Genomic DNA, 119,353 nt, shown 5'->3' on the forward strand with positions numbered 1-119,353 from the left:
AAAAATTTGCAAAACTGCTCCCAGCAGCCACAACATTAATGCACACGGTTAGATGTGGCCCTAAGAAGGACCGTTGGGGTTCTTGAAGACGCCAACACTCTAACTATAGCAGCAGCACCCTTCCTAATCTCTGCCAGCGTGTGTCTGAGGCGAGCAGCGGTTGGGGCTGCCTTATATACTCGGCGGTCACTTGATCTCACCAGCCACTCACTGCAGGCGGGTGGGATAGGGCTGGAACGTCACAGAAGGAAGTTGTAATGCCTTGCCTGCATGTCTATTGGCCAGAAAATGGCGCAAAACTTTCAGGGAAGGAAATGTATTCACTTGAGTACCGCGTGGTGCTCGTCTCGAGTAACGAGTATCTCGAACACCCTAATACTCGAACGAGCATCAAGCTCGGACAAGTATGCTCGCTCATCTCTAGTCATTTGCATTCATTAAAGTAATTGTTTCAACAAAGTTTGAAAAGATATACCATGAAGGAAGTTTTACCAAAGGGCTCATTTCTAAACCTTCATGCCATTCTTAATGCCCAAAAAAGGCACTCACTCCAACATAAATATATGGAAGGATGGGAAGCAATCCAAGGTATCTCTATTGCAGAGATTATATGGTCAAGGGTTGCTAAGATGTCTAAATATGGCACTTAAAAAGAAATCCACTATGAAATATTAATATTCAGGCATCCCTGTCCTTCTTCATCAATCCAATAATAGTTTTAAATTTACTGCTAGACATGCCACACTTGAGAAGGAACATTGTTTTATATATTCTGGGACTTCTCTTTGATAAAGCCATACTGTAAGGAAATTAACCCCTTGTTGGCATGCAAGCTGTCTTACATGTACTACACTCATGCTATGCAGCCTCAAAAGGTGTTGACTGTAACTGACAGCTGGGATCAGAGCTAGCACCTAATCTTCAACATTTAGATAGATGCCAAGGTCAATACAGAATTGGAAACAAACTCTGTAAGCCTACATGTACTTAGTCCGTCCGTGTCACATGGCCATGTGGAGGGTTACGAAGACATGTCCAGAACATGTTAAAAGTGTGCTCTAAGCTAAGGTAGCCTGATAGAATCCATTAGATTGTATACACCTCAAGGACAGCCCCTACCTAGTATGTTTCCTCACACTCAGATTTAAACCAATCCTATCAGAGAAGATCTGATATTCTTTCATTACCATTTATTTATTTTAACTTTGTATTTGTTTGCTTTTTATTTTATAGCCTTTTGTAACTTTTCATAGGCATTGCAATTTTTTTAGTAAAGCTTTAAACTTTACTAAGTTTACTCTTTGTTGGTCTATAAAAAAAAAAAACTATAGTCCCTGATAAGAGTGTTACTTTTGACTGTTGGAACACGGTAAGGGCGCATACCCCGATATTTTATTAGGGCTTTAGCGTCTAATCTTATATACATGATTATTGTTATTGTTATTTTTTCCTATGCCTGGCTTTCTTCCCTGCCTTTTGTTTTATACTAACCCCCTAAATTCACCTCCAGCTCTCACGACTTAACAGGTGTTGGTATTATACTCTGAACACACCCACTCAGCGACTCATTCTCTCCACTGGGCTAACTAACACAGGTACTCTGTTTCTTTTAATCAGGGGCATAGATTTGCATCTTACTATAAAAGTTATGTGTGAACTACATTTTCAGCTGTTGACAAAGGCCACTGTTTGGCCGAAACGCGTTCAGAGTTTACCTGTAAGAAGTATGCGTTTTAATCAATAAAGTTATTCTTTTTAATGCCCTCCATATCTACAGTTCTTCTCATGAAGTTTAGCTGATTGCCAACGGCCATCTGAGGATGGAGCTCTCGCTAGGAAACAGATATTGTTTTTTTCCCTTATACCGGAAGCACTGCTGAGGGGGGGAACCCTTAATTTTTTTTTCTTTTTTACTTAAAGGAGATGTCTCGAGGAAGCAGTTAATTTTTTTTTTTGCCCAGTCCCCCCCATTAAACACACATTACTAAGCCCCCCTGTAAATGACATTTCTAGCTGGTTCGTACTTACCGTTCCAGCGTTTCAGCAAGTTATAAAAGTTTCCTCAAGATGGCCGCCGGCTCTTTCCCCGTCGCTCGCTGCAGCCCGACGTGCGCGCTCCCGAGACGCCGCCAGCTGTGTCTCCATGGCAACCGGACGCATCGCAGCCGCCGACCAGACGCCCCGCAGCCGCCGACCAGACAGCAGGTAACCGGCGCTAGCCCCCGGCTCCCCAGCGCTAGCTCCCACGGCGCAGCGACAGCCCCCCCCATCGCAGCGACAGCCCCCCCGGCCTAGCGCTAGCTCCCCCGGCCTAGCGACAGCCCCCCCGGCCTAGCGACAGCCCCCCCCATCGCAGCGACAGCCCCCCCGGCCTAGCGCTAGCTCCCCCGGCCTAGCGACAGCCCCCCCGGCCTAGCGACAGCCCCCCCCATCGCAGCGACAGCCCCCCCGGCCTAGCGCTAGCTCCCCCGGCCTAGCGACAGCCCCCCCGGCCTAGCGACAGCCCCCCCCATCGCAGCGACAGCCCCCCCGGCCTAGCGCTAGCTCCCCCGGCCTAGCGACAGCCCCCCCGGCCTAGCGACAGCCCCCCCCATCGCAGCGACAGCCCCCCCGGCCTAGCGCTAGCTCCCCCGGCCTAGCGACAGCCCCCCCCATCGCAGCGACAGCCCCCCCGGCCTAGCGCTAGCTCCCCCGGCCTAGCGACAGCCCCCCCGGCCTAGCGACAGCCCCCCCCATCGCAGCGACAGCCCCCCCGGCCTAGCGCTAGCTCCCCCGGCCTAGCGACAGCCCCCCCCCATCGCAGCGACAGCCCCCCCGGCCTAGCGCTAGCTCCCCCGGCGCAGCGGCAGCCCCCCCTCCCGGCGCAGCCCGGCGCAGCGGCAGCCCCCCCCCCGACCCATCACTTACCTGGGAGGCTTCTCGGGGCTGCTGGGCTGGGCTGGTCTTCTCCGCTGGGCAGCTCCAGTTTCTGCACCTTCCTCTAACAGAGGATGGTGCAGAATGGCCGCTTCAGCGCGCTCCCGAGCAGTGACAGCTCGTCTGCGCATGCGCAGAAGAGCTGTAGCGGGGAGCACACTGAAGCGGCTCGTGCTGAATGGAGAAGACCGGACTGCGCAAGCGCGTCTAAAAAAGCAAGCTGCCAGCGAATTTAGACGGAACCATGGAGACGAGGACGCTAGCAACGGAGCAGGTAAGTGGAATAACTTCTGTATGGCTCATATTTAATGCACAATGTACATTACAAAGTGCATTAATATGGCCATACGGAAGTGTATAACCCCACTTGGTTTCGCGAGACCACCCCTTTAATGGGGTTGTCCCGCGAAAGCAAGTGGGGGTATACACTTCTGTATGGCCATATTAATGCACTTTGTAATATACATCGTGCATTAATTATGAGCCATACAGAAGTTATTCACTTACCTGCTCCGTTGCTGGCGTCCCCGTCTCCATGGTGCCGTCTAATTTCAGCGTCTAATCTCCCGATTAGACGCGCTTGCGCAGTCCGGTCTTTTCCCTTCTGAATGGGGCCGCTCGTGCTGGAGAGCTGCTCCTCGTAGCTCCGCCCCATCACGTGTGCCGATTCCAGCCAATCAGGAGGCTGGAATCGGCAATGGAATGCACAGAGCCCACGGTGCACCATGGGAGAAGACCTGCGGTCCACCGTGGGTGAAGATCCCGGCGGCCATCTTCGCAAGGTAAGTAAGAAGTCACCGGAGCGCGGGAATTCGGGTAAGTACTATCCGTTTCTTTTTTTAAACCCCTGCATCGGGTTTGTCTCGCGCCGAACGGAGGGGCTATTGAAAAAAAAAAAAAACGTTTTGGCGCGGGACAACCCCTTTAACTGCACACAAATGGGTCGGATTCTGGATGCGCAGCAGAATCCGACCCTGTTCCTAGCCGGCTTCTGCATGTACCTGCTTGTCTTCTTTGCTTGTACTGTGGATGGCCTGTACGGCTCGCTGTTCGACATGCGCAGTAGTTTTCTTTTTAAACCCCTGCTCTTCCTATGCCGTCGCTAGGCAATGAAACAGGTACCCGCAAGCTTTCTGCAATGTCATTGTGGACGGGCCGCAGGTCGGATGACTTCCATTGAGTTCAATGAAGCCGTCCATGCGGAGTCTGCAAAAAATGGAACATACTGCGATTTTTCCTTCACTCACGGAAACCGCAATTGGTTTCCACGAGCATGCAGGAAGCAGTGATTTTCCATAGGATGAAACGAACGGTATTTGCTGCAGATCTGCAGTGTGGATGCTGACCACAGATTCCGAAATGCAAATTGATTCGAGTGCAGTTGGTCTAAAGTCAGTTTATTCATACATGAATAGACATATACCAGCCAAAATGACATGAAAAGATTGAAATAGAAAGATAAAAAGTTTGAATGTTGGTTGTGTTGGTGACACAGTAGATGTCTACCGTGTTTCCCCGAAAACAGGTCCTACCACGATAGTAAGACCTATTGTATTTTCAAGGGAGGCTTGAAATATGAGGCCGCCCCTGAAAATAGGACCTAGCTAAAGTGCCCCCCCCCCCCCCCCCCAAAAAAAAATCAATACTCACCTGGTCTGTGGCATCCCGATGGTCTACGGCGGTGGTGTTGCGGTAAACTACGTCTTCCTCGTCGGGGAGAAGTGAGCGGCAGAACAGCAGCGCTCTTGGAGAAGAGATGCCGGGAGTGCCTAGTCTGGAGAAGGGGAGACCAACCCTCGGTCCGCTCCTGCAGATGGCCACGGCCGGCGGCAGCAGAGAAGCTAAGATGGCGCCGACCGGAAGTGAAGAGCGGCAGAGCGGCGGCTTATACAGAGAGGAGATCCCCGATGAGACGAGCAGCAGCATGGGCTCTGTGGAGCAGCCATCCTAGGACCCTGCAACAGTAGAGGGAGAGAAGCACCTACCCAGGGTTTCCACAGCCAGAAAGGCAAGGGAGTGCTTGAGCCACAAAAGGTACTGCACCAACATACACACCTCACCACTGAACACAGCAGTCTCAGTGGATGAGGAGCAGGCTCATACCCCAGAGAGGCAGAGGAGAAAGCCTGAAGAGTCCCTCAGCCCCCCAGGCACCCCCCTTGCACAGTCTCCAGCAGCAGCTGCCTGACATCGTAGAAGAGTGGGACTGGAGAGCCCATTTACGTTTCCTGCCCACCAAGAGAGACTTAGACAGCTCTCTACACAAGCTAGAAATGTCGCACAAAAAAGATATGACAGCCTTGCAAAAAGATATCATTCATTTGGGCCAGCGTTTAGCGGAGGTGGAGGATGTGCAGGAAAAGCTATTAGACACGGTGGAATCCCACAGAAAAGTTATCGAAACCCAGTCATCACAAATATCAGAGCTGTTTCTCCACCTAAACGATCTGGAGAATCGTCATAGGAGGAACAATCTACACATAAGAGGCCTGGAGGAGAGCATAGAACATAACCAGCTGGAAGCATGGGCCCAGAAATTCTTTAATAGCCTACTACAGAAAGCTTTAGATGAACCAATCGAAATTGACAGAATCCACCATACGCTGGGCCCAAGGCCCGCGGACCCTGCAAGGCCGCGTGATGTAGTTTGCAGAGTTCATTTTTTTTCAAGAAAAAGAACTAATTATGCGCAAAGCTAGAGAGGTGGGAAAGCTGGCTTTCAAGGAATCCCCTATCCTCATCCTCTAAGACTTATCTCGACGCACGCTACAACTCAGACGAGCATTGAAACCATTACTGGCGGTGTTGAAAGAAAAAGAAATCCAATACCAATAGGGATATCCTTTTCAACTTTAGGCGCAAAAAGGAAATAGAAGAGCTTCTTTCAGGACCCTAGGGGACTTGCTGGGATTCCTAGGCGCCTTTGAGCTTCCAATGATTGCCCTCCCAGATTGGCCACAACAAGAGGGGGTGCTAGCCCCAACCATAGGCTCCTCATGGCAGAGAGCCGAGAGAAGAGCCAAACGTTGACCCCAAGCTTGGCACCTTGCATTTCTATATTGATCTCACATTTATGTAATGCATATATGCCTGCCACATACTTCACTTGTTTCTTTCCAATTGAACTATGTGCTCACTACAGTTAGAGAACAAAGTCGGTAAAGCTAAGCTCAGTTAACAATTTTAATAGTTCCACCGGAGCCACCAGGGGATGTAGCCTCACTTCCAGTTCTGCTCACCCCCCAGTAGGGTGCGCAGCCAGTACGCTGCTTCAAAAATCTTTTCACAGTAGAATCCTTAATGTTAGGAGGACTTAAGCCTCTCGTCTCTCTAGTTTCTTTTTCTCTTTTTTTTTCCTCCTCACACCTCCCTACCCATCTACACAAGAAGGGGATCATGGTGGCCATGCTGCAAGAGACTCACTTCAAGGCAGATAATATCCCACGCTTCTCATCCAGATTCTATACTACATGGCTTCACAGCCCACATCCCACAAAAAAAGCAGAAGGGGTCTCGGTAGCATTGCACAGGTCTCTCCAGCATGTAATCATCGACCGGTTGGTAGACCCACTAGGCCGATATATTTTCTTAAAATTGGAAGTTATGGGTTCGGTGCTGTCATTTGCTAACATCTATTTCCCCAACCAAAACCAGGTTACCTTCGGGGTGAATATCCTACAAAAGCTAGCGGACTTCGCTGATGGTATGGGCGTGATCCTGGGGGGCGATCTCAACATGGTGATGGATCCGGAGGTAGACTCGTGGTACAGAGGGTAAGTCCCCCATCTCGCACACAGCACGTCGCCCATTGAAGAGGGAGCTAGAGAGACTGCAACTAGTGGACATGTGGAGAATCCTACATCCAGGTGTCAAGGACTATCATTTTCATTCAGCAGTACACAACAGTTACAGCCGAATAGACCACCTATTTATCTCGCATAGAATACTAGATTCCAACCCAGCCTGCTCTATAGACCCATTTTTGTGGTACGACCACGCCACAATATATGGAAAACTCACTGACACGGGCAAGCTCCCCAAAATAAATCAATGGAGGTTAAACGAGAGCCTCCTTAATGACGCCCTTTGCATCAGCGACATTAAAAAGGCTATTCTGACATTCGAAGAAACCCATAGGGAAGATTCAACCCGTTCCCCCGTCAAATGGGAGGCTCTCAAGTGCGTCCTGAGAGGGATTTGTATATCCCATGGGGCCCGCCTCAAGAAAGACAGGTCAGCAAAATTAAATAGACTCCTGATTGAGATACACTCTAAAGAGCAAATAAACAAGGGCAACCTGACAGAAATGACAAAAGCAGAAATCTTTACAATATGCCACCAAATACTGTCAATTCTAGACCAGAAGTCCCTGGGGTTCAGAGACAGAATGCGGAAATGTGCTTTCAAGTACGGAGATAAATGTGGGAGGTGGCTGTCCACGGCCCTACACCCCAGAACTCCTTTGACCCATATCCCTAAAATTCAGAAATAAAGTGGGGGAATAGTTCACTTGACCTCTGAGATCTTGGAGGTGTTCCACAATTACTACAAAAAGCTCTATGACATAGAGCCTAATCCCGTTCCAGTGGGGGAGGGGAGGGGGGTGGAGGAGTATCTCAACAGCTACGCGCCGGGCCCGGTAGACCCAGAGGAGTCAGCCAATATGGAGGATTTCTCGAGCCTTGAACTATCAAATTTGACGGGTTTACCTCAAAATTCTATAAACTCTTCAGAGAGGAATCGTCTCCCCTACTATTTAAGGCCTTTAATGCAACAAATAGAGACTGCCCCTTCCCACCCCAGGCACTTCAAGCACACTTGGTAGTATTGCCTAAGCCGGGGAGGGATCCTACGATATCTGGAAATTACAGACCCATTTCACTCCTAAACGTGGACATTAAATTATTCACGAAACTGATTGCGACCCGGCTACAGTCCCATATCCCAAAATTAACACATAGGGACCAGGTGGGATTTGTCCCGGGGAGAGAGGGAAGAGACAATATAATAAAATCCATGTCGCTAATGTCCTCTGCACGGAATGCGTGGTCCCCACTCTGTCTTATGGCAGTAGACGCGGAAAAGGCTTTTGATAGAGTCGGATAGAAGTTCCTGGAAGCCACTCTAGCGGAGGGTGGGGCTGGGACCCAGCATGAGGAATTGGATCATGGCTTTTTACAACAACCCCTCGGCCAGGGTCAGGGTAAATGGGGCCTTATTGGATAATGTTCCCATTAAAAACGGAACAAGACAGGGCTGCCCATTGTCGCCTTTTTTGTACGTCCTGACAATGGAATCCCTGGCTAATGCCATTAGGAGGAGCGACTCGATTAGGGGCGTTAGGGTGGGTCAAACGGATTACAAACTCTCCCTGTTTGCAGATGATCTCCTTATTTATCTATCCTGCCCGAGCGTTGGAATCCCAGTACTGCTACGGGAGTTTGGCAGATTCAGCGCAGTGAGCAATTTTAAAATTAACTTACAGAAAACAGAAATTTTGAATGTATCCCTCCCACGAGATGCAGACTCTGCAGGGACAGTTCCCATTCAAATGGCAAGTCAAATCTATTAAATACTTAGGGGTACAGTTACCGGCGGACCCTTGGGACGCATCTGAACTGAATTTCAAACCTTTCGTAGCCAACCTGGAGAAGGACTTAAACAACTGGAACCCACTTTTCCTGTCCTGGGTGGAAAGAATTAATTCAGTTAAGATGGAGTCCCTCCCAAGGTTTTTTATACGTATGCCAGGCTTTTCCTGTTAAGTTACCTAGGCCCTATCTGAGGCACATCCGCTCCTTAATTACAAAATTCGTCTGGCGAGGTCGCAGACCTAGACTTAAATACAACATGCTTGCCAGAAGCAAGGAGAAGGGAGGCTTGGGTCTACCGGACTTCGCCTTGTACTATAAAGCTAACATTGCCAACTGTGTGCTGAATCTTCTCAAACACTGGGGGTCCAATTTATGGGTTGAGATCGAACACGATCTTGATCCTGGACTGACTCAGGGTGTGTTCTGGATACCGGGTGGCCTGATCAGAGACTCTCCTAGACTGTCCCCCTTGCTGAGGCAGTTGGTTGAGGCTTGGCCGGGTCTCTTGAGAGGACATCCGTTGGTCTCAGTCCCTGGCCCTCTCACCACATTAATAGCAAACCCCCAATTTAAAGCTTTCGAGCAGCGAAAATCCCTACTGATTGTCCCCTCGAATATAATGCCACGCCCGAGGTACGTGTGGGGGGCAATCAGGGCTGAAGCCCCTGACGGAACTCTTTATAGAGAGTCATGTACCACCAGGGGCTTGGATGGAATATCTCCCGCTGAGAGGCTCACTAGATTCCCTGACACCTGGATCAAACCTAGCAAAGGATCTCACTTCCTTTGAAAAAAAGCACATCCTCTGGCTCTCCTGGACACTTAATCTCACTACTCTACAAGATGTTGCTGGAGTGGGAGATGGGGGACACCCCACCGGGGTACATCGCGGCTTGGGAGAAGGAATTGGACAGAAGCTTTCCCCCAGAGGCGTGGGAGTAGTCATTCGCTCTGACTCACAAAGCGTCAGTCTCGTCCAGATTGCAGGAACTAAACTTCAAGATTGTGTCGCGCTGGTACAGAACCCCAGAACGACTGCACAGAATGTTCCCTCGGGCCTCATTCACATGTTGGAGATGCCCAGATGCTAGGGGAAGCAAGTCACACATCTGGTGGGAATGCCTGCCGATAGCGGCGTTGTGGGGGGACGTATCAGGGTTACACAATAACCTATGCAGAAGAGAGGAGCGACTCACACTAGAGATAGCAGTGCTATCCATGTATCCGAGTTCTGTTTCAAACACCAAAAAGGGATTGCTTCGCTTTTTTGTTCAGGCAGTCATCCCAAGGTTTTGGCGGTCTTCTGCCCACCGTTCCAGGAGTCAATGGGTCGAGGCGGTCAATGAGCTGGCGAGGTTCAAGGAAATGAGGGCTGATGAAGACATGACCACTGAGAAGTTCTATGAGACTTGGAGGCCGTGGCTAGACTTTAGATCGTCCCCCAGGGCTGCGGAATGGATAGCCCATGGTCTGGTCACGCCTTAGTTACGCAACCAACCCCCTAAGATCTGGAAAAAAGAGAGACACTCGAGGCCATCATGCCAGAAACGACCCAATATTGACACCTGGACCGGTCGGCTCAATTCTGGTAAACGCCAACTCGCGGAAATGTAAGTATGAATGCTGAGGCATATCGATAACCCAACTCCCACTGCTATCCAGCCCCCCCTCTCCCTCGCCTCTCCCCTCTACCACTCTTCTCCAGATATTTCTCCCTTTCCTCTTCTGCTGTTATACTCTAAGTATTCTCTTGATCTCTTTCCTCTCTCTTTCTTTATCTTACGTCTTAGTGTTAATTTTTTCTTTTTCTTTTTTGATTAAACAGTTAGGTTTAGTTTAGAAATACTCAAGGGCAACAAAACTCTAGATGCAGGACTCCAGAGAATGTAAAGGTTAGAAGAGAGTAGATGATCTATCATGTTATGTTATGTATAAACTGGTGTATGCTGCAATACAGTTTGATACATTATATGTTTGCAATAAGTCTTGTCCTAATAAAAACTTTTTGAATGTTAAAAAAACACCCATGTGAGAGAGCCTTTACTAGTTTGAACTTAACTCCTAGAACAGTTAGCAAGGATCAAAGCACGATAGGAAATATTCTTTCACCTTCCGCTTTATTTAGCTGAACTCTAAATCCTTCCTCCTTTTGTCTTTGTCTTGTTTTTCTTACGTCCCAAGTCTTTTCTTCTTTGTATTCCACTCGACGAGCCCTTGACAGTAGAATTGTCTTTTACACTCTTTTATTATAAGATAAATTAAAACCTACCTCAGTATTCTCTATTCCTTTTCTCTCGCTTTCTATGTACATAATTTGCCTAGGATGATAGATGTAAGGCTAATTGTTGTATATATTAGCATATGGTGATCAGGAATGTTATGCTTGGCTTTCTCTCACATCCTGTATTCTGTTTATTAAAATACTTGTCTGTTTCTCTTCAAAATTTTGTTCAAGTAAATAAAACAGCTGAAACAAAAAATGTATTCATTTAATTTGGTCACAGTAGTACTGGCCAGCAAAATAAAAATACATGTAAAAATAAATAAGGGAAGAATTGTTTTTGCTTTACATTTCCTCTTAGAAAAAGTTAATAAAAGTTAATCGATAAACTTTCTGTATCTCAAAATGATGGCATTGAAAATTATGACTCATTCCAGAAAAACTAAACCCTCATATGGCTACATCAATGGAAAAATTAAAGGTTCTGGCTTTTCTGTGGAAATGAAAAGAACAAAAAATATTACTACATCCTTAAAGGATTCAAGTGTGTTGAAGCAAGAGCAGATTGGATACATATGTTTAAAAAAAATAACAACTACAGGGTATTCATGGAAATACCTATCCAGGGGCAAAATAAATCATTTCAACATAGGATGCTGGTATGTTTGTGAAGCTTATTTGTTCCAGCGCTAAAATAGATGGAGGGAATCAATTTAAGACAAATTAGCATTTCCAAACAATTTCTGACTGTAGAGAATAAAGACAAATGCAGGAGTTGGAAACAAAAAGTGAGTTTTATTATCTTACAGAAAATGTAGAAAACTACATGCATGAAGTGTATTCCGGGATGATAAACACCTCATTGCACATGTGCTGGGAGCAGCAGGATACAGTTGCAATTTTCTGAATTCCATGGTGATACATACGTTGCATGCACATGTCTGGGTGGATTTGTGTTGGTGTGTCATGGCACATATTTTATTTAGGTGTGTGCCACATTTTCTATCGGTCTGTCATTTTACTCTTAGGCCTCATGTCCACAGGGAAAATCAGGCCCGCTACGGATTCTCCATGGAGAATCCGTAGCGGGTCCCTCCTGCCCCGCGGACATGAGCGCTGAAAATAAGAATAAACTTACCCGCAGGGGTCCGTTCAGATCTTCTCTTCTCCGCGGCCGGATCTTCTTTCTTCGGCTGGCAGATGTGCTCGGCACGTCGGTGGCGTGCCGCGCCGCGCGCATGCGCCGGGCCAAAGAAAGAAGATCTGGCTGCGAAGAAGGGAAGATCTGCACGGTCCGTTGCGGGTAAATTTATTCTTATTTTAGGTCTCTCGCGGATCCGGACGGCTTCCATAGGCTTCAATAGAAGCCTGCGGGAGCCGTCCCCGCGGGAGACCCGCGCAAAAATGGAGCATGGTCCGGATTTTTTCATGCTCCATATTTTTTTTTATTCACTTTTATAAACCATCCGTGGGTATTTATCTACCCGCGGGTGGTCAATGCATCCCTATGGGGTGCGAATCCGCGTGCAGGAGAAGAGTTAAAATCCGCTGCGGGTTTTAATTTTTCTTTTCCCCGTGGACATAAGGCCTTTCACATGTAATCTGAGTAGGGGCTCATATGCTCACACCCCTTGACAAAGCAGTGGCAAAATGTGTTGGGATGCAGCCATTAGCCTGGTCTGAACAAGCCTTGGATGCATACGGACTCTTAGTATAATGATTACTGTCGTACTTGTGCTTTACTACTTAGGTCAAGCTTTTGGTTATGATATACAGTACTTCATATTGAACATCACCTTATCCAGGGCATGGCTTATTGTGAGAGTGATGTGCCGGGTTTTAATTTGTTTTATTTCTATGTTTCATTAACTTTTGATCATATTTGGCTTGGTCGGTGTGTGTTTAATCCAATAAAAAAGCTTTTGGCAAAAGAGGCCCATATTTAGTGTCCCTAAAGCAGCTGTGGTTTATGTACTAACACAACCACCAAAAATAGTCTGAGGATACATTGATCTAGTCCCTCAAAAATGCTTCCCAATAAATCAGATCAGCTCTGCCATCACTGGGAGCAAAAGGGACATAAGCGCATCTGCTGAAGACAGGTCAGTTTATTAGCTTTTAAAGTCTAACTGCACGTTAAACGAATTCATAGCCCCCAATAGACATTTTTCTACAAGAATTAATTTACCTAGGGATTGTTTTGTTGAAGAATTTTTAAAGAAGTACACCTTGATCAGGTAAAATTGTTAAGTATAAGTCACCAGTGACCTAGACCAGATAGTGTTTAATGCTCTAAGGCCTCATGTCCACGGGGAAAATCAGATCCGCTGCAGATTCTCCATGGAGAATCTGCAGCGGGTCCCTCCTGCCCCGCGGACATGAGGGCTGAAAATAGGAATAAATCAGAATTAACTTACCTCTCACACGCTCCGGATACTTCCTTCGCTGCCGCGTCATCTTCTCTCGTCGCAGCCGGATCTTCTTTCTTCGGCTCGGCGGATGTGCATGATGACGTCGGTGACGTGCCCCGCGCATGCGCCGGGCCGAAGCAAAATGAGCCGGCCCCGACTGAGAGAAGATGGCGCCGCGGCGAAGAGAAGAACCGGAGCGTGTGAGTCAAATCCGATTTTTGTGTCCCGCGGATCCGGACGGCTTCCATAGGCTTCAATAGAAGCCCGCGGGAGACCCGCATGAAAATGGAGCATGGTCCGGATTTTTTCATGCTCCATTTTTTTTTAAATCACTTTTATTGACGATCCGCGGGTATTTATCTACCCCGCGGGTGGTCAATGCATCCCTATGGGATGCGGATCCGCGGGCAGGAGAAGAGTTAAAATCCGCTGCGGATTTTAATTCTTATTTTGCCCGTGGACATGAGCCCTAAGTCTCAAGTTAAAGTTTGCTACATCTCCATCAAATGCCAAGTTTGTCAGTATGCTAGGATAACTAGAATGTGTGCCACCAGCGATGACATTCACCTTTACAGTATGGTATACATTAATTTTGAGAATATGTTGTTACATGATCATAGAGAAAATGTGTATGGAGAGCAGCATCAAGTAGAAGCTATTTCAGAAAGACATCCTGGAATTTTCAGGGAATCCAAATCCAATTAGCATCTTTATTGAGTTAAAAACTCCATCAGCATGAACAACAAAACTTGCGACGTTTCGTCCTATGCAAAGGACTTTGTCAAGCATTTTGTTTTCCTGTTGTTACATGATCATGTGCACAGCCTGCAATTTAAAATACGCTTAGTGCACTATTAGATAACTTAAAAGGGTTCCCCAGGATTTTTACTACTGATGTTTATTAGAAGGAACTCGCTGTTTGAGATACCCGACTCTGCTGTCAGTGCGAGCAGAGCTGGAAGCAGGTAGTGCTGTCTGTATTGCAGCAGCCTAGTTTGGTACTGAAGGCATAGCTCTCATTTAAGTCATTGGGTACTGTGCCTGCAGTACCAAAGTGAGTCGCTGAAATGTTGACAGTGCTATCCACCTCCAGCGCTGTTTACATTGACAGCGGCCCTGCAGATCAGCTGATCACCCCTGTCGATCAGCTTTTGATGACCTGTGCCGAGGTCCTGGAGAGCCCCTTTAAGATAAGAGTTTCAAAATACATAGCAGACATGACAAACTCCGCATGTGAACATCTTCCTATTCATCACAATGGGAGTCTTGCCACTTTCAAGGTCAAAATATCTGGAAGAGTATCTAAATCATCCAGCAGCAGAAATGGTCAGAAAAAGCTTTTCACCAAGAAGCCTTCTGGATCTTTTAGTTGTAAACTAGGTTCCCTATGGGACTCGATAATGATACTTTAAAGTTATTTTTTTATTATTATTAGCACACAGAATACTCCCAGTTAGTCACCTTCATTGGTTTGTCTCTTTTAATCATTGTGACCAGCTATGTGACTGCTTTGTGACTACTGCCATCCAGAGTTGTTATAGTGCCAATTACTAATTGAGCCATATACATACACTAGATTTTATTTAACGCCCTCTTGTCAATGTGACCAGATGACAGGGAATCACTTCATCAGATCATTAACTAATTTTTCTATTTAAAAATATTTTGCTCTGTTTTCCCTCAAAAATCATTTTTACTCGTTACTTTGTCTGAATGGTTATTTTTCTTCTGCTTACTGTGGCTCTCCAATGTGTGCCTAGCTCGCTGCTACTGGCTGACTTGGCAACATGATCTTCTCATTCGTAAAGCAGATCTTCCATCCAGTAAATTCTGTTCTAGTTTTTATGGTCATGTGATTCTTTCCATTCATAAAACAGGCTGCTATTCAGCCATTGGTAAATCAAGTTATGATTGCGTTCGCTGGTTTTATCACGTGATATTTGCGTTCCGTTAATGTGATTAACACCTTCACGTATGTTCTGACAAATCTTCCTCCCTGTTATTAGTCCACTGATAGGAATGTGACAGTTTTATGGTCTGAATTTGTGTTAGGGGGTCACCATGCCTGCTCCAGATTTCTCATATTCTCCACTGATGCAAGAAGCCCCCTCCAACATTCATTCCGGTCCTGACAGTGACAAAGGTTGTTATAAATTTGTACTCCCAAACTCTTTGTAGTGTGCCATTCGTGGCTAGCATAAATGTTTATGAGATTGTAGTTTGTATGTGTAACAGGCGTACTAGAGTCTACCTTGTGCCTTATCCATTTAGTGCCGCAATATGCAGTCTATAGTCTGGTACATCGACAGAACTAGATATTCCTCAGCATGTTTTGCTATATATAGGTACACTAGATTGCAGGTAGGGCTAAGTCACAGTACCATTGATCTGTTTTCTGACACTTGATACATGCCTAGTTGTTTTCATATTTATGTCTGAGGTTACTCTAATGGTTGACCCTTATATATGGCCTTTGGTTGGAGAAGAGCTCCCTCCTTTTGAGACTTTTAATGATTTTACATCTAAAAACATATATACACTAATAAACATTTGTAATCACATATAATTTTATGAGGAGTGGCATGTGATTATCACATATTAGGTCTACTTCTCCATTCTGTATCATGCCATAACTGAAATATTATGACATGGATCAGTGTGCTGTATGTTATTTGTATAAGCATTAGAGATGAGCGAACGTACTCGGTAAGGGCGATTTCGCAATCGAGCACCGCGATTTTCGAGTACTTCACTACTCGGGTGCGCTGTGGGTGAGCGGGGGGTTGCAGCGGGGAGTGGGGAGAGGGAGAGAGAGAGGGCTCCCCCCTGTTCCCCGCTGCTACCCCCCGCCCCACAGCGCCCCCGAGTACTTTTCACTCGAGTAGTGAAGTACTCAAAAATCGCGGTGCTCGATTGCGAAATCGCCCTTACCGAGTACGTTCGCTCATCTCTAATAAGCATATCCCCATATACCAGTGAGGAAATAAAGTTGCAAGTTTGAGTACTCCTTCACATGGGTGTATGCGTCTATACATATGTCTAAGCGCAACACACTCGCACCAAGAACAAAGCGCTTTTTTTTTTTTACACAGATCGGCACATTTTACCATACTTTTTACATTTGTAGTTCACATAGGCATGGGTCACACCCTTGCCACAATGTAAAAGGCTATTTAGTCTAATGATGTCCAGCTGTGTTCTTTTTTTCCATGGTTTTGAGCCATTTTTCTCAACGTTTTTGTAGAATTCACTTTTCATTGCTACTTATTAATGTATGAAACCGCTTCTAAGCAGTGTAAGATATACATAGGTTGTTTTCATTTTGTGTAATGTCAGTAGTAAATGTAATGAAGGCTTAAGATTGGTTATTTCTGTTACTAGGGTGATTATAATCCAAGATAGAGGGAACAGCACACCAGGGATTCTTTAAAAATATAAATGGCACCAGCTGGTGCTTCCTTTATTTTCAAAGCTCCATAAGAAGCAACGTTTCGGCCCAGTGTTGAGCATTTTTCTTGCTTGACGACGGCGAGCTGTATGGACCATCTGCAGTACAGATGAAGAGTTAAGAAAGCCTCAGGCCGTGTACATGATGCCCTACAGATACCACCTATAGAGCTGAAAAGTTTTCATAAGTGCAAGATAAGAGTCATAATGACCAAAAAGTGTTATCCCTCATGCATACAAGGCAGCAGATTAGGAAAAGTCAGGTACGCTTTAAATGTTAACTACTAGGCATTTATAGGATTACAGCGCTGCCTTCTCACTTCTCACCCTCACAGGGACTTAATGAATGAGGAAAAACTCCAAAATCCTCATAAAAAGGCATGGGTTAATAAAAACTCGTTTCAAGTTTCTTCTTGTGATTTTGATGGTTAACACTAAGAACTAATTAAAATACAAGTTTGTGTTTGCGATTTTTTTTTTTCAAGTGCATGCTTGAAAAATCTTCTAAAAATCAGGGATACTTTGCAGTTACATTTCCCATCCATTTGTGGTCTTTGTATTTTAGACAACACATAAACCAATTAGCTACATTAATAATTAGCCAATTAGGCTACACAGAGATATTATTTCCCCTCATGAAAGCACAGCATGTTCCCTGCTTGTGGGTATCGGACAGCATGTAGAAGTGTCTGTGGACTGTCCAATGCAAGTTGCACCTTGCATATGCACATGTGAATGAGTCCTTTAGAAGTTTCTGTAATTCCTATAGACTTGCATAGAGCAGACTGCATATCTGCTCATGTGTCGTCTATTCTGTCTGACACATTAAATGGGGGTTGTGTGTAGTGCTGCATAAGCAGGTGAGCGGTCTGCACTAATGACCGTAGGAGGGTCCCAGCACTAAGGCCGCCACAATCTACCATTTATCACCTATCTTGTGCCGTGATAAATAGTAACAGCAGAGAGAAGTTTTTCAGAAGTCAATTAAAAAAGCGTTTGCCAGTATTACCAGGGCAAGGGCAGGGTTTACTGCATATGGCTTCTTCAGAGTTCAGAGGAAGCTGAGCACTTCTGTATGAAGCAAGCTCCCCGTGTCATAGTGTTATTTAATTCTATGGCTTTGTAAAGGGAGGCAGGCATTTTGGGGCTTTAGAAGAAACAGAAATTCTGGCTTAATAAAAAGAAATCACAGAACTTTGTACTTCCAACTCTGAACATTTTGTTTTAAGGTTCAGTTTATAAAGAACTAGAAACAATAGAGAACCTTGTAGCTCTGCACCACTAACACAAAAAGGTCTGGCTGGGAACAGGATTAGTCTCTTACTTCGGAGGAACAGCAGCAGTTGCGTCCCTGGGTTGTGACTGGTAGAACTGCTCATTCTTCATTGAAGTAAAATGGTTCTGAGCTACAATACATGAGACGGCTCCTGTCGGGCACAGGCTGTGATAAAGCTCTTCAGGCAACCTCTTTAAACCCCTTATGTTTTGATTGACATCTACATACACCCTCCTCTATTCCCACTGGATTAATGCATTGATAACTTACATACCGTATATACCGGCGTATAAGGCGACGGGGCGTATAAGACGACCCCCCAACTTTCACCTTATACGCCGGTAATACAGTGGAGAAAAAAAAAAATCATTACTCACCTCCCCCAGCGTTCTGCGGCGCAGCTGCAGGCTGTCGCTCCCTCCTGGTCCCGGCAGAGCATTGCTTTCTGAATGCGGGGCTTGAAATCCCCGCCTCCAGAAAGCTAATACACACGCCGTCAGCCAGTTACAGCCATTCAATGGCATCATTGAATGGCTGTGATTGGCTAAAACACACGTGGCTTCAGCCAATCACACTATTCAATGACATCATTGAATGGGTGTGATTGCTAACACACGTGCGCCTTCAGCCAATCACAGCCATTCAATGATGTCATTGAATGGCTGTAACTGGCTGACGGCGTGTGTATTAGCTTTCTGGAGGCGGGGATTTCAAGCCCTGCATTCAGAAAGCAATGCTCTGCTGGAGACCAGGAGGGAGCGACAGCCTGCCAGAGCGCGACAGAACGCCGGGGGAGGTGAGTACTGATTTTTTTTTTGACACTTTTTATTTTGTATTACCGGCGTATAAGACGACCCCCGACTTCAGAGCAGATTTTTCGGGGTTCAAAAGTAGTCTTATAACGCCGGTATATACGGTAATTGGATCTTGTGAAGGAACATATCAAATGCATTTGCAAAGTTCAAATATAACACTTTCCTCTTCCTTAACAGAGCAAGTTACAAATAACTTACCATTTTTTCATTTTTAACAAACTTCAAACTTGACTAAGCTGATCCTACATTCCTGTCTCAGCATCCTCGTCTCCTCACAGCCGTCATCAACATTAATCTTAAATCTTTTGCGAAACAGTATAATCTGTATTAACTTTACACCAATAGGATTCATCTGTTAGGTCCACGTGGCCATCAACTGAATGCAGTTGGCGAGTTCTTCCTGTGCTTCTGTGTCTTTCCACTGGTCAACCCATCACAGCAAATACATGTTAGGGCTAATTCACATCTGTGCTATGGAGTTCACTTTCCTGTGCCATCATAGGAAAACAAATCCGTTTTAAGACTGAACCGAACAGTGCCCATTGGCTTTAATGGATACTTTCAACTGATATGCCTTCCAGTATGCAAAAAGTATGAATAGACAGCAGCACCAGATATCAAATGCACTATGACAAGTGTGGAGAATCCGTAAATACTCGCCATGCTCGCCTCCTGGATCCTGGACACAAAAGGATCCTCAAATGGATAAACAATGGATACTTCTTATGGATGACGGCACCGGCTCACAGGATGAAGTTGCAGTAGCCAATCACTTAAACATCCATCACTTTATGGTACAAAAATGAGGCCCAGTATGTACAGCAGCATTGGCGACGTTTCGACAGCACCGCTGTCTTTGTCAAGCCTTCCAGCATTTTACAGGACAAAATATAAATCTGGGAAGACAGCTTTCAAAATGGAACACCCGACATAGATGTGCAAAAGCCCTGGTAATTTACTTTAACTAGTCCTAGCTTGTACGATTGTCATATTTCTTCCAGCCCTGTAGTTTTGTTGAATTTGAAATATAGCTGTAGAACTGTATTCAGGCGGACATAATACAACCCATATTAGAGAGATCTGTATATTGAAGTGCCAGGACAGGATCATATCCTGTCAGGACAAAGCAGCCAAGCCTTACTTTGACAGAATCAGATATCCGTTCTTCCTAACTATCCTGTTGCCTACTGAAAAAAAAATACATGAACGCTCAAGCTCACTCGTATGCGAACTTATGTGAAGTATTTAGAAGGGACAGATCATCACCTTTGAGCCCCATAAACTATGTTATGGTGCTCAAAGGATAAGGGAACGAGGAATCCAGGAAGCTGTGCTCCATGCCTATAGAGTGCCCGCTTCCAGTGCTGTGCCCCTGCAAAGTTGGTGGGCACCAGCAGCTAGACTCTTTCTGTGCACGCACCTGAATTGGAGATGAGCACACAGGGTCAAGCTGTTTGACACAATTCTGGGATAGGGCACCTTCGAGCCCCATAGCGTAGTTTATGGTGATAATGTCCCTTTAAGTCTTCAGTCTCCTTGTTATCCTAGAACAGTGGTGGCGAACCTATGACATGCGTGCCAGAGGCGGCACGCAGAGCCTTCCCTGCTGGCATGCGCCACATCGGCCGCTCACCACTTGTGAATACCAGCAGAGGCCGCGGCTCCCCTGCCGGCATTCACAAACGGCACTGCTAGCCGCGCTGATCCCGGCACACACTGACTTCAGTCTGCAGCTGGAATCCCCCTCCCCCCTGCCCCGACGTCTCCTACTACTTGGTTCCGCCGGGAGGGGGCGGTGTCCAGCAGCGTGTGTCAGAATGTGTGCCGGGAGCATATTAACACTTTCTTCCCCACTTCTGCAGCAATCAGCAATTCCCAGTAACCTGATTGGTTGCTTGGTTTGGCTGATTCACCAAACAACCAATCAGGTTGCTGGGAATTACCTATTGAGGCAGAAGTGGGGAAGAAAAAGTTAATATGCATGCCGGGACCATCGCTGACCAGAAGAGGAGCTGAGCTTACAGGAGGAGGGGGAGGTAAGTATGTGGGTCTCGGGAGGCGCACTGTGGGGTGTCACTAATGCACGGGGGGGGGGGGGGCCGCTGGGGGGGTGTCCCTAATTCACTGGGGGGCCGCTAGGGGGTGTCCCTAATGTACTGGGGGGCCGCTGGGGGGGGTGTCACTACTGCACTGGGGGGCGTCTCTAATGCACTTGGGGGGCCGCTGGGGGGTGTCCCTAATACACTGGGGGCCACTGGGGGGTGTCCCTAATGCACTGGGGGCCACTGGGGGGTGTCCCTAATGCACTGGGGGCCACTGGGGGGGGGGGGTCACTATTATCGCTGTGGGGTGGGGGACACGATTACCGCTAGGGCCGCTGTGGGGTGGGGGTCACTATCACCGCTGGAGCCGCTGTGGGGTGGGGGTCACTATCACCGCTGGAGCCGCTGTGGGGTGGGGGTTACTATTATTGCTGCAGCGTGGGGGTTACTATTACTGCTGGGTGGGGGTCACTATTATCGCTGGGGGGTGTCACTATTACCGCTGGGGGTGGGGGTCACTATTACCGCTAAGGCTGCTGTGTGGTGGGGGGGTCACTATTACCGCTAAGGGACGCTGTGCGGTGGGGGTCACTATTACCGCTGGGGCTGCTGGGGGGGTGTCACTATTACCGCTGGGGCTGCTGTGTGGTGGGGAATGTTTACATGTGGCGGACATGGGCAGGGCCGCTTCAAAATAGACAGCGTGCAGATTTTGACTACTTTTTGGATGCGGAAATGCTGCAGAATTTTCCACAGAAATTTCCCCTGAGGACATTCTGCAGTATTTCTTCATCCAAAAAGCAGTCAAAATCTGCACGCTGTCTATTTTGAATCGGTCCTGTCCTTTTTAGAACGACAGGGGTAAAATCATATGTCGTGATAAGCCTCACCCCCTGACGTATTGGCACTTTGCGATAAATAAGTGGGTTTTAGGTTGCAGTTTGGGCACTCGGTCTCTAAAAGGTTCGCCATCACTGTCCTAGAACCTTCCAGAATACATGAAAGTAGCATGTAATGTCAAAATGAATTGTCTTGCATACAATTACAAGGCACTAAATATATCCAAAAAACAACCCATTTGACACTTGAGCAAACTGGTCACCTTTGCATTGTGTGCAATTTCATTATTTTTACTAGTTTTTTTTTCCTTTCTAACTTCATTTTCACCTGTTCTGCTAACTATTGTTGTTCTCATACACCCCTCCCCAGCGTGTACCCTCATCCAGTTGCTTCGTTCATACCAAGCTGATGAAATCAGATGAATGATGTATGTGGCATCTGAAACCATTACAGACGTACCCAGCGTTTCTAGGTTTTGCTGTGTTCCTCATCTGATTACAGTGATCAATGCTGTGATCTGATGGGGTCTTATCCGTACATGGGTAGTCCTGTATTCTCCAGATAATAATGAAAAAACAAATTTGTTTATTCGTAGATTTCCCCCAAATTACTCTTTCAAAGCACACCGATCCCTTCAGCAACACATGGTAGTCTAGGTCACTCCTGATTCCTATGTTGTAACACCTATGCCTTCCTTTAATGACATTTTGTGAAATAAGATTTTCCAAAGTAGGGGTGCACTGAAGAAAACCAGGTACGGCTCAAATAAAAACAATAAAATCAAAAATATACTCAGTTTATGTACCCATTTACCATTTATTCAGCATGCCTTTTCCTACCCAAGGAAAAAGACCGATAGATTTTCAAAAAAGAATACCACAGCTTTACTAACGGGTATTACTATGTAAAATCTTAAAACAGGTACAGATTTAAAATTAAAAAAAAAGAAAAGGAAATCAAAACTATTCTGCAAAAGAAAATCAAAATATGACAAATATCGATAATTGCTTACTTAATGAAGTTACACACAAAGTCAAGTTCGTTTACTCTGATCAGATCAAATACACAAATATGGTGGATGGCAGCAGTATGTCAATATCCAAGAAGGTGGTAGTCCCTTTGCTATTATACTTTATGACAGTTTACACGTGGATTTAGGGAAAAAAAGGAATTATAGAAAGTAAAATAAAATCAAAGATTTTTTTTGATACAGAAAATCTGTTAGTGGAAAAAGTGTCTTCATTTCAGGACAAACAGTATGATAAAATGGTAGGAAAGAGTCTCCCCATAAACAGGAACTTAAGTGAGTCTAATCCAGTGACAAGATGCCTTTCTCATCCTTATTTTCTGCTCCACTCTCGTCTTCCTCTATTTCTCCCTCCTCCCCGCTGAACTTGTCGTGAGCCCATTTGGGGCTGGTGCCTGGTTTTCGAAACAAGAACCTCCCCCTTCCACGAGTGAAACTGGCGCGGCCTCTCCCGCGATTCACCCATTTTTCCTCGTTTTCCCCTTCCCGGTCGTCGTGCTGCAGAGAGATGAGAATGGATCAGGATGGGGCCTGGATACTGAAAGTCACTGCAATGAATGGACGTCTCCACAAACTGTACTCTCCTTTAGTTTACCACCGCACCTGAAAATGAACACGTTGCTATAAAATGGTAACCATCCTTAACATGAATTTTGTGTCCATGATATTTAAGGAAAAAACAAAACAATAAAAGCACACATTATCTAGGCAGTATGGGGGAAATTTACTAAGTCCGGCATAAAAGGAAGAAAAGTCGCAAGATCTTTCTGCAAAATTTTGCGATTTTGTATGCCAGTATTCTGGCACACTGCCTTTTGTAAATGTTCCCCTATATCTCATGTGACTGGTAATTCATCACAAAACATATATGCACAATATGTATATACACTGACAAAAAAATGAAATAAATCAAGCACCTGGATGAAGTTGCTTTGCTAAGAAATTCAGCAAGCAGTTACATCTCAGGTAGATTTTCAGAGCACTACAGTTGTGGTGTGATCAGATGAACAGTCATGCCACCTTTTTATATGCCATCCACTCATGGCATATAAAAAGGCTCTCACGGCTCCTTTGCAGCGACCTCTCTTTCGGCTTGCTTAGAAATTGTTGACCACTAGATGCCTCTGACATCTCTAACACAATTGTAGAGATTTGGCCCAGTTAACAGAGCTTGAGAAGAGGAGCATTATTGGAATCCGAGAAGCAAGATAGTCAGCTACGGAGTGGAAACGGGTTGTCTTCAGCTGCTAAGCTAGTTTTAGCTTGGGCACCAACAACGGCCATGTTTGTGTCTGGAGACCTAGGGGTGAGCACCTCAATCCTATCTTTGCTGTGGAGCGGCACACTGACCCAGTTACTGGTGTGATGGTCTGGTGGGCCATCACATACGACAGTCGGTCACCCCTAGTAGTGGTATGAGGGACAATGACAACTCAGTGATCTGTTCAGGACATCCTACAGCCACGTGTTGTCTTTCATGGCGGCTTCAAAGAGGCATTTTTCAGCAGGATAATGCTCGGTTGAACTCAGCAAAGATGTCACAAGATTACCACACTTCGCTGGTCTGCCCGGTCGCCAGATTTATCGTCAATAGAACATGTATGGGACCATCTGGAATGCCAACTTTGACAGCCTATGAGTTTACATCATCTAAGACTGGGTTACAGCAAATGTGGACTGATACGCTGCAGAATACCATAAGGAGCCTGTATGCCTTCATGCCCACCCGTATCACATCTTACATCCAAGTTAGGTGTGGCCTAATAGGGTACTAGAGCCTCCAAGCCCGACCTAATCACATCTTACATCCAAGCTAGGGGCTGCTCAATGGGGTACTAGAGCCTCCATGCCCGGCCTTATCATATCTTACATCCAAGCTAGAGACGTTACAACAGGGTAATAGAGCCTCCCTTCAAGGGGTCAGTTTTCCACAATAAATTATCTTTTTGCTCTAATATTGTAATCACTAACTTATATCAACTTTACAAATCACACAGAGTGTTTCATTCCATTTCAACAACTTCTTCCAGGAGCTTGATTTTTTTTGACAATGAGTGTACTTTTAGACAAAAACTTAAAAAGGTAGTGACCAACTGTGAGAAATGTATAATTCTGTCAAATAACTAAGTCTCCTCGGGAAGTCATGAATTGACGGGGTTGTAAGCATGCAAAGAAATAAAATGGGACTATGTTTCTCCCTACACTCACAAGCAAGCATGGAAATGTGCCAAAGAAAAAACTATATTAGTGGTACCAGAGGAAAAAAAGCGCAATACATACCAAGTAATACTTTTTGCTTTTAGGGGTGTATTCGGGATCCCATTCTTCATCCCGGTTGCGTTTCTGGAAGTCATTGTTGTTGTTATTGTTATTTCCTGAAAAAGCACCCCTGTTCCATGGTCTTGTACCTCTTGCTCTGTATTGCTGTTGAGACCGGTATATAAGTTATAATAATTCAGATTCAATAAAATTCACTTTTCTTCCCTAAAAACATCCACTGCTCCACTTTCATCTTGACTGTTTAAAGTAATCAAAATCAATAAAAGAGAACCTCAAAATTCTTCGTGTATCCACCGATTTTTTTTTTCTCTTGAAAATATTAAAATATTTATTGCAGTAGATTACACATGCTGTATGGTAAGCTACACTGGGGCACATCAACAAATTTAGTACCCGCTCTCTGGGAGGACATGGTGGGTTTTGAAATGACAAACATTAAACAGAGGGTTTCAGTTTTATCCAAGTAAGGTTTAAAAAAACTGTAAAAAACCAAACTAACTATCCTATGTCCTTCAATACTTGCCATACGCTGAAATGTTATTGGATAGAAAAAGGTTTTCACAAGTGTCTAACCTACTTTGGGTTTCAATGCCTCTCTTACGGTAACTAAATGCTATGGACACCTTTTGGGGCATTTTTATTTATTACGATACATGTACACTCGTCAAAAAAACAAAACATCCCCTAGAAGGAGTTGTTGAATGGAATGAAACTTTATGGGTGATTGTAATGTTGATATAAGTAAGTGATCACAACATCAGAGCAAAAGAATAATTTATTGTGGAAAACTGAACACTTGAAGGGAGGCTCTAGTACCCTGTTGTACCGCCTCTGGCTTCGATACAAGATGTGATACGGGTGGACATGGAAGCATACAAGTTCTGTATGGTATTCTGCAGCATGTCGGTCTACATTTGCTGTAATTGAGCCCCATGATCATGCAAGCTTCCCAGATGGTCCCATATATGTTCTATTGGTGATAAATCTGGTGACCAGGAAGGCAATGGAAGTGTGACAATGTTGTGGAGACATTCCTGTGACCCCCTTGTGTGTGCGGCCGAGCATTATCATGGTGGACAATGCCTCTTGGAAGCCGCCATGAGAGACAACACATGTGGCTGCAGGATGTCCTGAACATATCACTGAGCTGTCATTGTCGCTTGTACAACTACTAGGGCTGACCAACTGTCATATCCAAGGGCCCCTTAGACCATCACACCAGCAGGGGTCAGTGTGCCGCTCCACAGCAAAGGCAGAATTGAGGTCCTCACCCCTGGGGCTCCAAACACGAACATAGCCATTAGCAGTGCCCAAACTAAACCTGGATTCATTGCTGAAGATAACTTGGTTGCACTCTGTAGCAGTCCAGTTTTATAGTTTATGACACCAAGGAAATGGAGGAAACAGTGGGTGGGTTTCAAAGGCAGTACATATAATGGGCGCTGTGAGACCAAAATGTCCTTCAGCCAAGCGCCTAAAAATGGTTCCAAGAAACACAGGGGCCTATAGCGATGGTGCCACCTGTCTCTGGATTGTAGACAAATAGTTGGAGCTGCTCGCGCTTGTCAGACGATCCTCTCTATTGGTGGTCTGTCTGGATGTCCTCGGCCCAGTTGCGCTGTGTGGGTGTCCTCACGCATCCACTGGTCCCAACAGTTTTAAAGAGGTCTGGTCAGAACGTCCCAGGTGGCGAGCATATCATTGAAACGACCATCCAGCTTCTTGCATCCCAATAATGCGCCCCCTCTGAAATTGTTAATTCGGTGAAGTCTCTGATTGTAATGTAGAGGCGTGCTCAACATACACAACACAAGCGGAAAAAGAGGCCCACTGCACACAAGGAGCCTCTGAGAGCCTTTTTATAGGCCATGGGTGGAACCACTTTTTAGGGCTCAGGTGGCAAGACCGTTCATCTGATAACACCACAACCCTGATAATTTGCCTATATGCATAAGATTTAACGGCATACCGAATTTTGTAGTTAAAAAAAAAAAAAAAAAACACGGCACCTTGTAGGGGCTTGTAATTTTTTTTGCAAAGTATTTTCAGCTGGAAACAAATTCAGTTTGGCTTCTGCATCTTCTACATATCACTGTATACCATAACCACCGAGCAAATTTCAATAAGCAATCCATCAGTGAAGCTGGATGGTCAGCTTTTCACTCATCTCTCTTCTCTTAAGAGCTCTTATCAGGTGATTTATGGCCATAAGAATAATAAAGTTTGATGTGGTCATAAATTAACTGCTTACAACATCCACGAGAGGAAAAAAAAAACTAAAAAGATCCTTCTAGAAGAGCAGATTATGGTCACATTTGCTGTATTAGTGAATATGAAAGACTGAACGAACGTGGTTTAAACCAAAACGATAAAGTGAATGAGCCAATGATATTTTATGCATGTATAAAATGGAGGAATGAAAAGTGAACAATTCTCGTTAGTCGTTGGCTTGTGGTCAGACCGAACGACTATTGTTCACTTTCGCTTGTTTGAATGATTTTCTGAATAGTCTAAAAGCACCTAAAGCCTTCAGTCCAACTTCACTGATGAATCTTCTATAGAAAGTCACTCCGCAGTTACTACATACTGTAAAAGCTGTAGAAACTGCAGAATCCAAACCGTGCAAAATATTTAATCAAACCCAATAAAATAAAATAAGAAAAAAAAGGTTGTCAGCCCAAACACATGTATTTAAATAAAAAATGCCCCCAAAATATCTAAGCCTTATTTACATGGAGTTGGAAAACCCACATAATGCCTTGAGGACTGCAATTTATTCAATGGATAGTCTTGTAGCTTGATCTGGAGTGGGCTGTCTATCTCTTGGTCCTCCTTAGCCTATCTTCTTGTCTAATCATTGGAGCTACAGATAATAATTAGACTAGGGAAGGGGGCTGTGGAAAGGCCATTTTACATGGGATGATCATCATTCAGTTTTTCAAATCCCTGTGTTACAGTCGTCCGGTGTAAATGCATGCATAGACTGAATGACTGGATGAGAATCGCTCAGTCGTTCAGTTTCTGCATGTAGTCGTTCACTTCTAATCAACTGTCTGTTTAAACTGAATGGAGTCAAACAGATTGGGAGCGCTCCCTAGCCACCCAGCCTTAACGCTTGTAGTTAGGATCCAGTATATGACTATAGTGTCAATGCTGGCAGTGGTTTATGGGCTGTTTTCTTGTGACAGACTTTCTTTTAAGGCTGTGGAGCTTTTTAAGCCCATCTTAATGGGATGAGCTGTAATTTATTTAGGCCTCATTTTAAATTTATATGAATTTCTTTTGTATGGAGCAATGCTTAAAAAGCAATTTCACTATTGGGCCCACTATTAAAATAGTCTAAGGAGGAAAAAAAACTGTCTGTTGCTCTAAGCAACCAATTACCGTGCAGCTTTAATTTTCTAAGTAGTTTAAACAAATGAAAGCACAGCTCTTCTTTTCTTTTTGAAAGGATTGGTAAGTGAGGCCCACTGTGCTTTGGATTGGCCAGAAGTTTTACCTCCCTTCATTAGAAGGCATGGGTCACCATTATAGTCTACGGGCAGTCAGAAACTAGTTAAACACAGCGTTTGCCATAAAAAAAATTTACACAAAAGGCATAATTTTATTTTAAGTGTTAAGTTGAACGATCTATAATATGCATAGGTTTTATGCATTTTTGTAATGTGCCATGTTCTGCTCGGTTTTTTATCAGGTCTTGTCATCAAGACTTTGGGGTGTATCTGAGTCAACATCTACATTAACATTTACATATTCGCTATTTTTCTTGCAGACACGTCTCCTGTAGATATTAAAATACACACAAGATCTCCTGCATAACACTATGCCAAACGATACCACGTCTTTACACTTTATTATTATACACTACTATGTCATTAGGAAACAACTTTTGGCAGGCCTTTAGGCCTCATGCCAGTGACTGAGTCTGCCAGCTGGAATATTGCAGCGGAGTCCACCACGGCGCCCCCCTAGACCCCTATACTCACCACTCCGGACCCGCTGTACACATCCCACCTGGCAGGCCGGCACGCATGCCCAGTACAGCGCGTGACGTGCCAGATGACGTGGCCCGCGGTGCTACAGCGGAAGTATAGCGTGATATAAAGCATGCCACGTTTTCTTTCATGCTGCAGAATTCCACGGTGGTATTCCACACTGTGAACATTGAGCTATTAGATTCAATAGAACCTAATCTCTGTGAGACAACGTAGCGGATTTTTGCCGTGTAAAACGCGGCAGAAATCCGGCCGTGGGCATTAGCCCTTAAAAAGCTCATGACCCAGACTTTCAAAGACTACTTCTAATCAAGTCCAATTTTCAAAACTGCATAAAAGGCTTATAACAAGAATATTTGTAAAGAGGATCTGTCAGCTCCTCCTGCATGTTTAGGTAAATACTTCTATTAAATTATTCCATAGAATCTAATGTTAGACCACTGCATTGTGCCGTTTCTCTCTAAATTCACAGCTGGGCATGGCATAAGTAAGGGTGGACTGTGTATGACGAAGAACTATGCAAACTATCGCGCTACAATAAAAAAAAAAAGTGTCTACCTCCATTTACAAATGAAAGTATGTAACAAATATTTTTTAATAGTAGTCCAGCACTGCACCAATGTTAAACTAAAATTTTGTTTACAAATCCACTAAAACTTTGCTACCAGAGATACAAGAGTAACTTACAAAAGTTCCCCGAGCTCTTCCTCTGTCACTGCTTCCTTGGTAATCCTTGTTTCCCAAGCGTGCCTTTTCAAAGTTTGAGGAATTTTCATCTCTGTCTTCATTCTCAGGAGGGAATTCATCTGTGCCTGCAGCTCGCATAGAATGGGAGGAATGTGAAGAGGAGGAGGAGGAGCGGGAACGCTCACGCACTTTCCTATGCTTCCTATTGGGTATTAAGGATGAGGGAAGAAGAGGGAAAAAAATAAAATAAAACAAAGCAAAAACGGTTTCAAGATTTGTATATAATTAGGTTACTTCTACAAAGTTTGTTTTTGCAGTTCTTTTATGCTTTTTCAAGTTTTTTTTTTTTGTTTTTTTAAGGTCCATCCACACCCTATAAAAGCAGACCACTAACATTTTCATGTATTTTTCCTGTCCTATAAAGAAGCAGAAGGGAAAACTTAAACCAGCTTACAAACAACGATATAATTGTACATGATGCTCTGTGCTATCAGTACCATAAGGTACAGTTATGTCACTGAGACTGTGCAGGCAGAGAAGCTATGCCTGCACCAACACCACCGCATGCCAAAAAGTCTAAACAAGATTGGGGCAATGCCTAAAAGTAGTTTCTGTAAAAGGCACAGGAATACAGGCAGTCCTCTCAGGGTCTTTATTAAGCCCAGAGCTGTTAAGATTTCCCATTTAGCCATGGCAATGCTGGAGTTGACAGGGACATGACAAAAGCATCTTGAACTACCTTGTTTGCAGGACTGAAAGGGTTTTCTTCTAGCTCAGGACATTAGTGCTGCAAGGCAACTGTATGGGCAGGCTCACACGAGTGCAACTGCATAATACGCGGTGAATGGAGTCAATGTAAGTACATTGATTTTTCATTGACCCACTCATACTAGTGTTTTGGGTTTTTTTATTGCGTAAAACATTCTGCGTTCTTTTTTTATGTGTGTATTATATTTTACCGATACAGCCCTATTGCTCTTTATGGGCGCATAATAAAACGCTGTACATACACAATTTGCGTATGTGTGGTGTTTATACACAATGTTGCTAATCGATAGAGGTTTTTTTTCCCCAAACAAGTCAGACTGTGCATGGCAGCGATATGCCTGCTCACCGCTGGCTCACACAGTGGTAAAACCTTGCGTTATACATGCAGCATTTAACAAATCTGCTTGTGTGAAATGCATTAAAGGTATCCTTCCCGCAAAGTACATGTGAGTGATAACGTGAGCAGTAGTTAAAAATACCAAGTTCCTCCTCAAACTTTTAATGACTAATGGCTCAAACTTTATAACATCCATATTAATGTAACATTTAGCTTGAAAGACCATACACATACTTGTGTTTTTTGGAGGACTTCCTGGGCTTCTCTGGTTTCTCAGGTGACCTCTCCCTGGAACGACTGGAATCTCTGGAATCCCCAGAGTCACGGGAATGGTCACGCTTGTCCTTATGTTTTTTGCGGCGCTCAATGTCCTGCCGCAGATCTGAGGGCTCCTCTCTGTATTTCCCCTCTCCCTAGAGTAACACAGAAACAGGTTAAGCTAAACCTTTGATAAAACAAAAATATAAGACTCATGTTTTTTCCTTTTAGTTTTGTAGCATTAAGAAGTCTGAATCCCAATGACACATATATTGCTGAACTCTACACAGCAGTTTTCTTCACACTAACCTCCACTAACTTACTGAAAAATACTGAGGAATTTTTTATTTGTAAATAAATAAAATGTAGAACACATCATTAACAAACAACTGTGATTAGAATGTACTTTCAGTTACATAAAGGATATACGTGGCCAAACTTCTAAACAGAAAAAATGTGATGCTGTTTTAAATGCGCACACACACACAAAGTACAGCCAAGTCTAGAGCAGCTTGTGCAATTTTGTTTTCTACTTCTTCCCCCCAATAAAAAAACAACCCTTAAAAGGGAGAATCATGTGAGGCAATACAAGAAAACCTTTAATTTTAAATAAATCTTTTTTCGGTGGCAAGTCACTTGCTTTAACATTGTGGATTTTTTGTCTTATTACCGTAAAATTGCTACAAAAAGTATCACACTGTTCGAAATTAGTCCAATGAAAAAATACAATACACTTAAGTTCCAAAAAATGTATAAGAATTTCAAGTTAGCACCTAAACTTGCTGATCGGTGTGCAACAGGACTCCATTGAGGCTTGTCCTTACTGCGGGGGTTGCAGCAACCCCACAGTGAGGGAGACGGGGAGAAAGGATCAGCGAGTTATCCCCTATAAAAAGGGAACAACTTAAAAATTCCAGTACCACCCCTTTAAGCTGATCAAGCACGTACAATAAAAAGTATGTAAAACCAGCAAACTTCAATGGGCCGCCCTACTCTGCCGCAACAGGTGTCCGGGGAAAGAGGGATCAGCCATGCTGGATTTTAACCTATGAGATCCTTTTTTTCCAGTGAGAAATAAGCCACAGCTAAAAGGGGTCCCCCCATTAAAGTAAAGCACGCACAGCTGAAAGAATTAACAAAAATATTTCAAGGGTGCGGCCAGCTTAAGGAAAAATAGCGATGTAATTTATCACTTACACGTTTTAACAAAAACGGCTACCAACTTTTATTCAATACAAGGTTAAAAAAATGGACGCAAAAATGTTTCTTTCCTCTTTACTAGCAATAAAAATAGATCTAGCCATCTACTTAAAAGTATAACGCAACATAATATACATTGTATCTTTACCAATTACAACTGAATACTAGGATTCCAGGTAACACCCAAAATAGTCAGTGATGACATGAAATATATCATCCAATCCAGTGCATGCAGCGTGTACCACCAGAGTCCCTTGGCTGCAGAGACACAGACAATTCAATGGTGCCCACACACTGGCATGGCACTTCCTGCTGGGTATAACACACACACTGCTGCCATGGCTCAGATTATGGAAAGAGTGGTGGGCAGGGAGTGTCCTCTTGCCTCAAATGTATAGAGGCAGCAGAAGGACTGCAAGTTCCCTAGGCATGAAACCTGGGATGTGGCTTACCCGGATTGTTGATGAGAAAGGAACATGAGAGCTACATGGAGTGGTCAGCATGCTGCTGTGGTGTACGGCACACAAATGTCTGTGACTAGAGCGGTAATCACAGCAAATTGTCAGGCACCGACTTCTACATCATAATGGTGTTTGTACCTGACAGCTGGTCACAGAATATGTCCATAATCCCCACCTATTTTAGGTATCTTGGGGTATTATAAACACATTGATCCTTAAGAGGCTGCTGACAGTCACACAAGGTTCTGTTTCTTGAGGGACATGTTATTTTCAGTGCCACCATTTTGTGCCACAGAAGTCATTGATCAGATTTTAATTTACTTTTTGGGGGATTTTCATCTCTACTGTAAAAACAATCATTTTCCCTGTGGGTCGGTAAATTTACAATAATATTAATTTTTTTCCCCAGATCTCTCCACTTTCACACCTCCCCACTGCAAAGGAGAACACTAAACCTGTCTGTTAAACCCTTTCAAGCCACAATCAAAGTTATCTTTAGTCCTGGCTGTCACAGCGGGACTCCAGCTGTCAGTTACATCTAATTCCTGTGGCAGAGAGGGCTAAGCTCCTCAGCCAGTGGCACGCATATGCTGTACATGCACATTTCATTGGAACCTCTTCTCTCCCACGACGTACATGTATGTCACAGGGAAGGAAGGGTACAACCCCTAAGTGACTGAGCTTTTGTCCGTTCTTCCATTTTCCCTCCCCTCTTTGAAAAAATCATAACTCCTTTATTTATCCATATACGTCGCTGTATGAGAGCTTGTTTTTTGCGGGACGAGTTGTATTTTTTAATGGTGCTATTTAATGTACCGTATAATGTACTGAAAAAAACTTTTAAAAATTTTAAGTGGAGAGAAATGGGGAAAAAAATGAAATTCTGCCATCTTTCAGTTCATCTTATTTTTATGGCGCACAGACCGCAATAAAAATGACCTGATAACTTTATTCTATGGGTCAGTACGCTTACTACGATACCAAACTTATATAGTTTTTTTTTTTAATTTGCTGTACTACTTGTAATTTTTTCAAAGATGTTTAACTTTTTAAATCATTTTCTGTCACCATCTTTTGCGCGCAATAGCTTTTTTTATTTTTCCGGCAACATAATTGTGTGAGGGCTCTTTTTTTCCGGGACGTTCTGTAGTTTACGTTGGTACTATTTTGGAATACATACAACTTTTTGCTCGCTTCTTATTGCATTTTCTCTTGGAGACAGGGTGACCACAAAAGCGCATTTTTTTACGTTCTTTATTTTACTGACGACATTAATCATGAGGGCTAAATAATGTGTTACTTTGATAGATCACACTTTTACATACGTAGCAATACTAAATGTGTATTTTTGTTTTATTATTTAGATTCTTTTATTACAAATATGGTGAAAGGGTTGTTACTTTCAACTTTTATTACTTTTTTTTTTAATTAGTAAAATTTTGTTCTTATTTTTACTTTTTTTTCTTAGTCCTCAGAGGGGGCAGCACAATCTCTCTTCATAGATAGACTACCGATAGAGACTGTCAAAAGGCGCTTCGGCGGTAACTAAGATGTTAAAGCAACCCAGCACTTCCAGTATAAATTTCTGTCTTGGGACCAAAGGAGGAGAATGGTTAAATTACCTGAAACAGTTCCTAGCCATCCTTCCAATGCATGGCTTCAGGATCCTATTTTCAGCTGTCTAGGATAGCCACTGCAATTTTCTAGCTACATAATGAACACTGTGCACTGCTCTCTGATTGGCTAGCACTGATCACGTGACTATCAAAGAGCAGGCTTACTGCATTGATGGCCTAACACTACCAATGGGGGATTATATAGTCTGGAGATTACATCAGCCATATTGGATGGCTGAAAACAGGATCCAGAACCAGGAGGATCAGAGGGGCATCAGTACAGGAGACCAGCAGTAGGTAGTATAACTGCTTTCTCCGGTCCCAGGACAAAATGTGTGTCCTGAGACCGGATGGTCGATTTAATGAGAAAAGCACATCAATTCCGCAACTTTTCCCCCCCTATAAAATGGTCTAAACAGAAATTTAACTTAAAAAAAACAAAAACACAATGTGTCATCATGAAATAAGGGAGAACTGTATTTATTTTTTTGTTCTACTAAGGGACCAGACTGTGTCTGGCTACCTGCCAATGATTTACTGGGAGGGCCCAATATCTGAATACACATGGAAGACACAGAAGCCTGTGTTAAAAGGATTTTTCAGCTTAAACTACTGATGATGACCTGTCCTCAGCAGAGGTGAGCAATAGTTTATCAAAAGAGGTCCACTATTCGGGACCCCAGTTGATCTCTGGTGAAGACAGGATGGCAATCATATTGCAGGGGATCCAACAGGGTAACAAATGGAGCATCCTCCTGCTATTAAACTGCTTACCGGCCTTATTACACAGCACAACTACTGGCCAAGAACATCGGCCTAAACCTCTGTTGGGCTGTGTGAAACAACAAAAGAGATGAGCCAATGGACGAGCAAATGCTCATTAATTGGCTAATCGTATTCTTTACGCAAGGATAGAAAAGCTCATTGATAAACTGCACATCACCCTGTGTAAATGGGTGGTTGTGTGGCTGACAAAGAACAGCTCTAAAAGGAAGATCGATCATAGTAACAATCATTCACCCCCTAACAGTCTGAACCAGCTGTCTAAAACGTCTGATAAACTAGCACTAATCTTGTTGATAAGCACTCCTCTAACACAGAACATTGGTTCATGTAAAAGGACTCGGATACAATTACTGCTATCCCATGGAACAAAAAGCCAGGATCACTGTTAACGGATTGCAACAGGGTATGTAATCTGATATTCACAGGCCGTGTGTATGGCACAGGAGCAATGCCTGCCCTATCCCTACAGCAAAACTGTGTCAAGATACAGAAAGTTCCTCTTCACATGACGTAAAGTTTCATTTTCCAGGAAAGTGTTAAATATTCTATTTAACATTAGACATCATCTCTTTACATAGAAGCTCTAGGCAGCGAAAAACGGTTGCTAATTTATTTTTATTCATGTGGCGATTTGATTCTAGCAAGATGTATATAATGTCCCGCCCTGATAACATAAATATCTGTGTGTAATAATATGAAGCGGCATTTTTTTTTATATATATACGGTTTGTCCAATCTGTATTTCCTTCCCAGAACACTAATCGATGGTCTAGTCCAGTGTTTCCCAACTCCAGTCCTCACGATCCAACAGGTCATGTTTCCAGGATTTCCTCAGTGTTGCACAGGTGATGCAATTATTGTCGGTGCCTCAGACATTGCTGCAGGTTTTCTCTCTATAAGCTATCCTGAAAACATGACCTGTTGGCGGTCTGTGAGGACTGGAGTTTGGAAAACACTGGTCTAGTCATACATACAATTAGACAGTGGCAGCTTGAGATTTGAACTTCTTCATTTTCTCTTTATGTTGGCTACTAAACATTGTATTTGGTGCCAAAATTTTTCAAGGTGCCCAATAAATCTTTTAGCCTGGAACCTTCTACGCCATATAGCGTTTTTACTTTCCGATTGCCCACCCCCTAAATTTCCTTATGTAATTACTGTGACAGCCATTATATAGTTGCTACAGAGCCACCCTAACAAAATTACTCACTGACTCATACGGTGAAACTTTGGGGCCATGTTCCTATAAGTGCTGTGCAAGGAGGAAACGGGAAGAGGTAAGCTGTGCTACATCACCTTTTTGTTAACGATGTGTTCTTGTTATCTGCCTTAAGCTTCAGGACAGAGTCCTACACTTAAGTAACCACACATGGCAAAATATTCCCCTTGCGGACTATGGCCTTTATTAGCAGCAAAATCTTCTGGCCATTAGCTGTCATAGATTGGGCTTCTGCCTTGCGCAGTTTACTGTAGCGTGGGATGCTACCCTTATAATAATGGTGTTACATTTCAGTATAATCATGGTTGTGATAATCATGAAAGAACTACAAGAGGACTACTCAGAAGTGATCTTTCATGAACTGGAGATGCTGACTTAGCCAACTGAGGATCAATGGCCGGTGTGCACACAACAAGATTGTATAGGACAGGAAAGTTATATACAGGCATTTAAAAAGAAAAAAAGGTTAAAATAGGTTTAACAAACACGTGACTTTAGCAACATTTAATCTTCTGACAGCAGTTTGCCTTTAGAATACTAAAACAGGATTATCACAGAATAGGTCAACCTTTTAGTTTTTTCCTTTTTTAAGAAAAGGTAGATGTCATTCGCATTGCGCTGTTCCCATTTGTTTAGTAACCCAATATTTAGGTTTATGTAATCTGCTGGAAAGAGCACCCTTACCTATATGATATGAATTCATACTTGGCAGATGTAATGCAGGGTCAGTGTCACAGCAACACAGTCCATTTAAAGGTAACGGACACCAGAATTCTACCAATGAGTGGGTGGAATTTCCACTGTTCAGGGCATGCAACTGGCTGTTATTAACAAAATGTGTCTGATATACAATAGAGTGGAATACTTACAAGCAGAACCCAAAAATACATTAGGGTCATTTGCTCATCACTGGAGATTTTGGTTCCAAAATTCCTCTGTCTTTCAAGTTCAACCACAATAGACCTTGGAGTGATTTCATTTTTACCATATCCTAAACCACTTCACAAAGGTTGTTGATATATAGATTTTGATTTATTAAACATTTAACACTTTGCAGTTCATTTTTTAGACATATTTCACATCCTTAAAAGAAAAACACAAACTTAAGTAGAGAGCAAGACAGAAGCATTTCTTAAAGATAGAAAGTACCGAGTAGATTGCAGGCTATTTTAGGTGAAAAATCATAAAAATAGACAGTCTTTACCTTGTGGCTTCCTTCTTTTGTTGGTTTGGCTTCCTCGTGCAAAATCCCATGTTTTCTAAAAGCACTAGGAGAAATGTCAATTCTCCTGTACAAAATGTAAAAGAAAAAGATAAAATAAAATATATATATAGGTAAGATATAGATGCTGAACATGACACTCTAGTGAAAGTTGAGTATCTATACAAAGAGGTGCAACATAACTCACTCATTGAATAAGTGATACCTGTGAATTTCTGGACTCTTTCGAGTTTTTGAAGGTTCCTGTTCTTTTGTCTTTTTTAAGTAAGAAGAGAAGCGTTCACTCAGTGTCATTGTTGAGGGACCAAAGTGGTGCTCTGTGAAGAAAGGTAGAAAAGGTGTCACTTGAGGGACAAAATATGCAAGTGTGAAAACCATAAAATCACTATTTTCAGCATACACATGTAATTCTACACCACCAAATTCATCGCATTTATGGAAAAGTTTATCACATTATTTCAAACATCAGTGTAGTACAATACAACTAGATTAGCAACATATATTATTTCAAGAATTCCACCACCTATTCAAGAAGCACTACAATTTTAACAACAGGGCTTGCTGGTGGGAAACTGCAATTTTATGTGCATCTGCCAAGTCTTATGTTTTTAACCAGGATTCATTTATGACATATTCCTTGATACTTGGGTAAATGAAAAAATTCTTGCTAGTCTATTTGAGCTATTTTGCAGCAACTTTCACTTTGAAGTAAATGAATCTCAAATGTAGGCTTGCACCTGAAGGAGTCTAAAGCTTAAGTTTTTATTAAAAGCTCTTATAAGATTCCGTGTAGATCAGAGTATGTGGGCTCATATGATCAATTAAATCATCTGTCAAATCCTATATTCAAGAATGCTGGACAAGTGAGGAAATCACATTTTTTTTAAAATCTTAAAAGGCCAAAGCCAAGAGTGTATTTCAAAAGGAAAGGAAAATATAAAGCAATGACTTTATCCTACTCTTGCCTGCTGGACTTGTTTTTTTTTAGCAAAAAGTAGAAGCAAGACTGCATTTCAAACCATCAAAAATGTAGTTTTAACTTGTGCAGGCATCTTCAAAAAGTGGAAGAGAAAACTAGTGGATCTGCTATCTTGGACCTAATTCTTACCAACAGGGTGGGAATAGTTGAGGGAGTAAGGGTGGCTGGGACCTTAGGAGGCAGTGATCATGCCATCCTGCATTTTGGATAAAAAAGGGATGAAGACCAGAGAACACTCAGACTTCAAAGTTGGATTTCAGAAAGGCAGATTTTAATGAACTCAGAAAGAGGATAGGAAGAATCCAATGGCTGGATGTTCTTAAGGACAGAAATATTCAAGAAGGTTGGGAAATATTGCGAAATGAGATTCTCAAAGCACAATCGTTAACAATCCCTAAAAGAAGGAAGAATGGGAAGCCTTTAAAGAAACCAGGATGGATTAACACAGAACTCGCACATGTTAAAAACAAAGAAAAATATGTTTATCAAATTGAAGAGGGGGGGAATATCTAAAGAAGAATATAATGTGGTCTGCAGAAACTGTAGGGCAGGTGTCAGAAAAGCTTAACCCTTTCCAATCCATTGTCTGATGTCTAAAGACATTATGATTTAGGGCTGTACAGCTCCGATGTTGGAAGACGTCCGTCGGGGTTCCCTTACTGTATACTCCCAGCCTCTCTGCTGTCGGAGCTTATCCAATGTGACACCTTATGCAGTACTGGCTTTAGCCAGCAGATAGCGCCGTTGTGTACCGGCAAAAAAGAGTAAGCCCCCTAGGAAAACCAGGATACAAATTGGATTGGAAAGGGTTAAAGCTATTAATAAATTGATGCTTGCAACAGAGGCCAAAAGGAATAAAAAAGGATTTTGGGGGTATGTCAAAAGCAAAAGAAAAGTCAAAGATGCTATTGGATGCTTACAAGATGAAAATGGTGAATTGGTTAAGAATGATGTTGAGAAGGCCGAACTTTTAAATTCCTATTTTGTATCTGTTTTATTTTCTCAGAAAATCCCTGCGCTATGGGGTGTGTGTGTGTGTGTGTGTGTGTGTGTGTGTGGAGGGGGGGGCAGGTTATCTGTAAGCAGTCAGATGGTGAGGGAACACTTAGCTAACTTAAATGAATTCAAGTCTCAAGGTACAGATGAATTACATCCTAGGATACTAAAGGAAGCAGCAGAGGTAATTGCTGAACCACTCGCCATACTCTTTGAAAATTCCTGGAGAACAGGAGAAGTTCCGGAAGATTGGAAAAGGGCAAATGATGTCCCCATCTTCAAAACAGGGAAGAAGGTGGATCCAGGAAACTACAGGCCTGTGAGCCTGATTTCTATACCGGGAAAGATCTTTGAACAAATTATTAAACAGCATGTGTGCAGGTACTAGGATGAAAATGGAGTAATTAACCAGAGCCAGCATGGGTTTGTAACAAACAAGTCATGTCAGACTAATCTTATTTCCTTCTATGACAGAATCACCGACTGTGTTAATCAGGGAAATGCAGATAGAGAGATAGAGAGATAGAGAGAGAGAGAGAGAGAGAGAGAGATACAGATACAGAGAGAGAGATACAGATACAGAGAGAGAGAGAGATACAGATACAGAGAGAGAGAGATACAGATACAGAGAGAGAGGGATTCAAAAAGATCTAGAAAAGCTTGCACAGTGGGCAGCGACTAACAGAACGGTACTTAACAAGGAGAAATGCAAAGTCCTATATGTGGGCAAGAAAAATGAGGAAAGCACATACAGAATGGGAATAATTGGGCTAAGCAGCAGCACATGTGAAAAAGACTTGGGTATACTAATAGATCATAGACCGAACACGAGTGAACAATGTGATGCAGCAGCCAAAAAGGCAAACACAATTCTGGGATGTATTAAGAGAAGCATAGAGTCTAGATCACGTGAGGTAATTATCCCCCTCAACTCTCCCTTAGTCAGACCTCATCTGGAATACTGTGTCCAGTTCTGGGCACCCCACTTTAAAAAAAGACAGAGAAACTGGAGCAAGTTCAGAGAAGAGTTACCAAGATGGTGAGCGGTCTGCAGATCATGTCCTATAAGGAACGGTTAAAGGATCTGGGAATGTTTAGCTTGCAAAAAAGAAGGCTGAGAGGAGACTTAATAGCTGTCTACAAATATCTGAAGGGCTGTCACAGTGCAGAGGGATCAGCCCTATTCTCATTTGTACAAGGAAAGACTAGAAGCAATGGGATGAAACTGAAAGGGAGGAGACACAGATTAGATATTAGAAAAGAAAAACTTTCTGACAGCGAGGGTAATCAATGAGTGGAACAGGTTACCATGGGAGGTGGCGAGTTCTCCTTCAATGGAAGTGTTCAAACAAAGGCTGGACAAATATCTGTCTGGGATGATTTAGTGATCCTACATTGAGCAGGGGGTTGGACCAGATGTTCCTGGAGGTCCCTTCAAACTCTATGATTCTATGATCTCCCATCCACTCAAAGAGACAAGCCTGCAGTACTCCGAATGGCTGCTTAATACTGCAGGACATGACCGAGCCATTCAGTTAGTTTACCTTTAACATGATGCACAATGGTCACAATGTGTTGGGCGAAGAGTTCAGATGGGCTTCGCTGAGGTTGCGCAGATTGAATGTGTTGGAAAATCGACTTGAACTCCTGATCTTTCTTGTTGCTGTGAACAAGGTCACGGGACAGTTTCCGCTCATGTGCCATTACTCCACTAGGCCTGCAATTGTGAAAGGAGAAAAAGTAGAAGTAGCTTTTTAAAAAAAACATAAAATTGTTTTGCAGTAATGAAAATGATCTGTATAGCATGTAGACCGTCACAGGGAAGTTATTTCACTTTTTTTCTGTAAATAATATACAATTATATCTTTTTTTTAAAAATACGTAAAGCATCCGTGAATACACTCAGACTGAGCAACTGCAAATTTCTCTGCTGTATTGTCATTTATATTTAAAAGCACGATAATTACAGAACAAAATGTATATAAGTTATCTGTAACAACATTCACGATAATGCATGATGGTGCCACTCAACGTAAAACATTTACCTTAACAAACATAAAACCTGGCCTCGCTCCCACTACCAACCTTCACTCTTTGAGGAGGACCCATCACCTAACCCATCATTCAAATAAAAGAAAAAAAATAAGGGGAAAAAAACAAAACAAAACACATCCCTTTCTGCTGCTTGAAACCGGCAACTTACAGGAAAGTCAACCAGGCACTTCCCTGGACTCCCTGTCATTGATTGTGAGAGCTCATGTTCTGATTTTTTTAAAAGCACCATTACTGCGTTAATAAAGCATTAATGAATTAGTAGCATTAATCACGGCTTTAATAAAGCAGTAAACAGCGCTCTTCTAATCAAAATGGGAGATCTTACCATTGAGATCTCTCGTTCCAAGACTCTGATGCCGCAGTAGGTGCCAGAAGGCAAAAAAGACCCAGAAGTGCCTGATGGCTCTTTTCCAAAAGTCATCGGCTTTTAGCAGCAGCGGCATAGGTTTTTTTTTTCCCGTCTTTGTTTTGTTTAATAGGTCAGAGAGTCAAATTTTTTTTTTGAGGTACTCAGTTGTAAAATAAAAATATTAGGTAGGGTTTGGGAATAAACTCTTCCAATAAGATAAAAGATGGACTGTGATTGGTTGCTATGGGCAACAAGACCCATTTTCCTATTAAAAAGTTTTCAAAAATGAGACCCATTGTAAAAAGAAAAATTTTAAAAAAGTCCCGAACTCACCGTGCAAGTTCCTCATCAAAGGAATCCAAACGGACACTAGGACCCATCTCTCTGCTAACAGAGAAATTTGATTTGGAAAAAGACAGGTCCTCCTTGGATAACAGCTTCTCCCTGCTCTCCGAGGACTTCCTAGATGGAGGAGACTCGCTCCGTTCTTTTGATGCCTTGAAACTTGTAACTCTAAAATTTTTTTCAGGTAAAAACCCTTTAGACTTAGATGCCTTCTCCTCTTTCTTGGATTTTTCTGGATAAAGGTCATCGTCCACATCATCCGACTTTTTGCGTTTTTCCTTAGTGCTTGGGATGAAAGACAATTCTTCCCATTTAGCTGGATCATATGGATCTTGACTCTTGGAATCACTATCAGAGTCTTTCCTTGCTCGACCCTTTTTGTCTAGTTCCGCTTCCTCTTTTGCATATCGTAATTCAGCCAATTTCAATTTCTCCAATTCCTCTCGCATTTTATAACGTTTTGGGGACATGCTCTTTCTATAAGCCCTCTCCAGCTCACTCATAGCGAAGTCAGTAGGGCTGCTACGTTCTCTCATTTTCTCCAAATTAGACAGCTTTTCCTTTCCGTTTTCCTTCTCCATTTCTGAGGCCTTATTTTTCTGCTCCTCCATGAACCTTTGGGATGAACAGAAAATGAATATACGAATACCACCTAGTCACCGCCCTAATAACTCTGGTATTATGCACAATGTAGGTACAATACTCCTTTGAGAAACTTTAAAGGAAATATGGACAGAAAAAACACTGGAACACAGGCCCTGGAGCCAACAGTCATTGAGATTCAGGGTGATGTTTATGGCCCCCCATGATGACAACAAACTTGACAAAAGCACACAGCTGGAAAGGCGCAAGTGCTCATTCACGAGCCTAAATACAAATCCTATTAGGCGCGTAATGCGCAGTGAACAGAGCTCATTGATTTCAATGGGTTCATTCACAGCTACGTATTTTTATGTGACTTTTTGTTGCGTGGAAAAAAATAAAGAAGCTGTATGTCCTATCTTGGTGTGTATTATGCACTGTAACAGCCCACTGAAATCAATGGGCGTGCGTAAATGTTGGAAATATGCAGAAAACCTGCGTATCCGCTACTTCAGGAAATCAATGGATTTTCGTGAGGTTTCTTGCATGCACGTAAAAAGGCTGTCAATAGGCAGCAAACCGCAGGGCAACAACACATTTCAGCCCATGAATACGCGGCCTAATCACGGACCGAAATATGCAGCCATGTGAATGCACCCTAAACGTGGTGGTACATTACAAAACTACCACTTGAAGTTAACTCCTCACAGAATAAAAGTGGCCTGGCAGTAGTAGTGACATATGAAGACAGTTTCATGGCACAACGAAAGCTGCAGTTCTACTTTTACATGACACATGTATCAAATCAAGTCATTGGTAAGGTCAGTACAATTCAGTCCAGTATATATTCCATAAGGGTATCAGTTGGTACTGAAGAATATACAGTAGTTCCCCTCATGCTGCCAGAAGCAGAGATGCATTTTTCTTTTAGTGGTATGTATTTAGTAAAACTGCTGCTTTATGATTACATGAGAATGGAAATTCACGTGAACCCTATCTGAATGCAATCAAAATCAGATACTTACCACGGCTCGTCCTAAAAACTTATCTCTGGCTCTTAAGAGAGTTTATGCTTTTATCCCAACTACTGCAGTCATTGTACCAGCCTGAACTGAGTAGCTCAGCATTTTGAAAAACTTTTATATTTGATTAGGTTATTTGGTCTCAATTCTAAGACCGTGATATTTTTGTTCCTCTGCTTCGGATCGTTTCTCTTATAAAGAACATACACCATAATGTAATGCCTCAACAGGCAAAAAAATACTTCAACAATGATGAAAGTTTCCTAGAGGATATAAAAATTGTCTGCACACTGTGAACATACAAACAAAAATATAGATATATAAAAAACAAGCGTATTACAGGGGAGACATTTATTACTTTGTGTAAAAGTGGCTTCAAGCCCAAACGTTCAACTGCGCCTCCACAAATGCTGTTTTAGGACTGATTGTTGTAATTGGGACCCCCCAAAATTCATTGGTTAATAATACAGGATTTCCTTTTGTAAGAAGAGAAAGCTGAAAACTACCGAAATGGGAAACAAAATACTTGGGTTACAGTCTGTACTTGATTACAAGGGTGGTCTCACACATGCCATACATGCCATTTTGGTGCAGTGCTTAAAACCAGAGCAAAGGGTGGAAAGTAAAAGGAAAGGGAACTATAAGAAAGATTCTACATCTTATTTTAATCTACTTCCTATTTCTTGCTTCCTGAGTGGCATCAAAATGCCATAGGTCAAACCACCCTGCGGCTGGTTTCACATAAGCGTATTACAGACACACTTATGAGTCCATAATATAGATGAAGGCCTCGGCCTTACTGGTCAGCAAACACGTTCTTGTTACGGACACAGAAATACTGCCGTAATATACTCATCTGAAACCGGCTTAAAGGTTATGCTAACAAAGGTCACAGAATTAGCTACAAGATTTATGGTACTAACATAGTAGATGGAGTTTTAAAAGTGCCATACCCACACACTGAGAAAGTCCACTGCATAAATTGACCTGCACTGCAGATTTGAAATCCACAGCAAGTCAATCTATGCATTTGAAGAAGCGAAGTTCATGGTGAAAATCCACAGCAATGTATATTTTCAGCACAGATTTCAATCAGTGCAATCCAGAGGATGAAACCTGTTGCAAATCTGCAGCATTTCTGCACCAAAATCTGGGAAGGCATTTGCAGATCTGAATTTTCTGCTGAAGATCCAGCATGTGTGACATTAGCTTATGGTAAGGTACCTCCCTACAAACTATACGTGTTGACAGATCAGAAAAGTAGTGTAAAGACGTTACCAATGCCATTCCTAGACAATATCATTGGGATGTCGACTGCCATCCAAAAAAAAGAAATCAAAATGTTAGAGCAATAGCCATAGCTTGTTAATAATGTTTGTTTTACACCAATATACTGCACTGGAAATTTTCAGTCTTGCCGTGGCATCCATCTGTGCAAAACTCACAGCAAGAAGTGCAACCATATTGGTTGTCAATTTTAAATTGCCTTCTCAGAAATAGATGATCAGCTGTCACTTTGTCACACTGGTAAACAGTCAATTTGTTTTTGATAGGACATCAGTTGTTGAGACCACTTGCTTTATTTTACCTTCTGTTGGATGTTTACTCCCAAAATTTGCCAAATGTATAGGCACACAGCGGCATAAGTTGCTCATAGGAACACATTGTAAAAAAAAATTTAAAAATGCTGCACTTTTAAAAAAGGATAATGTACTCTTTGGCTTTCCATGGAACTCTTCAGAAGTTCCCTAAAGTATGCTTCACAGTAAAAATAAGAGGTTTAAGAATAGGAAGCAGAATTTGTATAATTTGTATCTCAATGCATTTAGACAACCACTGGCTGAAATGGCATGTTCTGTAACGTTCAAAGTATAATGGAAAACAAAGTAGATTAAAAGTTTGAAAAGCACTACATAAACATTCCTGTTCAAAATAGAGAAGGAAAAAAAAAAAGTTATAAGCATTGAAGTTACATCGATCAATAAATATGGAAAGGCATGAAAATGAATAACATAAAAGCAAAATATACCTCTTATATCCAGTTCCCACTGGTGCAGTCAGCTCTCCACTTCTGCCCTCTTCTTTTTGACTATTGCCATATAGTGAACTCATCGAGGGCGGGCTCTTGGTCAAAGGACTCTTCCTTGGTGGACTCAAGCTATGCTCAAAGGGGCTTTGACGAGAAGATACCCTAAAAGTAGCACTGCTCTGTAAAACTGTGGGTGATGGTGGACTAGGCTTCTGCGCAGGACTGGGCCTAGGAGAGCAGCGTCTAACCACAACTGACTGCACAGAGCTTTTAAGTGTTGGTGTGCGTTCCGAAGGACTATGTTGAGGTGCAGGGCTTTCATCGTAAGTTTCCATATCCTGCCAGGCTTTGTTCCCTTCTTTGCTACTAGGATCCGCTCCTCCTGATGCAGACTGTTCCTTTGAGTCATCATCTGTTGCCTGAGCAGAGGACCGTTGATCCTTTGAATGACTCTTCTTATCCTTTTTTGATTTACGTTTAGTCTCCACTCTGCTGTGATTGGAGGAAGACCTGGAAGATGAAGATCTCCGAGAGCGATCAGATGACGACTTGTCTGAATTTCTTGAATGGCTCCTGGATCTAGGAGACACTGATCTCCTCTTTGGAGACCGTGAACGAGATCGGGCCCTGCGAGGACTATATGGTTGGCGGTTATAATTTTGCCAGTTGGGGCGGTAGTTTACATATCCACCTCGATTATGTTGACCTCGTGGATAAAAGCCTCTACCACGCCCTCGGAAATAGTATGGTCTCCGATAGCCTCTGTTGTGACCACGGAAATCACGATTTTGGTAAACTCTTGGGTGGTTGCGCTCTCTATTATACCCAGGTGAGTAAGACCTTGAGCGTGATCGAGAACTGGGGATAGAAGAAAAAGATAGTTAAAATAAAGAATTGGAAGACCCAACTATACTGTATCAAAATATATTGTATTTATGTACATATACTGTATACACAAAAGTTTTAAACTTTTTCTAGCCTTTTGGCAAACTACATTAGTTTACATTAAATTCACATTAGGCTGGATGCACACGACTGTTTGCGGCGTGCCACATAAATTTCTCTCTCGCAAGAGCAAAGCGGAAAGTACACAGGATTGGTCATCAATACCTGATCGGAGTCTGGCCATTACTGGGCTAGCTGTCACCCGCTATGTTGTGCATGACCTATCCTGTGGATTGGCCATCAGTGTTTTAACTTAAATTATCTTAAGCAATCAGTAGAAAACATCCTTGTACATGGATTATCTGTGGATAGGTTTCCCAATTAAATTCGCTAGATTTGGGCACCAGAGCAATTTTAAGGTTGAAGCAAGAGGCCCTTAACGTTACCCTATCTGTAAAAGTGGAAGACCTATCCCATTAAGTCCCTTTCAACTGGCAAGCCTTCTTCCTCATATACTTAGGGGTTTGCATCCCTTCTGATTCTTCTCAAGTGTATAAACTAAAAGTACCTTTCTCTCCTGGAAAACTAATTACTTCTTTAACCACTTACAATTGAAAGTAATTATCCTGATTTGTCCCCTTCAACATGCTCAAAATGAATATCATCCCTGGGATTTTTTATATGTTTCAAACTCTTCCCATCCAGACCTCTACTACTTTCTTTTAACTGTCCTTAGAAGGCCTTTATGAATTTTGCCTGGGGCAGGAGGCCTAGTAGACTCAGTTTTTGCATCTTGTTCCATTCTAAAGCCTCTGATGGATGTGAAATTCCCAACTCCGCCTGTACCATACTGCCAGAGTTTGACCGGCATGGTTGATTGGCACTTCTATAGAGGTATGAAGCAGTAGGTGGATTTGGAAAGGGATTTGTCATGGTTGCATCTTCATATCCTGTCTGGGATTTCCCTTAGAGATAAACACCATGATCTATCAAGAGACTCTTCTCATTTGAGGTGCTTCGTATATGGGATGGGCTAATAAGAGGACAAGGGATTTCTACAAAAAATGGATCATAATCCCCACTCTAACAACCTCACTTTTCACCCTGGCCTCCACATATGCATGTTTCTTGGTTGGAAGGCTGATGACGATGTAAGGATCTGCCAGGTGGTTCAGGGTGTTTCCCTGCCCTCCCTTTCTGCTCTGCATGCAGATATCCCAAACAGCTCCGTCTTGGTTCCAATATTGGTAACTCCTGTCATTTGTTCCATCTCACTTGCGCACCTTTCATTTCTCTACGACACACGAGCTTTGAGAGACTTTCTGGGGTCCTCAGTCCCAGCTCCATACCCTTTCATGAATCTCAACTCTTATTGGCAAGTGCTTCTGCGAGGCGACCCAGTTACCAGCAGTCCTGGGGAAAGGGAGCCGCTAGTATCCATTTTGGACAAAAAGTGGGACAGAGCTTTTTCTTTTGTCTCACAGACTACCAAGTGTGGTGCAGTAAAAAAAGAAAATGTAAAAAAAAAAATTTGTGGGATGGGTGCAGGGTGTTAGTCATATCATGACAATGGAGATGTTGGCAGAAGATTCTGTTGACCCCTATAAGTGCCTGCTCCATTCTCTGTCCTAGACCATGTTCCAGGACCCCTCAGGCCTCCAAAGTCTGACTGAGTGAGCAGTTTTTGATTCTGGGTCTGTTGACAAGGTATTCCTTTTCAAATCTTGAGGAACTTCAGTATTAATCCACCCCTACTTTTCTGCCTACTCCTATGTCTTCCAATTCATAGTTACTAGTGTGTTTGCATAGGAGCTATGATCAATATAAATCCTGAGTTATACAGTAGCTTCTAAGTATCCTCAGGATTATCCGAGTGCTTCCCACTAGACATACAGTGTCTGCCCTACACTCACTCTCCACATCAGTTTTTTTCCCTTTCATATTCTTAATTCAATACATTTTTATTTATTTAAAAGAAATATTGTTCATGTGTATAACACAAATAACGCACTTAGTGAGATTAGTCAAAAGTATCCAGAATTTTTGCTTATTCCTAACAATTTGAACTTAAAACGGATGCATAGATGCTTATATTTATTTAACATGGTTTGTGAAAACCAAGAAAAGTAGGAGGGGAGTCGTTTATTCCTTTCATGTTTCCTGTATTCAGGTGTTCATTATCTTTGCTTCTTCTATCTGATTGTACTTTATAAAATGGTTAAACAGAATGAACATACAAAAGGTCAAGAAGGAAGAAGACTGTTTGAAGGAGCCCCGAACCTTCTGCTGTTGCTTTAACTATAAATTACCATTCTGGAGCAAAAATAATCTTTTCTGGGACTGGAGAGGAAGGGAGGTATAATACCTGCAGTTCAACGTTCGATGCTATCCCTCCAATCAGACGGCTTTAGGTACCGTTTTCGGCAGTCGAAGATGGGCACTACAATTTTCTAACCTATCTGTACAATGCTCTCTGATTGGCTAGCACTGACCAATCAGCCCAATGCAGTGAGTGGATTAGGTAGTTTAAAGATCACTTTGGCCATCTTGGATTGCCAAAAACAGGACCTGGAAAGGCAGATCACAGGGCCTACAGAAAACTGTAGGTAATATACCATCCCCTCCCCTGGTCTGGGGCAGAATTCTGTCCTGAAACCAGAGGAGTTGCTTTAAAGAAATTCCTCTTTAGATTAGTATTGCAACCTTTAAATGGTTTCCCTTTTCTGTATGAGGTATTTAGAAACAGACTCCCAATTATCATCCAAATCCCACAATACTCAAGTGATTTAACGATCATTTGTAAAAGAACTTGTTCCCAGCAATTCATGGATTTACTGGAGATTCCCCACATTTGGAAGTCATGACTAATGTAGCATGTTATCTGCACAGGCGGAGATTTCAATTAACATTTGTGCTGAAATAAGGCTATAGGCATGTATTTCTCCTACGTAAAGCAGATGGTAAAAAACGTTATTGCCAGCAGTACTTGACCAATGCTATTAACCCCTTAATGACAGGGCCTGTTTTTCAAAAGTCATAACTTTTTTATTTTTCCGTCGATGCGGTCGTATAAGGCCTTGTTTTTTGCATTGCGAACTGTAGTTTTTAGCAATGCCATTTTTGGGTACATATAAAAAAAAAATAAATAAAAGTTTTACAACATAGTATATGATAGCAGGGAGAGAAAACGCATCAATTCTGCCATAGAATTTTTTTTTTTGCATAGCGTTGGTACAGTTACAACGATATCAAAATTCTTACATTTTTTTTTAGGTTTTTCCACTTTTCTGCAATAAAAACCCTTTTTTTGGAATTTCTTTTTTTCTAAATCGCTGCATTCAAAGTCCTGCAACTTTATTTTTTTATGTACAGAGCTCAATGAGGGCTTATTTTTTGCGAGACAAGCTGTAGTTTTTATGGGTTCCATTTTGGGGTACATTACGGCTTTTCGATCACTTTTATTGCGTTTGTAGGGAGGCAAAATGCTAAAAATGAGCATTTTGCCTCAGTTTTTTAGCGTTTTTTTAAACACTTTTTTCCATGCACAGTCAAAAGCATGTGCAAATTATTGTATGCATCGTTACGGACGCAACAATACCAAATATGTGGGGTTTGAATTTTTTTTTATGCTAATTTTTGTTTTACATTTTTCTTTTTTATTCATTTTTTCCAATTTTTTTTTTTTTTTTACACAATGCGAGTCCCTCTGAGGGACTTGCAGCACAGTACTGATGATTGCTGTGATAAGGCATGGCAAGTCTACTGCCCTGCCTTATTCCTCATACAGTGATCATAGGCTATGGCACTACAGGACGCCATAGCCCGGCAACTTCACAGAGGGAGCACTTCTACATAGATCGTGGCAGGGATGGGGTTAACAGCGGGGGACGCATCTCCGAAGCACCCCTGCTGTTGCAGCGGGAGGCCAGCTGTGACTGACAGCCGGCTCCCGCTGTGGGATTTCGCGAGATCATAAGTGATCTCGCGCTATCCTCAGGACGTAAGTTTACGCCCTGTTGTGGAAAGTACCCCACTGCCAGGACGTAAACTTACGCCCTGGAGCGGGAAGGGGTTAAACAGTGGCAGCTTACAACAGCCAAAGCAGTACTTTCCACTGTTTTTAACTGTTCTTTTCCATAAAACAAATGAGGCCAGGACTGAACAAATGCTGGTTACCAGGCTGCTACAGCAACTACAAAACCAGCCCTGGCAACCAGGTCCACATACTACTACATGTTATACATGCTTCTGCAAATAAAACGGGAATTTTTCTTACCGATAATTCCCTTTCTTGAAGGCATCATGACAGCATACACCTGTCATGATGCTGACCTGATGGGACAGGAAGAGGCAGAACATAAAAGGCACCTCCCCTCCACCAAACACCAGTGCGTTCCAAATAACCACAGAGACAGTATACTTAACCAGAAGGTGTGATTTATTGGCAACACACACCTTAGACAAAGAAATCATAAGCATACACATTACCTCATGTGTTAAACAAACAAGGGTAACCATGTCGGTAGGGGGGGAGCCCGTATGCTGTCATGATGCCTTCAAGAAAGGGAATTATCGGTAAGAAAAATTTCCGTTTTCCCTCCGACATCATGACAGCATACACCTGGAGGAATACCAAATAACTGGCATGGGCTTTTTTAGGGGGGGATTACTGCTTGAAGCACCTTCCTCCCGAAGGTTGCATCCTTTAATGTCCAGCCTATAAGGTTTAATAAACATATGACTAGAAGTCCACGTGGCTGCGTTACAAATCTGTTCGATTGAGGCGTGCGCTCTTTCTGCCCAGGAAAATGCCACCGCCCAAGTGAAGTGGGCTTTCAAACCTTCTGGGGGAGGAATGCCCTTGGCCTTGTAAGCCTCCTGGATGGCTCTTCTGAGCCACCTGGCTATTGAATCTCTAGAAGTGGCCTTCCCTTTGGACTGCCCCTGAAACTGAACGCAAGTTTGTCAGTCTTTCTGCAACTTTCCGTTGCCTCAAGGTAAGCTAATGCAGCTCATTTAACGTCAAGATTATGGAGCCTCTGCTCCTTTTCGTTTTTAAAATTTAGACAAAGGCTGGAATGACTATTGGCTGGCCTCCGTGGAATTCTGACAAGACTTTGGGTTGGAGGGAAGGGTCTAAGGAGAATACAATCTCATCAGGGTGCATAGTCATATATGGGGCCCTTTGCGAAAGGGCCTGAATTTCACCCACGCACATAGCCGACATAACTGCCACAAGGTGGGCTACCTTGTACGTCAGCAAGGCGATGGATAGGTTTCTAATAGGTTCAAATGGGGGAAAATCGCAGAAGGCCTGAAGGACTATAGTCAGATCCCAGGGGGGGCACCATCAGCCTTATGAATGGACGCAGTCTACTCGCTCTTCTAGGAAATTTCCTGATGCCCTTGTGCTCAGCAAGCGTGAGATCAAAGAATGCCCTCAAAGCCACTACTTGGGCTTTGAGGGAATCTGGACTCAACCCTTTATCCGGGCCTGCCTGGACGAAATTTAAAATTTTTACGAATGTCTGATTGGATGTCCTGACCCATCCATTCTGAGAATTTTTTCCCCGACTTTGGAATAAATCTTTTCCGTCGAGGGCATAAGGTTCTCGCACATAGTGGAAACCCCATTAGATGATAGACCCTTTTCTAAGGATTTTACCCGTTCAAGATCCAGACTGTAAGCCTGAACTTGTGAACCTCCGGGTAGAGCAGAGGACCCTGCAGCAATAGGTCCAGTCTTGACGGAAGATGGAGAGGCTCTCCCACTGACAGATCTCAGGAGAGGAAACCAAGGTCTTTTGGGCCAATAAGGTGCTACTAACGTTACTGACAGCCTTGGCCGCAGTAATTTTCTTAGGAGTAGCGGAATCAGGGGTAAAGGGGAAAAAGCGTAAGCTAAATCCCCAAACCCAGGGGTGAGAGGGGGCGCCCGTGCCTAAGGCTTGTTTCTCCGAGTCTCGGGAAAAGAGAAGACGGCAATTGGTATTTGCGCTTCACGCAAACAAAACTATTTCGGGTACCCCCTATTTGTCCCGAGTAGGCTAAACACTTCGGGATGGAGTCCCCACTCTCCTGCGTCCGCTTTCTTCCTGCTTAGAAAGCCCGCGACTGAATTCTCGGCTCCTTTTATACGGAAGGCCGACAGTTACTTAGTTGTGAGTTCCGCCCATTGAAGGAACCTTCCCGCCAAATGCTGAAGTAGAGGATTCCTGGTGGTACCCTGGTGGCGAATGAGTGGCACTGCCATCATGTTATCGGAAAAAATCCTCACATGCTTCATCCCTAAACGGTTTGCAGGCTACGTCGGGTTTCCCAAACCTCATTACGTTCTCTAACGTTAGATAACCTGAATCTCTCATGAGGGTCCTATGTACCCTGTATATGGCCACCTTCAAACCCTCACCCTTTTGCGCTGGCATCAGTGAGGATCTAGCCCTAGTGGAAATAGGGATTGTCCTGTCAAGTGAGGACTGACTTGTCCCCATTCTGGAGGATAAGTATCTGGAGATCACAGCTGTGGAACTGGGCCCAGGGAACCACTCCAATGCATGAAGTCATTAGCCCCAGGATCCGCATCGCCTCTTATTGAAACTGTAGATTTTTTATATAGAGCAGAACATTCTCTAGAATGAGCTGTTTCCTTAGAGGAGGAAGGGATGAACATTGGAGACGAAAATCCAAAATGACTCCTAGGAATTTTTTCCTGGTGTCCGGATCCATGTTGGATTTCAAATCATTAATGATCCAGCTCAGAGCCTTAGATAGCTGAAGTGTGGACCCCCAGTGTGACTTCAGAATAGTGAGGGGATCTGCCACCAGCAGGAAACCATCTACTGAGCTATGCCCCCTTTCAGATGGGGGATGATGATAATCCCGCGATTGTACAGAAAGGCTACCATTTCAATCCCCCCTTTGGAAAAGATCCGTGAAGCAGAGGAGATTCCAAAGGGAAGGCGCCATTCTCAGCGCAAATTTAGGAACTTTTTGCGAGTTGACATAATTGGGGATGTGATAATACTCATCCTTTATGTCAATCGTAGCCATAACGTTATCCCTACTAATCAGGGGCGTTGCGGTTCTGATAGTCTCCATCGGTGGGAGCCATCTGGTTGGGAACCAGAAAGAGAGGGGAGTAAAACCCTTTCCCCCATTCCGTCTTAGGGATGGGGATAACTGCACCGATATCCAGCACGATTTGTTCACCCTTAAGTAGAGCCTGCTCTAGGGTTGGTGCCTGGATGGCGGTCACGGTGGGACCGGAAGCCCGTACTTGGACCCAGGCCCACACAGTCCCCCGAGGTTAAAATGAATCTATTTGGAGGGCGGGGTTCTAGCTCAAATCTTGTACCCCTCCGCCACCAGGCCTGCGCTTGTGGGATCGATTCCTGTCATTAGGATCGTTTCCCAGCATGTGGTAGGCACCGTCAGTAGCTATGTTTCTCCAACTAGTGCACAAATGAACTAATCTTCTGCTCACCGGGCATAAAGATGCAGGTTGAGGGACAACAGTAAGAGCCTTACCGCTTCCTCCGGTCTTTCCTTTCCCCACGTATGTTGTAGACGAGGGACATGGAATGAAGGCGCTTTTTGCGGGGTCTGATGACTAGCCGCGGCGAAAGGGTAGGGTACACAACCTATTTTTGGAGGTTATGTCTCCTGACCACTACTTTACCCCTGGCCGTGTTGGATAGGGCTGCCACGCGGGCTTCGAAGCGGACTGTAGAAGCTGACCTAGTCAAACCGCCATAGAGCGAGCCACCAAGGTGGCTGCAGTATTAGCTTTATAATGAAACTGGACGTGGACCAAGCCTTATGCATAGTTATGTCTACTTTGTTGTCCATGGAGTATTTAAGTGGGACGTATCCTCAGATGGTAGTCCAGTTCTTTTAGACACCATAGAGATAGCGGTGTCAACATTTGGCGTCTCCGCAAGGATAGCCACTTCATTGTCTGCAAATAAAGGACACTCCTAAAATTCTTTTAGAAATTAACGGAGCTTGATCCATACAATTCCAATCATTAAGGATCAATGGTTTAAGTGTGGCATTTACAGGGAATGTAGATTTACGTTGTGGAAGCAGACTCGCAACATGACGTCCAGCACAGTGCAAGGTTTCTCTGTTAGCGTTTTTTCGAAAACGAGGTATTTTTTCTCCCCCTGCGACACTTCCAAGATCTTCAAGATCGAATTCTTCTGCCATGTCAGAGTCGGACTCTAACACTGCCGGAGCAGACCTTCTTGTGGCCCCTGAGGGCCCTGGTTGGAGGTCCGAGAGGTAGGACTGTTTCTTCCCGGACAACTGACTGGATTTCAGACATGGGGGAAGATTTTTCTTCCTGCAGAATTTTCACTGAGCAGGAAGCGCATAATGTTTTAGAATAGGAGTCGTCAAGTTTTGTAAGCATACTGGACGCTTTTTACTTCTCCTAGCCCCCCTAGGTTTTTGAGTATCCCTGTCGTACATGACAAGGGAGAGCTCTGTTAGTAAGGGAAGTGTAGTGCAGGTGTCTGTAGGTTGGCCCACAGGACCACTTACAGTTTGGAGATTCTCTGGGTCCTCTCTTGGCCGACATCCTGCACTTGTGGGATCCATTCCTGTCCTTAGAATCGATTCCTAGCGTGAAAAGAAAAAACACCAGCCGCCTGGTGCAGGGGCTTTAAATTTTGAATCTGGCGCCAAGCCGCGCCAGGCCACGTCCCCTTTGTGTGCTCCATCGAGGCCACGCCCTCTTGCGGAGAGTCTGGCGTCACGTCACACTCCTTGTGTTTCGCCCGTTACAGCCGGGACCCAGAGATGGCGGCCGCCGCCTGGTTGACGGCCGCGGTGGTGCCGGAAAGTCCGTCCTTGGACCCAGGCCCACGCAGTCCCCGGTTCGCACCCAGATGAGGTACTTCCCACTGGGGCAAGCGGGGCTGCCAGAAGATGATATCTTAGAGATGGCGGCCGCCGCCTGAATGACGGCCGCAGTGGTGCCGGAAAGCCCGTCCTTGGACCCAGGCCCACGCAGTCCCCGGTTAGCTCCCAGATGAGGTACTTCCCACTGGGGCAACCGGGGCTGCCAGAAGAGATGCCGCCGCTCACCGGTAAGTCCTGGAACCTCCGGCATGGGACAGCATCGCTGGAGCTCTGCCGCTGCTGTCCTGGAGGGACAGGAAAAGCACTGGTGTTTGGTGGAGGGGAGGTGCCTTTTATGTTCTGCCTCTTCCTGTCCCATCAGGTCTGCAGGTGAGCAACCTCCAGGTGTATGCTGTCATGATGTCGGAGGGAAAAATATAAAAAAGGCCAAAACCCCTACCTTTCCCCAACTATGTAAAATCACACGTGCTATCGCTGCATTCAGAATAACCCAGAGAAAAAAATAGTACATTTAACCCACACAGTACAAGTCATGAAACAAACACAATGACGAAAATAGCTAGCTTTGCCTATCAAGCCTTACAAAAAATGGAATAGAAAGTCATCAAAATGTCACATGGATCAGCAAATGGTACTATCAAAAAGTACAACTCATCCCGCAGGAGAAAAACAACCCATTCACACCATTGACAAAAGAAATAAATACATATTTTTATGTATCCCCGATTATCTACATACATATATATGTGTGTGTTTGTAAAAGCTGGGGGAAAAAACACCCTCAGATAATACATCAGATAGAGCTATATAATTTTAAAGATCTATTATAGTGAAAGTTGCAGAAGGAAGAAAGGAGAGGGGGGGGGAAAAAAAAAAAAAAAAAAAAAACACCCCTAGATAATAAATCAGACTGGCCAGCAGAATTTAAATTACTACAGCCAGGCTCATGAGCATGTGTTAAACGTATGTGTGTACAACGCAGCGTTTTACTGCTGTGTGAGCCGACGTATTGCAGCGATTTTTAATTGCGCCTAAGAGCGTATCTCACACACTGTCATGTGCAGTCTTCCTGGTTTCATTTTTTAAAATTTTATTTTCTGCTGTTACATAGAGACGTTGTGTATAAACACCGCAATGTAATTGCGTTTGTACGGTGTTTATCACGCACCCATATAGAACCATCATGAGTAATACATGATAAAATAGAACACACTGCACTTTTTGTTACGCATGCATTACACGGAATTAATCAATGAACATCAATGTGCTTTCATTGACTCCATTCACCACATACAAAATTACGATCCCGTGAGCCTGCCCTTATAGTACACGGCAAAACGCAGTTAAAAATAAAAAAAAATCTGCCAAAATTGTAGATTTTGTTGCCTCTAGAAAAAAAATGGAATAGAAAGCAATCAATCAATGTTACAGGTTGACAAAAATCGGATGAATGAAAAATAGAGTTGATCCAGCCAAAAAAAAAAAACCTCATAGAGCTCAGTCAAAGAAAAAATAAAAATGCTATGGCTCTAGGAATGCGGCGAAACTAAAGCAAATCTTAATTCCCCTCCCCCCCACACAAAAGTGTTTGCATACAAAAATAGTAAAATCCAAAAAACAAAAAAGTGGCAACAATTTTTTTTTTTTTATCCCCAATCGCCCACTTTAAAAAAAAATTATTGTTGTAATAATAATCCAAAAATGATGCCATTAAAAAAAGAACTAACAAAAAAAAAAAAATTTACTTCTTCTGTAATAAACAAGCTCTTATATGGGGCTACGTCAACGTAAAAATTAAAAAGTTATGGCTCCTGGAACACAATGAAAAAAAAAATTTGAAAAGCCTTTGGTCATCAAGATACAAAACAGGCCAAAGTGGAATCACAACTGCTTGCGTTCACATCTTAGAAATGGGGGCAAAACCAGCACTGGTATATTTTTTCTTCAAGTTTTCAATGCAGAATCTGAACAACAGAAGTGCAGTAAGCTGACAGGGTTTTACAAAACATCGTGATGTTGATGGTTTACTACAAAAGTAATGAAGAGCACTCGAAGGACAGCTATAAGCTTCCTTTATACAGTCTCCTTTTCATTTTTTCTCAACACAAAAAAGAAAAAAAATATAGTCAGGTATCCATATCCAGACCATAATTTGGAAAAACATCTTAAACGCAAATAAATGCATCAAATGCGAGAAAAACAACCAAAGAGGGAACAAATTAGGAAAGCTGCACCGTTTGTGGGCATTTCATAGATCGCCATTAACCAGAGAAAATGACCTTGTGACACCAGACTTCTACTGCCAAATCTCTGCGGTAGGATGGTGTTGAAATCAAGTGTACAACTGCTTGTTCCTAGTTGGGTTTTTTTCTTGTTCCTAGGATTTCTCTGGTCCTGTCATAACAATAAGTTCAGCAATCATGTAATAAGGAGGGGAGGCATTCTATAAGCACTCAAACTGAAAAATAAAAACCGATTAAAAAAAACAAAAAAAAACAACTCTGGACTCTTTGCTGCAAAACACTTGATGTACACAGCAACTTTATTTCTATAAGGCCATTAGTAGCCACCTTATATGCAAATATAAAAGTTTTTTCACAAAAGTGCCTTTTAACTCCCAAGCATCCAGACCCAGAATAAACACACATGAATTACTCTATAACTGTCCCCATAATACTGTGAAACCATTTTTTTTTAGATTTTCAAATTACAATTTTTCCTGAAATCTCAAATGTAAAGCGGATTTAATTAAGCGTAAGGAGATCTGTAGGATTCTGACTGACTTGTTGTAAGGCAAAAACCATGAAACAGTTAACATGTCCAGTTCTACGTGGAAGAAAAGGAACTTTGCTTCCAGGACTTTCCATAGCAGGAGGGTTCTGTCTCCGGGCCGAAAAAAAATGCTGCCAAAGTTGATCTACTAAGCACCAAGCTATGTGCAAGAATACTTTTAAGTAAAAACAATCAGGACTGCCATTAAACGCTAGTCCTAAACGTATAAGTGTAAAGAAAGAAAAAGTGGCCTTAATAGCCTGCTGCAGAATATGCCGGTCTTAATCAGAACCCAATTTAATACTGCCATAAAATGTGCACTATTATAAGGCCACCACACAATATTAACCAAGTAGAATAAATGGCACGTGGATTACAAAGTCTACAGTTATTAAAGTGGAGTTCCAAGGAGCTGAGGAGGTGATATTCCTTAAAAGAATAGAAGATAACATGAAACAATAAGCACAGCACGCCAGGGAAGACTGCCAAAATATACAGAACTGACAAAAATGTCTTTATGTACGAATCCAGAGATTGTTACAGCCAAGTTAAATATAGACTAATTTCTGTGTCCAAGAATATTGAGAACAACATCTTTAAAGTGAACAGGACTGAATATCAGTGGAGATTTACAGACTGCACAATCATTACACAGAGAGAAGGAGAGCAATACCCTCAGAACGGCAAGAACTTACAAAAAACAAAGCAACAAATCTAAAAATGCTTATAAAAACTCACATTACACACATATACAGCCACAAGAGATAATCTCAATACAAAATTAACTTACGAAGATCAATATTCATGGATCCATGACTTTTCCATGCAGTGAGATTTACTAAGGGGCTGTGCAAAACTCGTTATAAAAATCATACCTACATCCTTTAATCCCCCTAGTACTGCTACATGCAAGAACCGTAATTGGAAGACCTGGATTAAATGGCATCATATGAAATCCCAGTTCTTCTTACCTCTTCTTCGATTTCATTGGATTCAACTTTTGTGTTACGATCAGAGCAAGATCATGTGCTGGAGAGCTGAGCTGCTGCTGAGATCTAAACTAAAGCTACAAGTTGAAACATAGATAGTTGAAGATACACCCTGGAGAGCATTGCTTGTCTCTCCGTGCCCAGGAGAATAGATGAGGTTTCTGCTGTGAGCAGCTGAAGTGATAAAAGTGAAGCCCCACTCAAAAAAAAAACAAGCAGGAAAGAGGAGAGAATTTCAACGGCTTCCTGAGCCAAGACGATGTTTTAGCAGCTATTGGCAAATAAAGAACAGAAACTTTCACAGTACGGCTAAGACATGTCACACAATACACAGCTATGAGGAGGAGTTAACTAGCCTCGAAACTCAAGTAGCGAGTTCAGATCCCACATGGGACAGACACTATCAATTTAAACCACTTGACATAAATGGCAGATTCAAGGGAGCTGAGCCTCCACCCGCAAGATTCAATTAAACGCACACGTGTCTCACAGGGATTCTGCTGCATCCCTTATGTACCTCGTGAACATTAACCCTTAATGTGCTAGAACACAGCTGAGCGCATCTGATTCAACCTCCGCAATATGCAAACACTGATAATCACTAAATCACTAAACCTACAAAATGTTCGTTACGAGGGGCTACTTTCAACTTCCGCATCAGGTGGCTTTCAGACAAACATTTTTACTCTGAATTTTAAAGGGAACAGTTCTGTTCAAAAACTACTGCAGCCTGCAATAGTAGCCCCTCCACGCTCCCCCACCACTGCCATCTCACTGGCTTCCCAGTCCACTCTGAACCTCACTTCCTGGAAGGGACTTGACATTGGGCCACGTTAGCAGCTATTCACCGGCTAACGGGAGTGGGTAATTGGCTGTATCAGTCACATGGCCATTTTTGTCAGGGACGTAATCACCGGCTGCAACAGCAGTGGATTTTAAGAGGCAAGTGATGAGTTAAAAACTAGAGCATTTGCTGCTGCATTTTTCCGCCCACTCAAACTCTTCGTGGAGCCTTCAGGTCTTAAACTTTTCCACAGAAAACATCATTAATGCATCACCCATGTTTCAGACCCAAATTAACCAATCATATTTGAAGGGGGTTGTCCAAGTTATTTTATATAGTTTTGGTACAAGTACAAAATTGTAGAACTAGAGCAAATTAAAAAGGAATGAAATACTGGCCATAGAAACCCAAAGACGACTTATTAACTTCTAAGAGAGTGTCCTAGACCTGTTTGGTCACTGTGCAGGGACAGGAGAGGTGAGCTGTAACCATCACCTATTGTAAATGATCCTCCTTCACAGAATAGACAAAGATTAAAATTAAATTGTAATGAAATAGTGTAAGAAAATCAGGGTACATACATCAGACAGTCGCCGCCTGGGTCCCCAAGTATAGACCAGGCGTGACCAGTGTAAGACAGATGGACAAGTGTATGCACTCCGACAAAAAAAAAAAAAAAGAAAGAATTCCGCCTAGGTAGCGGATCTCTTCCAGATGGAAGATATAAGATCAGGCCTTCTAAAGTCCGAAGGCCGCTGTGAAGTGTTTATCCCACATAGAGTAAAACTTCCTGGGGTTTTCGAATAACATGCTTGCCTAAATCCGATTGACCAGATAGGTTGGTTGTATAGGAGAATCCCCCACCATATCTAGCAGTAATGTGTGATCCAACTTTCTAGTACATAATTGAAATCTCTGCCAGAAGCAGAGAAAATTCTATGGTTCGAGCTCAGGTTTAATGATTCTCGAAACCTGTAGGTCGTAATTCACAGGAGCTCATGTTTGTAGTTTGAAGAATTTCCCCGCAATCTTTGCGGTTCATCAGGAATCAGGGAGCCTATGGTACAGACTTATAACCGTGAGGGAGATCTCGGGTATCTCACCTACACGGTATCATTGGATCAGAGCAGACATAAAATTATTTTGTCTGAACTAGTCTGCAAAAAGTTATTGCAGCTAATATCAAGGACAGATATCCAAAAATTTAAGGAGAAGAACCACCCACAAGTTCTCTCAGGGAAGCATAATGGCATTGAAGTAGCATAGTGAATTGTCGATCATGGTCCTCAATAATGAGAGGGAGACACTCCTTTACTTCGAATAGCAGCAAAGGGTGCAACTACTCTTTAATTTTATTCCTAGTCTTATGTTCAACGGAAGAGAGGGGGAGACACTTCTTACCTAAGAAAGGCAGCGGATGGTGCAGCTACCCTTTAGAATTTTCCCTGAATTGGAATACTATGGTTATAAATTTCTACAGACCTACAGCCTGTCTATACTAGTACCCAGCTGTAAGGCTCAATAACTAGGTGGTGGCTCATTCCTGTATAGTCTCCTTAACTAGCAAAAAGCACGATCGACCTGCATAAATCTTTTCTTAAATGCAGAAAATAAAAAATAGAGAGGTAAGACCTGTAGTTTTTATGGTAGACTAGGGCATATTCGGATTTTAGAAGGCCTGATCTTATATCTTCCATCTGGAAGAGATCCACTACCTAGGGGGAATTTGTTCTTTTTTGTCTGAGTGCGTACACTAGTCCGTCTGTCTTACATTGGTCATGCCTGGTCCATACCTAGGGACACAGGCGGCGACTGTCTATGGCAGTGTTTCTCAATTCAAGTCCTCAGGGACCCCCAACAGGTCACATTTTCAGGATTTTCTCAGTATGGCACAGGTGATGTAATTATCGTCAGTACCTCAGACATTGCAACAGGTGTTCTTACTATAGGATATCCTAAAAACATGACCTGTTGCGGGGAGCTGAGGACTGGAGCTAAAAAAACCACTGGTCTAGTGTATGTACCCTGATTTTCTTAAACTATTTTAATAAAATTAAGTTTTAATCTTTCTGTCTATTCTGAGAAGGGCTGTGTATAGACTTTTCTGCCTCTGTGACGAATTGAAAATGATGCTATATTATCTGCTTCCAGTTCTATAATCGAGCAGCTCTCATTGTAATCCTGCCTGTGATAAGAATGGAATGACTATGAAAAGTGATTTCTACAGAACAGGAAGTGTCAGCCCATTGGGAGGTACAGGGACCAGCATCAAAACCACAAGAGATCAGGAATATTTTTTTAGTAGAGATTTGTATAAATCCAGTAGTAAAAGTGTTGATAAGACACTCCATGCTGCTGCCTTTGATCTCTTGTGTGCGCTGTGTATGGGGCACTAATGCTCCTTTTAGGCCTAATTCCCACGGGCGGAAATCCGCGGCGTTGCCCTGCTGCTATTAGGTTCAGAACCTAATAGCGCAATGCTCACGGTACGGAATTCCACCGTGGAATTCCGCCCCGTGAAAGCGCTCGCAATCACCCGCGACATGATCTATTTGGCGCGGGTGTGCGCGCGGACAGCTTCCATTGCAGTAAATAGAAGCTGTCCGTCACGCTATCTTCCGCTGTGGAATTCCGGCCGTGGGCACTAGGCCTTAGACAGATTCTCCTTTGAACAAGCAAGTGAGGTCACTGCTAACTTGTTCTCACTTGTGCAGTCAGAGGCATCATTGGCTTGTTCAAATGAGAATGGTTCAGTCCCGGAGTAGTGAATTAAGGGACTGAACGATTGCTTTTTAAAACGAATTATTAGCGAATAAGCCAAGATTTTACATCTGTATGAAATGAACAACGACTGAAAAGTGAATGATTCTTGTTGGTCGTTCACTTGCGTTTAGACCAAATGATAACTCAAAACAATAATAGTTACTTCTAAACTAAGCAATAGCAGCTGAAATGACGCGTACTTCAATTTAAAGGAAATCTCTTGCCATATAATGACCTATTGTTTAAACTACGTTAAAACATTTAGGACTTGACAGTATCTAACACCCCACCGCTGCCTTAAGGCCCTTTTACACGGAAAGTTTTTAAAAAAAATCATTGAGAAGTAGTGAAAATGGATACAATCGCTCAGTGTAAAACGTAGCCAACGATCGACGATGAAAGATAAATAATTTACTTTTTGATCATCGATCACTTTATGCAGGCATATAAAAAATGTTGTTGGCTTGTTCACTCGTTCTCATTCACTTATACAGTTAATGTGAATACTGAAATATTTCTTGTTTGAACAAGTAAAATGATGCATCTGCCTGTATAAACTCTTACTCCTTTACCCAAAGAGCATTGAAATAAACACTAAACTGTAATATGAATTGAGGGGTATTGTTTTTTTTATAAAAAGATTATATGGACTACAACCAAGGATGAATCCCAGGCATCAATATTGGTGGTAAAATTATTATTTTTTTTTTTTGAGAAGCCCTGCTATAGAGGATTCTTATCACAAGTGTCACATGTCCTATACAGACGTCCGCCCGTACTACAAAAAAACCCCATCTTTGGATATGACCTGAAGACGGCTCCATTGTATTTTCCACTATAAATTGTGTAAAATAGAAAACAGCGAACATAGAAACTAGCAGTAGTTCTTGACCCAGAATTAAAACTATAATGTGAGGGTGCATTGTAATAAGCAGCAGGACACAACGTTAAGGAATTGAAGTCAATGATCATTTTTTAATATTTCATATAGTGTTGAGATAAACACGAACTTGCACTTGTGTTGAAAAAAAAGTTTAAAAGAAAACAATTACCTGTGTCTCCGCTTGCGAGAGTGAGAGAGAGACCTTGACCGGGATCTAGACTTCGAGAATGAACGAGATCTTGAGCGGGATATGGAGCGGGATGATCCCGACCTGGACTTTGACTTGTTTTTAGACATCTTTCAAATACCACACAGTCCCAGTACGGTAATCTAAAACTGAATTTTGAAAAGTATAGTCAATAAAATGATGTGAATAAAACTTCAATTTATTACTTTTCATTTTACTATGATGTAATAGTGAAGAAATACATTTTTTTTTAATCTAAAAAGTCTAAGGGCTCATTGACATTATTGTAAATACAGTGTGTTATATGCAGATTTTAAAAAAAAATTAACATGTATAAAACACAGGTTTACTAAAAGCTGTGTATTTTTTACACGACTTTCGGTTACATGAATAAACATGCAGTATGTTGTATCTTGGTGTGCATTGCACAACGTAACAGTCAATGGGAATGATCAACTTGAGTAAGACCCAGAGGGTGGGTCGAAACGTCGCTATCTTTATTATATGGACTGCTATGTTACACCTCTGATGCTGCTCCTACTATTGGATTAAAAAATAAATCTCATTATTTGTATTCTTATCCCGCAGCGCTTTCAAGTACTTTATTACCCCCCCAGCAAGCTGGGTACTCATTTTACTGACGTCAGAAGGATGGAAGGCTGAGTCGACCTTGAGCCGGCTACCTGAGCCATGCGGGGATTGAACTCACGACCTTCAGGTCATGAGCCAGAGCCTAAGACTGCATTTCTGCTGCCTTAGAACTCTGTGGGTGAATATTTATGCAAATAAAAATTTTTTCCAATGGACAGAAAAACGTAAGGGGACAGTGTATTTCTGCCCGTGAATGCACTGTATATTCGCTTATGCCCGTGTGACTGCACCATTAGGCCTGGATCTGTAGACAAAACTCAACAAGTTACTGCAAAATAAAATTACTGGGAAGGTTTCATATCACACAATGTCCACATAAAATGTGCCCCGTGTTCTGTCTGCATGCCAGCCATTTCATTTTTTTTTAGCAACCTGAAAGTGCTCCAGTCCTTCTGTAGTGCTCCAAACTAATCCTCATCTCTTAAGTATACCATGTGCAAACAAGTTGATTAACATCTGATTAATCTTTGGCAATATCAGTTTCTTACCACAGTTAATACCATGTCATTTTTAGATTTAACATTATGTGCCAATTTCTATTAAAAACCATCTCAGCAGTATATGTCATCTAAGGACACAACAAATACACGGCAGATAATTGAAAGATATACATGCAATTTAAGGGCTGTTATTCGACACTCAATATAATGACCATCTGCCTTTGTACAAGGACTCTTATGGCCCTTTTGCACAACAAGAAATGCACGATTCCCGTTTGCCTGAACAATCGGGCTGGTGACATCACCTGCTTGTTGGCACCAATGCAGCCTGTGGAGACAGGCAGATCATCGTTGAGAATCGTTCAGCGTTTCACATTTCTATGTAGAATACAGCACTCCATGCCTCTTGTATAGGTAGGGTTAATTGATAATATTCTGGAAGCTTGGGAGCTTATTGAGTTGAATGTATAACTGTGTGCAGAGAGCCCTACGACATGCCTCTATAGCCTCATAGACCACCACACAAACACAGTAAAGTTTAGGAAGTATTTCCAGCGCTACAGGAACTCATGATCACACTACTGTAAGTAAAAGCCGCAACTATGGTTCTCACAGGACTGATTAAGAAGAATTGGGAAAACTCTTAAGGTACTCCGTCATTTGAACTATATGCTAGAACAACAAACATGTAAAGTATCTGCTCATCAAGACAACTCCATTTACAAATTACGCCGACACGGTGATCAGCAAATCACAATGCGGCTGGCTTGTAACACCCTTGGTGATCAGACAGGGGAATCTGGGAACAGTGATAATGTAGTGGCAGATGCCATTGGCTTATAATGGGGTTCCTTTCAGCTTCCACCAAGGTGTCTGTCCTTTAGGCAGAAAAACTAGTGCTGCTTGCAGAAGTATTTTTTTGTTAAAAACTACAGAATGTGTAGAGGCAGCTCTGAGGGAAGCCTGCTATGCAGAAGTAAGCAGATACCGTAGATACTCCTGTCACTTGTCAAGTGGCTTAGTTTGCTGTTAAACAATTAACAGCTGACCCTAGTCAAGTTACGCTTTTTATTCCAAGAGTCCATTTTACAAGCAGTGTTTCATGAAATATTTACAAACTATCACCTGTTTAAGAACTAATCTCCACTAATCCCGGCTCCCTTCCCTGTAAGTTATTATAAGAGCACAGCTGTACCAAAACAAATCTAGTAGTCAACGCACAGGAAGAATGAACTCTCACAGAGGTCATTAAAATGCCCCCAATGTAGCTTCATACGCAGGACGAGAAAGGGCAAGGGCAGATTCAAACTCCACCTGAAGAGGATTTAAATGTTCCAGGATTGTAACTGTATGCGCTCACTGGTTAGCCAATCACTTCTATAGGTCTTTTATACAGGGCGCACTCATATCTGCCTTTAGAGCTTTAGCCACAATCCCATTTGTTGGTTCCCGAATGGGAGCATAAAAGTGAAATTAAAAACAAACATTGGTCCCCCCCCCCCCCCCCTCCACTTGATTTCGATGGGTTTTTTAAAAAAAGGAAGCAAACGGAAAAGCTTTTTCATTGATTTTGCTCCATTAGGAAGGGGTTGGGGGGCAGACTCCGTACACACACAGGAACAAATGCTGCAAACAGACAAATCGGGATAGAAGAAATAGAGACAATTAACCCCTTGTAGACATATAACCTGTCTATCATAATGGGAGGTACAGCCCTGGTGCATTATTTCTGGCGTTTTCTCATTGTAAATGCCAGAAATAATTACGTTTTCTGTGAGAAAAAGTGTATCCATTCTAAAAAAAAAGGTCTGTGTGTAAAGGGGGCAGCGAAAATCGTGGTGGTAGAAACGTGTAAGCGCTGGTCTGCCATGCTAATCGCGGTAAAAAGTGGAGAGAGAGTAGCCTAAAGATTGAGAACATATAGAATGAAAGCACAGGAGAATGAATGAATGAATATATATATATATATACACACACACACACACACATTTTATTTATATATATTTATACACATATATATATATATATATATATATATATATATACACATACACATACATACACACACATTATATATATATACACACACACTATATATATATATATATATATATATATATATATACACATATATATACATATACACATATACACACATACATACAGTAAAAATTAAACCCCTCCCCTAGAAGTTATTGGAATCATATGAAATTTTCCATGCAAATGTAACAGATATACGTAATTACAATATCAGAGCAAAATGATAATTTATTGTAGGAAACTGACCCCTTGAAGGGAGGCTGTAGTAAGCAGAAAAAGATGCACGATGTACAAGTAGCAGAAATCCGTCCATGGGCATTAGTCCTAAAATATACATTTTCCAGAGGAATTTCCTGAATTTCTCCTCCTCTCTGCTTAGTCTATCATCTATACATATAAAGACGAAAGCCCTCCCTCACTCATTCTCCAACTTCCGGATGTCGTAGAAACATGAAATTTGGCACGTGCCTAGATTATGTCATAAATAGAAAAAGCTAATGGGTCCCAACTCCATTATTCAATTCTAAGCGCAAAAGAATTAGTGTCCACATTTTACTTACGTAATCTAATTCTCTCACTTCCTGATGTCATTTTATATAAAGGTAACGTCGCATGGTTGCCTCCGCGTGGTGTTTCCTGGGTAACGCAGAGAACTATGCAAAATGGTGAACATATTTTTTCCCTCGGTATCTCTAAAGTAACCACGACTTCATAAGATTTTCCGTGTGAACACCAGAACCAAATTAACTCGCGCAAAGCCGGGATATCAGCTAATTTTTTATATTGTTAAGATTTCACACTATCTTGCTTTTTACAATATTGTGTTTTTTAGCTGCAGTCCTTAATGCACCCCAGCAGGTGAGGTTTTCAGAATTTCTTCAGTATTGCACATATTATGTAATTATTGTCTGTGCCTCAGACATTGCTATGGGGGTTCTCACTATAAGATATCCTAAAACATGACCTGTTGGGGGCCTCGAGGACTGGAGTTTGAAAACACTTGTGGAGGAATTGGATTTTCTTATTTAATGTCGGCGACAAATCTTATTGCTGACATTTCACAAGTTTATCATCAGGGCACGATCTACAGGTAGTTCATAATTAAGGATGGGGGGGGGGGGGGAACCAACAGAAAACCTCCCCCTCAGCTGCACTGCAGATATCTATTTGTGAGGTCGTTGCTCTCGGGAATGAAGCTGGTAAACAGGTTCAGTCTTTCACTTGCTGTTTTTAAGCTTATCACTTGGATACCTTAGTGACACTGGCACCCACCTAGGGACATTGGGTGGAACAAACAGCCTGAGGGGGCAAAGGATTCCTGGGTTACAGCCAACAAACAGCAATAAGCCACGTCAGTAAAGGGACATCACAACCACAGCTATAACTGGCAGACCTGCTGGAGTGTAACTGACACTAAAGGTTTTACAGATTTCATCAGCAAGAAAATGCTGTTTGTCCGGTTTGAATAAAACAAAGACGTTTACAAATTATCTAAAGCCTCAAGACCTGCAGCAGAGTGAAGAACGCTACAACAAGCAAAATAACATGTGAAACGAAAAGTGCTAAAATTGTTAGTTTACAAAAAGGATGTCAGTGTTTAAACAAGGGGTCTAGGATCTTCAAAATATTGTCCAACAGCAAAAAATCCTTGTCCGTTAAATTCCCTACTGCTCACCGGCTACCAGTCTGCTGCTTCTTGTAGTCTTGGTTTACTTTGCTGCTGCGATGGGGTGCCCCTAAATCCAGGAGTCCGCTGCAGCCAATCATTAGCCTCAACTATAATGCCTGCATGTACAGCACAAGAGTACTGAGGCGAGCGATTGGCTACAGTAAAGAAAGAAGTGACTTCCGTTGTGGCGGCACAGAATTTAACTGGTAGGCAGCTTATTTTTATTAATTTTTAAAAATAATCTCAGCTATTAGGCTGCCTGTCCACGGGCGATAGTTCATTGCGTTACCCACGGCAATAATCTGGCCGCGAGTAACACAGTGAATGCTTTCCATAGACTTTCTATGGAAAGTGCAGCCCCAACGTCCACGAGCGGAGAATCATAGAATCAATTATCCACTCGTGGAATTCAAATCGCAGCATGCCACGATTCTCCATGGTGAGCCTGTCTGTCAGATAGGCTCACCACAAGCTCATCTCTACTGCTGATGGTAGATAATAAAATATGAAACATCCAACAAACATTGCGTTTTTAATATTGGTGTTTTTTTCCTTCACCATTTTTGCACAAATAGCCTGGTGTGACACGGAAAAGAATGCAGACATATGCAAAAAATGCATACAATTTTTGGATGAAAATGCCAGCAAAAGACAAAGTGGCCTAAAAATATGTCCCCACGAGGTGGAAAATGTTGAAGAATGCTGCGTATCCGCATCAAAGACCGCCTCAAAATCTACACCTGACTCGGATTTTGACAGGTTTCTATCATGGTTGTAATGTGGAATGCCCATTGCGTACATTTTCTGCTCCATGGAAACAGGCATTTTATAGGGAAAACCATCTTTTGTTACAGGGCAGTTGTTGGCTGCAAGTGAATAGGGAAATATGAAACCTGCTTTTATATATTTAAGGGCCAATTGACACAGGCGTATTTTCTGTCCAAATTATGTGCATAATACAGCCAGCATAAACTTCATTGGCTTGCATCCGTTATTCAGCCATGTTTTTTTATGTGCATAAAAAAAAAAACCGCAGCATGTCCTATTTTGTTCTTTCTCGGAGCGAAATTACCTATTAAAGCCTATGGGATTGCATAAAAATACAGCAAATACGCGGTTGCAGAGAATAAATAAAGGTTTGCAAAGACACATGAAATTCATGCAGTTTACAAAGCCAGAAAACTTCAAAATCTCATCCATATTCTGGCGACAAAATGTAAGTAATTTGACCTGCAGATTCTAAGTCCACGGCAGGTCAGTTTATCAGTGCAAATTTCACCCATTGCAACACTAAGGATGAAATCTACTGCAAATCCAGTGTGTGCAAGAGACGGTCACCTGCTTAGCCCTATGAGCTATGTTTGTGGGCTGAAAGTAAGTGACCCGCTGAGTCCGGAGATGCAAGTGTTATACTAACCTCTTCCATTGTTCACTATTCACCGTGCCGCTCAATGCATTGGGTGGCGAGTTTCAGTGCCGACACCAGGGGAAAGATGGGAGACAAAAACTCTTCCAATGGCTAGACTAGACAGGTCACTTACTTTCAGCCCATAAGCTTAGCTTAAAGCATGTAACAGATGCCCTTAATTAAGCAGTATAATAAACTGAAATGTGTATCTATACATTGTAAACATATATGAAGGGAAACACGCATGCATGAAAAATATTTAAAATCAAAGAAAATATGTACAATCTCAAACTGACTTGAATCGCTGTCACACCCCGTGAGAACATAAAAGAAGAGCAGCAAGGTGAACACAGACAAAAGGAACTGCTCCAGCAAGTAAGGCAATCAGGTGCCTATCATATATTTTTTGTACTTACAAGATAAAAAGGCAGGAGACAGAATATATCAGTTTGCACAGGTACTATTAAAAACACTCCTACTCCACTTTAATATGCAATCAGGTACTTTGAGAATACACACAGTACTATATGCTAAGTGCTTGTGACCAGGGTTCAAGCCTTCTAAAGTCCAGGCATGAAGGAACTGTGAGCTAGTGCATTTCATAGCTAGAAGAGGAGACTTCTTTTACCAACAATTTAGAGTAAGAATTCACAATAAACACAATTTGGATAAACAGATATGATGAGTGACAAAAAACATCCTAACTTACAGTGAACATAGAAGCAGGAATGATGCGAGATCCTCGCTAGCAGATCCTGAAAGATCAAATTCCCTTCCTGGTTTCATCTACAAAACACTTTTGCAAATCTGCAGAGTTTAAACTCCACCTATTAAAGTGGCAGCACAGCCCGGAGGTTATCCACGGAGCAGGATTACAGCACAAAGGATTCTTTAGTTTTCCTGGCACAGGGCCAGATTAAGGCCGGGCTCACATGAGCGGATCAGATTCCCACATGCGGAAGGCCTGCAGCAGATTCCGGGCCTAAAGCCCGGCTGGTGACCCTGCGTGCAGCACTAACCTGAATTGCGTATGGCCACCAAGGCTCGCAGGCGTTCATGCGCAGAACAGGTTGGGGTTTTTTTTGTATGTCTAGCAGGTACCCGCAACCCTATAGGCAATATATTAATTGCGTATATGCTGCAGGTCGGACGCCTCCATTGACTTCAATGGATGCCGTCTGCAGGAAAAGAGAGCATGCTGCAATTTTTCTTCCTCCGCTTGCAGTTACATGCAATTCGTATCTGTGAGTGTGAAGAAAAAAGAATTTTAAATTATACATCGAAACGACATGTCTTTCAATGCCTATGTTTTGCCATGGAAAGTCCACACAGATGGCGATTGCGGTTTCCGCAATTAAAATCTATTCTTCTTAGGTGCCCATATAGGGCTGAGCCATTGTACACACATGGATTACCACAAATTGCCAGGCTGCAACCTGGTCTTGCTATGGTTTCCTGTGGGCCAGGTCAGGCCACACCACTTCATACAGAAAATCCCCAGCATTTATAGCGGCAGTGAAGTGAACGAGATTTAAATAAATCTTATCAACATGCTGCAGGAAAAATCTGCCCAAAATCTATATGTGAATTGGCATGCAGTGCAGATTTTAAATAGTATTTATAGGCCAAACCTAAGAATGGGTCCAAAAAACAGGAAAAGATGAAAATCATTAGGGTGCATTCACTCGGGATGGTTTGGATATCGTAGGAACAGCAGCAAAACTGCATTGAAAACAAAATGTGTATTTTTTGTCACATTTGCAAAATTTGGCAAAACTGCATGGTTTTTTTTTCTGATTCGGATTTGATGTTTTTACTGCATCCAAACCACCCTGTGCGAATGTACTCGTAGTTTTTCTACACAGGTTCCATTCTTGGCTAATAAACACTAAAGCAAAATACTGTAGGGTGTAAGTGGCCGAAGGGTGTTTTCACAAGGGATGAAATATTTGTCAACATGCATATTTGTTGTGTACTGTGTAGTTAACGTGCACGGGATACATACACCCGTAAGTGATCCCCTAGGCTGTTTTCAGACAGTAAATAAAAAAAATAACAGACAGCAGCCATACACCATTTCTAACGCCGTGATTATCAAGGGCTAGTCTGTGTAGCCCCATTGAAATAAATGGAGGTAGTTGTACCGCAGCGTTTGGAATGCCACGCTAATCACGGTAAAAAGTGGGCTGTGTGAGCGGCCTAACACTGCACCAGAAAAACAGCATACACTTTTGCCAGGCTTTCAATGGTTTTTATCCTGCAGACAATGTATTGCTAAATGCTGAGTTTATGAACCGCACTAGCTGAATACAGCCTAAAGCCACTTTCACAGAAGTGCATTACAGGTGACATTTTGCACCTATATTACAGAGGCATATTACAGAAGCAGTACTGCTGAAAGTTTTCATGCAGATCAACATGTTGATTTAACCGCAGTCAAAAAGGATAAATCTGCATGCAACCACCCAGAGCAGTTTTCATGCCAAGAACAGACATGTTAAGATTTTTTCCACGATGATTTTCAAAATCTGATTGCAGATCAGTGCCGCATGAACTACGGTGTGAATGCGGCCTAAAACGAACTTCAATGGAGTTTTAGTTTTGTGCTAGAACTCAGACTGGGTTTACATGTGCGCTTGTTATTCAACATGTTGTTCCAGAATTGTACTGAAAAACGTAAAGTGCATCTAAAAATAGTTCAGAGATTTGTTCTTGGCCTAAAACATAGTGCTTATAAGCTAAGGTGGTTTTTCTTTGTTCAGTTTCGGCTGTAAGAAGAAAAAAAATTGTCATCTTTAACCCCTTCCCACTCCAGGGCGTACATTTACATCCTGCAGCGTCGGGGTATGGACAAAGAGAAATTGCGGCGCAACCTCTCTTCATATTGCGCGGGCATCAGCTGTTTATTACAGCTGACACCTGCGGTCAATAGCTGCCTTCGGCCGCGTGACCGATCGCCACTATTAACCCTTTCAATGCTGCTGTTAATTCTGACAGCGGCATTTAAAACCCCAAACGAGGTCCCGTACGCTATTGGAAGCATTTGCGATTCTTTCACATGGGTGAAAATTGCAATTACATAGGTGCGATGCACTTTTTAAGCAAAAATGTATTATGTTCACATCCAGAATCAGACATTTAAGAGTAGATATCTGTCAGAGTTTATTGGACAGATATTGCGCTCACCTATGTAAATGTACCCTTAAAGGGGTTGTCCCACGAAACAAAGTTGGGGTATACACTTCTGTATGGCCATATTAATGCACTTTGTAATGTACATCGTGCATTAATTATGAGCCATACAGAAGTTATTCACTTACCTGTTCCATTGCTAGCGTCCTCGTCTCCATGGTGCCTTCTAATTTTCAGCGTCTAATCGCCCGATTAGACGCGCTTGCGCAGTCCGGTCTTCTCCGTGTTGAATGGGGCCGCTCGTGCCGGAGAGCTGCCCTCGTAGCTCCGCCCCGTCACGTGTGCCGATTCCAGCCAATCAGGAGGCTGGAATCGGCAATGGACCGCACAGAAGACCTGCGGTCCACCGAGTGTGAAGATCCCGGCGGCCATCTTCGCAAGGTAAGTAAGAAGTCACCGGAGCGCGGGGATTCGGGTAAGTACTATCCGGTTTTTTTTTTCAACATATGCATCGGGTTTGTCTCGCGCCGAACGGGGGGGCTATTGAAAAAAAACAAAAACCCTGTTTCGGCGCGGGACAACCCCTTTAACAGGATTATAGAATATAAATGATATACTATTTTAAATGTTACAAATCAAATGCCAACACTTTGGAAAATGATCTATTATCTATGCCGGAGGTAAAACGTAGGATACCACTGGGGTGAAGCGCGATGCTTAACATGGGCAAAATCTGAAAAAGTAAGGATATCGGTATAGCAACTAAACGCAGGATAATGCAAACCACCAATTTCCCCATAGCCATGTGTGGATGTGAAAGCTGGACTGCGAAAAAAGCTGATAGGATTGATGCGTTTGAGCTGTGGGGCCGGCGACAGCTGCTGCATATGCCCTGGATGGTGAGAGTAACAAACAGAAAAGGACAAGATCACAAGGCTCAGACTCACGTATTTTGGCCATGTAATGCAAGCAGAGTCGCTAGAAAAATCTATAAGACTGGGTTCACACAAGGCGGAATTTCCGTGCGGCAAATCCGCCTGCGGCCGCTAGTCTCGGGATTAGCCAGCCATGTGGACGAGATTTCTCAGAAGGGGTTTAAAAAAAAAACGGATAGTACTTACCCGAATCCCCGCGCTCCGGTGACTTCTTACTTACCTTGCGAAGATGGCCGCCGGGATCTTCACCCACGGTGGACCGCAGGTCTTCTCCCATGGTGCACCGTGTGCTCTGTGCGTTCCATTGCCGATTCCAGCCTCCTGATTGGCTGGAATCGGCACACGTGACAGGTGGAGTTACGAGGAGCAGCTCTCCGGCACGAGCGGCCCCATTCAGAAGGAGATTAGACGCTGAAGTTAGATGGCACCATGGAAACGAGGACGCTAGCAACGGAGCAGGTAAGTGAATAACTTCTGTTTGGCTCATATTTAATGCACGATGTATATTACAAAGTTTATATTACAGAAGTGTATACCCCCACTTGCTTTCGCGGGACAACTCCTTTAAACATGAGTCATATGTGAAAAGGAGTCAGAGTCTGGGAAAATTGAGGAGTTGGAGGTTTACCAACTCCACAGGCCTGCCATTCCCACCACATTATCAGTCTGTAGCACACATTACCAAATGTATATTCATTACTGCTCAACAGTCCTGCATACCATTGTTAAAGTCGTTTCTAGGATTCCCCCACCATATGTTAATTATCTCACTAGTCCAGTGAGAATATTCTAAAGGCCCGACAGTCGGGTAAACGACTAAACTAGCGCTGACGTCACCGCCAAGGCCGTTGATACAGGAAGACTTCACATAGCATGTAGCAAGGATGAATACCACTTGCAGCTCTCGAGGTCCAGATATACCCACCAGACTGCTGAGAGATAATTATCATACAGTGCTATAAACTACTTTAACAAAGTATGCTGGACTACTGAGTAGTAATAAATATACATTTAGAAATGCGTGTCCGATAACGTGGTGGGAATGGTGTGGTAAGGGGAAACCTTGTGACCAGTTTCCTTTAAGCATTACCATAACTTCCCTTCAAAGGACATGATGAATACACCGAATCCTCCATGTCAAGGATGCACAGTGACCTTAGTAATAGGAGCATAATTAGGCAGGCACACACAAGTGTGCTTACAGCAGCTGGGTCTGCTAGGGAAGGGAAAACTAAGTCGAAAAGAAGGGAGAAAGAAAATTGTGCTAGATCAAATTGCGCAAGATAAACTAAACTGTTAGCAAGACTCTGAATGGATTTACACATTTTATGTATTTTGCTCCAAAACACATTTGCTGGGGGGATGGAGTCTGACTTGTGGGACAACCCCCCCCCTATCCCGAGAATGAAGGAGCTAGAGATCCCTACACAGCAGGTGGCCACCTGCTGTATTATCAGCCAGTTGATGTGCACAACAAAGAACGACATTGTATTTCTACAGCATTTTGGTAAGCAGCCATAGAGAACAATATGGCTCTATCATGCGTAATATACAGTAAAATAGAACATGCAGTGTTCTTTAAAGGGGTTGTCCCGCGAAAGCAAGTGGGGTTATACACTTCTGTATGGCCATATTAATGTACTTTGTAATATACATCGTGCATTAATTATGAGCCATACAGAAGTTATTCACTTACGTGCTCCGTTGCTAGCGTCCCCGTCGCCATGGTGCCGTCTAATTTCAGCGTCTAATCGCCCGATTAGACGTGCTTGCGCAGTCCGGTCTTCTGGCTGGTGAATGGGGCCGCTCGTGCCAGAGAGCTGGTCACCGCGTCGTCATCGTAGCTCCGCCCCGTCACGTGTGCCGATTCCAGCCAATCAGGAGGCTGGAATCGGCAATGGAACGCAAGGAAGGAGAAGAAAATCCATGGTGCACCATGGGAGAAGACCTGCGTTCCACCGTGGGAGAAGACCAGCGGCGCCATCTTCACAAGAAGAAAAGGAGAAGCTGCAGAACGCTGATGCAGGTAAGCGCAATGTGCTTTTTAAAAACTAACCCATGCTTTCTTTTTAACAGGGCAGAATGCGGGGGTAAGTGAAAAAAAAAATTTTCACTTTCGCCGCGGGACAACCCCTTTAAGCATTTATTATACACAATGATACAGTCCAATGGGCGGAGCTGCCGGTGATTGACAGCTGCCCCTGTATGTACAGTCATACACAGCTGCCAATCACGAAAAGGACCGCCCACTGGACTGTTCCGCTCAGAATGTAGAGAGACATAAATGGATAAAAGCTCTATATTGGGGAATCTGCTCAGCTCCTCCTGCTCTATACTAGGATGCCTGCAGTTTGGACAACATGTCCAACCCGACAGACTCCCTTTAAATACACATGATGGCATAGTTTACAAAATTGAACCTAGTATGTTAGATACAAGAACTGTGCCTTTTCACACTATGAGAAATTAAATGGTATCAATGACATCTTTAGCAATAATAAAGTCTTCCTGACTACAGTCAGCTAGTTTACACTTGCTTGTCTCAGAATCATGTGCCAGCAGTATGACTCTTCACTTGTGAGGCTGAAATGGGCCAATACTTTCCTATGTAGATTTACAGACCTACAAGGCTGGTTGAGCTCTGAACCACAGCTGTCGCTGAGAAGGTTTCACACCTCCAAGGCCATCGAGCACTTTGCTTGGAAATAAGACAACTGTAAACACTTGTCATAAGACAAAACACGATACTGAAACTAGCCAGCTGCAGCTTAATAGGACCTTGTTCACATACATTAACTATGCGCAAATCATTTCTAAGGCTAGTGTCACCGGAAGAGCATATCGGACCGTGAAACTCAGCCCAATATTGCACTCGACACACGGATGGGAGTCCTTATTGTGTCAGTAATACCTCCCATCATTTCACTACAGTTGTGTTTGGCAAGTGTCTCCCATTGTTTTCAATGGGAAACATAGCATCGCATCTGCATGCATATTGCATGCCGGGTGACGTTTTTTTCTGACCCCATTGAAAACAATGGACAACGCATTCCAATGGAACGCCCAAAGCTAGGATTTTTCAGGAGAAAAGAAAGATTAAAAAAAAGCACAGACAAAAAAAAACCCGCTTATGTATGTGACCCCATTCAAACGAATGGGTTTATAATAATGCGTGTTGCAATGCAGAAATCTTGCGTGATGTTCACAGCTGTGTGAAAGCGGCATTAGGGTGGTTTCATATCTGCGCTCAGGGTTCTGCTTTCATGTTCCATTCCAGGTGCAGGAAAGGGGAATCCCCGTGGCCAAACGGCTGTCTGAGGAAGGAGTCAAAAAGCGCCAAATGGATCCCATTGACTATAATGGGGTCTGTTTGAGTTTCCGCTCAGCTTTCAGCCGGAGGAAAAAGCACTGCATGCTGCAGTATTCTGTGCCAGATCTGCGATGGAATCTCTGACTTCATGCAGACAAAGCTGAGGATCCGATGCTTCCGCAGTTTAATGAGAGGCCAAGCAATGATCTAGAAAAGGAGGACATGCAGAGAGAACTACCAACGGAGTATATTTAAAAAATGTTTTTAATACCTCAGTGATTATGACACTCCAGTTCCAGGCTTTATTCACACAAGCATTTTTATGCAGCCACCTTTTCACACCTGGCCAAAAAAACCCGACCATCTGAGGCATTGGATTCCAATGCATTTGTTCACAATGGCGATTTTGTGGCGCATAAAAACATTGCACCAGAAAGAATAGCACATACGCAACCGAAATCAGCGGGCGCTTTAACGTGCGGCCAGAAAAGATAGTTCTGGTTCTATCTTTCGACGAATATACGCCGGCAGCTCCCATAGACTCCTATAGGAGCTGGAAAAAGAAGGACGGGTAGGGAGTTTAGTAGCGTCTGACGCAGGAAAAAGATTACAGGTGCCTCTATGAAGGCATTTGAAGTCATTCCTAGGATTTATGCTGAGGGATTACCGGGCTGCGGTGTATTTTTTCACTACATTGCACTTGGCTGTGTGAATGGACGAAGAAAAACGCCAATTATGCTCCGGAGTTGATTGCGTCATTTCTTCATTCACGAGATTTAATGCCACGGCCGGGCGGCCATAAAAACGCCTACGCTTGTGTGAAGAAGCCCGCAGGCAGTTACCCCACTATTTCCTAATGACAACACTTCCTGCGAGGTTTTGCTGGTTTCTCCCTGTTATACAGACATTGCTGGGATTCAACTCACCCCTATCCATACACACACTCCTGCCACTATTCAGCATGTGAGCACTGATGGGGATTTTGGATGCCTACAACGAGCCCCATGAAAGAGTGACTCATCTATAGTAATTCCAGCTGTTACTTTTACAGTTGCATTCAGGAAAAAAATAAGTGATCTAATCTAAGCGACCAACATACTTTGATTTTTCCCATTTGTTTATGCACAAAACCAAACTTAAGGAAAAATTGCGTAATCAAAAGGACCTAGAAGTAGTGCAACTTCAAATCAAGTTGTTAACCTCTTAAGGACCAGAGTTTCAGTCCTAGATGAGCACTTTTCAGCAATTTGTGGTGGTTTTTTAGGCTCCAAAAATTATTTTTGCTGTCTTTTTTGGTGACGGTCACTGCGAGCTGGACTAAGATCTGCCAAGACCACGTAGCTTTTCCATCCCAGGGGTCATCAGCAATCACCTGACGGTGGGTCTTATAGGAACTAACGCTTCCTTCATTCCCTACTTAGTGCACATTGAACGCTATATAGCCTGCAAATAAAAGGCATAAGCGATTAGAAACCACTTCTGTCTTCTCCTCTGGGTCCTCAGCTGTCTGCTACAGCCGAGCACCCAACCTACTCTTTCTTGATTGCAGAAGCTTTAACCCCTGGCAGTATTTTTCCTATATGTGGGGATTAAAGCATGGATATTTACATCACTTGGTTCTTAACTGGTTAAAAACACAACATATTCTAATAGAAAAAGTCTAGCCTTTATGTCCACAACCACAAAAACCTGGCTTTCATTATTACACTGTTCTGGAAAATCTAAGTGGTATTCCTGGCCTTCAACTATTGTTGACAACATATATGTTAGCTAGTGTAGAAACCTGCTGCTTCTAGACGCAGCACCACAAGAGAGTTACATTTATAAACCAAGTCATAATTTGCGCAGTCAAAGTGGAATGATCTTGCTGACGTTCTCTTTAAGCAGATTTAATGAAGACATCTGTAAACGTAATTAAAAGACTATTTCTGTGTTTAAAAGAAGAAACTCCACCATAATTAGAAGTCCTTGATGTACCCTCACATTACACACTCTTTTTGGATGCCATGATAGCTTTTAAACGCACCGTGACTGATCCTCCCAAGTCTTCTCAACAAACAATTCACACAGACTTATTCACATACATAAGGAATCAATCCCATTTTATAAAGTGGAGGTAATAGGAGGGACATGCCATCACTATCATGGGTGGGCGGACGTCTAACCTCTGGGACCTGTGCCTGATCCTGATAATAGAAAAGAATCAGCACCACTTTAACCCCTTAATGCTCTGTGACCTACAGTTATGTCATGGAGGTTTGGGGTTTGTATGGACCAGGAACGGCTATGACAGCTAACACCTGCCTGCAATAGCCGTGATCAGCTTTCACCGTCTTTAATCGTTGCCAATTCTGACAAAGGCATTTAAATTCCCTGACCAGATCGCAGTGTGCCGATCAGATAGCAGTGTGCCGTTCAGTTGTCATGGCAGCTGAGGGTATTCTGAAGACCCCCAGGGCTACCATTGCAGATTGCTTATGAAGCTAAGGCCATGGTGTGGCTTGATAGAATGCAACAGATCTCAGTATAACATAATGATATGGTATTATAACATACTGCAGAAGCAATCAAAGTATCACGTCCAAGTATCAAAGTCCAAGTCCTCTATAGTAACTAAAAAAACGTAAAAGAAAAAAATAACAAAAAAAATAAATAACACCTCACATTAGCTATTGTTGTACCCATAAAAGCCTGATCTACCAAAGTGACATTATTTATCCTGTATAGTAAACTGAGTCAGAAAAAGTCACACATATTGTGAATTGTGTTTTTAGTCACCCTCCTCTACATGAAAAAAGTGTAAACTTATGTACTCAAAAATTGTCCCGCAAAAACTGAGCTCTCACACTACTGTGTTGATATAATATAAAAGGTAATGTCCATAAGGAATTAAAACTGTGGCTTTACATGGGGAAACCAACATTAAAATAGTAGCTTGATAGAGCAACAGTTCTGTATAAAAGCCAGCAACACGGTGACGAGCGAGAATTTCTCTAGTTTTCTCTACTTGCATTGCTTTAGCACACCTAAAATTGTCGCTAGTTGATGGATGTAAAACGGCAATGGTTGTCTTTCAATGACTCGCCAAATAGTTTGCAGGGAGGTGTGCACTTCAGCAACTATGAAATGGAACAGCTGAACAACAATCGCTCTGTGGAAAAGTACACAGCCTTCAGATGTTTGATTAGTCCATGGGGCGCACAGACAATAGTTGTTTATGTAAAGCCATATCATTGTTCTTTACTGAAAAGACTTGACATCTACAACTCAGAAAGTACCAATAAATATCTCTGGAGCTTCAGGACTTATTAAATGTTCAATTTTGGAGATGAATTTTATTCAGGCATAAAGAAAGCCACATTTTTTTTGCAGAAATCATGTTTGAAAAAGAAAATCGTAAAATCAAAGGAGTGAATTTTGGCACCATCCTCGCCACCTTTCCTAATATTAAAAAAAAACAAAGTGAGCGGGGCTTAGCAGAAGTAGCTGGAAAGTGGCGTAAATTATAACAAAAATCTCCACCAGGTCATAACTGGCCTATATCTGCCTGTCTGGAGCATGGACAGCCAGAGACGTACCGAGTTTATTTAGAGGCATTAGTCTCCCGAGGCAGAGCTCGCTGAAGTGAAATGCATTGAATGTCTTAAAACCGGTATATAAAAGTGAATCCACCATTTAACTCTGCATGCTCCTGATTCTGTCGAAGCATTTGATAGGAGGCAGAACTTCACACTTTGAACCCAATTAGTGTTAACCTTTAGAAAAGGGGAGGTCCCTCCCACAATGACTCAGTTTTAAAAGTGGCCAAATCAACATGTCATACTAATTCACAGCACTTGTATTTGAACTTTTACTTCAGAATTACTCTGATCTGCTTCTTCCTTCGCCCCCTCCCTGATATGGCTTCTCTGTACTTCCAGATTGGTGGGTAGGTATTCAACCTCCTGTCATGTGACTGCAGGCAGAGGAGAGCACTGGGACTCCAGCTGCAGAGAACAATGGAAACAACCCTCCTTTAGTCACGCAGCGTTTTAACGCTGTTGAGGCGGCATGATCCGACCCATCGCCACATATGGCAGAATATCTCACACACGTTGCCTTGCGCAGTCTTCTGGTTCCTTTTTCCATTTAAATTTTCCGCTATGTCGATTTGCAATGGCGAGTATAAATGCCGCCCAAATGCAATGTAATTGCATATAGACAGCGTTGATTATGCTCCCATAGAGAGCAATATGAATAGAACATACTGTATTAATATGCAATGCAAACACGCAAGGGTGAGCAAAGTAGTGCAAGCCAATGTATTTGATTGCCCGCAGGAGCAGCCACATGGAAAGTTACAGCCAATGTGAAAGGAACATAGAAGGGACACAGTCCTACCCATGAACACCATAGAATTAGCACATGCAAATCACATGCTAATTTGAAAGATTTTTTTATTTTTAAACCACATGTGAAAAGCACCCTGCTGGGTTCACACTTGCCGTATTCCCGTCGGAAATCTCGCGGTCTGGCCGCAGCAAAAACCGCGAGATTTCCGCCGGGAGAACTGCCGCGGCTTTGAAGCGGTCCTGCCGCATGCTTTTCCGTTGCGGCCGGCTCTCCCATAGAGGACAGCGCGGCCGTAACATAAATAAACAAAAATCCGAATGTAAACAGACATGCTGCTTCTGTTGAAACCGCGGCTGCGGCGGTCGCAGCCACGGTTTCAACCGGATTTACCGCAGCGGATTAGCCGTCCCGTGAGGACGAGGTTTCTGAGAAACCTCGTCCACATGGCTGGCTAATCCCGAGATTAGCGGCCGCGGGCGGATCTGCTGCGGCAGAACCGCAGCAAATCCGCCCTGTGTGAACCCAGGGCCACTTCATAGGACCGTATTTTTACAGTGTATCCAGTGCGTGAAATATGCTGTACAAATCTGCCATGGGATCCCATACACATATTGCATGAAATACGCGTGCAATAAAGATTGCATATCTTGCTGCGTATTACGCCCACATACACGCCATTACAGTGCATTGCAATTGGCGGGCCGCAGCAAAGACGCAATATCACCGTGTACCTACTGAAAACTGCACGACTGTCACATGCTAGCAGCATACAAGGAATTACACTCGTGTACAGCCAGCCTTATACAAGGATTTGCATTTAAATTACCCAGATATCCTCAAAAAAAAATACATTTTGTCAACAGCAGCTGCAAACGCATCAATACAAACATATTTCAGTTGTCAGCGCCAAGCAGCTGGGATTTAACAACCATTCAAGATGTTTAAAAAAGTGCACCGACTATGGCGCCGAGATTATTTATATGAAGTTCTGTCAGATTTTTGCACTACTTACATTACTGTGAATTCATGTACTGAGGTAGGATAAGATATACAAGATCAAATAACTGTACACTTATCTTTTAGGCCAGCATGACATTACCATCATGGCACGGTGATAATCTGCAAGAACTCTGCTACACTGAAGTATTCTAGATCCGTGTCCATAGACATTTATGGTCGCATAAGGTACCTCCAATTTTACCGTAATATTAACTCCACAGATTCTGTGGGAGGTATGGAGGTACCCTGCCCTAAAGCATTGCCCATAGAGACTAGGTATCATCGTACAGGGTCATCCATATAGCATTACTATGTTAACAAAGCCCGAACGCAGCACAAATGCTGTGAATTATCCATGACATTTTAGAGTACCAGAGGTGATGATAAGATTTATAACCTCTGAAAGACATGCTGGAACTGGAGTACCTGCACTGCTGCCACAGCTGAGCTTCTCATGGCTAGTTCCCTTTGGCTAGTTCCCTTTAACTGAACGGAAGGTGGAAGATGCGGGCAGTACATGCAAGTTTAACGTATTATAACAGTCATACGTATAGAAATTTGGAAACAATTTTTTTTCTATTTGGCCACTATATTTTATAGTTTAGGAGCAAAAAGCCACTCACACAGGAGTTTGTTTAAACGCGGCGTTTTAAAACGTAGTTTTTAATGCACCCCATCATTGTAACCAGTGGTGTGGAGAGTTAAAAAGCGCTGCAATGCCGAAAAATAGAACACAGTGTTCGATGTAGAGGGCGTTAGAAATGACGGAATAAATGCTGTAAAAGATTTAAAAAACCTCCCGTGTGAGAGAGGCACAAGACTGTGACCACAACAACTGTCCTATACAGATTAGCAGCAGGGATCGTGTACAACCGAACCTATGTTGTAACAAACTAAACACCTAAAAACTGATTCAGGTCCAGAGGCTTCTAGAAAAGAAAGTTGAGCAGTTTTTTTAATTCTCCTTAGGCCTCATGTCCACGGGGAAAATCAGGCCCGCTACGGATTCTACATGTAGAATCCGTAGCGGGCCCCTCCTGACCCGCGGACATGAGCGCTGAAAATAAGAATTTAAAAGAATTTACCTATCCGTAGCGGGCGGGGAAGGTCTGCTGCTCCTCACGGCCGGATCTTCTTTTTCGGCCGGCGGATGAATTCCTCACGCCGGCGGCACGTCGTCGACGTGCCGCGCGCATGCACCGGGCACATCCGCTGAGCCGAAGCAAGAAAGATCCGGCCGTGAGGAAGAGGAGACCTTCCCGGTCCGCTCCGGATGGTAAATACTTTTAAATTCCTATTTTAGGTCTCCGTCCCCGCGGGAGACCCGCACGAAAATGGAGCATGGTCCATTTTTTTTCATGCTCCATTTTTTTAAAAATCCCTTTTATTGACCATCCGCGGGTATTTATCTACCCCGCGGGTGGTCAATGCATCCCTATGGGATGCGGATCCGCATGCGGGAGATCCGCTGCGGATCTTAAATCATATTTTGCCCGTGGACATGAGGCCTTAGCGTTACTTAATTTTTGTTTGAAACAGATTGGGATCATGTTCACATGGGGCAGATTTATACACAGTGCCCATTTTAACAGAGGTCCACATCAAATTTCATCCTTACAATGAAGGCTGCTATGGGTGAATGCACTATTAGGGCTTATTTACACGAGTATATCGGACGACATTTTAAGGGACGGTCAATATAGGCTTCCATCTGAGCAGTCCCCCCCCCCCTTCCCTGCCACTGGCTCTGTCTCTCTCCCTCTCTCTCCCTCTCTCTCCTCCCCTTCGAGCAATTTGCAATGGGAGGGGGTGGGCAGAGCTAAGCTCCCGCTCCTCCCCTTGTCCACAGCCAGCAATGGGAGTGGGCGGGACAGAGCATAGCTTAGCACCAGCCCCGCCCCCTCCCATTGCAAACTGAGCAGACTGGAGGAGAGAGGCAGATAACTGGTGAGGGGGAGGTGGCTTTTCAAAGTGTGTTCTTTTCTGAAAACTCGCAGCATTTCAGAATAAGGCTGTGTTCACACAGGACGGACTGCTGCGTGGAATGTCCACACGGCAATTCCGCCCGCGGCTCCTAATGCCGGGATTAGCCCGCAACGTGGACGAGATTTTGCAAAAAAAAAAAAAACTTGTCCACATGCTGCGGCCAATCCATACCGAAACGGACATGCCAAGCGGAAAACAAAGACACGGTATGTCAATTCTTTTTTTCCCCATTTCTGCAGCGGCCTCTCTCCTCTCTATGGGGAGAGATGGCCAAAGCGGAGGCTCAGGCGGCAAACCGCTTCAAAGCCTGCGGCTGCGCTTATCCCGCATTTTTTTGTGTGCGGCCAAGCCGCGAGATTTCGTCCCATGAGGACCCAGCCTAAGGCCGGGCTCACAAGATTGCCAGTAGGAGAACTTTATACTCATGAAACAAGATTTATGTGATAATTACTAGATGAACCTTCACATGTGATCATTTGAACAGCGTCATATAGGTGTATTTTATATAGATGAATTAAAAGGGGGCAAGTATTTTAAAGTCCATCATTCTTAAATGGATTGTGGTAACGTAAATATTTTCTTTGGCTTCTTCTACTACTGACTGTAGTTTGCAATGTCAGACAGCTGGGACTAGCAGTAAACACCAGTTCAGGGTGTTACATACTGTGGAACATCAATTAACACTTTCTGTGACAAGATGAAAGATTGCATTAAGTTTCTTATACCCATTATACTTCTGAATGGAAACCATGACAGTGCCAGGTCTATCTTAAAACAGGTACCCCCATGTCCCCCATTGATGCTCAATGGGGAGATTTGTCGCTATAGCTTGTGGGTGGCTGAGTGGTCACGTAGAAAATGAATGGCACATGATCAACAGGCTCCGTTCAACAGGCACCAGGACTGCAGCATTAGGCAGGAAGCGACAAGTATTCCATTTTTATTCCTTTTCAATGTTTTTTAGTTCTAGAAAACCCCTTAAGAATACACAGTAGATCAGCAATTTAAAATGCTGCCAAATCTGTACCATTTAACCCCCCCCCCCCCCCCCCCCCCCCCACACACACACACACACACACACATCTATTCTCTGGCCCAAACATGCACCTCAGAAATATTGCTAAAATCCGACCGTTTCTCACCATGGACACGCTAAAGCCACTCGTTGTCGCCCTCATCCACTCCCGACTCGACTACTACAACTCGCTATTCATTGGCCTTCTCCACACTAGACGTGCTCCACTCCAATCCATACTAAATGCGACAGCTAGACTCATTTTTCTATCTATCTGTTTCTCAGACACCTCTGCATTATGCCAGTCATTGCATTAGCTGCCCATCCACTGCAGAACTAAGTTTAAACTCCTCACCCACAAAGCTCTCCATGGCACCAAACCACCGTACATCGCTTCCCTCCTGTCCGTACACCACCCAGCCCGCACACTCCGATCCGCTAACACACTCAGACTAAACACCCCTCTAGTACTAACCTCACATGCTCGCCTCCAGGACCTCACCAGAGCAGCACCGATCCTCTGGAACGCTCTACCCTAAGGGCTCATGTCCACGGGCAAAAGAAGAATTAAAATCCGCAGCAGATTTTAACTCTTCTCCTGCCCGCGGATCCGCGCCCCATAGGGATGCATTGACCACCCGCAGGTAGATAAATACCCGCGGATGGTCAATAAAAGTGATTTTAAAAAAAAATGGAGCATGAAAAAATCTGGACCATGCTCCATTTTCGTGCGGGTCTCCCGCGGGGACGGCTCCCGCAGGCTTCTATTGAAGCCTATGGAAGCCGTCCGGATCCGCGGGAGACAAAAATCAGATTTTACTCACCCGCTCCGTTTCTTCTCTTCGCCTCGGCGCCATCTTCTCTCAGTCGCGGCCGGATCATTTTGCTTCGGGACGGCGCATGCGCGGGGCACGTCACCGACGTCATCCTGCGCATCCGCCGGGCCGAAGAAAGAAGATCCGGCCGCGACGCAGAGAAGATGACGCCGCATCGAAGGAAGTATCCGGAGCGTGTGGGAGGTGAGTTAATTCTGATTTATTCTTATTTTCAGCGCTCATATCCGCGGGGCAGGAGGGACCCGCTGCAGATTCTCCATGGAGAATCCAGAGCGGGCCTGATTTTCCCCGTGGACATGAGGCCTAAGACATCCTGACAATCACTGATGCATGAAATTTCAGATGCGCCTTGAAAACTCACCTCTTCAGGGAGGCATACCAAATCTCCTGACCTAGTCCGCCCGCACCTTCCACCCTGCCGAACTAGACCTCTACCCCTCTACCCATGCACCCCCATCCCTTTTGCTTTTTAATAACTGATTTCCACATGTAATTCTCGTATTGCCTGTGCTCCCCCATGCCTCATCCCCTCCCCCCTGTATCCCCTGTATATCACATGTAATTGTTGTGTTGTCTGTGTTTGTCCCATGCTTGAAAGCGCTGCGGAATAAGTTGGCTCTATACAAATAAAGATTATTATTTATTTGTGGATTTTATGCATATTGGCTACAGTTTCCTGCTGCAGAAAGCCCACAGTGAATACAACCTGTGTGATGGTGGCCTTATATTATTAGTTAACAGGAGCACTTTAACACACTTTATTGTGTTGCAATTGTGGAACTTATTTTATGTTCATTTCTATTGAGAAAAAAAGTGCATTATAGTTACTAAAAAAAAAAAGGCATCTGGTTTTTTGGACTCTTTCAAGTGTAAATGGAACTGTTAGCTATCCTAACTTGTTTGTTTCAGCAAATACTTTATTCCCATGAGATAATTGTGGATAAGCTTTTCTTAGAACTGGGTGCTACCATTCATCTTGTCAATAAGAACAATGTGAGACTGTGTGGGAGCAATCACCCCACCTAAACCTTTGACAACCATCTGTCAACACCCAGATATCACTTTAGAGCCCTTCTACACAGGACTATTGTTGGGCCTAACAGCCTTCCCAGTGAATCGCTCCTGTGCTTCTACATAGGAGCAATTGTCGCTCAGTGAATGGAGGCAGAGAGGGTATGGGATCCTTCCAACTCTCCCACCTCAATTCATAGTACACAGGCTGAATGTCTGATTTTCCAAACAAACTAATTAACGTTCAGCTATTGCAGGCATTTACACTGAACAGTTCTAGTTTAGACTCCTGCCATTCAGAGAATCTAAAGCTAAGTGTAAATGGGCCCTTAGGTTTCACTTAGATCTGCGCTAAGGGTGTTTTTTGGGCACAGAATGGAGATTCCAAAAATGCTGTTATGTAGGAGGCATAGCTAATTAGCAGCAACCTGTATCTCATCTCCCACTCTGGTGCTCCTCCTTCGTCCCGTGCAGCCACCAGTCTGCCGCTGTGTCTACATGCATCACTTCTTGTTTACTGGCCAGCGCTGTAGCTCCGCCCACATCTCACAGGACCTACAACTTACCAGCACCAACCTCCCTATCACTCACAGTGAAGCCGACAGACAGGAACTTCTGGTACTCTGAACTGTTCATGAGCAATACAGCGCAGTGCTTCCTCCCCTGTCCTCCCATCATGCACTGCTCAGAGGATGTTGGGAGGCTATGGACAGAGGAGGAAGTAGCAAACGCAGGCAAGATGTCAGAGGAAGTGGAAATAATTTTCATACGGAGGGCCGCGTGACAGAAAATGAGTGACTGCAGTGGGACCGCAGAAATGGAAGAGCCGGGAGCAGTGCTCTGAGCTCCCTCCCCCTGTCTGCCTCCTCTCCACCCCCCTGCACTATTTGCAATGAGAGGAGGCCCCCATCCCACCTCTTCTCATTGAAAATAGTGCAGGGGGCTGGAGAGGAGGCAGAGAAGGGGCGGCAGCTCAGAGCACTGCTCCCAGCTCTTCCAGCCTCCTCCCCCTGCAGAGAGGGACGCCGTATATCGGCCGGCGTGAAAACGCGGCCAATATATGGTCGTCTGAATGTGCCCTTATCCTGCAAAAAAACAACAGACAATCAAAAAGGTTGTGTAGACATACAATGTCACATTTCTATACTTACTGCTGCATCTGCATGGGGACAAAAATGACTAAGTATGACTACAGTGTTTACTGGACAGCTGGCCTGCGTGTAAATACTTCCAGAACTAGTTCTCTGCACAGTTACACCACCTTTCCTTTAGGCTGGGATCACATGCGGCAGAATTGCCATGGAATTTCGAAGCAGACTTTCTGCACAGAAATTTCGTCGACAATTGTTATCCTGGGATAAAGCAACAAGGTGGGTGAGATTTGCAAAAATGTCATCCACATGCTGCAAAGAATCTGTTGCGGGCATGCCACGCTGAAACTAACACGCCACGCAGAATTCAAAGCCACAGCATGTCAATTTTATCAACGTCTCCGCTGTGGCCTCTCTCCCTTCTATGAGAGATGGCCGCAGCGGCATGCAGGTGGCGAAGCTGCATTTCTGCGGTCCCACTGCAGTCCCTCTGCGTGATTTCTGCAGGATTTACTCCCCGTGTGAACCCAGCCTTACTCTACTTTTGTTAAAGGGGTAAACCTACAATCTAACGTTTTGTTTTTTTAAATCAAATTCCTTACTAACATTATAGGACGCCACATGCGCCTTCTTTTTTATGTGTTTTTAACTGGGAAACTCCCGTTCCTAAAAGCACTTGCATCGTCTCCCTTCCTTATGGATTTACTAGTAGCACTACTCTACCTGTACACTGAATGTGTTAATTGGAGCAAAATAACCCTTTGTTAGCACCCAGCTTTATTTACTCAGTAACAAGAAGGGAGGGGTCTGCAGCTCTGCAAAACTCTCTCAGTTCTAGTAAGACCAACTGTACTACACCTGTGTATATGAAATGGTAAAACATTTTGTCAAGAGGAAGGAGAACAGTATCTTCTCTGTGCATGCTCCCCTGGGAGCTAGACAAGGACAGAGCAATTACATAGAAGTGAAGGCAGGATGTACTGAGCATGCTCAACCACAAGGAAAAAACAAAGGTAGAGAGTCTCTGGATGGGATGTTTAAGGGGGTGTACATTTATAAAGGTTAATGATTTTAGATACATAACACACTGAGCCCCCAATAAGATCTTGAGGAAAAATAGGAGAAAAAAGCTGAAGCAATGGAAAAATAGGAGCTAAGAGCTTTGTTGCAAGGATATGATGAAAAAAGCTATTTATACTTTGTTCTTTGAAGGTGCAGCCCACCCTATATAACATGATAGCGGAAAAGTAAACAAAAAAATAAACTTTCAGAGGGGGGAATGTGGCGCAACCTTCAGACATATTACCAAAAGGATCTCAATTTATTAATAAAACCGGCATGTATAGTAACGCTACAGTTCTTTCCAGTGCCAAAGAATTCTCGGTAAAATATCTTCAGCTATCCAGACAGTAAGATTATTTATACTGCATTTCATTTATTTCAGTACATATACCATCAACAGCTATAATATATATTCTTTTTTTTTAAATATACAAATGTGAAGTTATTTGTTTTGCAGTTTTTTTTCAATTCCTTCATATTGATAAAGATTTTGTCACAGACTGACAATTTTTAATCCATACACTGCTACAATACTTGCATTCATGCATTTTCTGAACCAAATTTTGAGTCAATCTAGGCCGCCGGCACATGAACAGACCCCATATGTGGGATTCCATTGCCCAGCAGGCGATCCAGCGTACCTTTCCAGTGTCTTCTCTGCTGTGGATGTGCCAGTAGAGATGACGATGCGCTGATGCTATAGCGATGCCCCTACTCCCACAACCATTCTGCAATGAGAATTTCACAATGGCCGCCAGACGGACAGCTTCCACGGACTTCAATGGAAGCCGGCACAAAATCGTGGCATGGCGCAATTTCTTCCCCGCGAGAGGAACATCGCAATTGATCTCCGCTCATGGGCAATCGCGTAGTATGCTATGGGCTGGATTTGCTGCAGAATCCTTATGCTTAATGTCCACAGGCAGATTTGATTTGCAAAATCTGTACGGGTAATCCACAATTCAAGCCGCCCATAGAGAAGCATGGGGCATCCACACTTCATTTAACACCTGCGGATTTGATTTTAAATGATTTGCAGATGCCATACGTGGATAATAAAATCGCTGCATTGTTGATGACGCAGATCCACAGCAATTTCAAAATTGACATGTCGCAATCACCGTGGGTCAGACGGCTTCCATTGGCTGCAATGGAAGCCATCCGTCCGAGTCCCACACGAAAATAGAGCACGCTGCAATTCTTTCTCCGTGAGCTGAAATTGCAAGTGATTTCCGCTCATGTGCGTGGAAGAATAATTTTGCATTGCATGCTATAGACGGACATTGCTGTGGAATCTGTAGCCAAATGACCCCCGTGGACTCCACAGCAAATCGGCTGCCAACGCAGGCAGTGAAAAGCATGTACTTTAACTCTTTTGCTCACACTTGCAGATGCAAATTGCGTATTCTGTGAGTGGAGGAAAAATCGTAGCATGCTCTATTTTGCTGCAGACTCTATTGAAGTCAACGCAGGTCGTCCAACCCGTAGCCTATATCCAATTAACATTCCGTATGGGCTGTGGGTACCCACGTCATCGCTTAGTGACGACACAGGAAATACAAATATTGATTTAAAAAAAAAACTGTACTGCAAATAACCAACGTCGAGCCACCGCAGTCATATGCAATACAGGAAACACAATCCGCTGCGGGCCTCCTGCATGCGGAATTCAGTCCACCTGTGTGAGCCCGGGCTTAGACGGGCTTCATTTTTAGAAGTTTATTTGCCATGCATCAGGATATATAGTTGTAAATCATAGGTTTTCTATACCACAATTATTTGACATGTAATATTCATAATTTGACTTCATTAGTATTCTGTATTATAATGTGTTTTGCAATTTTTCATGCGAGTGACCCGAGTGTTATTTTCAGGTATAATTATGCATATATTTATTATTCCCCCCCTTTTACTTTCTCTCTAATACTTGGTAATTTTCTGAACTATATTTTATATCCTACTAATCACAGTTAAAGTCGTTTACTTTTTCATCATGGCTTTATATACATTAAATGGGTATTATTGTATCTAGTCACCACCAGGATGTACTGGTGGAGACAAGAGCGTAGTGTGTCCCCAGCGAGTCCTGAGGAAGAGATCTGTGTACCTCAAAACGTGTTAAGAAATACATGCTGCTTTTATTAATAAAAAGAGATCCTTTCGCCAATTATCAAAGTTCAGTAATTTATGTCTGAAGGTTGTGCCACATTCACCCCTCTGAAAGAAGGGTTTTTTTTTATTTTTCTTGTCCCCAATGGGATCTTAGGAATATGCCCTTAGGGCGCATTCAGACGATCGTATATCGGCTGGGTTTTCACGCCCAGCCGATATACGTCGTCCCTCTCTGCAGGGGAAGGAAGCTGGAAGAGTCGGGAGCAGTGTACTGAGCTCCTGCCTCCTCTCCACCCCTCACCACTATTTGCAATGGGAGGGGGCAGAGCTAAGTTCCCAGACAGCTCCGCCCCTGTTCCGCCCGTCCCATTGCAAATAGTGGCGATGGAGAGGAGGTGGGAGCTCAGAGCACTGCTCCCGGCTCTTCCAGCTTCCTCCCCCTGCAGAGAGTGACGCCGTATATCGTCTGGGCGTGAAAACCCAGCCGACATACGATCTTCTGAATGCGCCCTCAGGGCTTATTTACACGTCCATACATCGGCTGGGTTTTCACGCCCGGACGTTATATAGAGTCCCTTTCTGCAGGAGAAGGAGGCGGGCCAGTAGCAGTGCACTGAGCTCCAGCACCCTCTCTGCCCTTCACTGCTATTTGCAATGGGAGGGGTGGGACTTAGCTCCACCCCCATCCCACCCCTCCCATTGTAAACAGTGGCGAGGGGTGCAGAGGGGACGGGAGCTCAGTGCACTGTTCCCGGCCCGGTTCCATGGGGGAATCTTGCATCGCACTGAGTGCACCTAGCATATGGTGTGATACTGCCACTGGCCATTTTTGGTTTCTGCTTCTCCTGTCTAACGGGGTGCCACATGTCCGTTTGGTGCACATCAGCAGCAGATCTCGCCCTTTCAAGATAAACACCAAAGCCTGCAGCACATCAGGAGTGTGTGCACACAGACTAGAAGAAGGCCTGCTCCCCACAGCAGCCAATCACAGCCCAGCTGTAGTCTCTTACTGCTCTGGAAGAACTAAGGGCTCATTCACACCACTGTATGGGTAAACCGCGGCGTGGGTCATGCAGCGTATTACCAGTGTGAGTCAGCCATCACCTCGGATCTCAGGCTCGCCGTGCGGTGTGAGTTGTGCGTTTTGTTTTAATTCCATGCCCATAGTCCATTTATTGTCTACGGACATCACTGCCCAAGTATAGGGCTCACGCTGCGTGGTAGGCGGTGAAGCAGAGCATGCTGCCATCTCTTTCACACTAATGTGATCGGATCAATGATACCTTCACCGCCCCATCCACCGCACAGTAGTGTGTTATATGTGTACTACGGGCAAAAATAATGAGCTCTAGAGCCGAGCTGTGATTGGTCGATAAGGGGCCGAGGGCCGCCCTACTGTTACAGGTTTGATAAGTGAGGCCCTGTGTGTGACCCCTAGGACCGACTTAATAAGACGCTTGCGGCTTTAATACGGCATTTCCTCCGTGCACTCCTAGTGGGGGCTGTAGGCGCCCTGACCGCTCCCACCAAGGCTTCCTTGTTTTGGGCAAGAAGACATAAAGCAGGCTCCGTCCTATAACGAAAGGGCCGCCGCCTCCCCTGACCTCCCGCGGCACCCAATGGGGTAGCGCAGCGTGCCGCGCCAGTCCTGCTGGAGTTTGGGGACGGATCTACACAGCAGGCCCAGAACCGCGGACGTAAGTAATACGGCCGGGGGTAACCAGCAGTCTAGCGGCCGGCGCGGCCTGCTCCAGAGCTGCAGACGTGCGGTTACCAGTAGCAACGCGAGCCGCCCGCTCCTACCACAGCATGGCCTAGTACAGCCTGCCGCGCGCACACACACTACCACGGCCGGCCTCTATCAGCGAGTTCCGGCGGGAACACAACCAGCCTGGAAAATGGCGTCTATTAGACAAGACGCAGCTATTAAGAGGCCCGGAGCCTCACCTGCACGGCCGGCCTACCCTCCCCGCTCACCTGCTCTCCACCAGCGGCCTCTCGTCGCGTCTCTCCGGCACGGTGCAGAAACCAGGTACTAACACGGACGCCAGCCGCTGCGCGCGCAGAGCATGCTGGGAAGTGCCGTTCAGGGAATGTTGCGACAACAGTCGGACCTCTCGGCGCGGACCGAAGTATCGCGAGACTTCCTGTGGGATTTGGGGGGGGAGAGGGGGGGGATCCAACACAGTAAACAAATAAGGAAACTACGAGAAACCGCAGGAAAACTGTGTAGGAAGGAGTGTTCACACACACCGGCGGCTCCACCGCATGTGGTGCATGTAACCTCACACATACGGCCTGTCCGCCATTACTGTGGGCCATAACACCCGCACGCCCACTGACACAAAATGGCAGCAGAATTATGCAGGGAAAGTTCCTCAATGAAGTCCTGGGCACACAGAGGGCTGGTGACCCCCAATACCGCTGCTGGAGTGCTGCCCTACCTGCACTAAGAGGGGCAGCAGCTGGTTTGGGGGTCACAGTGGCCATTTTTTACACAGAAGTACACAAATGAGTCTATACAGGGCTGAATGCCCACGGACGGATTGTTACCGTGGAAACAGTGGCCAGACGCCCGCAGCAATGTCCACCGATAGACATGCTGTAAAAAACGATTCCTCTGCCCACGGGAGAATCGCAGCAGGTTCTAATTTGTGCGGAAAACGCACAACGGCTTCCATTGCAGTCAATAGAAGCCGGCTGTCCCGCGATACTCCATGCTGTGGGCACTGAGGAAGCAACGTGGGAATCTGCGCCATGCACTGCGCATGCGTGCCGGACGACATTCTCGCGGCGGGTCCGGACAGGTATGTATGGGGTTTCTGAGGGACGCCGGGTCTGATTTCGCAGGTAGGATCCGTGGGCATGAGGCCTAAGGCTGGACTTAGAGGATAGTTCACCTCATAGAATCATTATATCTCGTGATCTCCTCGCAATCAGGTTCTGCAGCAGCTGGGGCACTTACTACACAGCAGAACATTTGGGAGAGCCGCCATCTTGGAGAGTTATGTGTATGACTAAAGAATGGGGTTCGTATTCGTGTGAGATACGTGCATCTCGCAACACAGAAATCTCTCGCGGTTTTCTCGGCTGTGCAAAAGTAGCCTCAGGCCGCCTGCACACAAACGGATTTGTATTGCGGAATCCGCGGTCGGCGTCCGCACTGCTGATCCGCAGCAAATACCATTCATAACATGCTATAGAAACACGTTCTTCCTGCACACTGGCGGAAACCAATTGCAATTTCTACGAGGTGGAGAAAAAAAATCGCAGCATGCTCTATCCGTGTGCGGCGTCCGCAAGGGCGGCTTCCATTAAAGTCACTGGAATCCTTCCGACCTGCGGCTCGTCTGCAATTGACATTGCGGACAGGTCGCAGATTTTGCGTCATTGTCTAACAACAGCACGGGAGTGAAACCGGTAAAAAAAAAATCTACTGCACATATGTGAGGGCGGCTCGCTGCAGCCATCCGCAGTACAGATGCAGAAACATGACAGGTACGTGCGGGCGTCAGCCGGGTACAGGGTCAGATTTGACTGCAGGCTCCAACATGTGGAATCTGACCCGTTCGTGTGCAGGTGGCCAAAGACCCAAAGTCCACAGGGAAAATAGAATTAGTACAGCCGTGTGGGTGTCCCGCACGCGCGATCCGCTCCCATAGGGAATCTTTGGGCACCCGCAGGTACTTAAATACCTGCGGATGTCATTTTTCCCTGGCGCACAGATTGCACGTGCGGGAAACCACCCGCAGCATGCTCCATTTCATTCGGCTTTCCCGTATGGATGGCGCACGCAGCTTCCATGGAAGCCATCCGGTCCCGCGGCACACCCGCAGCTGTTTATTGTGCTGTGCCGCAGGAAGGCAGGAGTTTTAAAAAAAAAAAAGTGTGCACGGCACGCTGCCGGTGTGCCAAGCACATCTGCCGGGCAGAAGTAAAAGATCCGGCTGCAACGGAAGGGAGACCCGCAGCGTCTGGACAGGTAAACAGCTGAGTGCTCTGAGCAGAGGATGCAGAAGACAAGCGGGGTGTCACCGCTTGTCTTCTGCATCCAGCTGTTCTTTGCTCAGAGCTCCCGTCTGTTATACAGCCAAGCACTCAGAGCAGAGGATGCAGGAGACAAGCAGGGTGTCTTCTGCATCCAGCTGTTTTCTGCACAGAGCGCCCGGCTGTTATACAGCTGAGCGCTCCGAGCGGGGTATGGAGAGCAGAGCTGGACCGCTCTATTCTTCATACTCAGCCTGTCATCATGGAATGGGATACAGCTGAAACAATAGTATCAGCTATATCCTACTGTGAATCCCTGATAAGGCTCATTGTTCAGCACGCTGAAAGACAATGATGAGCGACGGCTTAACGAAAATTGCACAATGTAAGTGCAGTTACACACAGCGATTATCGCTCAAAAGACGGCTTTTGAGCGATAATTGTTGTGTCTAAATGGGCCTCTATCTACCCCATATCTATCTATCATTAGAGAAATTAGAAATGAATAGTCCTATTATATAAATGTGTTATATCAATATGCATATTTTTACAGGATCATTACAAATGATCTTCCCGATGTAAAAACACTCATAACTCACATTTAATTTTCAAAAAATTGCTAATAAAATCATCACGACATCATTTTTATGTGTTTTTGTTGAGTAATTCCAGGGAATCCACAACATGCTTTCCCGCCCAAAACAAATAAGATCTGGGGAGTGTGCGGGCGGCAGGCAAATGGATTAGGCCCCCTGCACACGGGCGGAAATTCTGCGGCGGGATTTCCCACAGAATTTCCGCCCGTGCACGTCTGCATAGGATTGCATAACAATACGCAATCCTATGCAGATGGCCGCGATTTGCCCGCGTGAAATCACACGCGGAAAACATCGCGGCATGCTCTATTTCTGTGCGGGTCTCGCAGAGGCCCGCACAGAAATGTCACCCCCGGGCTGTTGGGTTGGGTCCCGTTGCGAGAATTCTCTGCAGGCCTCCTTAGAAAGGATTAAAGGGGTTCTGTCATAAAAAAAAAAAAAATATTCCTCCCCTTCAGTCTTTTACCGCATCTTCTTCTGTCTTCTGCAATCCCGCGGGTCACCTCACCTCCAGCCGGCTGGATCCTCTTCTTGTGACAAAGTGTACATTGCCGGCATTCTCCGTGTAGGTTACATCACTAGTGACGTAGTGTTCACAGCCTAGCAGGGAGTGCTGAGCTATTGCCGAGACTGCGCATGCGTTCTGTCTCTCTGCAATGGTATATGAACATAGTTCGGCATTCCATGCTAGGCAATGAATGTTACATTACTAGTGACGTAGCATACATTGGCCTGCCTGAATAAGACTGCCGAGAATGGCCGCTCCAAAACAGAAGAGGATCCGGATGGCTGGAGGTGAGGTGACCCGGAGGACTGGAGGAGCCAAAGCCCAACCTGTAACACTGGGATGCCCAGGAGAAGATCGGGGAGGAGAAGATGTGGTAAGAAGACTGATGGGGGAGGAATATGTAAGAATTGATGATTTTTTTTTTCTTTCTAATGACAAAACCCCTTTAAAAAAACAGATTTAAAATTTTTTTTAATTAGTCCTCACAGGGAACAAGTAGTTGCTTTTAGAAGGCCCCTGGCTGCCATGGTATCCAAACGGCACCCTGCAGTCTTCTCGCAGAGGGCCATTTGGGACACCTTATCTCCGATCAGGGTATTTAAATGCTGTTGTCAGAATTGATGGTGACTATAGATGAGCGAGTATACTCGCTAAAGGCAATTGCTCGAGCGAGCATTGCCTTTAGCGAGTATCTCCCCCGCTCGAGAGCGGAGCGGAACGGAGGGGAGATCTCCCCCCCCCCCCCGCTCCCTCCTGCTGACAGCTGCTACTCACCGCTCTCCCTACTCACTCGAGCAATTGCCTTTAGCGAGTATACTCGCTCATCTCTAATGGTGACATTTAAAGGGTTAATGGCTGCAATCAGTGGCGATGCTTATCGGAGCTGTTGTGGATGAGTGTCGGCTGTATGAAACAGCCGACACCCGCATCGTATGGAGCGGGATTGACCCCCGATCCTGCTCTATACAAACCCCGAACTTTTAGGACGTAACTGTACAAAATTGCCCACAAGCCTCAATGAACTGAAGCAATGTTGGGCCAAGACTTCTCTAGAATGATGTGAGAGACTGATAAAGTCATACAGAAAACGATTGCTTTAAGTTATTGCTGCTAATGGCGGTTCCACAAGCTATTGATTCGTGGGGTGTACTTAATTTTTTTCACACACCGCTCATGAGACGGTATAATTTGTGACCATGTGCTGTGGTTCATCTGAGGTTGTATTTACCTAATTTTAAGACCTAGGGGCTCTCTTTCACATTGATGAGCGCTTTCCACGCAGGTATCACACAGCTGTACCCAGTACATTGTGTACTGCTGTGTGCCTACAAATCCCCATACACTATCTTGGCGTGTATTCTGTACGTAATACATGTCAACACAGTGCACATTATTTTTTTGCCCGCGCTGTGTGTCAGAAGCACCGCTGAAGGCAATGTAAAGTTTGCTACCACATATTACATGGTAAAAAATGCTTGTGTGAGAGAGCACTAAGGACGAGATTTTTTTTTTAATGTCCTGGTATGTGAAACCATAGAATTCAAGGAGGGTGTACATAGTGTTTCTCATGACTGTATTATCTATATGCACAAATATGAACCCCATTCTTTTGAATGGGGTCATAAACATTAGCAATGTTTTCGTGCATGGCACTGCAATGCTATGTGGGAAACAAATCACGGCATGCTCTATCTTGCGTATGCTCTCGCATCGCAACGCCTATTCTTTTCAATAGGGCCAGCGGCAACATAGCACCACATGCTAGGTGCATGCGATGCAAGGCACAGAATTGTAGTGTACAAGATGCAATAAGCAAGCAGTGGGAAGTGATTCATTTTTAACGTGGGCTGATACTGCGGTTTGGGAGAGGCAGCGCAAGTAGTTGTGAGACAGCTGCACTAGTAGAAATGAAAGGAAAATGTGTTCTTCTGAGTAAGGAAGTAGTGCCCCACCTGTTAGGCCTTAAGCACCAATGCTAAAGATCAGTAGGGCTTGTCAGTTACCATGGGGTAGGATAACAAACTGAAACATAACTTTCTTGACCTCTGTCCAGCAGTATATCGTGGAGCTGGTTTATCCACATCATAAAAAGCACTTAAAATAGAGTTGAAAGATGTCATCAAAATATCTGGGCAAAGTGACAGCTGGGCACTGATGTGGACCCGACAGATGAGACGGGCTCATTGCAGCTCTCTGATGTCCATGGAGAGAAAATAAGAGTAGTGGCTGTCCCAGTACTTAGCTATAATCCATCAAGGTCTGCAGCCATCAGTAGCATGGAGACAGGTCCTAAAATAAGATGTACAGTATATGAATGCCTCAGTCAGGCTTAGGGTGGTAAAAATGATCCTATCAACAAATGATACTTTGACTGAGATATCATGGAAATATCTCTCATCACCCTGTACTATAAAATATCAGATGTGCAGGGGAACTGATGCAGAATCACGGTGCTATTGGAAAGTATTCCAGTTCTGCTCTTGACAACATTTTCTGATATTAATACAGCTCCTAATAATAAAGAATGCTAAAGAGAGTCTTCTAAGTTGGCACACATCATTTGCTAATAAAGTATGTAGAGTGTGTTAAAGCAATCACTTAATTTAGGTGATACTCAAGGGGTATCTATGCCTTATCAGTCGGGTAAGTCTATATATGCACGATGCATCGGAGAAGAGTACACATAAGAAACACTCAACTGATGTTTCCAAGCTCTTCTGTTTTATTGTTTCAATGCAAGAGGTTTTATAGTACAACTACTCCTTCATATCCCCCACAGGGGTAAACAATTCAAAATCTACAGCATGTGTGATTGCAAAGGTTGACTTCTATCTTAGTAAAACATTACAAAGGTTATTATGACAAAGCTGCATGCTCAGCATCTGGAACCTGCAAGTAACAATTATCTACAATGCATCTTTTACTCACGTATTTCTTGCTATAAACAAATATTATGCACATGACAGTATTGCATAAAATATAATTCAATACTTACATAAGTGTGACTGGGAAAATCCTGATGTGCAAAAAGGCCAGGCTCTGAAATTCAAGCCTTCAGATCTTTTCTGCAATGCAAACAAATCATCAACCACATAGAACTTATGTACAACAAAGCAAATGTCAAATATCTTACCAATGCAAAACTGAAGTCTTGCTCTAGTATGCAAAAATGACAAGACCAATGGAGTCGGACTTCACTATCAAAGGATCACATCCAGTCTGTTGTGACAGTTCTCAACTAGAGATGAGCGAGCACGCTTGGATAAGGCAGTTACTCGAGTGAGCATCACTCTTCTCGAGTAACTGGATTCTCGTCCGAGCAGGCTCGGGGGGGCGGCGGGGAGAAGAGAGAGATCCACCCCCCCCCACCACCACCACCACCACCCCCCGTGCACATGAATCATGTGCTTGACACTGGAAAATTCCATGATAGCTGTTCTATCTGTGGTGAGGAACATTTTGAGGTCTGCCCTTCGTGTCATAGTCCCTCAGCAGGAAACACAAAAAGAAACAGCACTTCAATATCCTCAATGTAACGTAACACATGTTTTTACCCATGGTATACAGCACAACATTTTACTGCACCGCTAAGCTATTTTCTCTGAGAGGATGTCAATGTCCAAACTAAAGATGGTTCTCTGGCTCACTGTGTACACTTAGAATGGAGAAAGGGTTCCTTTTCTTTCTTTATCCAGCTTGTTCAGGCCTGTAATGATTTTAAATGGCAGAAATCTGTTTTACCTTTAGCTGAAGCCTTTCATGGACGCTAACAGTGTCTCCCAGTGCTTGATGTAATATGAAGCATGTAGAGACTGATATGGAACTAAACAGAAAAGCTGACCCTAACATTGGCTTCCCCTATGTCTATCTCTGCCACTATCTCTTGGCACTAGATGCCAACGTCCCTAAACAGCCCTAAGTTGGATGACTCCGTCTAAAATGCTATCCATTAGAACAGGAGGGCATTTAGGCCCAGGTAAGGGGCTAAAGAAGCAATTGCAGGAATGACCTAAGACAGACAGAAGCTGTTAGAGTAAATAGGATTTTCTCTAGTTTCTTATGTATTTTATACAATTTCAGCTGTATTTTCTATGTATGTGTATATGTTATATATATACAGCGGTGCCTTGGCTTAAGAGTTTAATCTGTCCCGTGAAGGAGCTCTTAAGCCAAAACACTCGTATGTCAAATCATTTTTTCCTATTGAAATGAATTGAAACACCATTAATGCGTTCTGGATTAATGGTGTTTCAATTCATTTCAATAAGGAAACTAACTACACTACATGTAAAAAATAGAAACCTCAATACCCACCTACCGGTATTGAAAGACTGGGATTGGTTAACTCAGTGCCGTCTTTCATTGTTTGACGCAGCGCTGAATTAACCAATCAGAGCATTAGCTTGCTGGAGGCGGGGTAGTCAAGCCATGCTTCCAGAAAGAAATGCTATGTCGGCGTAGAGGAGGATGCAACAGCTTGCAGCAGCGCTACAGACCATCGCGAGGACCAGAACACCGGCGGTAGGTGAGTATTAGTCTCCCCCCACCCCCCTCCCAAGCCAGCTTGTGAGCTTCTTGACTTGCGAGCAGGCTCGTAACCCGAGTTTTTGCGCTTAACCAGAGCAAAAATTCGGGAGAGAGCCTGCTCACAAGTCAAGAAGCTCACAAGCTGAGGAGCTCGCAACCCAAGGTACCACTGTATATATACACACATACAGATATACTCATAGATTAGGAATTAACTTCTATTTTCATTATTTAGTGCTTTAACTAATTGAGTTTTAGGTATGACTATGAAAAAGCCAATTAATCATGCCAAGAACAACGATCTTCTCGTGGTCGCCATATAGATTGATTCTGCCCAGAAATGGGTCATTATGTATCATCGACTTCTTTGACCAATAATTATTACCTTTCACTTTGGTTAGAATGCCTTTGTGTGAATGTTATGACTATGGGTGCTTATGGATAGTAAACTCAGACTACTTAGAACCACATTCAAAGCTGTGTGTGATTTATAAGCCTCCTCGGGCTCGAGCATTATCTCTTAATAAATTGAGCCTCCTGAAAACATACCATCTAGTGAATATTAGCACTAACACCGCCAACTAGGAAACAGACTGAACTACAAAAACAATGAGCAGAACACAGTGAGGGCTCCTGCACACTTGCGTTTTTCTTGTGCATTTTTTTCATACGATATTGCTGCGTTTTTTTCACGCGGTTGTCAATGGGACTTTCTAATGTTAAAAACACAAAGCAAGTTTGTGCTTTGCAATTTTGCGCGATGCGTTTTTAACATTAGAAAGCCCGCCTGTAGACGGTCGGGTCGGGACCCGCTGCGAGGATTCTCGCAGCGGGACCTGACCCGAGCCCCTGCAGGGACCAGCGTGGCACTCACCTCTCTCATGGCTCCGGCTCTTTGATGTGCATGCGCAGAGTGGAGCCGGCGGCTGGGGAGTGACATTTCTGTGCGGGTCTCGCAGAGCATGCTGCGATTTGTTTTCTGTGCGTGATTCTCTAACGCAATCCTATGGCAGCTTCCACGGGCGGAAATTCTGCGGGAAGTCCTATTGACAATTGCGTGAAAAAAAACGCACAAGAAAAATGCAAGTGTGCAGGAGCTGTGACTGGACAGGCTTGATAACGCTGGTCTACAACTAAGTACTTGGAACTAGAGCAAGGAATACTGGATAGAACAGATGTGGGGAAATTTACTAAGCCCAGCATTTCCAACGACAGCCTTAATATCATTTTCCCCAATGCACACTCCTCTTCCTGTATTAGGCCGCCTGCAGACGGCTTGGTCGGATTCCCTGCGAGAATTCTCGCAGCAGGATCCGACCCGCGTCACTGCAGGGACCAGTGCGGCTCTCACCCGCACCCGCGGCTCCTGCTCTGTGATGTGCTCACTGCCGCCTAGCCGGCGCATGAGCGGAGCTGGCGAGCCAGGAGTGACGTTTCTGTGCGGGCCTCTGCGGACAAATCGCGGCCGTCTGCATAGCATTACGTTTCGCAATGCAATCCTATGCAGGTGGGCACAGGCGGAAATTCTGTGGGAAATCCCGGTGTGGAATTTCCGCCCGTGTGCAGGGGGCCTTAGGTGTATCTTGGCACCTCCCTGCGCCTACACAGAAATGCACCTAGCGTCATAATTTACACCAGTTACTAGCATAAATTATGGATATACTGATTACCCGGTGTTGTCCATGCATTTTATTTTTAGACACGAAAATAATTTAAATATGTTTGTGTATATACATGTGTGTACTGATTTAATATATTAGTATATGAGGAGGAAGAGGTCATCTGTGTAATATATTAGTATATCAGGAGGAAGTCGTCTGTGTAATATCTTACTGCATGAGGAGGAGGTCGTCTGGGTAATATCTTACTGTATGAGGAGGAGGTTGTCTGTGTAATATCTTACTGCATGAGGAGGAGGTCGTCTGGGTAATATCTTACTGTATGAGAATTAGGTTGTCTGTGTAATATCTTACTGCATGAGGAGGAAGTCGTCTGGGTAATATCTTACTGCATGAGGAGGAGGTCATCTGTTTTATATATTGGTATATGAGGAGGAGGTCATCTGGGTAATATTCTACTATATGAGGAGGAGGTCGACTGGGTAATATCTTACTGTATGAGGAGGAGGTCGTCTGTGTAATATCTTACTGCATGAGGAGGGGGTCATCTGTGTTATAACTGGTATATGAGAAGGAGGTCGTCTGGGTAATATCTTACTGTATGAGGAGGGGGTCATCTGTGTAATATCTTACTGCATGAGGAGGGGGTCGTCTGTGTAATATATTGGTATATGAGGAGGAGGTCGTCTGTGTAATCTTAGTATTTGAGGAGGAGAAAGTTGTCTGTGTAAGATATTATTATCTGAGAAGCAGGAGGTCTGTGTAATATATTAATATTTGAGGAGGAAGAGGTAGTCTGTGTAATATTGGTATAATTAAAAATCAAAAACTCACCGACTTTCCCTGTAATTTCTGTTGCCAATAGCAACCAATCACAGCTCAACTTTCACTTATTATACTGCTAAGGTAAAATGAAAGCTGCGCTGTGATTGGTTGCTATGGGCAACACAGATTTCCTTTTGGACAGCTTGCATAAGAGTGGGTGCCGGGCTCATTTCTGTGTGGTACATAGTGGCTTAGTGCTGGTGGAAAGCTGTGTGGTAGTTAGAGCAGAGAAGGAGGTTGTCTGTGTAAGATTTTATTATCTGAGGAGCAGGAGGTCTGTGTAATATATTAATATTTGAGGAGGAGGAGGAGGAGGTAGTCTGTGTAATAGATTAGTGTATGATGAGGAGGAGGTTGTCTGTGTAATCTAAGACTGTGAAATAAAAACCATTTGCTCAAGTGCAATTCTGGCATCCACCCCCTTCCCCAAGGGTAGTGGGACTGTGTTATCCCCCACCAAATTTGTCCCCATGGGATGAGTTATATATGTACCAAGTTTGGTTTAAATTGCTCCAGGCGTTCATGAGTTATGGTGGCACATGCATACATCCTATTTTACCTATGTAGAAGATTTGCCGGTCTGCAGTGATTCCACCCCCTCCTGTTAAGTCCCACTGACTTTTTACGAAAGTGGTGAGGCTTGCACAAAGAGTCGCAAATTTATGCACAAATTCCCACTTTCTCAACACTTAGTGATTTTTTTTTTTTTTCCCCAGTCGTCTCCACGACAGCACCAATTGAGATTGCCTCCTCCTGATAGGACAGGAACACACTGAGAGGTTAAAAGCTTCCCCCCTTCCCCACTTTCCTCAGTGTCTTCCTGTCCTGCCAGGAGGCAGGATCTCTGAGAGGAGCTGGTGGAGAAGCCAGCCAGGATTACTTACAGGCGGATCGGAGGGCAGTGGCTCAGCCTGTCCTCCCTTCCAAGCCAGACGACTCCCGGGACGCCACATGGGGTGGTAACCCCTGGGCCAGCTTCCTCCCGCGGCGGCCCATGGGGGGTACAAAGCGGGAGCCTCAGTCCCCCTCGTCCTCCCTGCAGAAGTTAGAGCGCGGTGCTCCAGGAAGCCCTTCAACGGCGCGGGGCGCCGCGTCACGTGTCCAGCGCGATGACGTCATTGCATCTGCATCAGGAGCGGAGGGGGCAGGGCTTAGCGCAGGAGCGTGAAAATGTAAAAAAAATGGGAACCTGAGAGAAGCCAGAACAAACCAGCACTACAGGTCGCAGGGTGTCTGCATCACCGGTACAGTAATGAGTGCTCCAGCCCCAGAGACAGCTGAAGCCTCAGCGGCCGTAAGTAGCCAGTGCGGCAAAAAATACAATGCAAATATCCAGTGTATTGTGTATGGAAAATTGCATATATACCCGCAAAAAATGCTTTATTTGTCAGGGGGATAAAAAAGACATCACCCCCAGAACAAAACTCAGAAAATGTGTGGAATGCGGGATAAAACTGCCAGCTACGTACCAGAGGCCTCTATGCAAGGCATGCGTAGCTAGGCTAGTTAAAGAGGAATCAGGAGGACGTTAGGAAGCTGGTGAAAGAAGAGGTAGATCAGTCCTAACGTCACAGCTGGCGCCGCCAGCGAAACGCCAGAAAAGGGCGTATGTTCAGATTAGGAGGACTACAAAAAATACTTATTCCATCAGGACGACTTAACGGAATTGATTAAGTCAGTCAGGGCTACGCTAAAAATGAAAGAGCCCAGAGAACCACGTACCCTACAAGATGAGATATTTGGGGGACTAGGGGAGAGGTGCAAGCATACCTTCCCTGTCTACAAGAATATCACCAAAATAATCCAAAAAGAGTGGAGGACGCCGCACAGTTAAAAGATCCCATGGATCGCAAAGCTGAGGGCCTTCTAAAGAAATCATGGGAGGCAGCGGCAAACATACTTAGGCCAGGGATCGCAGCCACTTGTGTGGCGCGAACTCTGGGGGTATGGCTAGAACAGCTACAGCTACACCTAACCAATAAGACGCCGAGGGAACAGATCCTAAATTCCCTTCCGATCCTGCGTATGGCAACAAATTTCCTAGCGCAGCCGAAACTGTCAAACTCTCGGCGACAGCTACAGCCCGGTCTAACTCAGCCAGAAGAGTGTTATGGCTGAAATCATGGTCAGGCGACCTAGCCTCAAAAATAAGCTATGCGCCCTCCCGTTCTACGGTCAGTTTCTGTTCGGACCGGACCTTGACAAGATTCTAGAGAAGGCGGCCGACAAAAAGAAGGGATTCCCGGAAGAAAAGCCACAGAGAGGGAAGACCTTCTTCCGGGCCCCAAGGCAACAGCCAGAGGCCTACCGAGGCAAGGGCAAGACAGGCCGCTGGAGTTACCCCAAGGGGGGCAGAGGAAGGAACATCCTCTTTAACCCCCACCAGGGGGAGCCAAAGCAGAGACCCTGACGCCATCCCCGTAGGGGCAAGGCTGGGGGGCTTTGTGGATCAAGGGGCCGTGATTTCCGAAGGCCCATGGATCCCAAAGATCTTACAGCAGGGATACCGGATAGAGCTGGTGTCCCTCCCCAGAAGAAAATTCATTATCATGGGAGGCTCCAAACAACAGTTACACCTACTAAGGCAAAGCGTTGGGGACCTGCAACAACTAAATGCAATATCCCCCGTACCGCAAAATGAGGAAACCCAGAGCCATTATTCCAGGCTCTTCCTAGTAAGGAAACCCTGTGGGAAACAGCGGATGATAGTGAACCTGAAACCTCTGAACACCTGCATCAGATACAGAAAATTCAAGATGGAGTCCATCTCCTCAACGATAAAGTTGATTCCCAAAGGAGCCTACATGGCATCCATCGATCTGAAAGACGCTTATTTCCACGTACCGATCCACGAGGGGTCCCGGAAATACCTAAGGTTCGCAGTGGATATGGGCAAAGGAATAGAGCACCATCAATTCAGATGCCTGCCCTTCGGGATCTCCTCAGCACCCAGAATCTTCACCAAAATTATGGCAGAGGTAGCCGCCTACCTGAGGAAGAAGTCAGTCCTAATGGTACCCTACCTGGACGACATTTTAATAATAGCAGAGTCCAGAGAACTCATAACGAAACACCTGAGGATAGTGCTAGAACTTCTCCAATCCTTAGGATGGATCATAAACTGGGAAAAATCCAGCCTAGATCCCGACAAACAGAAAACGTTTCTGGGTATAACGCTCGACTCAGAATCGCAAATACAAAAAATCCGACGGCTAGTCAAAACCTTTTTACGGAGACGATTATGCACAATTCGGGAAGCCATGTCTCTCCTGGGAAGCTTGACTTCATGCATTCCAGGAGTGGCATGGGCCCAGGCTCACACCAGAGCCCTGCAAGCCTCAGCCCTATCCACGTGGGACAAAAAGCGGTCCTCTCTAGGGACAAGAATGTACATTCCAAGCGCGGTGAAAACATGCCTGCGTTGGTGGGCATCCCCAGAGAACCTGCGGAGAGGGGTTCATTGGCTACAAAATCCAGCCACTCGCATCACAACAGATGCAAGCGCCTGGGGATGGGGAGCGCATGTGGGGAACCAGTTCTTTCAGGGCCCATGGCCTCAAAGGACAAAAGAACAGTCCTCAAATTACAGGGAACTACAGGCCGTATGGCAGGTCCTACAGCAGTTAGGGAACTCGCTACGGGACCAGCATATAAAGATACTGTCAGACAATATCATCGCGGTCGCCCATATACGACACCAAGGGGGCACAAGATCTCCCGCTCTGCAAAACATCGCACAAAAATTTTTCCACTGGGCAGAGGGCCGGATCCTCTCGGTCACGGCAACCCATTTGAAGGGGACGCTAAACCAAAAAGCGGGCTTTCTCAGCAGGAGGCAAATAGACCCAGGAGAATGGTCTCTCTCCCTGAAAGCATTTAGAATCCTGATCAACCAGTGGGGGACCCCACAATTGGACCTGTTCGCAACCAGGGAAAATGCCAAAGTAAACAATTTCTTCTCCCTCCGGCCAGGAGATCGTCCGACAGCAGTAGACGCCCTAGGCCAAGACTGGGGAGAGGGGCTGGTGTACGCCTTTCCTCCTATACCGTTGATCCCCAGAGTCTTACAACATTTCAGAACCCAGGTATGCACACTAATCCTTGTGACCCCCTTCTGGCCCAAAAGAAGCTGGTTCGGTCTTGTAGCAACATTGAGCGTCCAGGACCCAGTCATCTTCCCTACCTGGACAGATCTTCTATCGCAGGGGCCACTGAGCCATCCGAGCCTAGACAAGCTCCACTTAACAGCATGGCTCTTGAGGAATCCTCACTAAAAGAGAAGGGATTCTCAGAGAGAGTAGTAGAAACGTTAATGTCCAGCAGAAAAAAGACTACCCACCTTATCTACCATAAAGTTTGGAGAAGGTTTTCCTCATAGAGACAGGGAAGGGATCGCGGGGATTCTATCCCGGACATCCCTCTAATCTTAGAGTTCTTGCAGGAGGGCCTAGAGATGGGCCTCTCTCCAAGCACCCTGAAGGTCCAGGTCGCAGCCCTTAGCGCCATATGTGACACAAAGTTCGCAGACAACAGATGGGTCAGCAGGTTCCTAGCAGCAGCAACTAGATTACGGCCTAGGCCCATAAATCTTTTTCCAGACTGGAACCTTAATTGGGCCCTAAGGGCCATGACAACGGTACCATTCGAGCCGATCGAAGCACTACCCATAAAAATGCTTACTATCAAGACCATTTTCTTAGTAGCCATCACCTCCGCAAGATGGGTTAGCGAGCTGCAGGCCTTGTCCATCCGCCACCCGTTCCTGAAAATCTCGGACACCAAATTAGTATTTAAAACTGACCCGGCGTTTATGCCAAAAGTAGTATCACATTTTCATAGGTCCCAAGACATAATAATCCCCTCATTTTTTAGTAAACCTAAAAACGAGGAAGAAAAAACCCTAAACTGCCTGGACGTTAGGAGAGCAGTCCTAGGCTACATAGAGGCGACAAGCCACTGGAGACGGGACGACAACCTGCTCGTCCAGTTCAGTGGCCCAAATAAAGGGAACAAAGCAGCAAAAAGCTCCATAGCCAGGTGGATCCGCCTGGCCATCATAGAGTCCTATAAGGCCCTCGGGAAGGAAATCCCCTTAGCTCTTAGAGCCCATTCTACAAGGGCAGTAGCATCCTCATGGGCCGAACATAGCTCAGCTTCGGTCGAGCAGATATGCAAGGCCGCAGTCTGGAAAAAACCCCACACGTTCGTTAAACACTATAGGGTAAAAGTGCAGCAGGACGAGGACATGGCCTTCGGCCGCAAAGTCCTCTCGGCAGCAATCCCACCCTAGGGAAACTTTAGTTGATACGTCTCAATTGGTGCTGTCGTGGAGACGACTGGGGAAAAAATGGATTATACCTACCTGATAATCAGGTTTCCAGTAATCTCCACGACAGCACCCATACCTTCCCCCCCTAAATTGATAGAAAAGAAACTATATAATATAATATAAAAAAACATATATATAATATAATTTTATTTTAAAAAAAACAAAAAAAAAAACCCGGTTAAAAGAAAAAAATTTAAGTTGAGCTCCTACCCCGGCAATTCGTTAGAATCCACTGAGGAAAGTGGGGAAGGGGGGGATCTTTTAACCTCTCAGTGTGTTCCTGTCCTATCAGGAGGAGGCAATCTCAATTTGTGCTGTCGTGGAGACTACTGGAAACCTGATTATCAGGTAGGTATAATCCATTTTTTTTCTTCTTTATACCAGAAACTGAAATTACCAAGCATTCACAGTTATAATGTCCATATTCACGTTTCCTTGTAGGTATATGACCTTTTTATGCTATATCTTTTTTGTCTTTTTTATTTTCCTTTTCTGTGATTTTCATAGATGCTAGTGTAGGGACTCAGAAGGAAGCGAGGACTCTTGTGGCGGGCTTGTGACCTTGTGTATTTTGTTCAAAATTTTAACCAAGACCTCGTATTTATCAGTAACATGCAGTGTTACTTTGAATGCTGGGGCAGCCCAGGGTGCCAGTGCCAGTGTGGTTCACCAACAAGGTGCAGGGCAGCCTGCTGGGTTGAAATATGGCGTCATTAATAGGTTGTAAAGTTACATGGTGCACTACAAGTACCATGTGACCTGACACCCTATATATGCCTTTTTTGTGCAAGAATAGGACTAAGCAGCCGTCCCCTCAATATATGGAAGGTGTGTTAGTGGTTGTTCATCTGTACCTTGCACCTGTGCAATTGTTCCTCCATTAGCTGTTTGTCTGTCTGCATGTTGAGGGATATGTGATGTTTTTACCTGCCCTCTTGTATTAGTATATCAGTAAGTAAGTATACTTCCACTTTCTGTGATCATTCCCAATTAGGCTCTGTTCACATCATCCATTCTTATCTTCCATCACAGGGTCAGGAAAATAGTTGTATCCTACAATGGAACCAAACAGCTCTGAAAGGACCTCATTAATTGTAATGGGGTCGACCTGACTTCCTTGAAGCTCTGCAGCATTTTCCTGGATGAAATAGCGCAGTAAACTGTGTTGTTTTGTCAAGGATTTTAGGATGGATGTGTTCTGGAGAATCAATGTGAAGCCTCAGATGAAGCCTTCAGGTGTGAACATAGCCTTACTCCACACGATTTTACTGGTGCTTAGACTGGCTGAAGTCCCTTTAACCCTTTCCAATCCACTTCCTGACGTCTTAAGACATTCTGATTGAAGGCTGTGCAGCTCCGATGTCGGAAGACGTCCGGCAGGGTATTCTTACTGTATTTTACTGGCCGCTCTGTTATCGGGGGCCTCTCCAGCATGTCCCATACTGCAGTACTGGTTCTAGCCAGCAGATGGCACCATTGTAAAATGGTAGAAAGAGAGAGCCCCCTAGGAAACCCTGAATTCAAAATTGGATTGCAAAGGGTGAAGTGTGCCAGGTCAAGTGTGACACAGTAGCAGCATGCAACCTCACACATGCCATTTCACTATGCTGTGCCCTGTTGCAAGGACCAAAGGCCCCACCTCCCCATGTGTGGATGCCATATCAGAAGAGAGAGACAATTTTTTTCCTGCTGATGGATGCATTGATATCCTGATCTTGGTGACCACTGTCCAGGCTGTGAAATAGGTCCTGTCGTTCAATCTGTGGATTGGGAAATAATCTTTTACTCTGAGTTACTACAGGTGGGTAGAGCTACCCTGCAGGAACCTTCTGAAAGCTGTCCTTAATAGCTAAAAAGTAAAGCTTTTTTGTTTTGTTTTTTAATGGAGCTTCTATGAGCTCCACATTAGATCTCCTGGAATCCAGAGAATGTTCTACAACTTTTAACCTAGTTTCCTCTATCTATCCCATGGGTTTTGTCCTGGGAGTAGAGGGAATTGTAAAGGATTTTAGCCTCTTCTTTATTTAGGGCGCCCTTTACATCTAGTAATTTTTAAAGCAAATCAAGTAAATGTGTGTGCATGTTGGCAGGAGGTTCCACAAAGTCAGGGTACCCTTCAAGGATAGTCACAAAGGGAAGGAAATAAGGGAGATAGAACAATACCTCTGCAGTGCCACCTACTGGAAGGCAGCATTCCTGCAAGTCAAAGTTTGACTCCTTATACAAGCCGTGTAACAATGACTGGGAATTGAAAGCCAAGCCAGAATCCATACACAGACAGCTGTTTCGGGGTGTTTGCCCCTCATCAGTGTGCAGTAGGTTTCCAGCTTAGCTAGCGAGAGGCCTGTGACGTGGGTCAGGAACGAAAAGACATTTGGAGACGGTTACAAATTTCTTGTTGATTTTACCAGAACTTATAAACAGTAAAAGTTGGCCACACAAGGAAAGTCAGTTCACAAGGGATCAATTTTCAAGTCTTTGCAATTTTCAGCCTCACAGTTTCAGAAAAACAAATTGCAAAACAAGTTCTGATTTAGAATACTTGTTACAGGCGTGCACACAATGGCTCTCCAGGTGTAAACTTTTGACATGGCTCAATTCTATTATACCCATCTCTGGTGTTTGGTCAGTATCTTACTCGCCCCTTCTCCTCATCTCAGACCCTCTGATGGGTCAGTGTCAGTCTGACCACACTCCACACCAGTGATTCCTATGCAGCTAATGCACACAGCATGGGAGTATGCTCTAAATGGCTCCAACAACCACTATCCTTCCTTGTTTGTGCACTATATCATTTGTCTAGCTCAGTGGTTCCCAAACTTTTTCAGCCATGGAGCCCTTTTGGAAGTAAAAGTTTCTCATGGTGTCCCAAAGCGGGACAGAGTGTGGTCAAGAGAGGGGTTAGGGGTGTGACTCATCACAACATATGATTTTTACCTCTGTCTTTATAAAAAGGATAGGGCTGTTAAAAAAAAAAACAGAGAGGAATGCTGGAGCACTGGATAGGCTATTGATATACATGATATTCAAAATTAACATGCTGTGGCATTAAATCCCACACCACATGTCAATATCCGCACAGGTTTTGTGCAGATTTTTTCTACAGCGTGTGGATGAGATTTTCAAAATCTCATCCACTTTGCTGCTACAGCTACTGTGAATTCCACAGTAAATGTAGTAATAGTGACCCCCTATATTGGTGGCTCCAGTATAATAGCATCCCCTATATTGGCCACAATAGTAACAGTATCCCCTATATTGGCCCCAGTAGTAATAGTGACCCCACAGTAGCCCCAGTAGTAATATTAATCCCACAGTAGCCCCAGTAGTAATAATAAGCCCACAGTAGCCTCAGTAGTAATATTAACCCCACAGTAGCCTCAGTAGTAATATTAACCCCACAGTGGCCCCAGTAATAATAACCCCACAGTAGCCCCAGTAATATATATTTTATCAAATCTCATTTTATTAGAGCATATCAAAAACATACATAGTAAAAGGGTGCAACACGTGACTTTTTCAGTATAGAAGTACAGGTGAATAGTGCTTAAATTACATACTCCTTGAATATTGGGTATATAACCACAATGAGATAATCGTATATAAATATTAACAACTTGAACCATACTAGACTCAAACATGATTAACAAAAAACAATCTTCACAGATGTTTGCAAAGCAAACTAAGAGAGCTTTAACAAGATCCGTGTTCATAGCTCATTATTACATCATATCCCCTTTACTCTGTGCTGTATGTGGTGCACCTCTTTGTTGACCCCCCACCGCACCCCCCAGCCCTGAGGTAATCCTCGAGTTTGAGTTGCATTCCAACCAAGGTTCCCATAGTTTTACAAATATTTCATGTGACCATCACTCCCAGCTGTACAATTCTTCTAGACGACAAACCTGAGACCTTCTGTGTGCCCATTTTAGTATCGGTGTATTCTTGCTTAACCATTCTGTGGGTATCAGTAATTTTGCTGCACAAGTAAGGTGTGTGTACAGTTGTTTCTTCCACATTCGGCAATCTATCTCAGGCAAATTCAGGAGTACTAACTCGGGAGTGAGTGTCAAATTAGTTTTACAAATCTCGTTTATTTTGAGTTCAATCTGTGCCCAGAATTTCTTGATGATGAGGCAACTCCACCAAATAAGGAGCATTGTTCCCGTCCCCTGTCCACACTGCCAACAATTCTGGGGGACATCTTGATGCATTTTTGCTAGTGTGCAGGGTGTTCTGAACCACCTAGTGATTATTTTATATGAATTTTCTTGGATAGTTACACACCTTGAAAAACTGCGTGATATGGGTAAAACCTGATGTATTTCTGATGCGGAATACTCTCTATTCAGTTCTCTTTCCCACATAGACACAAAGTAAGGTTTCCTAGTGGCAGATTCTGACAATAATCTGGTGTAAAAGAGAGAGACTTCTTTTTGAGTAGTGATTTTGATAAAAGAACAGTCTTATACTAAGTAAGTTGGTTAGAAACCTTGTGCTTTTTCCTAAATACGAGACTGAATGCTTTAAAATAATGATAGTGTAGCACCAAAAGCTTAATAGATGTTAAGTTCTCTTGTAGGGTCCTAAAAGAGGGTAAGCCATCTGTTAACTTTAAGTTGTGCATGTGGTATAGAGTAGATTAGCTGAAATTAGGTCAACAAATTTTTGTGGGAAATTGAATTTAAGTAATGTGGATTTCATGAATGGCTAATCAATTCTGTCGAAAATTGCCCTATTTGACCTTTTAAAAGTATGTATCTGCCTTCCTGGTTAACAGAATCATTGTATACAAAAGGGGTATTCCTCTTAAAGCAGATGCTTACACCCTGAGGTGTTGAGCCTTCATGTGTTGCATGGAACCACCTATTATACCTAGAGTGGCTCAGATTCAGGACATGGTTTCTCTTGAAATGTGTTTCCTGGAGAAACAAGACTTCCACCTTTGCTCAGTTCAATAGCTGAAATATACTGTTCCTTTTTTTGGGGGGGTATAGCCTCCATTGATGTTAAAGAAGGCCAAGGTAAGTGTTAGGCTCGCCATCTTAGTGCAACCACATCATAGGCCTGAGCATTGCATTGCATCTGTGACAGATAAACCAAGAATTCAACATAATAACCGGATTCCTTTAATGGCATTCTTGTAATCATCCCACAGACCCTCACCAGCCAAACACAGAAAGAGTATATTCGGAAACAGTCTGCAGGACATCAAAATAACAAAAAATAGGAAAAGGGAAAACAGAAAAAGGGGGGGGAGAGGGAGAAATGAAGAGAAATAGAGGGGAGAGAGGGGAAATAGGAAAGAATAAGAGAAGAGTGGAGAAGAGGAGGAAGAGAGAGAAAAAAAAGCAATTCCTGATCGGAAGAGCTCCCATAGCCATATATCCAGCTTATTAAGATTGCAATTTTGCAACTTTTGTCTGTTGTTTTTGAATAAAACGGTGTATCGGAATGGATTTTTTTCACATATTCCGAAAAGGACCTTCAAAATTTCATATCATGTCAGTTTTTCCTACAAATGCTGAAAATAAAAAAGCTAAAAAAAACTAATTTTTTTAATGACATTGATATATGACAACGTTTGTAATGTGTGAAAATGTTCTCTGGCGAGATGGAAGGAATGTGCAAGGAATAGATAAACATAAGTACCGAGCGGATTACGAAAATGAAATTGATTTATCTGTATTGCGTCAAGATTTGCCGCACTCACAAAGCCTAAACATGAAAGAAAGTAATCTTGGCACGCCAGTATGACTCATACCTCACGCCACCTCTCCATTCTTTCTTTATAGTGACTATTTTGGTTGTTTCTTCTTGGCATGTACAATGGCTTTACATGGTTGTGTCCATCATCCCGACATATTTTGCTACATATATGTCTGTTATACGACAGGAAAACAGAGGCAAAATATTATGCCTATTGTGAAAAATGCTTATTTTCAATATTTTGGGATTAAAATAGCAGATCATTACAAAGTGTAAGCTCCTCACAAAGTGTGTTGTGCATGTGTGGAGGGGTTGAAGAGTTGGAAAAGTGGAAAGCGGGAATCAATTCCGTTCGGTGCACCCATGGTGTGGCATGAGCCAAGAAATCACAGTGACGACTGCTACTTCTGCACACTGAGGATGGTGGGCCATACCAGTAAGTGTAACATTGTGTATCCCAATATGCCATCTGCTATGAGACCAGTGCCCCATAGTGAATCCATCATCCCTGTCCAATATCAAGCACCCAACAGACACCAATTAAGACAGTGACACAAGTGGTGGGATGTACCAACCAGACAGTATGGAGGATGAAACCCCAGTGCCATTTATCCAACATCAATTGAATGATTTGTTTCGCAATCTAATTTACCTAAAGACGTATCAGAGTTGTTAGAATCACGACTTCATGAAAAGAATTTTTTGTGTCCTAATACGAGATTCTCCTGGTACAGATACTGAGAAGCAGAATTGCTTCCGTTTTTTGCTGAGCAAGACGGTTTGGTATATTGTTGAGGCATTCCGGCAGTCCTTAAATACTTCAATATTAATTTCAATTCAGGAGAGTGGAGGTTGTTCATAGAAGCTAGCAAATCCAGTTTAAAAGGTGTTTTATTACACAATGCTAACATCCATCCATACCAGTAGCACATTCTGTGACTATGAAAGAGACATACGAAAACCTTACATTTCTGCTGGAAACTGTGCAGTACAAGCTTCATGAATGGTCTGTGTGCGGGGATTTCAAGGTGATCGCAATATTGCTCAGCCAACAAGCAGGCTACACCAAAGTTTCTTGCTTTTTGTGTGAATGGGACTCCAGAGCAAGGACTGAACATTGGGTCCGGAAGCAGTGGCCAGTCAGACGTACCTTCACACCTGGCGACAAAAACATTGTTTTACTGCCACTGCTTAATCCCTCGAAAATACTGTTGCTACCGTTACACATAAAACTAGGCTTAATGAAGCAATTTGTGACAGCTTTTGTTTCAAAATTATTTCATGAATTATTCACTTTTTAACAAACTGAAAATCTTTAGCAAGTTCCCCGCACAGGGGGTACCTTAGCAACAGTAAATTAAGGTAAACATTCAAAAACTACACATATAATCAATTGATGCAGTGTAGAACAAAACTCTATTTCTCTTTTCTTCTCTCAAATCAACCCTATAACATTTAATACCCAATTTACACTGACAGATGAAAGACAGTTTTGAGAAATCATCTTTGCATAGTCTATAGTAGCTAAGTATCTACTATATAGTTATGCAGGCACAGTGGGACACCGCCGCTATCTCTCGTTGAAAACTACAGCTATTCTGCATGAACAAACATCTGTAGTGTTCTCTGTGCTTACAGCATGTGCTCCGCTGTGAATTTACAGCAGGATACAGGCACAGAGAATCTTATCAGTGCAGCTGGCTGATAACAGAACAAGAAACGCCCAAAAGATTCTTTTGAGCGAATTTTGAGCGATTCTCGTTGTGTCTAAATCAGCCTTAATAGAGGAAAGGCAATTCTTATCTCTCTCCTCCCCCTCCCCTGGGTTCTACCCCGGATCTGACTCTAATTTATGACCGCTTTAAACAGGGACAGTAAATGCTTTCTGTACCTTGGTGTTAAGTTTCCATCAATCACTTCTGAAAAAATCAAAGCTGTCATTTTTATAGGCCCACAAATCTGAAAATTAATAGCGTACAATATATTAAAAAAAAACCTAAGTGAGTGCGAATTGCGAGCATGGACTGCATTCAGAAATGTGTTTTCTGTGGACACTATTTTAGTCAACGAGATTTTGGAATCCTAAAAACTGCTTGGTTGCAACATGAGCGTCAAAGTTCACTTTCTTCATGCTCTTCTAACTTACTTTCCTGACAATCTTGGTGATCTTATGGAAGAACATGACGAGTGCTTTCATCAGGATACTAAAGTAATGGAAAAGAGATATCCGGGAAAGTAGACAGCATATATGATGGCCGACTATTGTTGGATGTTAAAAAGAGACTGTATGGGCAAATACTGTAGAAAATCCAAAAAGAGGAAATTTCAAGGGAAGCCAAGTGGTAAATGTTAGGTATGTTTGCATTTTTTACACGTTACAAATGTTGTCATACATGAATGTCATTAAAAAATTATGTTTTTGGTAATTTTCCCATTTTCGTGATTTGTGAAAAAACTGTCGTGATACGGAATTTTGAAGGTCGTTTTTGGAATCTGCTGAAAAAATCCATTGCGATACACCTTTTCATTTCAAAGCAACAAAACCTTGCATATCTTTGTAATAGGTGAGCAATTGGCATGTAACAAATATAGATAACAATAGGAAGTACGGGATGGTTAATTAAGGGAAGAATTATCAATAGGCCATGACACGGGATATACTAGTAAGTCCCAAGCAAAAGTTTTAATGATTACTCAGTCCCATAAGTAACATGACAATTCCAAGGGGCCAAAGCAGCCTATATAAATGAGGCTACTCATAGTCCTAAACATTATTCAACATATTTACTTGTCTGATAATAGTCCTGCATGTTTCTTAGACTTGGGTGATTTGTTCCTATGGTAATTCGTGTGCCATTTCTCATGAAGCTCAGGCCGAAAGGGTACTATACCTGTAGGGCATATCTAAGTTCTGCTACTCATGTCTGCCGCCCTCTTGCAGTTGCAGGCAGCCACAAGCATCATTCTGCTATTTCTGTGCATATGGACCCTATCTGTCTTTTTTTCATCCAGCACAGAGAGGGTTAACCAGTCCTCTGGCTTTCAGCTCAGATCAATGGGCAATCACTTCCCTATTTAAGCTGAGCTGATGCACTTTCTTGTTGCCTCAGTATTGGTGTGTTTTCCTTTGTGTCACTCCACTGCTAGGTCTTCTGTCTCTTGACTGTTAAAGCCTATTTTGACCTTTATCTGCTTATCCCGTTTGTTCCTTTGCCTTGTGTTTTCTATCTGTATGTGTGTCCATTTCCTTTCTGTCTGTGCTTCATTCTTGTCTCTGTAGTAAGTTAGTTGTGTGGAGTGTCTTCGTTTCTGTGTTTCAGTACTTCATCCCTGTGTTCTGTCAAGGCTAGGTTCCAGTGTGGGGCCGCCCTTATCGGGGTGATTACCCTGCTTGTAGGCAGGGCCCCTTCCATCTCCCTGCTTACCTTAGGGCTAGTTACCCATCTGTAGGTACACCTTCTGCTGGGGTCAGCTCCAGTCACCCGGTCCAGGCCAAAAGCCTGGCTGGTTGGTTAGCCCAGTGGGTCCACATCCAAAATCTGTAACTGTATGTTCATCTCTCTCAGCTTGTTAGTGACTGGCTTTAAGAGTTTGTGCTTGAATAAAGTAGCAGGAGCTAAGTCCTGATATATGTGGATATTAGCTCCCTTCCATTGAAGCTGGCCCTTCTCCCATGCTTTTGTCAACAATACTTCAGGATCTGCATATTGCAGGAGACCGCAAATCGCCTTCCTTGGTGGATCAGAGTTTGCTGGTAGTGGTCTCAGAGCTCTATGGGCTCTTTCAATATTAATCTCACTTGCACTCTATTGGCCCACTAGCTCTGACAAAATGGCTCCCACAGCCAGGAGCAGGGCAGAGTGATCCCCATCCTCAGGCAGGCCTCTGATCCTTACATTTCGCCTCCTTCACGGATTCCCCTGGTCCTCCAAAAGCAGAAAAGGATGATTAATTTGAGCACGGTCTAGTATGACTTGATCTTTTAGCACGCAACAGAACTGGGTTAGTGACTGTTGGGATTGCCCCAGGAAATATACCCTTCCTCTAATCTGAGTTTTTCTAAGGAACTCTATTGACATCTTATGAGAAACAGTACCTTTTGCACCCTCCGCTGTCGCATCCTCCTCTGAATCCTCCTAAGTGTAGTTGGCTAGATCCTCTGTCTTAGGACCAATGGCTGCGGCACTGTTTCTCTCTGTTTTTTTAAAGAATTTATCCATTTCTGGCTGTTGTTTGGATGATGGTGGGAGCTGGGATATGTCCCTGCTCCTGTACTTCAAGTTGTCCTTCCCCATCTTGTATTGCTCTGGTAGTAGCGAGG

The 119,353-nt window shown here is 43.8% G+C and overlaps 1 protein-coding gene and 1 long non-coding RNA gene across 7 annotated transcripts; both read right to left on the reverse strand.

Moving 5' to 3' along the window:
- Positions 1 to 22,358: 22,358 nt before the first annotated feature.
- On the reverse strand, positions 22,359 to 94,062 carry THRAP3 (thyroid hormone receptor associated protein 3). Of its 6 annotated transcripts, none has more exons than XM_066574964.1 (11): positions 93,910 to 94,061; positions 63,886 to 64,052; positions 45,776 to 46,633; positions 42,131 to 42,757; positions 40,938 to 41,110; positions 37,624 to 37,735; positions 37,401 to 37,485; positions 30,891 to 31,069; positions 29,552 to 29,753; positions 24,870 to 25,013; positions 22,359 to 23,087 (listed from the first exon to the last, which is right to left on the reverse strand). In XM_066574964.1, exons 2-11 carry the CDS (start codon positions 64,011 to 64,013, stop codon positions 22,872 to 22,874), a joined length of 2,724 nt encoding a protein of 907 aa, XP_066431061.1. In that variant the 5' UTR covers positions 64,014 to 64,052; positions 93,910 to 94,061; the 3' UTR covers positions 22,359 to 22,871. The 6 variants fall into 6 exon arrangements, with proteins under 6 accessions (XP_066431061.1, XP_066431062.1, XP_066431064.1 ...); XM_066574965.1 differs by lacking the exon at positions 93,910 to 94,061 and adding an exon at positions 70,821 to 70,884; XM_066574968.1 differs by having other exon boundaries at positions 22,945 to 23,192; positions 93,910 to 94,062.
- A 3,733-nt stretch (positions 94,063 to 97,795) lies between these two features.
- On the reverse strand, positions 97,796 to 100,284 carry LOC136612009 (uncharacterized). Its single transcript, XR_010790336.1, has 3 exons — positions 100,157 to 100,284; positions 100,019 to 100,088; positions 97,796 to 99,312 (listed from the first exon to the last, which is right to left on the reverse strand). It is a non-coding gene; the product is annotated as an uncharacterized lncRNA (long non-coding RNA).
- Positions 100,285 to 119,353: the final 19,069 nt, after the last annotated feature.

The sequence above is a fragment of the Eleutherodactylus coqui genome, chromosome 1 (genome assembly GCF_035609145.1).
Source record: "Eleutherodactylus coqui strain aEleCoq1 chromosome 1, aEleCoq1.hap1, whole genome shotgun sequence".
Classification (NCBI taxonomy): domain Eukaryota; kingdom Metazoa; phylum Chordata; class Amphibia; order Anura; family Eleutherodactylidae; genus Eleutherodactylus; species Eleutherodactylus coqui.

What these genes read in the sequence shown, in the direction of transcription:
- THRAP3 (XM_066574964.1), bottom strand. Translation starts at nt 64,013, where the DNA reads ATGTCTAAAAACAAGTCAAAGTCCAGGTCGGGATCATCCCGCTCCATA. An exon ending in CAAAAGAAGGAAGCCACAAG is followed by an intron (nt 31,070 to 37,400) that starts GTAAAGACTGTC and finishes GTGTTACTCTAG; the next exon opens with GGAGAGGGGAAATACAGAGA. An exon ending in GAAGAGCTCGGGGAACTTTT is followed by an intron (nt 25,014 to 29,551) that starts GTAAGTTACTCT and finishes CGGTCTCAACAG; the next exon opens with CAATACAGAGCAAGAGGTAC.